General features: G+C 42.7%; 3 protein-coding genes across 3 annotated transcripts; all 3 read right to left on the bottom strand.

Annotated features, from left to right (window-relative positions):
* Positions 1-15750: 15750 nt before the first annotated feature.
* Positions 15751-16523, bottom strand: C6H11orf96 (chromosome 6 C11orf96 homolog). The gene has a single exon (XM_058807638.1). The coding sequence runs from the start codon at positions 16434-16436 to the stop codon at positions 16074-16076; it is 363 nt and encodes a 120-aa protein (XP_058663621.1). The 5' UTR covers positions 16437-16523; the 3' UTR covers positions 15751-16073.
* A 12078-nt stretch (positions 16524-28601) lies between these two features.
* Positions 28602-46577, bottom strand: ALKBH3 (alkB homolog 3, alpha-ketoglutarate dependent dioxygenase). The gene is made up of 9 exons (XM_058806912.1): positions 46478-46577; positions 45131-45243; positions 43951-43985; positions 43031-43078; positions 41344-41447; positions 40064-40152; positions 37030-37239; positions 30427-30525; positions 28602-29898 (listed from the first exon to the last, which is right to left on the bottom strand). Exons 1-9 carry the CDS (start codon positions 46545-46547, stop codon positions 29806-29808), a joined length of 861 nt encoding a protein of 286 aa, XP_058662895.1. The 5' UTR covers positions 46548-46577; the 3' UTR covers positions 28602-29805.
* A 1384-nt stretch (positions 46578-47961) lies between these two features.
* On the bottom strand, positions 47962-129865 carry HSD17B12 (hydroxysteroid 17-beta dehydrogenase 12). The gene is given in 13 exon segments (XM_058806366.1): positions 47962-49633; positions 49771-49920; positions 56119-56184; positions 59554-59635; positions 65028-65062; positions 75103-75147; positions 76026-76090; positions 80555-80665; positions 94183-94258; positions 98665-98711; positions 129433-129606; positions 129609-129771; positions 129773-129865. Coding segments are annotated over 13 exon segments (1212 nt in total). The 3' UTR covers positions 47962-49528.
* Between the last annotated feature and the right edge of the window lie 14314 nt (positions 129866-144179).

Genomic DNA, 144179 nt, shown 5'->3' with positions numbered 1-144179 from the left:
ACAGTGCCACCTGTGGTTTTCCTAGGACACAGAACAGTACCTGTTTCCACAGCTTCTTTCCACAGATTCAGCATTGCTGTGTATCAAGGGTCAACAAAAATGCTCCCAGCGTCCAAATCTTTGTAGCATTCACCCCTGTTTTCTTCCAATCTTACACCATTTTCCTGCCACATTTAGCCTTCCTGAAGACAGAATGGAACAGGCAGTTCTGACACCTTCAAACTGCCTCCAGCAAGAATCCTTCCCAAAACGCTGAAGTTTTTTGGAACAAATAGCACTTACCTCACCTGACCATTCCAACCTTAAATATTTGAGCACCAATGGTCAGAACCCCAAATTACCAAAAGGTAAAGCTGTTCTGACTTCATTTTGCAGGAGAGAAGGGGAGTGGTGCATGAATGATTATGATAAGGGCAATATATTTGAGATTTCTGTTTTTTATTTTCCATCTCAAAAGCCTTATATGCAACTACTTATGCCTTCAATTTTCATCAAGGAATTTGCTCCTATTAACAGCCCCCTGCACACTCAGTCTTGTTCTGGTCTTGCTAGTTGTGTCTCTGCTTCAGCATGTACATGAAGTATGAGAAACCTGGGCTGAAACCTTGGCTCAGAGGCATGCTGTGACAGCAGCTGTGCTAGACAGGAGCAGCCCTAAGCTCCTGCCCCAGGCTCGATGGGCTGACAGAGATATACCATGATAGAGCTGAGCCAGCAGGAGCCAAGCCCACTCTGTGCCTTAGCAAAACCCCCTGAACCCCTCAGTTTACTCATGCTCACTTCAAACTCCCAGGGCAAGAGAAGACCCCAGAAAGTTCTCCCCCAGCTCAAAGAGGTATGAAATCAAAGCCTTAGATTAATTCCTTGTGGAACTGCTGCTAAAACACAATGATCATGGTCCAAGAGCAAGCAGTCCTAATGAGATGGCTATTTGTGCTTTTTTTATGGTTTTCAGTTTCAAGGATCAAGAAATAAATCCCTTCTCAGTAAGCCAAGGGCTGATTTTGTCTTGTCAGAAGTGCAACCTTGTGCCACCACCATTAACAGCAACCCCCTTCCCCTCTGGTTATCCCTTCACCACTAGCCAGCTAATATCCAGTGCTAATTACAGAATCATAGAACCAGCTGGGTTGGAAAAGACCTTTGAGATCATAAAATGCAACCCATGACCAAACACCACCTTGTCAACTAAATCATGGCCCTAACTGCCACATCCAGTCTTTCCTTAAACACCTCCAGGTACAATGACTCCACCAGGTCCCTGGGCATCCCATTCCAATGCCCAGCCACCCCTTCTGTGAAAAACTTCTTCCTAATCTCCTTGTTCCTAACAAGAGGATACATACAGAGTATTCAGATGCCAGGAATCAGAGGCTATCCCACCTCTAAAATCCCCATGGCACTTCAGTTTGAGGTCTATCCACTGGCCATCCCCAAGAGCCATGGCCACTCCTGTGCCATGGGCAGTGCCAGAGGCTGCAGGCTGCTCCACATGGGTGGGTTCTCATTGCCATGCTGGCACTCAGGTGTGCAATGGGTGTTGGAATTTGCCCTGTGTGCTGCATAGGGCACCTCTGGTCTTCTGGATTTCCACGTGGAAGCACATGGACATGTGTGCACAGGGCATGCACTGAGGGCACACATTTCTGGGTGGCACACAGAGCTGTGCCTGTGGCTCGGGTAAGCACTGACACAACAGTTTTCTCTGCAGCTCAGTCTGGCCACAGCAGCCTCAGACTGCAAGGAGTCGTTGTCTTCAGCTGGCAACTCTGGCTTTGGCAGGGGCCAGAGGAATCCACTCCAGCAGCAAAACTGGGATGGAGGCTGCTTCTCTCAGGGAGCTGCTTGTGCTGCTCATCTACTGCTGCACACAAAAGCCGCCTTAGGGTACCCTTTGTGCTCTTTGGAAGACAAACCCTATGCCATGAGGACACGTTTCGCATTCAGCACACACATGTATCACCAGGGTAAACAAAGCTGTGGGTTTGTGTTTGTGCACTCAAGCAGGAGTGCATGGGATGTGCTGGGTTTGTGTTCCAGTACCTGTAAGTGGTGGCTAAAACAAGAGGGCCTTGTGGTAGGCTGTAACCCATGTTTTCCAAGGTATGGGCTTGTGTGGGTGTTTAGGTGTGTTTGCAGGTGGCTGAAGGATCTCCAAGAAGCAGTAAGAGCAGCTGGGGCTGGCGCTGTGTTAATCATGGTGGAAAAGCAACACCAAGGGGTCAGAGCTCTTCCTGAGCTTCCATCAGGTTGAAGCATCCACAAAGGCAGGCAGGGCTGAGGCATGCTGAGCGTAGGTGTGTGCATGGGATGACTGCACCCAGAGCTGTGTCCCCATGGCTCATGGGTGAGCAGCACACACCCTCAGGATAGAGGAGTGTCCTTGTCTGTGCTGCAGCTTCTCCCATGTCTCACACAGCCTCCCTCAACACATCAGCTCCTCCTGCCTTTTGCTACAGCAAGGGAGCCCTAAGCCTTCCTGGTACGGCAGCATTAAATACAAAGCCTCAACAATGGTTTTTTTTTAAAGACTGAAGGTTCTGACAGAGACACAGGAACAGTTTTACAGGAGTAATTGCAAAGGTTACCTCAGTCCACTGTCCCTGCTGATATGCGGCAGCAGCGTCTCCTTCCAGCCCTCTGCCCTCACACCAGGCTCTCCTTGCCACACCTGAAATCAGCAATGGCTTGAAGAGTGAGAGGCAAGAGCAATTCCCCCCTGAAAATTGCTCTCTCTTTGTCTGAAACAAACAAAAGCAGAACATTTTGAGAATTTGACTTTATCTGTCACTTGGGCATCTCCAGCTGCCCTTATTCCCAGGTGACGCCCCAAAATGGTCCACCCACCTCCCCCTGTGCCAGCAACCTTCTTGGCAGCACTGCCTCAGGAGGCTTGCACTGCCCCAGGCTGGGGAATGGGATGGGATGCCCTCACATCCAGTGCAGCCAAGAGAAGGACAGCATCAGGCCATAGAGCCGTGCTCCCCAGGGGCACTGCTGCAGTACAGGCACAATTAGATTTGTCCAGTACTAATCAAAATCAGGCATTTAAGCTGGGAAAAAAAATCAAGACAGCAGAAAAAAATATATTTCTTATTCTATGGCCAGCAATTTCCTGGCCAAAGAAAAAGAAATAAACTCCACAACATTTTGAGAGGAAATATTTACTTACTAATATTTTTATTTAATTCTGTGCGCTGTGGCAGTCAGAGATAGGATGAGAGATCTCCATAAGGCATTAAGTGTGACATAGAGGGATTTTCAGGCACACACAAGGTGAAGCATGAGGAAGGCCTGATTCTGGCTGTGGCTGTGTCAGGGGAACTGTGAAATGAGGCTGAGGATGAGGGGAGAAGCCTCATCCCTCTCCAGGGCACAGGCATCCCTGACCCAGTCTGCCTCTGTGATGCTCCCATCTCATTAGATGGAAGCTGTTGGCCAAAGCATCTGCTGGTGAGGACACTGCTGTGAGAGCTGCTTTCAGATCAGTGCCACCAGCAAGCAGAGGGAGGCGGTAAAAATAACCCCTGCTTGGAGAGCTGTGATGTACTTACAAGCTGCTGAGAAGGAGGCTGAGCCTGGTGTGCTGTCCCACTTGAGCAGGCATCAGGCTGAGAGAGACAGCAAAATGGAAAAAGTGAATCTGCTGGGGTACAGAGACAAGCTAGGCTGTAAATCAGAGCTGAGAGCACGGGGAAGACAGGGCAGAAGCAGGCAGGCAGTGCAAACACTAAGCAGAGTTACAGCTTTCCGTAATGTTTGTTCATTTTGGGATGATGGCAAAAAAGAGCAGGACATTGTGCAATGGATGGGGCATGTAGCTGTGGAACAAGGTGCTCAGCTCTCCAGTCTCAGAACTGCATCCTCAGGGCAGGTTATATTCTGCTAGGAACATTGACAAACCAGAGCTTTACAAAACAAAATGTACTTGGGAAAAGCTGTGCTAAGAATTGTGTCAACCATATCTGTATTTTGAGGAACACACAGCTGAAAGAGGCAGCTCTCTGTGGGCTGGACAGCACATACTCCTTTAACAGGCTCTAACTGGTATTTCACAGGGACACAGTGGCAGAAGGTGTGACAAAATAGTCCCCAAAGATCCTGAGTCTTGTTCTCCTTTCTCTGCCAATATGCAGGGAATGAGCTGGGACAGCCCAGGAGGAGCTTGGCTCACGGATCCCAGTCTGCAGCCAGCCCAGTGAAGCCCAGAGGAACTTGCTGCAGCCTGGCCTGGTGAGCTTTCCCTACAGACTTTGGGTCCAGCATTGTCTTAAGAGGTTTACAGGGGACAAAGCAGCATGCTGAAGGCTTCAGATCACAGAAGCCTGAGTTGGATTTGATGATCCTGGTGTGTCCCTTCCAAATTAGCATATCCTACTATTCTATGATTCTATGAGCCTTAAGGATGGGCAGGATCCAGAGGACTCCCAAAAGCCTGTGGATGGGCAAGGGAGCTGTGGACACTTCCTTGCTTTAACAGCATCTGGTGTGTTTAAAACCTGAACAGTATTAAAAAAAAAAAAAAAAAAAAAAAAAAAAAAAAAAAAAAAAAAGCCTGAAGGCCCTGTCAGAGAAGTGCAAACAGCTCCTGCAGGAATCCAACAAGACCTCCCAGCTTCAGGGGTTTCCACAGGGAATTCTGCTCCTGCCCATGGTGCACCAGAGAAAACTGCAAACAGCAGCAGACTTCCCCTTCAGCCTGCCTCCCACTCAGACGGCCCTGACCCTCTGAGACTGTAAATCAGTTCCAAAATGCAAGGAAACCACAGGCACAGGTCTCCTGGGGAAGCTGAGCAAGGAAGGAACTTGGAAAGCTCTGAGCAAAAGGGTCCAATAGGTTCAGCAACACAAGGACCCTCTCCAGATTTTCACTGGCCTCATCAAGCCCAGCAGATAAGAAGCAGGAAATACGTCAGGCCAAGCTGCAGAGATCAGCCAGGACCTTCACACATGTCTGAGTTTGTTTGTGCAGGAAGCAGGGGCATCACACAGTGATAAGGGCTTTCAGCCCGTGGTACATGAGCTAAGAGAGTACTTGACAAAAATAGGCACTGCACATTTGGCAACAGCAGGGAAAAGCATAATCCTGGCTTTTCACATACAATCCCAGTCTACCTGTTATTATTGTCTGGGCTCCAGCAGCAAACCCTGAGCCAAATTCTGGGATGATTTATTTCTCTCTCAGTATCACTCCATTTATTGAGTGGAGTTACTTAGTCATTGCAAAATTTGGCCCAATTATTTTATTTGGACATCTACTTAATGTTTTTAATCTTGCCTCTGAAATGTTAACCCTGCAGCTTGTGAAAATAACCATTTTCTCTAGCAGGACCAACATGGCATTTGGAAAAGAACCATATGCTAGCACTCAAGCTCTGCTTTATTTAGCTGTGTTCTGGAGGTGGTGCTGATGCGCACTTGAAGATCAGTCTCCAAGTGCCTACGCAGGAATTAAACACAGGATAGCAGATAAAGCTCATGTCCATGGGGACACTGACATGGCAGAACAAGAACATGCATCTTAGCTTTCCTCTCATAAATCTGAATTTCCAGTCACTTGAAAACAGACAAACCTGTCAGCACAAACACACACAAATGCACGCACTGGGCACAGCATTGCCACGGGGGCAGAGAGGGACAGGGACAGGGACAGGGACAGGGACAGGGACAGGGACAGGGACAGGCAGCCTCTCCCTTCAGCCCACCCGTGGTGGTGCCCTGCCAGCTGGGGGTCAGTGCAACCAGCCTTGGGAAGTCTGGGCTCCTGACAAAACTTTCCCTCAGTTTTGGGTGTAACTCAGCATTTGTGCAGCAAACACCACAGCCTTGAGCACTTCCTTCCATAGCATATGCCTATGATGTCCTTGGAGGGACCATGCCAACACCAGCTCCCTGCTGGGCTCCTGCTGGATTCCTGTGTGGGCAAGGAGCTGTTGCTTCACCACAGCCATGAAAAATCCTCAGCCAAGAGTTTTCCACTGCCACTGGGGGAGCATTGGCAGGCAATTGGCACCCCTGACCTGCCCTCGCTGTGCCCAGACAGACAGACAGACAGACAGAGAGCTGTGGGTACCACACGGGATGGGCCAGGCAGATGGACTTCCCCTGGAGAAATGCAGGCAGCCAGCACAGCTGGGCAGCAGCTCAGGGGTGTGCAGAGGCTGCTGCCCTGTGAATAAAAGTCCCTCATCCCAGCTGTGATTGTGGCCACATGCAGAGGCTGCAGGGAAGCACTGGGACATCACTCAGGGGTGCCCACCCAGCTTTTGGACACCAGGGGTTTGGAGAGCCTCTGTTCCCCGTGCCCATATGATCACTACTAGCTCTGCATAAACCTGCCTGCTAGGAATCTGCCCAACTGCATTTTGAGTGGGCTGTTCCTTCTGGCATCTTTGACAGTGAATTTTGGCATTCTGTTACTCATTGTGCAAAAGAAGTATTTCTTTTTTGTCCCATTATTCGTTGCACAAAAGAAATACTTCCTTTTGATTGTCCTAAACCTGCTGTCCAATAACTTATACATTGCTCCAGCTTCAGTATTGTCAGAAATAATCAAGAAGATCCTCACTGATCTTCAAAAACTATTCCTGCATCTCTCTCCTTTCTTCATGTTTGTTTTTGGTTTTTTTTCTAAACAAAAAGTTCTACTGTTAAATTTCTGTGCAACGGCAGGAAATACAGATCTTTCTTTGATTTTTTCTTTTTTAATTACTAGGCTTAAACAGAATATTCACAATACTACACCAATGTCATTTTAGATGGCTGCCAGATTAGGATTTTTGCTTTGCTCTAGATTTTCTCCTGTCGTGGTTTAACCCCAAAAAGCTACCAAGCCCCAAACAGCCACTCACTCACTCCCCACCAGCAGATTTGGGGAGAGAATTGACAGGATAAAAGCTGGAAAACTCATGAGTTGAGATGAAGACAGTTTAATAGGGGGAAAGCCACACACACAAGCAAAGCAAGGACTTCATTCACTGTTTCCTGTGGACAATGCATTAATTCACTGTGAATTCACTAATTCACTGTGGACTGGCAGGTGTTCAGCCATCTCCAGAAGAGTGGGGCCCTATCACCTGTAATTGTTATTTGGGGAGACAAACACCATCACTCAAACATCCCCCTCTTCCTCCTCCTTCCCCCCTTTACATACTCAGCCATATGGTCTGGAATATCCCTTTGGTCAGCTGGGGTCACCTGTCCTGTGTCTCCTCCCAACCTCCCATTCACCCCCAGTTCCCTCTCCACCGTGGCAGCATGGAAAGCAGAAAAGGCCTTGGTCTGTGTGAGCCCTGCTCAGCAATAACAAAAAACATCTCTGTAATATCAACCCTGTGCTCAGCACAAAACCAAAACACAGCCCCAAACCAGACACCATGAAGAAAGTTACCTTTAGCCCAGCCAAAACCAGCACACTTTCACTGTAATTGTCAGCATTCCTATCACTTAATAGTTGCTGAGCAGTCAGTTGACTTCAGACTACCTGCAATGACTCCAGCATTTATTTTGCCATCAATAACTGCTCTTTTAGACTACATTGTACTGCATATATAATCAAATATGCCTAATTGACAGTGTTCCAGGAGCAGAGTTAGATTTTATGAAACTGCCTTATTCTCCTTGAGTGTTCACTTTAGTCTCCATTCAGGCAGGGGTCCAAAGACTTTCTAGTGAGCATAGAACATATCTCTTTCAATGTGTTTGCAAAACTTTATAGCAGAAAATTCTAGCCTTTTTACAAGTGATTCTTCAAAATCTTTTTTAAGCACTTCTCCTTATGATTTCACATTTAACATCCAAGTATCTATGATCCTTTCTGTTTTCCTCCTTTAGACATGACTTATGCTTTTTGTAGAATATCTTTTTACTTCTAATAATATTCTTTCATCTACTATTTAACTATGCTAGCTATTTTTATTCTTTTTGAAAAGGCTTTCTGGTAGTTTATCCATTTATCATGGACTCCTAATATCCAGAGCCTAGATATCCTCAAGCTTTTTTTACCCTTTTGGGTTCTTTTAATTTTCATCCTTGAAGCTAAAATTTTAATATAGAGGATGGGGGAAGGAAGTTTCACCCTGCAGAACTAAAAAAAATTAAATGCTTGATTATCTCTATTGCAAAGTGCTTCTTTGTGGTGTCTGCGCATTCACTGGGCAAAATCAAGAGTTCTCTGCAGCTTGTGGGTGCTCAGACTTCTTGCTCTAGGAAGCACTGCTGAAAAGAATAGTACAAAACCAGCATCACTACCATGCCCTTTTGTAATATTTACTCAGTCTGTGTCAAGTTAAGTGAAACCTCTTGTTACTGTTTTATTGGCTACCTTTGCACGTTGTCTTCCTGTCAGAATAGCTCATTCATTGCAGTATCCTCTGAGTTTTGGAGCCTGGCCATATACAGATGCTATGGAGACAGGACACCTCTGCCTGTTACTTGCTGGCCCTGTTTAGCTCAGGTTTGCCTTCACTGGCTGACCCACTCAGCCACCATGCACTTGGATGTACAGCTGGTCAGTCCCTTTCCTTAAACCTCTAAGTAAGCACATTTCAGCTCAGGCACCATGCTGCTCTCTTCCCTCAGATGTTTGCAGGAAGCCCTCCTTTCTCCCTAAATCAGACTCACATTCATGCCAACAAAACAGGACCTTTCCCAACACAGAGACACCATGGGATCCCTGCACAGCAGAAGGAGGGAAGGCACCACTCTTGGTTTCTGAGCAAGGGACACCTGAGAAGGCCACATGCAGTCCCAGTAATGTGTAAATACCATTCATCAGCTTCCTCAGCCTGAAATCCAGTTCACCAGCAGTGGCAGAACACTGTTTTCTCCCCAGTTTCCATAAATATCTTTGAGCAGCCAAAAGAATATTTGTGTCCCCAATGAGCAAGTGCCTCTGGCCAGTCAGGGGCTGCACACAGCCTCTGACAGGTGACATGGGAAATGGTTTCAAACTGAAAAAGCTCAGGTTTAGGATGGATATTAGAAAGAAATTATTTACTGTGAGGGTGGTGGGAGCCTGGAACTGGTTGCCCAGAGGAGTTGTGAATGCCCCATCCCTGGAAGTGCTGAAGGCCGGGTTGAATGGGGCAATGTAGTCTAGTGGAAGAAGTCCCTGCCCAAGGCAGGGCAGCTGGACATGAGTGATCTTTAAGGTCTCTTCCAAGCCAAGCCATTCCATGACTCTATGACTCTGGCCCAGAGGGGCTTGGACCCTGTGCCAGGCTCTCCAGCAAAGCAAATCCTGCTTCCATGGCACAGGTGATCTCACCAAACAGCTGGGCTTGTATAAACCCTGACATCACATTGCTAGGCATTTGTCCTCTGAATAAATCCATGTCCTTCCCATTTGCCAACCAAACATATCTCCCATGGCTGCAAACCAAAAGATCTCTGTCTGCATGGATTCATGAACCAAGCCTCATAAATTCCCAGCTCTCCTACATGGAAACTGAGGTCCAGAGAGAAGCACTTTTCTCAGGGTCAGGCAGTGTGTCACTAAGAGCAGGAAAAGCACTCTCTTCCCTGACCCATCTGCCTTCATCTGCCCCTGAAAGCACGAGACCATGTCCTGCTGCTGAACAAGAGGTGAGCCCTGGGAGGCCCAGCTGTCAGCACCCCTGCTCTGAGACCTGGAGCACCTTGGCATCTAAAGATGAGCAGAAATCTCTGCAATCCTGCCACCTCCCCTGTTTTGCCTGCTTGCTTGCTTCCTCTGCATGGTAAAAATACACAGGGACGTGATATCTGGGAGTAAACACATACATAGTCACAAAATTCATAACTAAACTCATAAAACTTGTGGATTTGTTATTTTGGTTTGATTTTCTGGGAAAAGGAGGAGTTGATAGATAACTCCATAACTCTCACATTTATTTCAGGAAAAAGAACTAAAAATGTCACATGAAAATGTCAATATGCTTCAGAACTTGTAAAAGCTGACAAAACTTCATTCTTCAGTTCATTGGATCCCAAGGGTGCATAAACTGTGGGGTAGTACTGACAGAAGTTGATTAAAAACAGGCTCTTCTTTGCTGTCTTAGGCAGGCAGGCTCCATCCAATTTTGCTCTGAGTTTGGGTATTTTTGTCTTCACTCCTCAAATTACAGAGCTGTGTCCTTCCAGGTTTCTGTGCTGCTGCATCTTTCTGCCCCTTCAAAACCCAACCCTCCAGTCTGCCTCTAGAGCACAGGAACCTCAGGACATCCCAGCCAACAAATGTCAGCCACTTACAGTTGAAATGCATCCAACTTCTCCTAACAGCAAATGCTTAACAGTGAGCACACGTGATAACCTATGTGTCCAGTGCTGCTTTCCTTCTGTTGGTCTTTACACAGAGAACAGTGAAAAAACCATGTTACCTTGCTGAATTTCCCCTAAAACATTTGAGCCATCAGATTGCAGACTCCCTCAGACATTAGAGGTTGTTGTGAAAAGAGCCTGAAATGTATCTTTAACCACCACGGTCAGGACCTCCAAATATTTCTCCAAGGGAAAACTCTCACTTGCAAGAATCCAAGACTAAAAGTAACAAGCACATAAACATCCTTCACATGGTTTTGTATTAGCCAAGAGCTGTTTCACAAGCAAGCTCTGCTGCCTCTCTCCCTTCTCACCAATCCCCTTCCCTCTTGCCCAAGAAAGGTAATTTTCTTCACAAGGAAGAAAAAAAAATCCCCACTTCTACAACAACAGTGTTTTAAATCACACTAAAGAAGAAAACTTCCCTTTCACCAGCTCCTAATAAATAACTTCAACCTCTTTAATGCAAGCATTTCCAAACAAAGAATCTCTGTTTAGGACAGAGCAATAAATTACTGAAGTAGATCTTGCTTTATTTGAAATCAGATCCAGGTGAACCTCACCTGGGTTTCAAAATAAGTCATCTGTGGTCTCATTTTAGTATGGATGGACAGAGAAGACAAAGGAAAGCCCTCTCCCCACTTGCTCCAGTTTCCCCAGCTTCTCACCATTGCTGCTGTTGGCTCCTTCTCCATGTGGGTGAAGGGGACAATGTCCCAGCCAAGGGCACACACATCATTCCCACTGCTTCCAAAACACAAGGATGGTTAAAGTTGTGGGAGGTTGTGTGAAACCTCAGAGCACCCCGAACATGATGGAGCAGGGGAGAAGTGCCTTGGACATTTCAAGCCAGCCCAGAAACCTGCTCAGCAACATCAGCAAATAGCATGAATGCAACAAGGAGCAAATCCAGATTGACTCCTGAGCACAGCTGAGCCAAAGCCAATCTGACACCAGTGCAGCCAAAATCAGGATCTGTCCCTAAGCTGTTTGTAACATACCATGATATTTGCTAACACAGGAGTCACAAATGCATAATTACCAACTTTACACATTTAATAGCCTTAAAGCTAATACTCTGGCACAAGAAACCATTACATGACTGATTTCACAGCTCTTGGTTTTGCAGGAAGAATTTCCTTCTCATCTGTGACCAGTTAAGTAATTGCACTTCCAGTTAAATATCTGGTAGTGCTTTGTTGTACAGTCAAAGGTTGGCCAGCTTTGCTACTAGCAGCACTCACTCCAGATTACACAGACCAGGCACAGGGACACACACCTGTGGCAAGATGCTGCTTGAGAATTAATTCATTCTCACCATTAATGAATTCTTCCAAATTCAGACACCTGACTTCAGGCTACTCAAGGAGAAGTCTGCATACTACTTGACAAAGCTCTCAGGGCTGACCTGGTAACCTCCCTGTCCTGTGCACTGGCTTCCTACTTCAGGAGAAAGGAGATCCTCTTGTTGTGCAGTTATTGGACACCTGATTATTTTCTGCTCAGCATGTAATCTTGCATCTTTACAGCTTAAAAAAATACCCTAAAGTTAGGAGCCAGCCTTGCTGAAACACTGTTTTCAGCTTGCACACTATTTAAGATGGCTGTGGAAAGTCAAACTGCAAATCCAGGGCACCATCACTGCACAAACAATCTGAGCCCAGCTCAGGGATTTCAGGTTATCTGCACCTCCCCAGGGTTTTTCTCCCCACAGAAATGCAAACCCAAAGTACAAAAGACAGCCCAGGCTGAGCCCTGCCATGGGAGCTGAGGTTCAAGCAAGGCCCAGTGCAGCCTGGAGAGCCATGCTGGTCTCCCTGATGGTGGCTCAAAAGCCTAAGACCAGAGGCCTTGGAGGCTGAGGTCCATGCACACTGCCAGAGAGCCAAACCTCATGGAAGGCAGCCAGCAACTGCTGGCACTGCTGACATTTGAGAAACCACAGCAACCAGATTTGCTAGAGCTCACTCACTGGCCTCTGTTACACTGCAATTTGTTTGCTGTCAGCCTGACAATTCAATAGATGCCTCAGTTTGTGTTGTGTCCCACGGCTCTGCTGTCACTTTGGAGGTTAGATAAGAACAGTGTGGTGCTTCTTACCAACAGCAGTGCCTCAGGCTGTCCACTGTGCTCCTGCAGGATCTGATCCCCAGCGCTGGTAAGGGTCATCATAAACCAGCTCCTAAAGCAAATGCATTTTCAGGATCCCAGCACAAAAACCTGCAGGAATTGGAAGAACTTTCTCATATTTGTTCCTGATAACAACTCCACTCTGAAGTGTTGCCAGTGAATTATTGGAAGCCCAGGGGTGAAAGAAGTTATGCAAGAGCAGAACTGGTGCACACACGGCTTGGAGAGGAGACTGTCCTCAGCCTCTTGAGGTGAACACTAAATTGCACCTAGAAATCCTCCATTAATTACTGAACAAGCCTAGCTAAAATGTTTGCAAAAAGAACAGAAAAAGCTTTCTCATACGATGAACAGAGAGGATTTTTTTTTCCTGATTCCAGTAGAGCAATGATACTGCACTGTTCCCAGATCCCCTCTACACTGATCAGGCCAAAATAAGCATGGAGGCACAGATCCACCACACCAGCATGATGAGCTTTACAATAACACAGCACTTAAAAACAAGCACATGGGAGAAATGCTGACAGGCATGGAGGGGACTGGACACAAAACAGAAAGAGAATAAAAGAATTGCTTTCAAGTTCAACTTTTTACTGACCGGATGACACGAGGACAGAATGATTTATATATAAAGTGATATGAGAATAACAGGCAGTCCTATTAAAGGACTGCCAGTGCAATCTCCAGTGCAATTTCCTGTAATTTGGAGAAATAGTGTTGAAGACACTCCTGGGCTGCTCAGCCTCACCTGTGCCCTGAGACATGTCCTGCTGCACCAGGGGCATTTGGCTTCCAGCTCCCTCCTGTGCAGGCATGGAGTGCTCATGCCTACTCACTGCCATGCCGAGGAGCACTGCAAGTGGCATCTGTGGATGATTTTTAAGCTGTGAATTGCTGAAAGGAAATGTACAACCCACATCTCGAGCCTAGGGAGTGGATGACAGACTCAAACCCCTTTGATGCAGTCATTACCCTCGCTAAAGTGAATGTAATAAGTCTTCCTGCAATCCTTACAGGACAGATAGACACGATAGTCATGACACTAAAAAGTACAGCACAAGAAACCTTCAAAATTAGCAGCACAGAAAGACTGGGAGGGAGGTTTATTTTTCCAGCTGGATTCAGGAAGGCCTCTCCAGGACATAGCTAAATCACCCTGGCTTTTCACCCTTTTGCCTTGATTGCAACTGTTTGGAAGATAAACACTATCCTATCTTTAGCATTGGCATCTCCCATGTTATTCGCTCTGAAATGGAACAGAAAAATGTCAACAAAGAACAGTTGAAGAGAAACTCATTTATTCAGCCTAACCACTGGAATATGACATTTTCCTCAAACATGCTACAGCAGATTTGCAAATGCTCTTTGTAGATGTGTTAACATCTACATTTGTCTCTTGAGACAGAAAAGAGAGCACAGCTATTCTCATCCTTCCAGGAAGAGAGCATCCATGGCTCAGCTGCTGGCTGGTGCAGCACAGCCTCCTGTGCCTCCTGCGTGGTGGCAGCACAGGTGCACGCTGAAGGAGGGATGGCAGCAGCAATGGCAAAGGGCCTGCTAGCAACCCCAGCTCCAAAACAAAAATTAGCAACAGAGACAAGGATCATGGGCTCACAGCCTCTTGAAGCTATACCCCACACTTTGGATTTGTACCAGACCTGACAGCAAAGGGAGACTGAAAAGTAGCCTAAAACCTGCAGTATCGGAAGGACATTCTACAGTCTCTGGAAATCTTATGGGGCTTTTTAGCTGTGTACATTATGTAACATGAGACACATGGCTACAGAGTTACCACATGATGTTTGGGAAAGGGTTTGCAGATGTTGCAAACCCTTTCCCAAACCCAGAACTTCCAGAATTGAATTACCGTTAGGAATTTGATGAGGAAAATTAGCCCAGCTGTTGACAACTGATTTTCTTACTGATTCCAGTTGCCTGCCTGGCAATGAAAGTTGTTCTGGAGGTCAAGTTGCTTTGCCTTGTGCATAGATGTTATGTACATGCCTACCATGCAGAGAAAGCAGCCACGAGGGTCGAACTGCAAAAGCAGAAAAGCTGTTTCACAGGCTGCATGCAGGGGGGTCATTTAAATGCTTTTTCATGAGGAGGTTGGGTCAGAGCCCAGACCTGTTTCCTTACCTGCTGAATTGCTTGCAGAACCCTCCCCTGGTGCTGGAGGTCAGCTGGAGGTGCTGGGACTCAAGGGAGTTGAACAGGTTCTTACCTGTCCAAAAACAAGCCACACCCCATGCCCCCAGGATTTTCCTCAGCTTTAGGCTAGAAAGAGATGAGCTTCAGTTTTGCTGCATCCAGGAGCCAGTCACATGGATCATGTGCTGTACTTGAGTGCCCAGAGGGCAGAGGTCTGTGCTGCTCAGTCCTACCAAAACACCCTGTTCACCAGCACCCTGTCCATCTCCTTCCTCCGCCCCAGCCCTTACCTCTCCAACTGATCAGTATGATTGCACCCCAAACCATGCCATTGGAAACACCATAATCACACCAGAGAAATATTAGCTACAGCTCAGTATCAGCTAATACCTTCTGATTGGGAAGTTTTAATTTCCAGAGACTTGCCTTCAAGGAAGGTGCTACTACAGGATTACACTATTAGCACAGGAATGTTTCAAGAAAATGGAGAAAATACAGGCAGAATATTCCCAGTCCAGGAATTTGGTTTCTATTCTGCGGGGGGCTTCAGATGCTTTTCAGCATGTATCCCACAAACAGAGAAAACCTTATATGCACCTGCACACACACACATGCAGCAACCCAACAGAAGCCTCACTCCTACAAATTTACCATCATCAAAATCCCCTTACTTTTAAACTCCAGGAAAAGCACATCCACATTGTTTCAATTGCTCTGGTAAATAAAACTACATTCTAACCAATTACCAAAACCATCTAATCAAAATCAAAACCATCTGCAGCACTAAATAATTTATGGGTCAGAAGAGGAAGGGGAGAAGAGACAAAATCAACTTGGATGAAAATAGAAATTATATATGCAATTTTTGTGAATGCAAGAGGCTTGCCCTGTTTCATTAAGGCTCTTGGGCACCAGTTATAAATGCTCTCTAAACCTCAATTCAGGTAAACACAAAGGCCTCAAAGAAGTAAATAGTTTCAAATCGGTCTAACTTGACTTTTGTCTCATTAAGTACATTGACAGTACAGCCTGCAAAAACTCTCTGAGCAGCATCACCGAGAAAAGCATTGCTGGCTCTGCACTAGCTACCGACAGATTTTAAATCCCTTTACCCCTGAAAGCTGAACAAGGACAGTTGGATCCCTGAAATAAGGACAGCCCAGTAAGTACTGTGTAAATATATCAGATTTATTACTCTTTTATGGAAATAATAACAGACATTCAGGTAGAAACATATTAAATTAATGCAGTCAACAGTTTAAATGCAAAAATAAATATAAAGTCCGGCAGCTCAATGCATCTAAAACAGCTCATTTCTTCTAACGAATAGAAAAGATAATTTTTTTGTCTTTTAAATGGTGAGTTTCATACAATCAAATAGAAACGAAGGTACAAGCGCTTTCTTAGAAAACATCCCGAGCCGGCCGCCCGTGCGGGCGCTCCTGCGCGGCTCCCGCAGCTCCGAGCTCAGTCCGTGCCGTGCCGGGCCGCGCTCACAGGGCCGAGTCCGAGTCGCTGGAGTCGAGGCTGTTGCGGAGGCGGCAGCTGCCCAGGCGGTCCCGCTGCAGGCAGAGGTTCTGGGTGCTCCGCCGCAGGCACTCCAGCGACTGCAGGAAGGACTTCTTGGCCTTCTCTTCCTCCATGGGGGACACCCCCTCCTCCTCCACCTCCTGGATCTCGTCGAAAGTCACCGGCTGCGTCTTGAAGCGCGACTGCCGCGGCCGCCGCAGCTTGCCCTTGGGGGTCTTGGCGGGGCGGGCGGGCGGCGGGAACTCCTCGGACACGCAGACGAAGTGCGGCATCACCGCCTGGTAGCTGGAGCAGATGCCCATCAGCTCGGCCGGCTTCGCGGCCATCCTGCCGCCCGCGGGAGCGCCCTCCGCGGGGGCCGGGGCCGGCGGAGCGGGGCGCGCTGCCTCGGCCGTGCCGGGCGCCGAGGCTCCGGCGGGCAGCGGCGGCGGGGCAGGGACGGGCCCCGCGGGGCCGTGCGGGGCCGTGCGGAGCAGCGCGGACCGCGGCTGTCCGGAGAGACCTCGGTGCGAGCGGAGCGCTGTGCGGAGCGGAGCGCGGTACGGAGCGCTGTGCGAATGGAGTGCTGAGCGGAGCGGAGCGCTGTACCGAGCGGAACGGAGCGCTGAGCGGAGTGGAGTAGAGCGCGGTGCCGAGCGGAGCGGAGCGCGGTGCCGAGCGGCGCGCTGCGGTACCGTGCGGAGCGGAGCGGTGCAGAGAGGCGCAGCACGGCAGGACCGGAGCGCAGCGCCGAGCGGAGCTCCCCCGCTGCCTCAGCAGAGCCGCTGCCGCCGGCGCGCCGGCCCCGTTATATAGCGGCGGAGCCCCGCGGGAGCATGCTCAGACGGCAGCGCGCTCGGGCCGCAGTGGAGCCCACTCGCGGCCGGCCGGGCTCCCGGTCCGCATGACGCGTCCCGCACCGACACCCCCGCCCGCCGCGTCCCCTCGGAGCGGGGGTGTCGGCACAGCCCGGGGCGGGGCAGCCATCGCGCTCCATCCCTTCGCCCCCTCCCGCCTCCTCTCCCCTTAACTCCAGGGCATCCCTGTTCTGCCCCGCGGCACCCAGTGGGGCTTCAGGCGGGTCCCGGACTGCCACGGCCGTAATTCGGCTTTCTGCGTTTCACCGCACTGCTGTTTTTATCAATACCCTGATTCTATGGCTATGAAAGTGTACCGACAGACCCATCACATCAGCTTTCAGCCGATCGCTACCCGTCAGGGACAAACCCATGCTCAAAGGGAGCTCCAAGGCAAGCCCAAATCTGAAACCCCTAATGTTACAGTGACCCAGATATAAGCTGCAGAGATCACACGGAATGAACGCAGACAAGAACCATCACCATCAGAGGGTTGAGCAGGACTCTGGGATCTTGTTCCCAAGTCTGCCACCTCTAACGAAGCTTAAATACCTCCTTTGGTGTGACTCCATTTTTTTCCATTTAGTAGGGATCCTAAAATTTTCCATTCCCCTGTGCGCTCTACGGTGCTTCTTTGATACGATGCAGAATCAGATCCTCAGACAGAAAATGGCATATGAGTATTACTGAGCTGAAACAAAAGCTTGCAAATTAGTGACAGCTGGAACCATGCTCTAAAGCTGTGTGCCAAGCACTTTCAGTGATAGAAAATCCCAACAGCATAAGAAAAACGTACGATAGGAATAGGAAGGAGGTAGAGGGAGGAGGAGTAGAAAAGCATGAGGGAGGAAGAGCCTGAAATGGTTAGTCTGTCCCCTCTTCGGGGCTCATGTTAGATGATTCCCATACAGACACCCTCCATATAGCTTCACCCACTCATGGATATTTTTGAAGCTTGGTTAGGAACCAGGAAGGAAGTGGAGGCTTAGCAAGTGTGTCAGGAATTCTGTGATGCTCAGGGGACAAGGACAATGCTCTCAGGGCCCGAGGCTTGCCAAGCAGTCAGTCCCACAGTGCCCAGTGTGCACATGCAGCACTGCACCGCAGGGCACTGCCAGCACACACTGACAATCAGCCACAGCAGAATCCACACTCACCCCAGCAGCTCTGGCTCTGTGCCCAAGCTGGGGCACCTGCAGCCAGTGTGAGTTCACTGTGTTTGGCCATAAAACACATTCTTTGTGCAGAGGAGGACAAATGCTCTGAAAAAAACCCCAGAAGCTTACATATGTAATACACATCCTGTGCCATAGTCAGCACACAGAAATGGCCTTGGTTTTGTGAGCTCACCATCAGAAACTCTCAACCTTGTCTTTGGGTAACTCTTAGGAGTGGTCCTAATTGCCTTAGCAGTGGCAGTGTTTCAGGACCTGCATTGGAAACAAACCATTTTAATTACAGCCCTGTCTCAAAGGGGATAAAATGGAACAAGAGCAGAAGAGCAGAGTTTCAGGAGAGCAGGGACCAGAGGCACTTGCTAGTGTCTTTCCAGAAGGCTGGCTGGTTTGCTCCTTGCCAGTGCAAAAGCAACATTAGGAGCCTCGGCTTTATGAAACACCTGGCTGCAATCTCTTGGCTTCTTGGCTCCCCAAGGCAGCTTTAGGGCCAGGGTCAGTTTGAAGCCTTTTTGTTGGGAGATACTATTAACTTAATAAGGGAACAATTTTATGTTTGGTCAAATTGAATCATTCCAGCTTGCAGAGGGCTGTGTTTTTTACAGTTTATTTTAGTGGCTAAATTTAGCCCATTCATCTCTGCTGCAATGTAACAACTTTCTCTCCAAAAGCTCCATTTACATATAACCACTTAAATTCCTGACAACTTGATTCTGCAGCACAGCTAAGGCCCAACTCTGTTTCCTCAGTACAGCCCTCCAATACAAGCCTGATGATGAACTTGGAGGATTTCTGGGGCTGAGCTTGCCTCTCATGCAGAAACAAGATGACATAGGAGCCTTGTTCTGGCATTACATATCCCAGTACAAACTGCCTGTCTGGTTTCCTACAGAAAGTTCAGTATGAAGGCAAACTCAGATATATTTAATACCCTCACAAATGTGATTATAAAATGCTTTGGGAAATTTCAATGCTGAGTTGGAGCAAGATCACCATGGTAATAACTGAGAGGACTTGAAGATATTATTTGAGAAAATTTAGAAAATATATCCTGTGACATAATCCCCAGAGTTAGATTTCCAAGGTGCTAACATTAAAAGAAAATATTTACTCAAGTAGTTTAAATAATGGCCTTCATTTCACTTTCTCCCAGCATCATTTAATGAAAGGAAATGAAATCTTGTGATTTCAATGAGTAACATTTCGGCAACTTTCAGTCCATTTCACTTCACTTCATGTCAACCCATTCAATTTAATTGTTTTCATTTCATTTCAGATATTCCTTTTTTTTTATTGCATTTCATTTTATCGTAATTCCTGTCCCGTAAGTTCAGCTCACTTTGCTCTGATAGGGAGAATTCAATGGGTATAATTTAGAAAAGTTTTGGAACTTTTCAGTGCAATTTACGTAATCCCATTCCTCTTAAAAGTTTTCACTTAATTTCAGAATTTTCGGGTTTTCTTTCAATTGTTTTTCATTTCATCATACCTCCTGTCCTGTGCGTTTGGTTGCCTTCCTTCTATGGTTTGGAGATGTCATTTCCTTCCATGAAATGAAAATTCTTCATGAATTGAATTTCCGTTTCATGAAAGGAAATGGAATTGCATGAGTTCAATGAGTATCATCTTGGCACGTTCCAATCCATTTCACTGCAAAAATCCCCAATGCACTGCAGCACCCTTGCTCCCTCCATGCTTTTCTCCTTAGCAGCACCCACAGGCTGAGCACCTCAGCCTCAGAAAATGCTGCTTTCAGCACTGCTTTTCTCAGGGTCAGGGTTGAGAAAACCCCAGCCCCAAGAAAGCCCAGAGCTCCAGGGACACTGCAATGCAGAATGCATTGCACACAGCTGCACCCCAACACTGCTCCCTCCACACCTTGCTCCTTGCTACCACCCACGTGGCACTGTGCACCTGAGCAAATTTCATCATGATTCTTTTTCTGTCTCTCTGGTTCACTTTGTTCCTTGATTTTGAGATTTCAATATGTGTCATTTCACCAAGTTTCGAAACTTTTCACTGTACCTCATGTCATCCTATTCCATTTAAATATTTTCATTTTCAGAATTTTCTAGTATTCTTTCATTTCATCATAATTCATCTCCTTTGTGTTCTGCTCATTTTGTTCCCCAATTTCAAGATTTCATTTCCTTTCATGAAGTCAATATTGTATGCCAGCACACTGCACAGGCAAAGTATGGAACCTTTACCAGAGCTAGGAACATTTTATATTCATATTTGGGGTCTTGCATAGTTAAATCACCACTTTTATAGGAGGAGGCACAATCATTGCTGCTGAAACAGCATGGAAATTACCAGCATGGAAATTGTCATTGGGTTATTCCTTTAAAAATGTGATTATTGGAAACACACACACAGCCTTTTGCTTGCCATCAGGTCTCATGCCATAGAAGGGAAAGGAATGATTAAAAAGAAGATTTAGGGATGGATAAAAAGGGATAAAAAGGGATGGATACCCACCTCTTCCTGTAGGAGAAGAAACTTTTGAAGGGCCAGGGCTTTTACAGAAACCACCTGTAGCTGGGCACACACAGTGAACACCACAGTTCATGCCCCAAAACAGAGCAGTTCACTGTCTGTCAGAGCTGATGGGATCCCATGAGAGCCAGCAGGATAAGCTGCTTCCCAGCAAGATGCCTTAATCCATGGAAGTTTCAAATATCCTCCCAAAACATACTTAAGAGTAAAAGCTGCTTCTTGCTGCCCTGGGAGGGGGCATTTCCAGCCACCTCACTGGGTACATGTCCACTCCTCATCCTCATCTGGGTACCCATTTCTGTCAGGAGAGAGGAAGGAGTTGCTGCTCTCTCTCCACTAGAATTCATATCTTGGACCAACCATTTTTAAAATAGCAATAAAAACATTCAGCAACTGTGACCTGTTTATTGGAGATGACACACCAATAAACAGGCAACAAATACAAACCATGTCTGAAAGCAAAAGTCTTTGTGTCTCTTTCTCTGCCTGCACATCTGATTTAAATTCCAAGGTGTACCTTTCTGATGGAGGAACCCAAGTTACCCAATGAGACCCAGCTGAAACCCACTGTAACACTTCTGCTTGGAAAAACAAACTGTTGTTTCTTTCTAGCTATCACAACAAAACTGCAGCACACAGAAGGCAGCTTACCTGGGCAGCCAGGCCTCTCTCCAGCACATGGGAATGCATTTACACCAGGGAATTAACTGGCTAACAACTCACAAGAGCTATGCACTCAGGGCTGTCATATCCTTTCCTCATGTGTTTGGTTGGATATCCTTTACCTTCCTTTCCACTGTTTAGACTTCAGTAGCTTTTTAACATTTTCTCCCCTAGAAATAATTAAATTAAAGCCAAGCCGCTGACTGCTGAGGGTAATCCTACAGAAGGATCACACACCCTCACACTCAGGCAGCCAGCAGGCCAACATGCAGCCAGCATTTTAAATGCCTGACACGACCCTTGAAGTATTTCTCTAAATTCCTCACACTCCCCTGGGCCATGCCAAGGGGCATCCTGCCTGGCATCATTTGGGGCTGCCATGGAGAGCCCTGCAGCCAAGAGCACAGGGAGGAATAAGCACATGTCCCCTTGGCAGCAGGCAGGTGCTGGCAGAGCCATAGCTGCAGCATTGGAAATCTCCAGAGGAAGGGAAGGTTTGGCTGGTTCTCAGCACACCCTGCTCCCAGCCCCCTGCAGGCTGCGGTCTCCTGCACACCCTGAGCACCAGGATTTCTGTTCCCCACAGCAGGAGATGAGGAAGAAGCCTCAGGTACTAGAGCACAAGAAAATTGCCTACCAGCCCTTGCCGTGTACTGCAGGGCAGCCATGCACAAGGCACCTGGGAGCTGTGAGGAGGCTCAGGCTGCTGCTGGGATCCTTGCAGGCAGCTCATGGAAACTTCCAGCAGAAAGCTCTTCCCAACCCAGCAGGGAATTGCTAGGAAGGACAAATTCTCTGAGGGATGTTTCAAACTGGATATGTCCAGTGTACAGAAGGATTTTTACATCTCACCAGGCAATTTGCCACAGAAATGGTGCCCCCTTGACACTTACTGAGGTTTTAAGGTAAGTTTTAGATAAAATAGCACTTTAAGAGAAAAGGTTTGTCATATTTGTATATGTCCCATTTTTATATATAACTTGGCTATTTTAGCTGAAAGAATTTCTTTCCAAGTCTCCCTAAAGTAAGGAGTGGAAAATTCAGCCAGGTTATTGATTCCTGGCTTTTTCTTTTTTACAGAGAGCTTCATGGAATGATCCTGGCAGACATGACAAACACTTGTCAGCACTTGCGGGAAATTCATGATCCCACACAGTTAATACAAAATATATGTGTTCAAAGCTCCTTTTCCCTCACTTTCAGTCCTGCCTGCCTTTTTATGAGCTGCAATAAATCCCATAAACCTTCTGCCCCATGTCATTAGGAGAAAGTACAGACTAAAATGTTTGAATGTATGAATGCTTCTCAGAGAAATGTATTATTTTATTCTCTACATAGAATTGTTTCAATTGTAAAGTGACAGCTGAAGTGAAAAGTCAGTCTTTCAGTTGCACTTCACAAGTTAGCAGCATTTGGCTGTCAGCACACCACTAATAATAAATGTAGTAATAAAACTCTTTGTTTTGAAAGAGAGCTGCAAAGTGTTTCCTGACAAAAACTGCTACATTAAATTTCCCTTGTTTGGCCTCAAAGGCATCAGAAGGGATGGCAGCTTTTCCCAGCACTGCTGCTGATGCATCAGGGCACAGTGATATGAGGACCCAAGAAAAAAGTGGGGTTCCAATGACTGAAGACCAGTGATTGCAGGAAACTCAACTCTTTAAAGAATGAAACTACACTTTAATTAAGATACTGACTCTGCTTTGGAAGTTCGTCCTGGTACAAGCTGCTGTCACATGAAGTAAAACCTCTAACCTCCCATGGCTCTAAATATTAAGGTATTCCCATGTCCAGCTGTTACTGTGACCCTATCAAGTAAGCAGCACAGAAATGAGGATTTCTAGTTCAGGACATTCTGTCTCAGGTTCAAAATCCAGAAGAAATGTTTTGCCCCACAAAATTATTTAAAATGTCTAGGAAGAAAACAGACTTTCTGTGGGCAGGGAAGAACTTTGCTGATGAATCCTGGGCATTCCCAACCCTCCACATGCTCCACACTGAGCTGGTGGCTGGGACAGTGCTGATGGCCCTGCACTCTGAGCTGCCAGCTGCAGAGCACAAATGGTACTGGCAAGGCAGGGAGGACAGGAGGATTCTCTGCTCCTTGCCAGGGAGCCCAGAGCAACCCAGGGCTGTCAGAGCACAGAGCACCTGTCTTGGGTTCTCTTCTGTACCCAACTGCTGAGCTTTGCAAGAGTGGAATTCAATTATTTCTGAGACCTCCCGTCTTCTCTCAGATTTGGACAAAACTGGCCACAAATCTCAAATATAACAAGGAAGACCTCACCTTGTTGGGTCACAGACACCTAACAGAGAGCATGGCCCCAAAGGTTCTGTCTGCTCTGAAGGTCAGACAAAAGGAAAATCTTTTTTGTTTGAGTCAAGATTAAAAATCTGAAGTTGGTGCCACAAATCAGATCTTAACACTTCTGATGGATTTCATCTTCCATTTTCTTCTGCAGCTAAAAGCACTGTAAAGCATCCACTTATTTCAGCAGAATAAATTTCATTTTTTTTTCTTTAAAAGTCTATTTGTAAACAATCAAGAAAGAAATCAACTGTGGTCTAGAGATTAAAAGCAGAAGTTTCTTGACAATTGAACTATCAGGCTTCAAGTAACCTAATCCTCGAGACATTTTTGTTCAATCTCTAAACGTTTCTGGGGACTTTAGACAAAAATTGTAACAACCAAAGTAGTAAATTGCTGAGTGATGGTTCAGCAACTGAAGCCCTGCCTTGCCAAGAGGAGCCAGAGTGGTGCCAATGCAGACAAGCAGAGAGAAAAAAAGCATAACCCCATCCCTGTCAGATGAAAGCCCATAGTGCCCAAAGCTGAGGAATGATCTTTTCTAAGGTAAAATAGAGCCACTTTAGTCTCTGTAAGGGAAGTAAAGCCAGGAGACAACTGGCAAGGTCACCAGGAAAAAATGTTTAGTGCAAAATACAGAGGTGTTACAGAAGAGCAGCCAATGCTCAGGACATTCTTTTTCACCCATGGCTGCTGCAGCACCAAGATGATGCTGTGTCCTGTCTACCCTGCCCTGGTTCACTCACTCACTCCTTGCCCTGAGGCCTGGGAGGATTTCCTCAGGCTGGCCTGTCAGCTTATTCCAGGGTAACAATCTCTTCTCTGCCATGAGCTGTCATGGTTCCATCAGTGCTCTGAAAGTGCAGCTATTGGCAAATTTTGCATTATGTACAGTTTGTCACACACTGTCTCACTGATGTGACCACCACTTCTCCACCCTCTCCCTCCCACTGCTTCCCAACAGAAAACACCATCAGGCAATTTTTAATCCCTCTTCCACCACTTGCCCTTGCTTGTCTCAAAAAACTGGGGAGCCTTCACCTTCCTGCACTCTCCTCTCCAAGCTCCCACAGGTGTCTCAAGCCAAAGGCATGCCATGCCAGTTGGCCAGACTGTCTCCTTCACACACATCTGCCCCCAAAAAGCAGGAGGTGGGGAACAGAAACTGGGAACCACGTAGATTCTGCATCCTGACAAACCAGCCAGGAAGTGTGGGTTGTACATCTGGGCCATACACCCTCTGGCAACTCATGTCTCTGCTCACTCCTGCTTTATCTCTTGCTCTCCGCATCAGCAGCTTTCAGGACAAGCCTTCCCACAGCCCTCCCTAATGATGATGAGAACCCAATGATAAGTCTGTGCTAAGTCACAGCTACAAATCCCATCCCATCCAACACTGAGGCTCTTTCTAGTCCATATGTTCTTCCAGATGCATGGCAGCTTGCCTTGGCACAAGGCATTTCTGGAAACACAGGGGCAGAGGGCTGGCACTGGCGTTTCAGAGATCAGCTGTAATGTCAACCCACTCTTCAGCATGGATCTGTGCATTGCCTCCGCAATGGGAGCAGAGCAACAGAACAAACAACACCCAGCAAAGCAGCTGCACACCCAAGTTTAGATGGAAACAACTTTCAGCTGAGCACCATTCTGGATCCAGTGAGCACTGTCTGTCAGGAGGATGCTGTGAGATGTGAAGACTTTGCTCTAAGTCTCACTCAACCAGCAAAATCTCCTGAGTGAACAGAACAAAATTTTTGTTTCTGCTGGGAAACCTGAATCAAACAAACAATGGGGACCATGGAACAGACCTCCTTGCTCCTTACTCTGATTTAAATTCTTCAATACAGTCCCCACTGCCTTCACTTAAAACAAGGCCTCCCAGCTCCCTCGAGAGGTGCTTTCCCAGCGTGAGCCACCAAGGACCTGCCAGCTACAAGGGAGCTGCAATAACTCCACAAAGCTCCTCTGAACACCACACAGCAGGAGGAGGTAAATCAAATTGGACCACAGGGCAGAAAGCACACATCTGTCACCTTGATGAGTGGTGACTCATGGGGAAGGGCCAGTGCTCTCATGGCCAGCCATCACCAGGCACTCCCCAGTGGGTTGAGATGATACCTGCAAGATCTCAGCAGAACTTAGGTGCAGACAGGACAGGCCAGGACGCTCCAATTCAAACAAATTATCCAGGTTGCTATGGAAACCTCAAGGATGGAAAATAAGCACTTTGAAAACAAACCATAGTGAGGCAGATTTCCTATCCATTCTGAAAAGGTTTATGACCAGAATAGGCAAAGTGGGTGTTAAATGCTTTTGAGCTAAGGCAACAGCAGCAGCACTTGAGGAGGAGGCATTATGGATTCACAGCACCCATCATACATGCATCTTTTATCCCAAACCCCAGGAGAACAGTCCTCTGTGTTTTTTCAACACTACATTATGAAAATTCTGACTTCTTAACCCCTTCCTGGCACCCTGTCTCCTTCTCTATTACCATTGTAGCTATAAATTACCATTTGTAGCTATAAATTACTATGTGTAGCTATACTAACCCTCTAAGTCATGGCAATCAGAAAAGACACAGGTAGAATTAATCTGACACAGATGAAGTAAAATGATCAAATTACCTATGGCTTTAAAGCTAATCAAAACTGAATAACCTAGAGTTCTTTTTCACAAAAAAACCCCAAAAAACCAAAACCACAAAACAAAACCCAACAAAACAAACAAACAAAAAAAAAAAAAAAGCCCCAAAACCAAGAGGAGAGAAGTGACAGGACTTTGCTATTGATTTCAAATGGTGCTCAGATCAACCCACTGTGGCCCAGAAGTGCAGTATTGAATCAGATATACTCCAACTTCACCAAGAGTTTGTGCTTGAATATTCTACTATGATTACATGTAGCATGGGGACAGAGTGATGCCTGACACCAGTGTGGTTAATTAATAATGTCACTGCTTATAGAGCTGCTAAATAAATGAATGGTTACATTTGGACCCAGTTGTGGTTTTTTTTTTCAGAACAGCTCCATCCTACATGCTCCCCGAGGAAGGCAGGCTACTTACCCAAGACAGATTCCATTCATCTGATCCTTATCATCAAATCTGAGGGCTATTAAACTTTGGAGAAGGTGATGGCTGTTTTGGAAAAGGGAATCTTACCTGGGGTTACTAGTAGATTCCACCTGTTTGAAAGCCAAAGACAAACAATTTTGAAGAATGCAATTTTTAAGCATTTTTTGAAAGAGACACATACTCTGCTGAAATCTTCAAGGACCCTTCCAACCCAAACCCATTCTGTATTTTCAAGAAAAGGAAAAAAGTAAACTCACAGTTTATATCCTCCACATAAAAATAGTGACAGAGAGGTGTTCTGTAAGCAAAGCAGCTCACAGGAGCTGCTGAAGCCCCTCAGATGGACACAATCTGGTGCCAATCACAAAAACAAAACCCTCTGTAAACATATAAAAAGTATATTTTACTTTAGTGTACTCTGAGTTTAAATTATTTTTCAAAAAGTTTCTGGCTGCGAATCTCACAACAGTCCTGAGAAGGAAGAAAGCAAGCTTTTAAACTGGAAAGTAATTATTTTGGATGACATTTTTAGCAGCACTGTTTTCAAACCCATGTAACTAGGGGAAAGGTTCCTCCACCTATCTTTAAGTTAAAGAAGGGAACCTAACTGCATATTTACCATCCTGAAGATGCTGCCCTTTGCACTTGACTGCAACAGCAGAAACAGCTGAACAGCAGTGCAAGAAACATGCACGTTTCCCTGGTCTCCAGTGAAAAATCTTTAGGTGCCAAGGGAACAGCACGAGCTCAAGAACTCTCAAATCTCACTTTTGTGAACACCCATTTTGAGAACTCAGCAGGAGGGCCTGTAGCACTCAGGAACAAATTTCTACTGACAGGAAAGTCCTTGCAGAAAGGTCTCCTGAGGAGCTCTGGGCTGCAATCTCCTCTGCCCAAAGCCACTCCTGCTGTCCTGGCAGGCAGGGGGTTGCAGTTTGTGCTAGCTGGCTAGCTGACTTTTCTGGCCAAGAGGTGGGGGAAGGAAGGAAGGACCACAAGCTCCCAGCTGACAAAGAAACTTGACCCCTAGGCCAAGTGCTCCCCTTGCAGCCAGTACACACAGGACAGGCTGGGGAATGGTGCCATATGCCTTCTCCTCACTGTCAAACAGATTGGATACAGTGAAGCTGACACGTGAGAGAAAGCAGAATGCAGCAGTCTCCAGCAACAAAAGGAGCACTGGGGGACAGAACATTTCTCCTATAAATCACTTCACTTCTGGAGAGGAAAACTTGGTCTTTTCCCAAATCAAAGGAAGTAAAGAAACTAAACCAAAATTTGCTAACATGACAAATTGAAACCAAGAAAAGGAGGTGAAAAACTGCTCTTCCACAACAGCATCAGCCTCCAGGGTCCTGCCATTAGTTATGTGCCACAGATTCACTGAATTCAAACGAGTTGCAATTTCCACAAGCTCAGGTTTGGGGGTTTAAAAGTTTCCAACTCATCCCCATCTCCTACTCTTTCTTGCAGCCTGGCTGCTCTTAACACAGTGAAAACAAATGGAGTTGTATGAACTGATATGGGCAGAGTGTTGCCTTCTCAGAGTACCTGACAAATTAGCACTGTCCCTTGGTTAAGGACACCCACTCTGTCAGCACTGCCAAACCTGGACACACACACACAGGGATGTGCACAAAGCTCCAATGACCCAAAGAAAGTAAATATGAAAGTGTCTGCCTCCTTCAACTCTGATTCCCATGAAATATATCACAGAGCCTAGACAAAAGATTCAAATGTAAGAAAACAACATTAAAATACTCCAAAAATATTTCCGTACAAATTGGGATGAAAGTAAAGACATAATTAGATAATGAAGTTAAGTTTTCTAGTAACATTCAATCATTTTAGAAGAATAACGTATGGTGGTTTAGGTAGAGAAGCGTTTCTAGGAAATTATTCTGCCCAATTTCAGACCACAGGGAGTGAAATGGCTCAACATTTATGTCCTTTATGTCATCAATAACATTAAAACATAGACATAACTAAGTATTAATAACTTGACTGCTCTCACCAAATAAGAACTGAAACCACAACAAATGCTGGCTAAGAAAATACAGATATTTTCCCAACACCAATTTATCCTTACAGTGAAGATGGACATTAGCTTGCTTAACAAAGCTAACGTGTTGCAAGGCATAGAGGATTCACCTGTGCTTAGATCCTACTGCAGGCAGGCAGTGAAGATGGACCAAACCTACGATTTGACCCTGTACAGTGATGATATTTAGCTGCAGAAAGAACTTAATCACATGGGCAGCACTCCTGACTTAACATCCAGACTGCAGAGACGAGCCCACTGCTTCCCAGCAGCAGGCAAGCTTGAAGGATTCCAGCAGTCAGCCTGGCATCTGCTCTGAGGTGCTGACTGCTGATCTGTGGCAGCAGAGGCCCAAGAGATAACAGAGGCTCAAGAGTGATATTCTTGAATGCAAAATGCACTGACCCAGAAGCAATGTAGTCAGATGTCGCTGTTGCTTGCCTTTGCCTTGTCCTGTCTACATGGATAAACAGTTAGGACAAAGTCTGACCACAGAGTGCACGCCAGAAGAGAGCCTTGACCCTCTGTTCCACTGGACACCAGTATAATTCAAGTAGTTATTTAAGTTACGAAACTGATTGCCTAACTGGAAAAGACTCTGCAACGTTCAGATGAAAAGCAGTGCACCACCCTTTGGTGAAATGAGCTAATACCCAGAAATCATCCCCAAGTGCAGCTTTCCCATTTCTGTACAGACACACAGAAGTGGATTTACATCACAGAATCCCATCTTGCCATTACTTTCAACTGAGATCACAACTTGGGAGTAAAGGAGAGACAAGACAAGGTGCAAACTATGTGCTCACTGAATCTGTCTGCTCCAGCTGGGACCTCTCACATCTTTCACCTGCTTTGTGCTCTTTTAAGAATAATCACTGCTCAAAAACTTAAAGTCTGTGATTTAGTCTCATCTAATAACATATCATTTCTGTCCAGATAACACAGGCAGCTTCTGATTGCCAAAGGTCTTCATAATATCAACTCTTTTCCCCATGACTTCAAGGAACTCTGTTTCTGTAAGGCTTCCTTTGAATCAGCAGCAATCTAAGGCTCTAGATCTGCTGTGGGTGTACATCCAACAATGTCCAAAGGGGCTCTTCACTTCCAAACTCCATCAGGTTCTGGATAAATGATCCTAAATGTCAAGTTTATTCGTTCATCTCTAGAATGATACTCCTTAGGCACTCGATGCTGTAAGTGGCATTAGAGGGAAAAAAAAAAAAAAAAGCATGAGCTTGTACATTTAAAATACAAGTAATCAAACAATTAAACAATGACTAAAACCTTCATTTCCTGAGATAGCTTTTTATTCATATTTCTAAACACTTAGGTAAGGTTAAAAAAGGTTCTGACTGCTCAGGGCCACTGAAAACAAGAAGTCTTTGTACATTACTGTAGAATTCTTAATTAAGTTACAACTTTTGATATTCTAAATTTCTACATTGATTTTGTTCTTTTCACTGCAGGCTGCAACCTTTGTCACTGAACTTTAATGCTGGAACATCCGAACTGATTCCTACTGCATTACTTGGTACATGAAAGCAAGCCCCTTGTTTCTGTGGGTGCTTTCAAATTCTCAGGCAGAAAGTAATACCAATGCCTTGGAAAACAGCTGTGCCACTGGAAGCAGAATGTCCCATACCTTCATGGGAGTGCCTCAGCATATCTGGACAACTACATTGCAAGTGAAGCACATAAACTGCGCCAAGGAGTTCTTACCTGCCAATCCTCCTGGGTGGCTCCCTCCATCACCAACAGAGTCCCATGATCAAGTGGGATTCTAAATCTTTCCACATAAGTATAGTCTCCATCCTCTTCCTAAAAAGAAACATCAGACACTGAAGAAGCAGGCATGTGCATTTGCTAGAAAACCAGTCCTTTACAGCAGAGCTTAGAAAGCCTGTGAGGGAGGAGGCTCTTCCAAGATCAAGAGGTCAAAGTAAACCTCTCTGTATCTGTATTTCATACAAAGCCCAGGAGCTGAGCATTTAAACGATGAAAAGAAGCCAATGCATCTCACTGGCTGGATGCCACAGGTAAAGTTCAACAACCAGTTCCTGGATTTAGTGCAAAATTCTGGAGTGAGGCTGCAAACCTTGTGGAAACATCTTAAACAGTTCAGTGTGGAGACACGCTGCAATAGCCACCCTAATTTCCAACAGTTAACTACTTCATCAAAAGTAACATCTTCCTGCTATCCTGAATTTCTCTTGTTACAACATTACATGCTGCTATGCCTCTAGCTACTGTAAGAAGTTTTTCTAATTAAAAAAAAAAATCTCCTTTTCCTATAATATCTGGTAAAACAAGTTGTCTTAATCACCACTAAGCAAAACAGAATGCTAAACTAAAAGACAAATAATTTGCAAACTTTTGTTAAGCCTTTAGATTATGTGTAACTATTTTAAAGCTCAAATATAACAACTAAACATAGTGACACACCCCAGCAGTGGTCTCACACGTGCCACACTGAGTGGGAACAGCAACTCTCTATTGCTTTGCACTATCCTTTCCAACTTTAAATCAGAGTTATACATTGCTCAGTACGTAGCAGAACAGCTTGAGGAAGGTTTGTCCTTATAAAAGTTCACAGCTTGCTGAAATCTCAAAATAATGAGGTAGAGTAACAAATACTGGGAAAATTATGTCCTAAACTAAAACAGTTTGATTTTCAGAAAGCCTCCAAGGAGCATGTGTGTGTGTGTGTTTATAAATAAGATGCAGAGAGAAAAAGGACTGCACTTCCTGGAATGCAAAGAGCTTGGTTGGTATCAAGTCAGTAGCAGGAAACATTTTCTTATCGTCAATGGAAACGGGGAAAAAATTTCAAAAATAGGTGTTGTAAACATGACTGCTGAGGAAAAGCAGAGAAATATCACTGCATATATACTTTCTATTTCAGAGGATTACATAATTTCACTTTGTGATGGACAACAGAGGGCTTATTTTTATCTCTTGCTCATCTTAATTAAAAAGGAATTCTGCTAAGATAAATGATTTAGGAGAAAACATCCTTTAGGCTTAGAAAAGTCAGTATGTAAAAACAATAATTAGTTTCTGGTTTAAATGAGACATCTCTGAACTCCATTTTACTTAGAAAAAGAGATTTTTATGTCCATTTGATTTGCAAAGCCAGTGAAGTTAAACAAAAAGTTCTTACTTTCTTATGTGCCATTACTGTCAACCAAAGCTCCTTTCAGAACTTTTATTCCCAGAGCTGATGTCAGACATACAGAAAACTCACTTGACTTGACTTTCAGAGGTCAAGAAGTTTATGAAGGAAATTTATTTTTGGCATCAAAGATGGAAAAGACCTTCTGGTAACAAACATGGAAAGTGCATCAGGTGACTTCTTTATGTTCACTTTGTAACACTATGTATGTACCACAAACCCACTTGCTTAAAAACCAGGTATAGTCAAGCAACTGTTCTGCTTTTTATATATTAAAATTTTCATAATCTTGAGTTACACTTACACGTTCAATAAAATCCAAGCTTTACACTATCCAAGTACATCGGTTAAACTTTTTTTTAAAAATCCTTAATTACAGTAACTACAGTTAATAAGTAAGGAGAGCTCAGTGTGAGTTGATGGGAAGCTGTGAATACAAAATCTGTAAGAATTCCTGGACTCCATCAAGGTTGTTTTGTTGAAAATCAGAAAGACAAAAGATTTAGTACAAATTTATGTAAATCACCCAAGTTTGTTTCTTAAATCTCAGTAAAGTCCATTGCTATAGTTGTAGGAAATGATTTCTGGACAGTGTAGAGGACTCTTCTATTATAAGGAAAAGTAAACGGAAACATCCTGTAGAAGAATGTATAAATAATAATGCATTTATACAGGCAAATGATGCAAAATAATTTTCAATTTCAAAAGTTAGCATTTTTCACGGAGAATACTGGCTTCTAGTCTTCTGCTTCACCTATTTACCAACCACCAAGAGCATCATCCTAACAAAAAGTTCAAATCTTGTATTTTTCAGATTTCATCTGGATTGTATCCCTGTTCTCCAGTATACATCTCTAGCACCAGCTGTGTAAACATCCTCCTCCACAACAAAGTATTCTCACCTAGCAATTCTTCTGCATTGAACATGTTTGTTTTCACTGTCTCTGACAAAATCCTCCCTGCAGTTCCTTACAGATTCAGTAATGATGAGTATCAGTAATACTGCCCTTTGCTCACATGGTGCACTGGTCTGCCTACACAGGCCTAACCTGAGACTCCCTCAGTCCTGCAGCTGAGCACTCCCTTCTTCCTCCCTGCCTGCCCACAGCTTCTCAGGCCTGCCACTGCTGGGGGACAACACCTCCTCCTCCACTGCAGCCACCACTGCCTGGGAATCTCTTTGATGCCAATCTAAAAGTTCAACCTGCTTCATATCTTGGTCTGAATCCCTGCTTATAACATGCTCCAGATTCCCACATTCATCTTCAATTTGGTCTGTTATGACACAAAGGGTTATTTTTATGCTCTTTCCAGGAGAGCTTTACCTTCTGCTAGGAAAAAAGGACTGTGCTTCAGGGACTCATCTGAAGGACAGACCCATCTCAAGGCTGACTCCCTGAACACCAGAACATGCTGCTATTGTCTAACAGGTGTGAAGCTCCCTCCCTTCCCAGCAGCCATCAGTTTCCTTGGTTATAGATGGAAGAAGGGCAAGCTGACAGCTGGCTTTCTAACTCCCTCTCCAGTTCACACGGCCATTTGCTGGATGACCACCCAGCTGTCCCTATGGCCCCCACCCCCCACCACAGGGCACCTCCCACTGGAGGGTGGGGCATCAGGGATCACCCTTCTCCCCACAGCAACACTCCCCACTCAGCTTCCAGGGGGACACAACCAGATAACCTGGCCCTGTCTCAGAGCTGAGCCGTGAACCAGCAATAGCACAAATGGTGTGAGGCTGTACCAGAAACACCCATCCCACAGAGTGGAACCAATTCCTCTCCACTGGCAGGATGAATTCATGTCCAAGTGGGCCTGGGGGCTGAGGCTGTGTGGGCAATGGGAGGAGGTCACAGTGCCACAGTGGTGACACTCAGGCTGTAGGCAAGCACACGAGGACTCACTGACTCAACAAGAGCTGTGTGCACTGTGTATGAATCACAGCTCGAAAGCAAAGCATTTGTCTCCTGATTTCAGTGTAGGCAGGAGCTACAATGATGGGGGCAGGAGGAACAAGAAAGCAGGAGCAAGGTTAAAGCAATTTATTGGAGCTGGAAGAAGAAAATAGAAGAAGCCACATCACTGTAGACTTTTAACTATGAAGTAGGAACCCAAAAAACCCTAGAAACCATTTAAAGCAAGGGAAAAATACCAGCTGCTATCATGTAATTGGTCCAAATAAACAGAAGAGGCTGTATTTAGAAAAAAGAATGCTCAAAAATTCCAGCAGGCAAAATAAAACTGTTGCTGGAGTCATGTTAATTCCCATGAAGTCTCCTTATTCCAGTGATGAATTTACACCTGAAATGTATTTGCAGCTTTTTTAACATGCACAGGACTGAAATCCCAGTAAGAATTATTTCTACTTATCCACAAAGAATGCTTGTTTAAGAAGATATGAATAGTCTATGCATGTCTCTGCACTCCTTTACCCTCTATTATATGACGAAGACTTACCCAGTACAGTGCTTACCAAAAAGAAAAGCAGAGGACTGAACCTTTCCTTACCTCACCCTAGAACAATTTTCAGGACAATAAAAAAAACCACTTGAACCTAAGTAACTTTCTTTTCATTTTTGCCAAGTGAAAAAAGATTTCAGATTGTGTAAATGTTTCAGAGCGACTTATATAAACACTATCAAACTACTAACAGACAATTGTCAAAATTCACATAAACATGCACAGAAAATGCAACCCATCAACCCTACTGTTCATCTTTTCAATTAGAGAAACAGGATTTTATTCACTATCAGGTTCATCCACATTTCAAGTGATAATCTAGAAAATATTTGTAGAGATACCAACATGAACTGAAGTCTCTCATCTGGCACTCTTCAATTGCCCTTCAAGCTGCCTATGTATTGTGGTACATGCAGTTTTGTACTCAATACATGGTCCCACACAGGAAACCACCCTTTTTCCTGGGACCATTTATCCACAGTGATGTTCTACCATAAGTGATGTTCTCATCTTGTATGTTCATTTTATCTTTCATCTCAAAATACTTAAAAGCACTTACAAGAACAGAGGGAAACTAAGGTCTTTGAAGCCATAAAATCTGAAAAAGCACAGTGTTGGCCCTCAAATAGGTTTAATTTTGGGAGGAAAAGGATTTACTTCCTATTTCCCTCCTCAATGAAGGCTAACTCTGGAAAACTCAATGTACTGATACTGGCTGATCCTGAAACCAGGGAGAGCCTGAATGCCTGTGATGACTGTTAATATGAATTCCTTTTCCCTAGATTACATTCTTCTTCCTGTAACTTGCTTTTTAACAAAGGAATGATCAAACTTCAAAGACCTACAACCAGTTTTAACTTTCTCTTAATGAAAGAGAGAACGCTACAGTACAATAGGGTATGGAAATTACTTATTTAGTACAGCCTGAAAGGTTGTAATTTCCATCAGAGCCTCTTGTAACTCCCACTTGGCAAAGCATCTATTGTCATAGGATGCTCTGAGGAAACTTTGGGAATGTGCAAAGAATACATAATGTGTGCCATGTAATTATTAAGTATGAATTCCCTCAGGCACAGGACACACTTAATAGCAACTATTCCAAAGATCTGCACATGGGGATTCTACCTCAGAAAAAAGGTATGTCACTTGCAAAAGGAATACACTTCATAGCAAGACTCAGCTAGTCAGAAATATCAGGTCAAAGGTGTTAAAAAAAAAATGAGGAGACCTTGAGGGATACATCTACAGAAAACCATCCATCCCTGGAAGAAAAGGGAAGAAATCGTGCAGAACAGCTCAAACAAGGCAGTCAAGTACAAATGGCACAGACTCAATTTCCCCTTTGCTAATAGTGGGTGTCTTTTCAGAAAATCTATAAAACAGGCATCTTACTCAAGAACTAGGATTGATTTTTAAGAGAGAACCTGCAAAGTTTATACTGAACTTTAAGTGTATTTTATTCTGATTCTGTTCTGATTGATGTGGAACACAGGGACTTGTAAAATGAATCCAAGCACCATTTACAGTTTTCTAGAGGAATAAACTTTCCAGCTGACATTTTATTATCAACACAGCATCAGGGATACTTACTCATGCTATGCTCACTGACATAATAGACTGGTTATGTGATCTCATGCTCAGGGACCAAGATTAAAATCACTTCAGGCAACAAAGAATTTACAAATTGGAGATCTGGTGAAAACTACTATTTGTTTTCTGGTTCCATTTCTGACCTTTTCTGCTCAGACTAGGTAACCCAAGGTGGCTCTTGATGGGTAGGCTTCAGTATGTCAGCACAGAGTTTTCCTGTAGGCTGTTAATTATCACCTCTGCTCTCTGTACTACCTACTCAGAATAAACAGCAGCACAACCAGCTAGCAAACTACTTTCCAAAGTTGTCAAAGACTGCACAAGCAGAAAATTCATCTGAAACAGGACATGCTAAAATAAGGCCTGTATTCTCAACACATGTGAATCCTTTACTTGGATAAATACAAACTGGGAAATTTAAGCTGGCTTATAAACAAAGCACTCTCAAGCACAGCACTTCATCTAGAAAGAGAATTCACTACTGAATCACCAATTAACTCCCAAAATTATATTCCACAGGTCTCTTCATCCAAGAAGAGGATCTCTGTTTAGCCTGCCAGTATGATGTGACAGCTTCCAAGGCATTTCATGGAAAAGAAATGAGCTTCTTCCCTTTGTTCACTGCCCCTCAATCTGAATACACACGCATCAAAATGAAAACATTGTCAAGAGGATTTTTACTTACAAGAGTAGTCAGAACTACTCTTCACCCCATGTACACTCTGCATTACATAACATTGTCCTGAGTTTAAGAAAATGCAACTCTCTGATTCATTTGCACAGTGTAAGTCTACTTCCAGCACCACTGATCTCATTTTAAGTACCATAAAGGGCCCTTATTTGGGCAGAAGGCTGCCCAGGTTCCAATTCACTGCAGCACTACACTACACTGCTGCACATTACACTAGAGTGCTCCCATCCCCTTCCTCAGAATGTCATGGTCCATGCAAGAGATTTCTTGAGCCCTGCACTTATTCCACAGAACTTTGCAAGTTGTGCTTTCATTAACTTTGAAATGCTTTAGTAATTAAGTTTCCTTAAATGGGGAAAACAGTAAACCTGTTAGTAGCTCTAGGAGTCAGTGTGGGATGAACACTCACAGGGGAAGGTTTTTTCCTCATCTCAAAGGTCCGAGTGGCCCCCAAGCTGAGTGAGGCAATGACAGGGTTTCTCCCCAGCGATGGCTCGCTGTCACTGTGCCAGTCCACGCTGTCCTTCTCACTGCGGTACAGGTTGCAGAGCAGAGAGTTGAAGGTGTGGCCAGTGAACTCCTCGATGCGCTCCCTCAGCATGCTCAGCACGGGATGCCACTGCAACCACAACAGAGGCAAATGTCAGCGCCATGAACAGAAGGCAAAAACCACCAAGGAACAAAATACACTGCACTTTAATCACAATAAACTTAAAATCAAACAAATTACAGCAATTCTGCTGATATTTTTAGTAGATCAGAGGAATGGGTGGGGCTTTCTGCAATATAGTCACATGTTACCCATCACTCAATCTCTTAAAACTCTGAAGCCAGGCTGCCCTTCACACTAATGGAAGCAATCAGTGACTAAGTGACACTGCTCTCAATTGCCTGCAGCTGTTGACAGAGAACAAGAGGAAATGGTTGGCATAACACAGCCCTCTGTCCCACTCTGTTAACACAGCTTGTTGAGCTCAACTCATCACCTCTTGGGGTTTTACCTTCACCACTGTAACTCTTCAGTGGGTCTCAACACCAATGTCACTGGCCTTGGATTTCATCCCTTCCTTTGCTAACACCTTGCTGAGCCCACAGCCCAGGGAAGCTCTGTACATTCCATTACAACTCAGTTCAGTTATTTAATGTTATGAAGTTACATCATGACTTTCATCTGTCAGAGTGCTTTTAGGAACTTCACAAATATATAAAGAAAGAAAAAAAAGCCAAAGCAATGTAGGCCAGAATTTTTGCCCATTATGTAAGCAGAATCAGAGAGCAAGAGAGGATAAGAAACTGATTCCAAATCTCCCAGTGCACCACTGGCAGAAAAAGCAACAGACACCTGAGAATATTTTCTAGTATCCACCTCTAAAAAACAAGGCTGAACTACCTTCTTTCCAAGCTTCCCCAAGTTTAACAGGTATTTAACTTATTGGTTACACTGCAGGAGCCTCAACATACCATCTTTCCCTAATGGGGTATTTCTAGCTAAGTCATGCCTTCAACAATTAATCATCATGTGATTAATTAATTCTAGGTAAACATAGCCTGCAGTTATGGAACATAACTGAAAAGCAGTAATACCACCCCAAAAAAGTTTGCTTTGCAACTGGGCTGCCTGAATGTGCAGAGGAGTCCAACAAGAATTATTGAGGGCACTTTTCAGTGACCAACCAGGACTATATTTCTTCAAGTCCCATCACAGAATTATGTATTACTAAAATGTTACCATACAGTGAATTTTACAATGTAATTGAAACCCCACTACAAACCTGCAGCAGTGGAAGTAGTTTTGTTGAAACAACTCTATTACTGCTTACAGAAAAACATTTCTAATAACAAAAATTACGAGGCACACACACTGGATTATATCTAGAAGTGCTGCAATCACACCAATTCTTACCAAACAAAAAAGGAAGGACACAAAGCTAATTACTCCAACAGATAAAGTGTTTAAGGGAGTAATCAGTTTTGGCTAAGCTGTGCACTAAATTACATTTTACTCAAGATATTTTTGTGCTAGAAACCCTATTCTACAGGTAGGGACTGTACTTTTACACCATCCCTACTTTTCTAAGCTGCAGGTACTCCCACCTACAAAGTTGTGTGAAACACCAGTGTCCCTGTGCAGTGTACCCATAGATCAGCCTATGGGCAACTTCCAGCTGGGGAAGGGCTGGCTTCCAGCTATGCAACTTCTCCAGTGCATCTCACTGCCTGCTTGAGTTTCTTCCTCTCAGTAAAAAGCAGAAATATTCCAGAATAAAAGACAGAATCACAGCCTGAGTGATTCACTTACGCCTTGTACCTTTTGGATGAGAGAAACAAGCCAGTGGCTCAATGAGTGGTAACTCAGAACTTGATGCAAACTGAAATGAAACCTTGAATTCAGGGTATATGGGGTCTATCCAATCTCTGAACAGCGATGGATTTCACAATAGGCAGTTCTGAACTGGATTTAAATCATTAGTGTACAACAGAATGATTTTGTGAGGGCACTCCCAATCCCTAAAGCCATTCAGCTTTCAGAAAAGCCCAGTTAAAACAGCATTCACAAATGAGTACCAAAGAAATGCTTGTTTTTCCACCACAAGTTCCATAGACCATAGAATTTTTAACTACAGTATTTTTGAGACTACGAAATCTTCACAACTCATCATGTTAAATAGTGCCTTTCCAACTCTTCCCAAACATCCCACTTTGGCAGCAGTTCTGGGACTTGGGACACTTTCCTCTCATGCTATCCAGCTTTCAACAGTGACACCTAATTACTGCTGTGGAAATTTTAAACAAAGCAATTCCAAGAGACAGGCTGATGGGACAACAGGCTGAGAGAGAGGTGGGGAGGGAAAGAAAACATGAACAAAACATCACCGAGTCACTCAGAAGGCTTTTAACTCTTCCAAAACAGTGTGGGAAATTACATGCTACAATCTGGAGTTGCTGAGCAGATGAGCTGCTCAGCAGCTCACAGATGTGTAAATTTCACAGCATCCACATAGGAACCAAGATATGCCTAAACTTTCATTTAAGCAGCATTGAACCGAAGTGTTTCTGAAAGTAACTATTTCAGTAATTAGTATTATGGTATCTTTACAGCAAAAAATCAGTATTACTGTGGGCAGTAAAATCTCCCATCCAATGATGCTTGGAATCTTTGTCACACAGAGCAATTCAGAGTTTTGTACAAAGCTACAGCAACCCAAAGCAAAACTTTAAACACTAGAGTAGTAACCTCCTTTTGGCAACTAAATCACACTGACTGCTCTCAGTCAACTCACTCATGAAGTATATTGTATAAAACTGACCACATTCCAGTAGAATCTGCTGCTAACAGATTCTCTAGATAGCTAGAATAGAGGATAGAGGGAAATTTTATCTCTTGATCTCTGCAAAGGATTTCTCTGAAGACAATAATAAAACACATACAAACATATACATACATTTGGATTTGGCTGCATTGTTATCCTGGAGTATGTGTAAGGAAGTTCCCCATACCAGCATGTAAGCCGTGGTTCCTCAAAAGATACTTCTGAAAAATACAGGAAGACTTTCTCAGTTGACTTATCAAACAATTTAAAAATGGAAAGATGATACAATTCTGCCAAGAAACTTGATCAAAAAGATATTGTCCATTCACCTAAAATTAAAAAAGCGGCCCCTTAACATAATGAACTCAAGTGAAGGAATTAAATTATTCAAAATCAGGTGCATATCCGCCGGAGGAATTACCTTGCCAAAATCTTGGAAGCATCAATTTTCTTACCCCTAAAAGCCAGACATAGCAGAGACTGGATGAGTTAAAGATAGCAAACAAACCTGAAAATTTATCTTGCTTTATGTTCACTTGGTGCTGGTGCCCAGTAGGCTGGCCTAAGCTGCAAGATGCAGCTGGATGCACTGGAAAGGGTGAAGTAGAAAGGACTGTAGCATCCTTGGGACACTACAGAAACAAAATGCAGCAGGGCTGGACACAATATTTTGTTAAATGTGTTCGTGTTCTGTGGTGTAACACAAACATCAGGTTAAAAATAATTTTTTGGCTTCTGAAAAGACTATCTAGGCAACTATTTCTCATGCTTGACAGGTAGCATTCTCCATTATACTGTCCCTTTATTGTCAGCCAACAAACACACAGGTTGAAGACATTTTCCAGTCCCATCCAGTAACTGCTCTGATACATTATCTTACATCAGTTCCTGACTGAAAGCAAAATTTGGCTAGAACAGGTGCCCCTTAGTGAAAAAAATCCAGAATAGCAGCCTCTCCACCAACTGCACATTGGAACCAATAACTAAAGCCAAAGGAAAATGAACATGTTCTGCTGGAATTTTCAGAAAAATAGGCAAAAAATATACCTCATGAAAGAAACCTCCAAGAACACAGTTTTTAAGTATTGCTGGGAGATTATGTGATGGTGGCCAGACTAAATCTTAAAAAATGAGTGAGAAAAAGAACTGGAAATGATAAAAAAACAGTAAAATTCCAAGATTTTTAAGACAGGCAATTTTATTTTGGAAATATCTCATTTAGCTGGCAACAGTAACATGATATTAGAGATTGAAAAGTAAGCTGCAGTAGCCTTCAGATGTGCATGGAAAACCTGCATGGAAACTTGAACAAGTGGTAACACTGAAAATGAAAATCAATTCTAAACAGTGCACAGATTCTGGTATGGAATTGACCTGTGAGTGACCTGAAAAGGTGGCCACACACTCCTTACCCTGCCTGACGTGCGTGCGCTGACCCCAGGGGATGTCCTGGAGGAGCTGCTCAAACATCCAGTCTGCCTGTTCTGAGTCAATAAAGCCAGGAATCAAATGAATCCTAAGGATGAAAAAGAAAAATGGAAGGAATACACACTTCTGTATCTGCTTTGGGAAAATATTTTCATTTCCAGGATTCCCAAAGGAGTTAGAAATGGCTGTAATGCATCATATCAAAAGTCAAAGCCCAGTATCCTGTTTCTGACCACAGCCAAAAGCACATGTGAAGGAAAGAATTGAAGGGCTCCTGTTGAGTCTTACCCTCACCAAATGAATGTAATTTCTTTTCAAAACTTATAAAAACATATGACAACCAGCAACATACCATGAATTCCAGAATCAGCCATATGCTGTGAAAAATTGCATCCTTCTGCTTGCTATTAACTTCACATCTGATAAATCAGACAGACCTGATTATGGCAATACAATCAAAATTAAGCAAATAATTGCCCTTTATTCACCATCTCCTCATCACTCAGAATTTGACAGCCCTTTATCCCTACTGCCATTCCTGTTCTCTTTTTCAAAGCATAAGGAAAAGTATTTAGCATAAGGACAGTATTTAACACCTCCTATTTTTTCATTTCCATATGTACATCTAATATTTTGATTGGACTAACGGTCACCCAGGAATTACAACCACTGTGGTGGGCTGCAGAGTAGGAATGCTGCTAACAGCAGTTCACTCTCACAAGTACTTCATGCCCCAAAGATGTCACAGTGAGAATATATAGTAAAGGTGTTTAAAAAATACATAAATCTGATTACTAACTTTCTAGAAATATATATATTCCATCAGTGTATTATGAAAATAAACTCCAGAAAATGCAGGATAACCCAGCTGTGTATCTTGTCTACTTCCAGCTGGCCAAAGCTTTTACTTTTCAAAATATTTTAAAGATTTATTTGCATCTTCAGAAGGAACTAAGATGAAGGCACAAAAATAAAATAATACAATAATCAGAAGAAATTAAATAAATGTACAAAAAATTACTATGTCCTTGGCATTTTTTCCACTATTAATAAAAATGTATCAAATTCAAAAGAAGAGGCTTAATACTGATATTGCAGCTAAGTAAGCAAGGTAAAATTTTACTTAGTAGGAATCACAGAACAAGTAGGTTTTGCTTTGAAGTACCCTGAAGCTGAAATAATTAAGGCATGGCATATAAGCACAAGGGACAATCCTGAGGTTACCACAATTGCCTAAAGTTAAATGCTTTCATTAGATTTATTTAAAACAATTCCAATTTACAGCTACAAGTTTTGGGCTGCTCTTAACTGTACAACAGACATCACACACTTGCTAAGACAGGAATACTGATCCAAATTCTCATCAGCAACTTGCTGTGAATCATGACACAAATGGACATAGCCCCTTGTCCTTATGCTGGAAAGAGCAGCAGATGAAGTACACACAATATGTCAAGAGGTTTCTTTTTCTTCTCTTCAGTGCTGCTCAGAACCAGCTCAGTCCCTGCTATGTGCCACTCAAAAGTATTTCCAGAAGTACTCTAGACAGATGATGCACAAGAAGCGCCATGTGCAGCTGCTGAAGTCAAAACCCTCCGCAGAGACTGGACTTCCGAAAGCTGAGGATCACCACATTACTCTGCAAAAACCATTAACATTTCATCCACTTACCTAGAAATGCCAGTGGGTCCCTTGCTGAGCTCATACACACCAGGCTTGCTGAGGATGTAGAAAGGAAAGAGCCATCAGAAAGACAAACAAGAAATTATCTTAGACTGAGCAGCACAGACTAGAATTGCTGTAGGCCTGGACTAGGGAATGTTTTCTTTAAAAGAGAAAAGAAAGTTAGAAAAGGGAAGAACTAATGTCCTGGACATAGAGGTCAGAGTAAGACAGCAAGGTGTGCTGCAGAAGCCAATGAGTTCGTGTGTACTTCCTGTCCCTCTCTTCATCAAAGGCTCAGTACAGCTTCAGGGCTCTTGGAAAAAAATAAAAGAAGGATGTCACAGGGAACCTAAGGGAGACAACCATACATGACTGCACTCAGATCACTGTTTGCATTTACAGGTACACTGAGAAAGAAAATTCTACCAAGACAGCCAAACTGAGCCAAGCTGGATTTTCAGTATCTCTAACTCCACCATACAGCACCACACCTTGTCATGCTTCATGCTTCTTATCCTGGGAAGATCCCCACTTCAACACAAAGGGTAAGTCACATACAAATACCCAGCTTCACTACGAAACTTACTATCAGCTACTTCTCTGAGTCCTGAAAGAAGCTGCCATACCAGCTGCATTTCTGGTATACTCCAGAGTAAGTAATTTCTAGCACATTTACACTGGGACTGTCCCAGGAAAATGTTGACTGCTAACAAAGGATACATACTGGCAATTGTGCTGAACCAGAATGTTCAACTCTTCATGGTTACTGGCTTGCCAGCTATACAAAATGCATAAAAACCAGTTAACAGACTTGGGCTCTCCTGGTAACACATTCAGCTCATGATAAAAGGGTTAAAAGTCCACAGTTTCTACTCTTACCGACCGTGACAACAGAAAAGGTGCAGAGAAATCAGCAGGGTACTCACTCGATCACACCTGCCTCTGGAACTCTGCGCTCCACCTGAAAGGCAACGAGACAGTACACAGGGAATATTAAAGTATCTGGCACTCTGCAGGCAAACATCATCTGTAGTGACTCTGTGCAGCCACACACTGTGTGGCCAGTGAGAAACACACACCTCAGGGAAAGAGGGAAGTAATAACAGCTCAGCCACTCCCTCCTCGCCCCAGAAACTCTCAAACGCAGCTACCACTGCAGGCTGGTTTTTAGCCATCAACTGCCCCCTACAGGACACTGATTTCTAAATTATTTAGGCATCACAATACTTGATATTTATCAACTGCAATCAAGAAAATTCTTATGTTTATATTTATATTTATAAAAATATCCTCACGTAAGGAAAATTTCAGAACAACCCTAAGAAACATGAACAAACCGCAGGCCTCAGTCAAATGAGCAAAACATGAAAGATCAGACATAGCAGGAGCTTACACTGTCCAGCTGTCTGCACAGCTAAGATAGCTGTATTTTGTTAAGAGACAGAGTAGTTTAATCCAGTCTTGGCTATCATTCTGGTTGTCTAAGGGATTTATGCTGCTCTTCTCTGAGCTCAGTACAGTTCTGATTTGCAAGGAATTACTGCATTGAGCCAGCAAGAGCATCAAAATATAGTACTATACAGATAGCAGGTCTCTGCCACGGGGGAAAGAGAATCTTCCCAGGCCATCTTCCAAGCCTAGATGACAGCCTTTCAAATAGGTCTAGCTTAGAAAGAAGAGCTCATTATTATCTTTTTTCCCAATCAAGGAAGTTTCCATACGCTGCATAGAGCACAATATCCTTCATCAGCTGATGAGACTAAGTCTACAAAACAAATACCACGCTCTTCCCCTTTAACAAGTTAAGACAGACAGCCCACCTGAGGAAAACAAGAAGAGCTCAAATGTGCTTAGGACATTGCAGACTGAATATTTACTAAAACATATTCTTTCGGCTCTCTATAAAAGAGTAGTTTTGAACAGGCTAAACAGAGGGACCATAACCTTCTTTTCTCCATATACACAGAACAATTGCCAACTCTGCTTAGCAAAAGCTCAAAGCTCAGCTCAGATTTTAAACAATTAACTATATTCTCAAATAATTGTTACCTATCATATGAAGTTTTATAACAGATGAGATTCTGCTAGTTACTCTGTAAGCTTTACCTCTGATGGCTTTTCAAAGACAAATTGCTTTTGAGTGTGAGGCTGATCTTTCTGTCTCCATGCTGGCCTTGCACCTGCAAGGGCAAGGCTGCTGGCCACAGGTGCCTTTGGTGCTAAAAAAAGAAGGAAGGAAGAAAAGATCACATGAATTGAATATCACCATACTAAAAAATATAGTTAGGAAAAACTTATGGAATCATTCCTTGGAGTATTCTATGCTTCGCAGAGACTTCAGGAAATTGCCAAACCTAAGAGTCAAAATTGCTCAGGAACTGATTTTTTTTATATGTATTTATTTGTTATTTATTTTGTTTCCACAAACAAAACTGAAAACGTACTTTTATCTGCAAGGATGACATCTATAAGTTTTCAATTCTAAAACAAACACCTATCACACACCATCAGAAATTGCTCCATGCAGCTAAGCTGCTTCCCTCTGTATTCCTTTTCTTAAGGGGAAAAAAAAAGACAAAAAAATTTCTATTAAAACAGAATTTTTAAATCAGGGAGAAAGCAGAAGAGCAACTTTGGCACACCACTTCAGGTGTTTTATTTACACACGCAAACAAGCTTTGAAATGGGCCTGAAACACAGACAGTCTTCACTCTGTGTAATTCAATGGGGATTTTTTTAAAATCCCTTTAAGAATAGAAACAATGAAATGCACCCGTGACAGAAAACTGAGGCCACATGCACAAGTCAAAACAGTTGGCTATTCTCTTTCATGATTAAAAAAAAAACCGGCTTGCCTAGAATGCTCAGTCTGCAGAGATATGAGAGTTTTACGGGAACTAGAATCAATGAGTGGAACGTGTTTTGAGCATGTTCACAAAAACCAGTCCCTCCTGCAAGACTGGAAACCTTCAAAGTGCTTCTCTGCCTCTGCACTCTTTGGTTTCAGTGTTTGCTAAAAACACTGAAACTCCATCCCTTTTCGCTACTTCTCTTTGTTTTACAACGTTTTCCCCGCGACAAGCCAAACGAAGGCACATAATGCATTTTATGGATAAGAAGTTGCTGCCTGTCCTTAGAGAATCCCCTGCACCCAACTCCACTGGTCTCACCGGAGCTGCCGGAGACGCGCCCGACGCGCTCAGACCAACGCGCTCCGCAGCCAAAACCGCCGCACCGGGGGCACCGGCGCAAATTTCACTGGAAAACTGCGTTCGAACACCTGCAGCTCAGTTACCGACGGGAACGGGGCAAACGGGGCCGCGCAGGGCGGTCGGAAAGTGCAGCCGGAGACCGGCGCCCCTGCCTGCTGCTCGCCCCGTCGCGCCCAGGCCGGCGGCGCAGGAGTCCCGGCCGCCGGGAAGGAAGGGAAGGGCGACTGTGGGCGCTCCTTACCTGAGGGCCGCCCCGCCGGGGCGCCGGCCCAGCCGCCCTGCACCCGGGCCCGCTGCCGCCGCTCCGCCATGGCCGGCCCGGCCCGGGCCTGCCCAGGGCCCCGAGCCCCGCCCGCGCCTGGGCCCGGCCGTGGGGCCGCGGCTCCGCCCGCCCGCCGCGCACGCAGGGGCTGAGCTCCCATTAAAGGCGCCCCGCGCCCGGGCCGGCAGCGCCGCCCGAGCCGCCTCCCGCCCCGCTTGTCCCGTTCCAACAGGGGATGAAAGCGCAGCCCAGGCCTTGCATGGCGCCGGGAAGAAAAACATTCTTGGAACCAGCAAGGGACGGGACGGATGGCACCAGAAACCCCCTCCTGTTTTCGGGCAGGTGCCCAGGGTAGTCCCAAGGACGTGGACAGCTATTAAATGGACATTACCTCCATCACTAAGGTGAACAGACATTCAAAATCAAACTCGAGGTAGTTTAGGTTAAAGTGAAAGTAAAATTTAGGTGAAAAAATAGTTTAGTGATGCCCTGCTGCAGCTTTGAAAATGGAATATCTCAGGGCATGAGAGTGGGAACCCAACCTGCAGCCTGACACCATGTGAAAGGGGACCAAGGGCTCAGAGAACCTCCTTACCTGGGTGACTCCCTCTGTGCCAGTTGGGATGTGCATGCTATTCCCTCTGCCATACCTTTCTGGAGACCTTCAGTAGTTAGAAAATTGTTAACTGGAAATAAATGTTTATTAATAGCTTAGCAGTTCTAATAAAATTTGTATTCTGCTTATTTAAAGTATCAGCACTGTAAAATCATAAAATATCCTGAATTGGAAGAGATCCACAAAGATCATTTGAAGTTCAGCTACTGGCCTTGCACAGGGCAGCTCCAAAAATCACACCATGTGCTTTTTGAGAGTGTTGGCCAAACACTTCCTGAACTCTGTCAGGCTTGGTGCCATGATTACTTTCCTGGGGAGCTTGTTCCAGTGCCCAAACATCCTTGGAGTGAAGAACCTTTTCCTAGTATCCAACCCAAATCTCCCCAGACTCAGCTTCATGCTGTTCCTTTGGTTCACAGAGATCAGTGTCTGCCACTCCACCTCCCCTTGTGAGGTCTCCTGTCAGTCTCCTCCAGGCTGAACAAACCAAGTCACCTCAAACTGCTCTTCACAAGGCTTCTCCTCCAGGCCCTTCACCATCTTCACAGTTGTCCTCTGGACACTCTTCAATAGCTTTGTATCTTATATTGTGGCACTCAAAACTGCACATGAAGTATTCAAGGTGAGAGTCAGTGCAGAGGAGAGCAGGAGAGTCACCTACCTTAACTGGACAGAGATGCTGTGCCTAAAGCATCCCAGATACGGGGTAGATGACAGCCAGGAAAACAAATTAATATAAGCACTGGTTTTGGCAAGTAAATTAGATTAATTTTCATTGTTATTACTCACAATAAAGGACAATGTACCCGCAAACATTTTTATAAGAAAAACATAACACATTAAAGACTCAAGAGTAATTTCCATTTTATTTGTTTTACAAAGTCAAAAACATACAGATTTTTTAGTCCAATGCTTTCACATCAGATACAGAGCAAACCAAATCATGTGCTCATAGAGAACTAATACCACCAACTTCACCATCCCTGTTCCAAAAAATTAAGAAAACTATGGGATAGGATCTGCATCTCAGATTTGATCAGCACCATTGCATCGGTATTCAGGTTTTTTCAATGTACAGAAATGTTAGCCCCAAATCATGTCTCAGTGCAACACATCTTACTTCAAAATCAGAGCTTGAAATTATTCTTTGAAAGACAGAAAAAACCCACAGAAAACAGTGGTAGCTGCTTGCAATTTCATTTGCCTTGCAAGTTTTACACATTTTATGTTTATAAAAAGGAATGTTAGAAACCAAAATCTTTAACAAAGTAGGTAAACACAGACAACAGCAGTGCAGACTTCTCATGTACTCTGATCCCTGTGTCCAGGAGTTAGGTAACTTGAGCCTTATAGGAACATTCCACTTTGGAACAGAACCATGAAAAAGACCAGTTAATTTTAATGCAATTAAATTAAAACTGTTCTACTCTTCAAGACATTTCCTGGTTCTCATTTTTAAAGCCATCTACATATTCAGGAGTCACATTTCAAAAGAACTCACCAGAAAGACAGACTGATACATAACTTCAAAAAGAATTTAAACCACCATTGCTAACAAGGAGAGTAACTCATTTCAAGCTCTGGATTTGAAGTACCCATAATCTTTTACATAGCAACCAGCATGTAACATGTAACTTGTGACATTTATCTACATTGTGTTATCACCACCTATTACAAAGAGCAGGCACTGAACTTTTAAAAATGTTATTACAAATCATGAAGATTACATATTACTGAAAAGTTAGAATCCATATTCAAGACCCAAGATTTTAAATGCTTTTTGCAGTGTTACTTTATGTATATATTTATAGATGAGCTATTACACTTATTTCTGGTTTTGGCCCATTTCCCTCAAGTTCATAACCAAAAAAATCACACTGGACCATGTAAGCAGGGGAGCACTCATGAGCTGACTCATAGTGCAGAATCCTTGCAAGTATCCAAAACCTGGGCTTCAAGAGGTCAATACTCTGGAAATAGTACTAGGTTACCTTTTAAAATAATTATGCTCCCTTTCCTCTCCTGCCCACCTGCCCGGGAATATATGAGAACTACTTTTTTTTCTGCCCTTCACCCATGAACACAAGAATAGATATGATGGACACTATATAACCAAGATGTTCCTCAAGAGCGTGATGTCTGATCAAGTCCATGAAAGTATTTCATAAAGCACAATGCAATTTTAGTTCAAAGCACTTCCCCCCTCATAATAGCTATAAACAAATAAAGCCTATTTTTCAATCAATATTAGAAGTCAACAGTCTTGTTTCATCTGTATCCTCAAAACAAGACTGTTCTCTTGTTAGAAAGCACACCTACGATTGGAGATGTTTAAACATTAAGTCTACTTGATGTTGCAGCATGGTGTGGAACTTGCAGGAGTCCCAGGTTCCCAAGGTCAAGTTGCTTCCCACTTACTTCTCCTTCATTTTTTTAAAATAACGAGCCCGTATTTGTTTGTTTGTTTTCATTATCAAGTTAATGGCAGTAGATGTAGGTAGAAGAGAGATGACCCATCCCTAAAAAAAAAAAAAAAAGAAGAAAAATGAAAGAAGGGGGTGAGGTCTCAGCATTTTGTAACTTGTACTAATTACTCTTTTTTCCATACTAAGCACAAAGGGCATTTCAGATCCTCACATTCTCCAAGGTGACTTACCATGAGAGCATGAGGTAGGTACCCGTTGGTCTGGGACTGCAGGCCCACCGTGCCCAAGGCAGCTCTCACATACCTCTCAGGACTGGGCTTGTCGAGGGTCGGCTTGCGGATTTTGGACATTTTTGTTGCCACGTAATATGGTAGAACACTCTGCACACAGGAAAACCCATGTTAAGCAGGGAATGCTTTCAAGATAACTCACAATCCATAAGTGTAACTGGAAATCAGATGATCTGTACACTGAAATCTAGCTTAAGCCAGCCTTATTTTCAGTTCTAAGACCACAATGAGATCCCAATATAAGATCAAGAACTTTTTAATTAGATAACACATGGGTCATATTTGGACATAGTTCAATTGTCTCCTCACAGTCAACACCACCAGCTGGAGCCCCAGAGAAACCACTCTTTCAAGTGTAGAGTTGAAAAGCCATTCTTACAATTTGCCTTGTAAGCACAAAACTTCATTCCAGTTGTTTAATAGAAAATGCTGCACTGTTGTTTCTCTGTAGTCACTCCCCAACATTTGCTTGGGAAGGAGCTGCAGAACCCAGGACAGGAAATTTCACATCAAAAGCTCCTCAGTTTGGCACCTGTACAAGGTTGAGGAAGGAGAAAAGAATGTCCAGAGACTTGAAACATGGAGCTTGTAGCTCCACAGCAGGGCTTAGAGGACAGAGGAGAGTATTAGTACCACAGTGAAAAGACAGAAGGAAGGATCAAGAAACAGAGGACAGTTAAAGAGCTTTTATAGCCATGTTTGGAAGCAAGACAGAACATGATGCTAGGTCTCAGAAGTGTCTGTAGTGGAGGAACAAGAGGAAGCAGCACAGATACGTGTTGATGGAAGGATGCTGACAGAACAAAGGCGTGTCCATAGTAGGCAAGATAGACCTGGAGGATCCAAAACCACATTGCCCTTAACTCATGCTGCTGGAGAAGGAAGGCAAATGCACATGTACAGTAGGAAGCAATATTCTTTCCTCATGGTCATGCTTTTGGCAATGCTTTCAACTCGTCCTCAATTTTTGCCTCTAAAAAAGTAACCAAAAAAGCCCTGGTCTACAGCCCTGAAACAGATATTAAACATACCATAACTCAACACACCTAGAGAAGTTGGAACTTCATCACCACTTTACAAGGACCTCCTAAGACACTGTCAGTGGCTCTAGCAGTGATTCAATACATCCATCCACTACTGCCCATCTATGAGGGCTCCCACTGCCAGACCTTAACCCCAAGTGCCTGAGAGTGTGTCTACTTCTGCTAATTCATGTCCAAATGAGAATACCATCTCAAAAAATAGTCTATTTGGGCAAATAACAGTTTGTACACCTGCTTCCAATGTTAGTGTCTTAAAGAACAACCGTACATGCCTGAACTCAAAAACATCTGCTGTTACTCTCAGCAGCACAGCAGGGAAAGGGCACACAACCAGGAAACATTAGTATGTCTGCTCAGTCCTTCACCTGAGAACATAAAACCTGTGCCCTTCTGTCTATAAATAGGACTTTCAATAATCTACTACATGAGTCCACTTTCAAATGGGAAGGAAAATCATGGAGACCTAAACTTCAGAAGTGAAAGCAGCAACCACTGCCTTTAAAGTCACCAAAAGCTACAAATGCTTGGATAAGAAAACTACTCATTCTGCTACCATAGCAGCATAGGTACCTCACTTCAACTCCAGAATGTGAACTGCATCTCATTTTCAGACTGCATTTTTGAAATGCAATCTGAAAAATATTTTTAATAGTTATTATTTTAATATTTTTAAAAGTTAAATTTTAAGCTTCTTATTCACCACCAAATTATTTCTACAACATCCCCACCAAGAAAGGTACAATAGACGTGATCTATTATCTCTCTACTCAAAACAACTTCAGAAGTGAACTGCATTACCCAGTTACACCACTGGACAGCATGAAGGGGCAAACAATTGTGCATGAGGATACTTGAAAAAGCAAGCATATGGTAGCACTGCTGGATTGATCCACAGACTTCAAGGCACATAGAAACGTGGTATCAAAAGACCTGCTGAATCTATTTAGTTTTCTCCCCTTCCTTCCCACAAAGAATTCAAAGATTCATGAACTGTATCTAAAACAGGCAAAACAGATTAAAAAAAAAAAAAAAATTACTCTTTCAAGCCTTTCAGCATTTTACATTCAGACAGATATAACCCACAGTACCTGGGCAAATAACTCTCCTTTTTCAGGGAAAGCTTAGCCTACACTATAGTTTCAAAACATGCCTTAAAAGTAGCTTATGTCAGTACAATGTGTCCTGCTCACTTAAAACATTTGCTACTGCTTACGGCTCTGATGTGTATTAAAAGTGGCTCACACTCAACACTGGGTTCTTGAATATTATTTAGATGTAAGAAGTCAGATCTCAGACCTGAATAGTTAAGTCATAAGTACTCCAAAGTCAGAACAGCTTGTTTACACAATTTTATCACCTTTTTTACCTTACTTTTAAAAAAGTAAAAAGACCTGAACTCTCCAGTGTTGCCAAATAAGTTTCCTTCCCTTTCCAATGTGGGAAAAAGGAGACTGGGGAACATAAAAGGGAAACAGAAGAGTTACATCAACCAAAGCTGATCTGTATAGAAAGCTGAACAGCAAAGCAAAAATGCTTTTGAAGGAAGGATGGTAATGCCAGTAAGCATCACTTTGGTGACATCAAACTTTTGTGAATACCTGGAGATAGAGCTGGGCCTGTTCAGTGTTGTGAAAAGGAAGCTGGTGGTGACATCTTACCTAAAATTATTTCAGCAGTAGTTATGAAGATAAGAGCCAAACTCCTCTGGGTAATGCCTGATCTAATGACAAGAGGGACAACTGTCAATTTTGGCTGTAGACTGTCAGACCGGACATTAGGGAGAAAGCCTTTTCACTAGGAGAGCAATATAAAATTCAAACAGACTGTCCAGAGAGCTCAGAGCACCCCTGCCCTTGAAGGTTTCCAAGATTTGGCTGCATAAAGCCATAATTAGCCCATGACCTAGTGCCAGCAGCAATCCCACTGCTAATTGCTAGGCAATGCAGCTGCTGGGAGAGCAGGAGGTTAGGGTAGAAAACTTTCTGGTAATCCTTTTAAATGAACATTTTCATGAATTTGTGGTCTAGTATTTTATGTAGTGAATACAATAAAAGAAAGCAGATAGTGCAAGTTTCTAGCACTATACTTTTGCTATGCATAGTAATGAAGTACAGAGGGACAATGCCAATGACTACCTGAAGTTTAAAATGAGAATAAAAGAAAGGGTCAAAGAACCAAGCAATATTTCTAGACATATTAAAAGATCAAAAATTTCATAAGTCTGCAGAAATCTCTTTCAAGGGGAGATCTTTCTGAAAGTCTTGAGAAAAGACTATTGTCACCTTCTTCCTGGTTTCTTTTCTTTTGCTTTTTTTCCCTATATAAACACACACAAAGTTTTAACCTATGCTATTACTGTGCTGCTTCTGAAAAATTAAGCAGACCTATTAGCCAGAAAAGTATATTTTTATCCAAAGATGGCTACACTGCAACAAAAGCACTATCAAAACTAAGCTTCCACAGATGGTAATCCACTTCAGCAAGACACATACTTGAGGCTGATATGAAGAAATTGATAAAATCCCTCCAGCACTTTGTTTCTGCTTTCCACACAGTGCTACTCTGCAGGTATTGCATGGCAGACGTTAACTGGTTTCAATGACGATGATCTAGCTGGAAGGGCAGGTCTGGAATTAAAAGTGTAATGCTTCTGAAGGTTATAGAGATGTACTTCAAAAAATTCTAAGAGGGATGCAATCTTCCTTAGGGATTGAAGGAAATAAGTCAGCTAGTCTTCACAGGAAGATACTTGTAATATTCATTACTGGCTTATAGTGACTTAGGCTGAAAGAGGAGGACAAGGACATGGACCTGCAACAAAATTAGCGTAACAAATTGAAGCTGTGACAGCTATTGATAATCAGGCCCACATAACTCAATGGCAATTCACTGTCTACATTTAAGGGATAAAAAGCAGTGGTGTCAGGAATTCAGCATCCTAAGCCAACACCAGAGTCATAAAAAGACAGTTTACCACAACCTGTAAAGCTTTGTACAGGAAAACATAACTGAAAATACAGAAAATTAGATTAAATTCTTCATTTGTTTGTAATCCTAAAAATGTAAGACATTAAAAACCCTTTTCCTAGCTTTTCTATTCCCAAAAACGAGAAAACCTTTCCTACACTATGTACATTCATATTGTGATTAATGCCTTTATCCAGTCATGAGTTACTGGGGTATTTACAGTCTCAACAGGTACTCCTCCATAGTCATCAACAAACAGTTCTTGCTCCTCCTTCATTCTCCTCTCAAACTGCTAAGAGTACTATTTAGACAAAATCTGGGGAGGAGGAGAAAACAACAGATCCCAAAGATGTAACAGTTCCTTCACCTGCCAGCATCTGTCCCTAAGCACCCTCACACTGAAGTAACTTAGGAGCAGCTATGCCTAAGAAAACACCAGAAAACAGAGGTTGGATGTGGTACCACAACACAGGCCCCCACAAATTCACACCATCATTATTGTCAGTGAAGCTGTGTGTTGAAGGGGCCTATGGCTCAGCTTGTAGACAGACTTCAGCAGGAAGGAAGTCCACCCAGAAGATTTGATACTATTGATGTAGGAAAGGGCAATATTTTACCAGTTGCTTGAGTCTCATTTTGAGACTGTGATGTGACAGGCTGAGAGAGGGCTACATTGCATGTAGATGAAAATTATTGAAGAACAGTTGTCTGATAGTAGAGCTAAATCTGCTAGTAATACAATTTGAAAGACACTGAGGAGGTAGAAGTAATCAAGCAGGGAAGAAATGGTGAGAAAGCTGTAAGGAACTTGCCATGTGGTAAACATTGACCCATTGCAGGACAGTTTGGAGCTGTGAGAAGAGGAAGTAACAAGAAGACATGAAACACTGAAAGTTTTTCCAGCTAAATCCACTTCAAGAACTGAGAGCACACAATGCTGAACTGAGAGCACACTGTATGCTGAACCTGTACCTGTTCAGAATTCTACCTTTTTTATGCATCCTCCATTGCTGCACACTGGTCTGGCTGTACATCCCAGAGTGCTAGGGCACAGAATCAAGCACCCAGGGGAGAAGTGAAGCTTTATTTAATACCAAGTTTAAATCTAGGTTTACAGGAGGTTCCCACTAAAAGGCCGGTGACTACATGCTCACCCAACAACTGTCTTTTTTCTTAATGCAGTCCACTCTCAGGAAACGTGACAAGACATTTTATGGTGAGAAGTTCTTGTTTTGCTAAATATACTTAAAAGGAAAAAATAATCTAGCACATCAAAAAGGTAACATAACCTTAACCTGGTAACAACTTCCCTATAGTATTAGCCAGGAATAAGAGTTGTGCTCTTTTGTATAATGATTACACATTTAAAGCAGGCAACTTTGTGCTTTGTGTTTCATAAAGCCTTTGAAGTTCAAGCGGATTTGAGAACTACCACACAGAACAGAGAAATGACAGGCATGGACATAGGCAACCCTGTTTGCAAGATCCCTAACTGAACTTCAAAAAGAGTTACCATTGTCTTCACAGTGCAGGTAAGATCTCATACCACCTTCATTAAACTGATTCTTGCTCTTGAGAGGTTTAATCAGCAATGGAAGTTTCACTGTGATCAAAGCTGGAAATTCCAGCTTTGGAAGCAAACACTAAGAGTATGTGAGAAGTGATATTAAAGCAAAATCCTATAAAGCTGGGAGAAACTGGTGTGGTTTGCTTTTTGCCATGCCAAAAATAATTAAAATCAAGGAAGGTATACAAATGGGGAGGGGGCAAGGAGGGCTATGAAGCAAGACTCTTTAACAATACAGAAAATTAAATCAGTCAGTTACACATGAAGGCTCTTTGAGGCTTTTGTTCATTCTTCAACTATGCTTAGATTAGCAGTTGATTCACTGACACTGCAGGGATTCTCCTATTCCAGTTGTTAGAGCTGTTACCCATGGAATGCCTGTACAAATGCATTCCACAAGTGTATTCCAGTAGATGAAGCTTCATAAAGATGTATTCTACAGCACTGTGCACAGTTTTATGGAACACTTCATCCATAAGGGTTCAATTAGCACCATCAGCTAAAACCACACAAAAATCAAACCATGTCTTTTGTTGCTTCAAGACCCATGGTTTCAGAGTAATTTAAGAAAGCTGCTAACGGGATCAAAGGAAATCCTTATACTTAATCTGTGTCACACACTCATGAATAAGAGAATATGCTGATTCCTTTTTGTTGCCAAGACACCAATGTTGCTGTGGTAACCACACTGACATGAAACAAGCTACTCACCTGCACAATGATGCCCTTGCTCTTGTATTCTGCATTGAGGCCTCTGGAGAAGTAATCCACAAAAGCCTGCAGAGAGAAGAAAGGAAACATGCAGCAGGCTACACGTTACAATGGAAACTCTAGTATAACAGTTTTGTGTAAGAGTATTTGAGTTACTATTTGGAGTTCCTGTTTTCAAAGTGAAAACCCTAGGTTTTCAATGAAACTTTGCAAATAAGAGCAATGCCATTCAAATAGAAACTCTATGCTTAGGAATTCTTTTTACAGAAGCAAGGCTCAATCTAAACAAATAAACCCCTTTTTAATTTAGAAGGAAAAGGAACTAGATTTGTTAAATAAAGCCTAGTTAAAAGAGGAAAATACAACTTCATGTTCACATTGTTCACTACTTTAGGTCATCTTCTTGAATATCTTTAAGAGTGATTTAATTGGGTTCCTCTTTTGCATGGTTTTTAGAACATAGTGTTTAAACACTTAGTCTTCTGCCTTTACACCTCTAAAAAATGCCACCCTATGGTGACACTTCTTCCTAATCCTCAAGTCCACCTCCGCAGATTCTCCTCCAAACTTCTGGAAGTTTTAGAAATTGCAAAACTGAAAGTTCAAAGAAAGAGGTTAAAGGACTTCAAAGGTGGATGTTAGCACCTGCCTTCAAGATGCTCTCAAAGCTGATACAGCCACCTTCTTAACCCTGCCAGGAAATATTGTGATAAGAATCAAAGGCTACTTAGCAGTTCAAACCAGCACAGATTCCCACTTCCCAAATTCTTCTAAACTACACTTTCACCTTACCCTTTTGCCCAATGAGACAAAATACCAGGTTCTGCTACGGTTTCTTGTTTCAGAGAAGTGATACAGCCAAGTAGGATGAATGGAATACCTTCAACTGAATGAGCTAAACCATCCCATCCATGCTTGAAGCTAAAATAAATACTAAGTAAATTAGTTCAATTATTTAAGAAGCAGTTGCTTCACACCAGATTCAAACCAAGCAGCAAAGCTCTGGTACTGCACCTCCTTTACAGTTTTCCTTTGGTCACCATGTCCCCAGTGGTTTAACACAAGTCCTAACTGAAGCCAGCACCTAAAGTTGGCAAGTTGGCAGTGGCCAGTGTTTTTCCTACACAGGCCATCCCACTGAATTCAGCCATACAAGAAGGAACAGAAACACTCTCACACTACTGGACTATTTCTAAAGACACTCTGCTGAGCATACTTGGAAGATCTGAAATAAAACTGGATTTTCCTGTATAGCAGGTAGGTCCTTTTACTCTTCTTCTTCAAGTTGCATGTATGAGCTAGCAGGAGGCTCCTTAAACCATAAATAGCTTATCTGCTGTTCAGCTGCTCTTTCTTTCTTTCTTCCTCCCTCCCCTGAGTATAAGTTCATAACAAAATTCAGTACTCAACATAAATGAAACTGAAAGTCTGGCCTAGCAGCAGCTATTGAAATGAATCCTCTGACCATCCTCTTGACCAGGAAGGTACCTGCATGGACATGCCAAATGGTTTGGTGCACTTTCTGAACACAGCAGTTCAGGTGCATGTGTAACACCTGCACAGAGTATACTGATAATGTACTAAAAATAACTATATTGTGTTAATGAAAGTGCTCTGATCATTCAAATTTTTAACTATTCCTCCATGACAAAAGTCCTGATGTTGGTTACTGCTCCAAATATGGAGACAAAATACAAAAGACTGCCTTCTCTACTGGTTGCAATGAGCTTGCTATAAGGAAAATGTTCTTTTTACATGAGAAGTGAAAGCTATTTCCAGTATACAAATAAGGTATGGAGTTTTTCTTCTTGAAGAATTTATTTCAAGACACGTTGGGTTTTCGACCTCCACAAGCTCAAGTCCCCCAACAACCTTGAACCTGAAGTCTTAAGAATGCTCTCTAAGTAAACATTCCCTGAATAAGCAGATAAGCATTGAATGTTGGAAAATTTGTTCTCCTTGGATATCCAAATATCTAATAACAAATCCAAACAGTAGAGGCATGGGGGTGAGGTGGGAAATGATATAATCATATTTCACTTCTCATTAGCATTAACACAGGTAGAGAAACCTGTCAAAATATAGCACTATGATTCCTTTAAAAGAGTCTCATTCCAGTGTAAACTAGGGAATTCTCCACAGGAAGGTTAAAGACCACATTTGTTCCTGATAATTAGTCAAAGTCATTGACTTACACCTGAAGGGTATTATGCTTTAAATCCCCTTTAAATAGATAAGGGAAAAAAAAACCCTAGAAACTGCAGATACTGTCTTTCTATAGCTACATTAGGGGAGTCACTTTCATGCTTACTAATCTTGCTGTAGGAGAAGATGGGCAGTGCTGAGAACAGGCAGATTGTTCGACCTGTAACTTAGTTTTTTAAGGGGAGGGGAAGAAATATTTCAGATTCCTGTTGGAAAAAAAAAAAAAAAGACTTACCAAAGCAGTGTAAGATATATTATCACTAAAATCAGAAGCTCAGTTGATTCCATAAAGCTGAAAGCACTGCCACCACAAAGTGACCATTTGTATTAAAACAAAAAATTGTCCTCTCAGGAAACAGCTACTTCAAGGGGAAATTTTATCACCTAAAGCTACTTCAGGCTTCTAAACTTAAATATATGCCCTCCTTTAGTATGAATAAAATAGTGCGCATCAACTTCCTTCTGGGAATATGAAGATGTTACTGCGAATCTAGAGGAAATGTGAGTCTGTTCTGACATGAATGACACTACTGAAGGTTTCTTCATCCAGTCAAGGTTCTGCTTAGACTCTGAGATGCTTGAAATATTCAAGGTAATTACCAGGTATGCCTGAAAAAGCTGTAGTGCCATACTGCTTTAATGCCAGTGTAAATGTCTCTTGCATTCTGTTTTATCACATATGCCTCAGTTCCATGCTGGGTACTCACATTCCGTCTTTACAGTGTTCACTGGAGATATTTTAGGGCAATATTTTAGAATCCCCTGAAATTATCTTTGGGAAAAAAAAATACAACCAGCTGCAAAAAAATGAAACTGTCCCAGCAACACAAAGAGAAACTAGAGCAGATGAACTTAAGATGAAATGTAGATCACAGAATTATCACAGAATTTAGGGGAAAGACAATTCAAAACCAAAATAAGCATGTTAAGCATGTTAAGCTTAGTCAATGTCCTTTCTCAGCTTTGCACTAAGCTTGCTTGGTAGACTACTATCCTTTTCCATTTAAAAATGAAATACATGAGGAAATACATAAAATAGTAATTTCTATGCCAGTAAACCCTTACACTCAGTTTTCTTTCAACCTTCCAGCTTCCACTATTGGAAAAACTCAAGACAAACTCTGTGCTTTTAGTTCATGAAAGCACCACTAGATGGACACCAAAACATTTATTCCTGTGAGTGTTGCCTTATGTTTGACACTTGATTTCAGTGTGGAAAGGAACATTTACCTTGGTTGCAGAGTAAAGAGTCAGCAGTGGAGTTGGACACATCCCTGAAGCTGATGCAATATTCAGGATTATCCCTTTTGATCTGAAAGGAAGCCAAGATATATTATAATGAAATAAAGGAAACATCTTTCATGTTTCCAAAAATTACAGCAAGCCTAAAAACACCCTTTAGAATGCAACTGAGATTAAGATCTGTCTAAAAATTCCAACCAAATCCTGAATTGAAATTCACTTTATGCACAGTCAGAAGTGTCCAAGCAGCTGGCGTAAATCAGGAGCAACTCCAAGATCAATACAGCAAGAGAATCAAAGTTTTATTTACATACACATACACACACAATGAGCTAAACCATGCAAAACCACTGAGTCAAGCTGGCACGAGTTCAAGAGGAACTTCTACATCTTGGGACAAGATGGCAGAAATGGCAACACAGTTGCATTGTATGATTTACACTTTGATAATTACTTTCATCTTCTAAATATTACTTCATAATGGATCTTCAAGATAGCAAGGATCTGAATTTACTGCTCAAATACAGAATTTAATAAATATGGAAGATATTCAGTGGATGAACACAGAAAATGAAAGTTGTCTTACAGCTGTATCACAGTAACACTGAAGGTATTTATCAACAATATTTTGGTAAAGATACCTGAAATCAGTGACCACCTGCTCTGTCAAGCCTTTCTAAAGCACATTCACGTAGGACAGGACGGCTCCTGACCTCCTAGTCTAGTCTGATTTGAACCATATCTATTTCTGAGTCTAGTTTTACCTACAAAACCAGACATATTTAGTGCTGAGTAGAAAAAAGAATTAATTTTAAAAGCTTTATGCAAATTAGAGCAATTACTCTGTTAGAAGGTCCTAGACAGTCCAACATAGTGAAAGTTAAATCTCTACTTCTTCCCACCGTGCTGGAAATTCAAGGCAGTTTATCTGAACATAGCATAAGCATGCCATGCTCAGTGCAGTGAGAACACTCATGCAGGCAGACATCACACAGCTCAAGTCCTGCAGATTCACAAGAGTTTCCATCAGATTTGTTCAACCAGGTGCACCCTACACCACTGCTGCCACAATCATTTCAGTAACCATCTTATAAAAAAACAGTAATTTAAGTCACTGTTAAAAATTAAAACAATATAAATGCTTTGGAAATCATGACAATAGATTCAAACCAGCATGGCTTGTGCCATGATACAAGTGTAAATTACATCTGTGACTGATTTGTCACAAGGAATGAGATGGCAAATGTGACAGAAAAGAATAATTTCAGTAATTCAGGATTTCAAGCACCTTTGCCAAAGTTCATTGTGTTTTTCAGGACTTCCCTGCAAGGCTTGGTTGGTGAAATAAGGTAGTAACACTGATCCAAATATGTAGCATGGAAAGTGTAAGATCACAAATTAATCAGGAATTTTCAAGACAGCAAAAGGTTAACAGTGGATCATAGAAGTTTTTTGTATCAAGACAGGCGGTGACTGTGATATTTATTTATGAGCTCAAATTGAGATTAGCAATGAATTTTGCCATTCTCTTAAAAAATATTAATTTTTTAAGAGATTACCAGATTGGAGAATACTATAAGGAGCTTTTTAAAAGCTCAGGCTGCTATGTGAACAGACTACAAAATGGCAGATGAAAAATCAATATTAAGAGTGCATCAATAATCTATTATCAATAACCAAAATAATGCTTACTAAAGAAAAAATTGTGAATTAATCACAAACCTTGCAGGGCTCTAAACCAACTGTTCCCTCCATGAAAAACCTGAACAAGAAGTTCTGTTTTGTGCAGCAGTCACCAAAACCAGCCAAACAACAGGATGCTGGGAATGGGAGGGACAGATCCTCCACCACCACCAAAATCCTGAATTACAGTTTACAAACCATCTTTATCGCTCCAAATACTGAACAGAAATATTAAGAAACTGATGATTTAAGAAAGGGGAAGAGAAGAAAAAAAACCACTCTGAGACATCAATTTATTTAAGAGACTATTAAGAGCAGCCATGATAAGAGTACACACACTAACAAATGAAAAAGATCAAGATTTTGATTCAGCTTCTTAGAATACAAAAGAAAGATGACATTTATTTAAATGAAAGACTGAAATTTAGATCCAAAAAACCAGAGTGCTCTTCTTATATTCAGACTAGGGAGTACTTGCCACAAAACTTAACTGAAGACAAAAGCTTAACAGGATTCAAAGAAGGACAAGCATTGATATGGATAAACACAAGCCTCATGCTTTTAAAACAAACTGAAGCTTGAGAAGAGAGGCTGACATGCCGGCAGCAAGCACAGGTCTCACAGCACCTGGCTGCACTGCAACTTTCTAGCAGGAGTAGTGACCACCACCTAGATGGAGTGAATTAATGGTCTGACCCAGGGAAGAAACCCTTCCTAGAAACACAAAACATTAACAGCAGCCCCTTGCAGAAGCTCTGTGTATTGGTCTCTTTGAAGCAGTCACTGCCACTGGGGGTTTTGTGGTTTGTATTTTTACATTTTAAAGAAAACATTCCTAGCCTTAAAAGCTCATAACTTAAAACCTCCAGATAAAATGAAATTGAGAAGCATGTGAGTAGGGGGAACACTTCCAATTACTCCAATTACAATTCTGCTTCTTAGAGGAATTGCAGAATAAATGTTTTTAGAGAGGGATCTAAAGAATTACTCAAGCATCAGCATGGTAAAAAGAAATTTTGGCTCCATCTAATTCAACCGTGCCCTTAATGGGAAATAAAAAATAAAACAAAACCAAACAAAAAAAGTTGGTTAAGATTAAAAGAGCCAGGCCCACACCCTCACACCTCCCAGTCATTCTACCTTAAGTGGTCCAGCACCAGGGAGGCTATATTTAGCCATCTCCCTGTTGCTGTGGCAACCAGCGCCTGCTCCAGCTGCACGCCAAGTGGAAAGAGCAAGCTTCTTCTGTAATGTAATTATGCACTTGCTACTTTCCTGGCAATAAATACCATAGTTTGGTGTTTGTCTAGCAACAGCCAACTGATTTTTGGTGGTGGTGGCTTTTCTTTTGTTCCCAAAAACATCAAGCCTTGATTTTCAGTTCTATGAGTTTCCCATCTCAGACAGTAGCCTGAGTATTTATACAGGAACTGCTCATTTAAGTATAATAGGAAGCTTCAGATAATAAATTGTCACTTTAAATGTTCAAAACACAGGAGAGAAGTCACAGCAGAGAATCTAAACGCCATTACCAGAAGTGGCATTCATTTAATGCAGCTGTGTTTAATATAAATAGAAAAGTAAAAGCCAAACCAAGATGTAGCTTTGTTTACTCCTATCAGACCTGGATGCAAAGCATGCAAAGTATGCTCTATTTTTGTATTTATCTTGCAATATATTGTCATAAAGCCAACATTCAAATATGCACTAGAGCAAGCTGCAAGATGCTCTAACACACTACGTCACATCTATCTACTCAACGTGCTCTCCTCCTTGAACAAGTGAGGAATGACAATGAGGTTCTTAGTCTAGCCTTATCCTTCGAGCCTGAAGCCCTTTTTTCTAGCCTGTGGTCCCATGTGAGAAATATATGGCAGACCTGAAGAGCAGCTGAATCCAGCTCCAATTCATTCATGCCCTTGGATTTGCTGGACATCCATGTCCTCCTGTGGCTACAGACTCCTAGCAGTGTTAATGGCCTGTGAGCTATGACTGTGCAGGAGCTGGCAGCTGCAGGCACTGCTTATGTGCACTGCAAACCCAACCAGCTTCACAAAAATCAAACAGAAAATGGAAGCTTTTTCAAATATTTTTCCCTGACATAGAAAGCAAGGCTGTCATCCAAATGGAGCAGTCTTTTAAAGTGGTTCCTTATAGTCAGGAAAAAGTTCAAGATGCATATTTAATTCTTTTTAACTAACATTAAGGTTTTCTTTCCAGGCTTCTTGAACAGTTATCCTCAGAATCCATGAGGTAGTCATGAAGTTAGAGAACTAAGAGGAAAGACGACGTATGCTCAAGGGCAGTCAGAACCAGAAGTCAGCAGGATCCTGGTTTGCTGCCTTTCATTCAAGTCATCTTACCGGCATGGATGTGGAACAGAAAAACCTATGCAGGATATTCTATAAGTAGAGTATACACCATTCTGTCCTGAGAAGCTGAAGAGATAACTCTGCCAAATGGACAGCTACAATATTTCTTAAAACAAAGAAGAAACTGAGGCAAGAATTTTTTAAGTTCCAAAACCTAATAATGAAATAACATTAAATCCCCACAAAAGTATAAATGTTTTGGTCATGTTGGCACCTTCAGAGGACAGTGGTTTCACAAAAAACAAGTCCCTTTATCTATCAATAACAGTACAAGGACAAGGAGTAGCATCTGACCTAGGAGCCCTGAGTATGTATCACTGCTGTACTATAATAATCCTCACCCTCTACTCCAGCTTCATTGGGTAATATTACACTCCCACCCCAGAGCTCAGTCTTGGGCTCAAATCTCTTTACATGAAATAAACTTATTCACATCTCCTGATTGGCTAAGTAAAAATCTTAGCTCACCATCATCCTGATGTGCTAGACACTGACTCCCATACTGACTCCCGGCTCTGACAGTTTGCACCCAGGAAGAAGCTTTGTTTTCAAAGTGAAACATCTGTGTATCTGTGCAACATGAGAATAACTGAATTCTGGTCTGCACTGAAGACTCTCAGACAGTGGGATGACACAAAATAAACTTTTTTTTTTTCATCATCTTTGCTAGATTTGGAGGCTTGCCCCACATAGGGACTTCTCCTGCCTATTTGTTTGCATGGTTCTACAGAGTTTTCCCCAGTACTGTGAACACAGCTCAAGCCTGATCCAGGGCAACCCCCAGCAAGGCGGGGTTAGCACCCCAAGAGAGACGGCAAACAGCCAGCAGAGCCAACATCAGCTGCAAAACAGCCTGAGGGAGACTAAATGGAAATCACGAACCTTTTGGTTTCACCTGGGAGCTAGCTGGGAAGTCAGTACATGTCTTCCCTGTTGACAGTGGTGTGTTATTCTAAAGAGCTGATCTTCAATTCTATTCTTCCAAATGATCACAGCCTTTCCTCAATATACCTCCTACTGTATAATGAGAACATATTCTTTGCATCCATTTTACTTACAATGACTTAGAGAAATAGCCTTAAGAAGGTTATTCCCAGGAACTGTAACCACCCCCTCAGAATAGCAGGTTGTTGAGTTAGTGCTGATGAGTCAGACGGGCTTTTTAATTCTGTTCTAAAAGGAATCACCACAACAGTGGAGAAGGGAGAGGAAAAATAAAAAGGGAATCGAGTGGAAAAGGCTTCCACCGTCTGATGATTCATGCACCATCAGCGTGACTCACCCAGCATTACTCTGCCATTAAAACATGGAGACTAGGCTGATTAGTCACAGTAATGAATTTTTCAAGAAAGGATTCTCCCCTATAAATAATGATGACTTTGTCTGGATAGTGTTAGTGTGACTCACCTTTCCAGCATGCCGGGCAGCACCAATCGTGTCATCTGCAAAAGGAAAACATTGGTGATGGCTGAGAGTGCAGACAGCAGCCAGCCGGGGCCGAGGGAAGCCTCCCTGCCTCCCAGAAGCAGCTGCCACCCCCTCCACCCCAAGCACGGCTCGGGGAAGCAGAGACCATACTTTGCGTAGGCAGTTTATTTTTATTCTACCTGGATAACTTGGCTCTGTCAAGTAGTGTGTGCACTGAATCTGGTGAACTCATCTAGGCAGTAGCACAAGAGTAAATAAAACAAATGTCTTCACCATTCTGCAGCATCCATGGCCTCTACAGAACATTAAAAACCGGAGTACCACAGTAGAGGTACCATCTTTCTCTCCCTGCAAAAAACACCTGTCTTCCTCGAGTCTGACTAAATTTACCACCTATGCCAAGATTCAAAACATTATCCAATACATTTTAGCTAGGCTTACTGAACTGCTGAGTTTAAGACAAATTATGGAGCAGCAAGAGCACTAACAGAACTAGCGAACATATTATTAACTACAGAAAACATTTAAGACGCAAAATATTTTTTGTTGATTACCCAGGTATTTTCACACTGGAAAAAACTACATCTCCAAGAGAAAAGTCACCTGGCAAGCCTCCTCACTGCTTTGGAAACTCCTGCCTTTATTATGACTCTGAGCAATCCAACTACAAGCTGGCTGAAGGATTCTCCTGAGCAGTAATCCTAAAACAAGATTCCCAGTTGCAGACAGAGCCTCTCTGACAAGGGAAACAAATTAAGCATTGATCCAAACTTGGACAAAATTTTAATTAGTGTAAAATAGTTAATTTTCCTACTACTAATTCCTACCATCCTAAAACACAATTTAAATCCAAAACTTCTGCCTTCCTGAAATAGTTTTGAAATTCTGCTTGTGCCAAATTCAGCCCTGACCCATGTAAGCCTATGAATAATTGCCACTGACACCAAAGACAGATCACACAAGAAAAATAAACTGCTACCACATTTGACATCTAAAAGATGTTCCAACAAAGTTTTTGAGAACATGGGGGGGGGGGGGGGGGTGGGTAATAAAATACTAAAACCAGCACACATCAAAACATAATGATACTGATCCCAAATTACCTTGATAGCTTAAAATAAAACACTGAATATTTGAACACACAAAAGAAATCAGCATATACAGGCACACAAAACACCTGCAAGCACTTTGATTACAAAGAAACAAATTTTATTGTAGGAAGCTACTCATTTTATTATCACCACTGCATTAGCCCTCACATATGACTCAATCTGGGTTTGAGGTTTTATTGTTTGTTTGTTTTTATTGTTAATTATAAAACATCAGGAATAAGGGAGAAAAAAACCACAAAAGAAAACAATCTCAGTTCATTGCAACTGACACACAAAGAAGGTGCTAGAGAAGGGCTGTGTTTTCCATTTTATTGACATTTCTCCCTTAGAATAGATTCTGCCATCAGCCACACTGCATGACAGTTTTGATAAGGGACTGTACAGGCAGGAGTTGAACAGGCCTTCCTTTCATGAAGTCAGCTGTTGACACACAGTGCTGTCAGCACTGCCCCAGAAGTCAAACTAAATATTCAGAGCTGATAAGCATCAACAAGCTAAACAGATCTGATACAGCTTCAAAAAACCCTCTGGTATTAAGTTTAAGTATACATGAGCTTTTTCATACACTAATGCTCCAAAAGAGATGTAGAAACAACTATTTATTTTAATCTTCAAGGATAAAGAATGATTTGGGCTGATTTTAAGACTGGCTCAAGATTGGAAGAGCTTTTATCTGATCCAAGTTTTATGATCTCTTCCACAGATCCCTTGGCAAAAAGCAGCATACTGTTTCTTGCCTCTCAGGGCAGTGGAATGCTGCATATCATCTCCACAGATTGGCACATGGACGTGGACTGGAACTGCCTTCCCTTAGGCAACCCATAAATGATGTGAAAAACCAGTACACAATTTCCCAGTAGTGTAGGGGAGACCCCACATTTGAAACTTTGTCTTAAATCCACACAAATGCATTCATGGTCTAAATCCAAATTGCAACCCACCAGCAGCTCTAACAGTTTATCACAAACCTGCTGGCTACTAAAATATGCTACAATAATTGGTAGAGTTACATAAAATAAAAAAAAAAAAACTATGAAGCCACTGACAGCTGAAATACAACAATAGGTACACAATTTGGGGAGAAATCGAGAAGTTTCTCACTACCAACTGCATTAATGCATTAAATGGTTTGTTTCTAAAGTTCAGCTGAACAGCAGTCAATTTTTTTCCCCTCCACAGAAAAACACTGATGGCAAAACTGAATTTCATAGTCAACATCACTTCCCTTTGTTTTACTAAAATTCTTATTTTGAGGGAATTTCAAAATTCTGTGAAATAGGGCAAAAATTTCTATCAGTATTTTTATACCTTGTGATGTGTGAAAAAATATATTTATGAATATTCAGTACCTTGATGTGAAAATACTGTTATTTTTAAAGAGCAGGATAACAGAAGGCAGCGCTCTGAGTCAGACTCACCTGACCCAGCCAACTGCACACTCAAAGTGCACGACTGGAAAGATGCTGGCAGGGTATTCTGCAGCCATCCTCAGGTCTGGCAATTTTATACACTCCACACACATGTAAAATATTTTCAGCATTAATTAAAATAAAACAATCAATAGCAGAAATGTAGTTTTATCACTAACAATGGTGTCATTGTATGATCCTTATCCAAAACAGCCAAACTGGTTAACACTCATCTTCAATAGCTGTAATATCAGACATGCCATTAGGAAAAACGGCAGTTCAAAATCAAAACATCTAGATCTGAATAAATATCTCCCAGATAAAGAATCTAAATTTCAGCTAGATCTTGTTTAGAGATAGTCAATTCTGCAATGGTGTGTAGCTCACAAATGGCAAAGCCTTGCAAGTCAATCTATAGGAATTTGCATGCAGGATGTCAGAGAACTTTACAGCAGTGTTTGTTTCTTGGAAGACAATTTAATACAGGCAGAAGGAAGTATCAGGAAGCCTAAAGGAGAGGTTGGGAGATAACCTAAAAAGAGTGCCTTCAGTTGGTGATTGCTGAACATGGTTAGGCTTCCTTCACATAACCATTTTTATGAAGGAATACTATTCCACAGAAATGTGTGCTACAGTTGAAAGAATGAATGAAAACTCAGGTAATTCCAGACGAGCAGTTAGGCTACATGAAAACTGCTCATCTAAAACAAAGTGGTTTTTCTTTCTGAAAATTTGCATTAGAGCAGAGTGAGCATGTGCATCTGACAAATTGGTTCAGGACAGACTACTCAGCACAAGAAATTGTTAATATTTGATATTTTACAGAGTCTGGCTAAAAGTTAGGTTTAGCACACAATCATGAAGAGTGGTTGGTGCACTCTAAGTTTTTTATGTGTTTTCCAATTATTTCACGTACATTCATAATGCTACCACAGAATTTGGGGTTTAGTTCCTTTGGTTTGGAGAACTGCTTTGTTTTTAAGTCAACTTCTTTCACACCTACCTATCCAGATCTCAAATTCTAGGATGCTCAAGGCAAATGACTAACTTTAAGTAGAGATTGATTACAGACCAGTTCAATAATCTTTTATAGGCAGCTATCATTTCCTTATGTCCTTTCAACTGCATTTATTACATTCCTGGCAAGCACGGGTTGCATTGTCCACTCTTCCTTACCAAATCTGTCCTCTACCTTCTAGTTCTGGAAAAAGTAACACCACTTTTACCCTAACAAAGCAAAGATTCCTACTTGCAAATACAAGGATGCACAGACTTATGGTTAGATTTATGTTCTAAAGCAGGCACTGCAATTAAAAGCTGCAATTAGAGGATGAGCAAATATAGTTGGAAGTCATAACCATGGGTTTCCAGTGATTTTTCTTCAGAAGAAAACCTCCCATTCGTAGTTATCACTGCATTATAGTCTTTTCTCAATCTGGTCCAATCAATAGCTCAGAAGTGGAGCCTTTGAAAAGAATAATAATATGCAAAACTTTGAATATTTTTCAAGTGATGTTACTCAGACGACTAAAATACAGCAGGAAATGGTAAGATAAATATTCAAAGTCACCCTGTGACCTTATAACAACTGTTATACAACATCAGAAACCTAACACCACAGTTGTATATTTACAAATATAAATCATAAAGACAAATCATTCTATGATGTTACAACTGCAAGTCATTATTTCCACTTCAAAAGAATATAATGGTACCCTTTCTGTAACTAGAGCTATACAAATAAAAAAAAAAGGGTGAGGCTTGAGAATTTGGACAAGTTTGCTACAGTGTTATGCAGCTAAGAAGCTTCCCTGACTCAAAAACCTGGGGTGAAATTTTACCAACACAGAGCAACATAACTTTTTAAAGATCAGGAATTCCCTGTGGTGCACCCACTCATACAAAAACATCATTGCTACCATGAGACAAGTCCAGCGAATTCACACAAGCTCACAGATGCAGTAGTTGTTTAACAAAATTAACTGGCACCCTTGTACACAGAGGGTACACTAAAAATCTAAAGACCTGTTCTCATGCACTGGCATTTAAATTGATTGTGAGGTCTGTTCTCAGCATCTATAAAGTTTTTTAATGTGTCTCTCTTAAGAACAGTAACTTCTTAACACAGCTCATACCCCAAGTCAAACAAGAATTATTTATATTTGTAAAAACTAGCAAGGTCAGCTTTTTCCTACTGTAAAAACCTGAAGTCAGCTCAACTCACACAGTAACCCATGTAGCCGTGTCAGGGGCACCAGTTATAAAAAGGGAAGTGTGAAAGTAACAAGGCATGCTCATTTTCAGTGACTTTCCTCTGAGCAACAGTTTTACAAAAGAAAGTTGTCCCTGTTTAGAGCACAAACTTTTGGAGTCAAGTTAAAAACCAGAAGCTGTCAAAATTGTCCTCTTGTGCTTTACACAGGACAAAAACAGCTCAAATAATAAGGCTGGACTTGCTTCTCTTTTCAAGAGGCAAAATATGTGTTTGTGTCAACCCCAAATCTACAGAAAGCCACAGAACTATAGGATTTCCTTAATTTCCCCAAGTTACTTGTACTTTGAACAAAACCCCCCAGTGTTTCTCTGACTATTGCTTAAAAATATTTATTACAGTTACAGCTTTCTGTGTATCACACTCTCAAGTTCAAAGTCAGCAAGGTGGGAAACCACAGCACTGAATTTCTCCCTCTGGACCATCTGAATGATATGCATAACCACCTTCACAGGAGGCTTACTTGTTTTCCAAGCACTGGTAACTGTCCCTCTCTGTTTTAAACTTGTATTATGTACTTGGTCAAATCATCAACCCCTTCTTTGATTATGACTTTGTATATAAATGTAAAAAATCTCTAGGCTAGACTGGAATACACACACAGTGATCTCTTCTTACAAGTCAGTGTTGCCACTGTCCTTAGAATTATGTTCCACTTACTGTGACCCTTTCCACAAATACAAAAATTCACATAGGGTTCTTGCAGGGGACAAGCAACTACCACCTGATTTCTGGTAAGGTGCCTTTACAGATGCAGTCTTAGGCTGCACTAGCCCATCTGAACACACACTGGAGTTTGACAGATGCCATTTCCTACTGTCTTTTCAGGATTGCTGCTCCCCAGGCTTTTCTTCTTTCTACATACAGGCCTGCATAAGAATATTTCCCCTCTTTCTCAAATTCACTAAACTTCTGCTCCTCCTTTCAATTTTATATTGGTTTTGGGTTCTGTTGTTGCTTTCTTTCCTAAACGCAGTTTCAGACTTTCTAGTAGTCATTTCCATGTCCTGCCTGGGATTCACAGCCTGGTGGTACTCACCTCTTACTTCTCCTCCATTAAGGGGGCAGCTGACAGCAGATCTCTCAGTTAAACAGAAGGATTTAAGTATTCTAAAATCTCGAGAAAATTAAAAGCATCTCAAATATGACAACAAAAATCCTTGATGTGGTAAGGCCTATTAGCCTTTTGCATTGGCACTCAGTATAAAACATGAGTGAAGTCATCAACATGACAACTACCACAGAAGGGATGGACATGGACATCATTTACTCTCCTGCTTCATCTGTTAATGCCAATTTCCAAGCAAAGCCTGGCCTGCAAGCCTAAAATTTGCATCCCCCTACAATATAACAGCCTGCAGACTAATTCAGCTCCTTGCTTAATCAACCACTAAGCCAGCACTCCCTCAACTGTTTAGTCCTGCTTATTTTTCAAGAGAACATAAGCTTATGTCTCACTCCCAATGCAATTAGCATATTGTGATGCTGCAAAAGAAATAACAAACTTGCAGTTCCTTCCATAGCAAGTAACTCTTGCAGCTTTCAAAGGAGAAACAAGGCCTCCTGGAAGCATTTGAAGCTATTCTCTGTGCTCATTACCTACCCACTTTTTCCACTGGAAAGCAGTACTGGCACCCTTGGCTTTCAGGACATTAAGCCAACAGCCAAACCAAGTTTGTTTTCCCAAGTGAAACTAAAGGCTGTAAAATACAAAGATGAATTGACTCAAGAAGATGAAAGATGAACACTTGAACACTTGCTGGTTAATGAAAAAACCCAGGGATTTTGACCTAATATTTCACTCAATGCCACTAATATTTGTGTCTCAAAATGCAAAAAGATATCCAAAAGTTGTAATACAAACCCACATTACCTGAACTGCTACCAACAACCATTAAAGTTCTGTTATTTAAATGCCTCCAGAAGCTTGAGATCAGACTAGGACAAGAACCATGAAACTACATTTACTACCTCATCTTTTTCCTCATTTATTTGTCAATTCAATCCTTGTATATGACTGTATTAAGTCTCAAGCTCTCCTGAGAAAATACCACAAACGAAAAATTTTTGTGCTATTTATGGCATCAAGACCCGTAACACTTATTTTTTTGTGTGTTATAGGAAGACCAGAGTAACTCCTGCACTGCACATCACCATAAAAATGTGATATTGCCCAGACTGCTTAAAAAGCATCTACTTTGGCTGGGGGAGAAGATGGTATTTTGTCAATTTTTTAACCAGCATTTTAAAGACATGAGATTTCCAACATGTTTCAAGTAGTTTTATGTGGCTTATCTTCAGTGATGTACAGGCTGCTTTAAAGGCACATCACTGTAATCAACACTTCCTGCCAGACTGAGTGAACCCCAAAATTGCATGACTTCATGGTTCATGGGTGATGTAATCCAACAGTGCTCTAAGGATGTGATGGGGGCAGGCAGGGGAGCATGGAAGAGGATTTGGGAAAGACAGATTTTAAAAAGTCTGACTGGGAACAAATTTTCAAAACAGCTGCCAAAATTCCATAGTATTAGATACTTTGCAGCTGGGAAAAATCAGAACAGCAGGACCATCTAGGCTGCAAATTTGTCTTGGGAGGTGAAGATCTTGTCTTCTCTCTCAGTGTACCCCTTCTCACACACTGCATATCCCCTAGGAACTCCAATGAGCTGACTAATGAAGAAAAAGATGGATCAAAAAGTTATACTTAGAGCAATAAAACAGATTTCAGCATTTCTGTGCTAACTATCCAGACTTTCCTACTGCAAGTCCAAGGGGTGTTTCAGCCAGAACTGGAGTTACTTGACATGCACACCAGAAGAGTTGTGCTGTCCAAAAGGTGCTGCTGATGGCACATGGTGTAGGTTACTGAGAGGACAGGGATATCAGCATCTTTTAGGCTCTGAGAAAGGCTGGTCCAAAAGGCAAGGAAGTGGATGCCAATGCTCTAGAAAATAACAGCACAAGTTATATGCCATCTCTGAAGGATCTGGAGATACTGTGGGTAGAGTGTGAACAGGTAGTAGCTCTGCTTCTCCTGTACTTTCACACTTCAGCAGACCTTCAGCTTCTTGCTTAAGAACTTGTGCTCTCTTCCATCACAAATTTGATGTTATTAGTCAGATAAGAAGAGAGAATATTTTTATTACTGTTTTTAAAAACATACACACACACATATATGAAAAAGAGATGGTATCAACCTCAAAAACAGAACTAAAAACAGAACTAGTTCTCAAAAACAGAACTAAATATTCACAGGATTACATCCTAAAAGTCTGCATAAAACCATAAACAGACTTCTCATAAATTTATTTTTTTTCCTACCATGATTCTCTAGTTCTATGGCTTCTCCTGAAAAAGTGTCTTACAGATGGCACACATCTCTAATGTGTTCTTCTCCCCAAAACACTAAGCATCTGGCATGCCTACTGTTTAATTACACAACACGCTCGTGCAGGAGAAAACATTTGCAAGCTTGGAATCTTATGCTCAAATTCTGATTAAATGCAGTAGCAGGAGTTATTCACAGTCAAGGAAAAAGTTTTCAAACAGAAGCAAAAACATTATTAACACTCAGCAAGCAGATCTTGAGTAAGTTTCTGCATGTGCAAAAATAGCCATTTTAGAAATTTGAAGAGGTTGAGAGGATGCAAATTTTACAAGAAGCTGTATGACAATTTTGTAAAATTGTTGATAAACACTGACACTACAACTAAAGCATTAGTCTACTTTGGAAAACAACACAGTCTAGCTGCATCTCTGGAACTAAAGGTGTATGCTGAATTAAACTACTACTCTACCCTCCCATCTTCAGAAACACATATTGAAGTAGTTAATCTGTAACTTTTCTACTCTCACAAAATGCTCCCAGGAAGACTGACACCCCAAATTCTTTTAATCACTGAATAGTGCACTCCCTCTGCTGGCACAGCACAGACCTCACACCTCAGCAGAGGAGGTCTGTGCATGACACTTCTTCAGATGTACACCTGATGCAGCTCTGTTAACTTAAATTACTTCCTTAAGAGAAATTTTCCTTAAGAGAAAACTCATTAATAACTGACTTCTCTGATCCTGTAGGGGGACAACAAGACACCATGGATTGTCCTTCTTGGTCAACTGGAAAATCTGTACTTGTCAGGCTCACCGTCATTTTCCAGGTGAAAGGCTTCTGAAGACTCACTGTTAAGAGCATTTCTAACTTTCCAGCAAGTAGTTCTGAGATGTCAAATCAAACACACACAGATGTAAGAGCGTGCAGCAGCAAGCTGACATTACCAACTCCCATTCAGTCATGCAATGGCTGCATTTTCATTGTTTGTCTGTGTTTTAATAAAGTGTGAGAATCTTATTAAAGCATTGTTTTAAGAGGTGCTGTGCCTCCTCACATGGAAACCAGAGTTTAGATTCACCAAAAGAACTGTACTAGATGAATTTAGTACTTGACCTAATCAGAAGAGCTGCAAAAAAATCTTTAGAGCCATCTTTGAAACCTCTAACATTTTAGCTTTGAGGCAGAAGGTTAACCCTCAGCTGATAGAGATACACTGTTATGCAGTGTATTCTGTATGCAGAAGGTTTAGCAGCCAATAGTCACAAGGAGTTCCATCAGCACACACTGCTAACACACTAACAGCATCCCTGTGACGTGTAAGCAACTATTTCCTCTGTCCTTTTTAAGCTTTGATATACTAAGATGAAAATCTTATTTTTGAACGGGCCTCATGTTAATCAGCAAGAGAACAGCCATATGTTTTAGCCTCAAGTCATGCTGATTTCTTCTCAATAAAACCTTCAGTTTAAATATTCAAAAGTGAAGGTAACTTCTGAAGTAAAGTTAATGCATGCTTCTGTGAGTTTGGTTTTCCCTCTTGCTCATTTATTTTGCAGAAAAAAATGAAGCACCTTTTCACTAGTGTACAAAAACCTTAGACATGCAGAGATAAGGGCTGCCCACCCCAAGAAACACAGATGCAGGGGAAGAAGAAAGAAGCATTTACAAGGACTAGTAGAACAATTGTCAAAAATCATTAGGTGCTGTTTTGTGTACTTACCTTGCTCCTTTCAAATAGCTAATAGGCATCTTTGCAACAAATTACATTTCACACATCAATCAGAACAGTCCAATATTCCAATTAGAACCGCTGGGTTTCTCTCCAAGACAAAAAGTGAACCTGTAGCCTAACAGGCCAAAGTAATTCCCTCAGACAACTGAGTCTTGTTTTCTGGTTTTGAATTATCAAGAAGTGTTGCTAACTTACCTTACAAACAGACATGATGTTAATGTTAACCATTTTGTCGATCGTCTGCAAGAAAACAAAGTTTTGGGGTTCACTCATTTTAAGTTATTTGAACAATATTTATACATCCTCTGGGCTTAAGTGCCAGGATAAATTATCTGCCTTTTCTCCTTGCCTACCTGCTAAAGTATCAGGAACAGTGTCAGGCTTTCAAAGCAAAGTCTATGAATTGCTCTTGGTCAGGTTTCATCTTTGATTAGGGACTTGCATTAAATATAGAACCACACAGGTGTATCACACTGACACTCTATTTCCTAACACTATTCAGTACTTATGAATTTTAATAAATTCTTACCTTTGACACGTGTTTTAAAATTAACTACTTATTTTACTCTTCACCATTTCAGTGACTTTAAGTTTATTCGGATATATTTAGCAACACTTAAGCAGAAAACACAGCGGACCCAGTGAGCTACAGGGGTTTCAGAATGAAAATCATGCACCAGTGAAATTGTTCATAATCAGGAGTTTTCTATGTATCCAGTACAACCAAGATTGTCCCTACATTATGAACTGTCTAAAATGGTCACATTAAGTTTTTAAGTGTTATGGACTATGCAGCTTTCATCCATGAAATTGCTTGCTCCCCCCTTCAGTCACATAGGAAGCGCTCCAGGACAAGCTAAAGCAGCTCATAAACAACAGCCAGATGAGACCAGGGACGGGAGCAGAAGCAGCAGGGAAGAGTACATAAAGAACACCACCAAAAAGTGAGACTGCCATCATCAGCATTGTGTTATGCTGCTTATGGAAATCTCCAAGCTTTTGAACACTTAATTCTAACCAGAAAACCTCATTATGTGGGTTCCTTAACCAAACCTAAATACTTCTGAAATATCTGCTAACCCCAGTAGAACACTAGAAGGTACCACAAAAGCACTTACCTTCTCCAGCTCTGGGATATCAATAAAATATTCAGGATAAGCATAGGATATTCCCACATTGTTGACTGAAAGAGAAGGATGAATGAGATCACATGGATGCCCCCTGATTAATGGCAATTTTCAAGCAATTAAATGCTTAAAATGTTGCATTTATGACATTCTAAGTGCTTTGGCCGAGTTCCCTTCAGTGTCAGTATCCCCGGGTGCCCGCGGTGGAGGGCGGGAGCACACGGACAGGCCATTTTCATGCGTGAGCGTTAGTTCTGCATTGTTTACCAGCTGCCGAGTTCCCCACCTCGCACCCACGCCCCACAGCGCGGGGGGCACGGCGCTGCCTCTGCCCCCAGCGGGGGTGTCTGCGGGGTGTCGAGGCAGAGAGCAGCTGCGTGGCGGGGCAGCGGTAAAGCCGTTTCACACCTTTTTCCCGATAAATCAATACCCCAAGCGCGCTACGAGCCCAGCCGCACACCCCGCGGAGGGAGCGGCGCGGCGGGGCGGGGAGCGGGGCGCAGTGCGCGGCGCGGCCGGCAGGTGGCAGCAGAGCCCAGCGCGGCGCGTCCCGCGCCCCCCGCCCCGAGCGCCGCCGCGCCCCGCGGGGGAGAGGGAGCCGCCGGCCGGGGCCCCGCGCCGCTGCCCGGCCTCCCTGCGCGGAGATTGCCGCGGGAAACCCTCCTCCCCGTCACCCCCACACCTGCACCGAGTTACTCAAACCTCCTCGATTCGCTTTTTTCAATACTTTACACTGGCACGGTTTTATTCTCGGACGTGAAACCAACAACCCGTTCTCTAAATCCCGGCCCCAAGAGGAGAAAACTTCTAATTCTGTTCGAAAACAGAGCTGCTCTGCAGCCTCGAACTCCGCAGAGCACACTGATATGGAGACAAAAAGCAGCAACCAAAAGGGATCTCCGCTTCCTAAGTATCTGTTGTTCATCTTACGCAAGTGAATCGCGTGACATGTGGTTGCTGTGGCAACATTTTACATTTATATAGTGTCTTACACCCCAGAGAATCCCCAAGTGCTGTGTATGCTCAGCAGCACTGTGCACCTCCAGGCAGAATCTGCACGGGGACAAGAAACGTCGTCAAAAGGCACGGATGGCTTTTTCAAAAAATAAAATAAAATAGCCCCTCCATCTGTGCCAAAAGCTATCGTTTTAAGACCCAGCCTGAAAGATAATTTAGGTATCAACAGAGATGCAGGATGTGCAAGAAACAGGAGGAAGAGATTCTGGCAAAGTGCACCAACTTCATTCGGAATTCCCTCAAGCTCTTTTAGTCCAGATCTTAGTGTACAAATGGAAGTTCATTAGTCATGCTGTGTGTTTCAAATTTTTAACTTTTAGATAACCTTTAAAAATTGAGGTGAGGAATTGAGGGGAACATGGAGTTGGCAAAATCCCAGCAGACATTTGCTGTATTTAGAAAGAGTGAAAAGTTTTTAAAAGGAAGGCGATACAGTCTGGCTACTGCCAGAGTGAACCAAATTTTTTTCTTCTTTTCATCCAAAAATAAACTATTTTTCGTTCCATCTCTCTAGAAAGGATTCTGGCTATGAATTGTGGCAGGGTTATGGGACTAATCTTGGCAATTCTGTCCAAATTTAGAATGCTTATATGATTCATGCTACAGAGACAGTCACACGGAATTCACACCCCTTACTGCTGACTGGGTCCCATTTTCTGCAATCATCTCTGCTGAAAGTTTGTAACAGACCATTAAAAATCAGGTTTTGGGTTGCACCACCATATTCTAACTAGAAAAAAATGGATAGCAACAGGGTAAGATACTGTCCAGCACAAACTCCTTTCAATGATCAGAGCTATTTAAGAATGGCAAAAGGAAGATTTCCCACCTCTGCTTGTTTAACATATTGCTGTAGCTAGCACATGTTCGAAGTCACTGACAGACGCTGTTTTGAACACACAGCAAAACATTATGCAAACTCTTTTAGCCTTCCTACGTGGGTGAGAAGAAGCTTCCAAATAAGAAGTTTACAAGGATTTCAATCTGTAAGTACTTTAGTTAGACTCTGAGCAACTCCATAATTAGAAGCTCATTCTTGAATAGTATGTGTGGAAACTCCTATGTCTCCAAGTATAAGGTTAAAAAATAATCAGCACTGATCACTGGCAACTGTGCTGTGCTACCAATGCTTCTCATACCTACTGTTCCAGATGAGACCTGAAAGAAGAAAATAGGAACCTGAGAACTCAACCCTTATGGCTGTTCTCATTTAAATCCATGTTTTCCCTCACACTAACATGGAAAACACAGCTCAACAAAAACTACAGTCTGGATTCCAACAAATATTACAGAATTTAAAATCTAAGGCACTAAAGCATGAGATTAATTATCATAAAAGTATTAAAATACTATCCTACAGGAGTAGCCATCATCTGTGTGGAAAAATTACATTGGAAATGGTTGCTATTAATACAGCTATATCTGGGGGAAAGCCAGTACCCACATATCATGTAATCTGGTGATCTTGGGCACAACACCTACTAAAACTGCAGGGGACTAGTTAGAATAGAGGTTTTTGTAAACCTACACTGACAATGGCTGCGAGAAAAACAAAAAAGCAGAGGAACTCAGCTAGGGAATACACAACTCCAGAGCATTTAATTGCCATTTTTACCATGTTTTTAGCCTAGGCGATCAAGCAAATAAAAGCAAGAAGCAGGCTCTGTTTAAGGAATGTGCTTTGTTTTCCTGTAATGAGCTTACACAAAACTTGACACACACACACTGCTTTAGTGCCCAGTTTGTGTAAGGCTATAAAAAGTCAGATTTTCATTATTTTGTAGATCACCATAACCTAATCACAACCTAAGAAATAATAAAAACCCTTCCAGTGTGGATATGTACCTAGCACAGTAAAAGGTTTGCTGGTGTTTTGAGACATTTAAATCCTCTACCAGTCTGCAGCAATTGCTACGTGACAGGCAGCTTGCAAGCCTTAGAGTCCCTGAGTGGATTTTGACAGGACAGATTAGAATGTACATTAATTTTACTCTTCAAAGTTTCTTTGGAACTTATTTCCTTCAGAAACAAGAAACAAGGCATTCACAGCTGTGTCACGACTACTCTTTACACAAAACACATCCTTGGCAGTTGAAGTTACTTCAATGGCTTTGAATTTTTATAGCAATTAAATGCTGGATGCCTTGAGTTGTATGTACTCAAGTCTGTTAGAAGTAGTAGGGAGCATTCTGGGGTTTATCCTTTAATGTTATTTTTAATTGCATTTTTATATACACTATTTTCTTAAGCATTCTTTTCAAACATTGGACAACAAGATTCATCTACTAGCAACAAAGTTCATACAGTATATTATCATATATATAACAAATTTGTTTTGAAATACACCTAAAACACCCCACAGTTAAAGCTCCAATTACTGCACTTCAGATTAGTAAAATGAGTTTTGTAGTGAGGAGTGCTTTATCAGATGACAGGTTCTAGTAGATGTCTGAGTCACATGATTTTTTCCATGTATTTAACCATCACAGGTTCTTATCCCTATACTGACTAACCACAGAAATACAGGATATGCACAAATATATATGTTTCCAAGGGGAAAGAAAACCAAACAGAAAACCAATAAGTAATTGCCTTTACCCCCCTGTTCAAAAAGGATTCAGTTAAGCTGCTGGTATGTTGAAACTCTTCTTAGCTTGTGATAAAACACCTACCTGAAATCACCTCAGTTCTACATTTGACAAAGTAACTGGAGGGATCACCTTGTCTTTTCAGGGACTCCCACACCACTTACACTCCTGTGATGTAGCAAACCATACTCATGCATATTGTCCTATCAGCAAAAGAGACAGCTTACCAACATGGACAGAAAAGGCTCAGGACTTTGGAAGCAGGAGACAGTTACTTGATGTTCTATTGTAATGATTGAATTTCAAGAGCTCTGTAATTAAAAGTTCATGGCTCTCCCACAGGGCTGTACTCCTAATTGAATAACTCCTAAGATAAGTATGTGAAGCTTGCTTAGGACCTAAGATGGCATTACATCATAGAACCATACAATACATACAATAGAACCATACACTCCCTTAGCTTAAAGCCATTGCTCCTTGCAACATGCCTATTACACAAGCCCTGCTAAAAAGTGTCCCCATCTTTCTTACAAGTCTCCTTTAAGTACTGAATGAGCACAAGAAGGTCTCCCTGGAGAGGGACCTTCTCCAGGCTCAACAACCCCGAGTGTTCACATCACAGTGTTTGCAGTCACAAGCTGCAGTCAAAGGCCTTTAACAATCACAGAATAACACACTGAACACATTCAATAAACATCATAAGTTCCTAGAAAGTAGGCACACATGCAAGCACCATCTCATGTAGTGTATCAACAGCAAGCTAGAAAACACCTCAAGCATGCAGCAACATAGCCCTAGTCAGACAAATAATAGTTTTTGTGAATTAGTCTCAATAAACTTCAATATGGGAAGAAGTCAGTAGACACATCAAGACAAAACACCACAATGAAAGATTTAGAAATATCAGATACAAACCTAAAACACCAATCTCCAGGCCTTCCAATCCTGTTTTGATTCCATTGTAAATATCTTCTCTCTCTCCAAAGTCTGCCACAATGACTTTTGTTTCCACTTTGTACTTCTCCCCTAGAATAAAACAGTTTTGAGAAGTCTGAAATAGTTTACCATTCAGATATTAAGACTGTATCAGTTATTAGGTTTCACAAAACATTTTAAGTAGCTATCATTACACAGGAACATTTTCACCTCTGCAAGAGGAATCCTTGAATTTTAACATTACCTGCACAGAAGTTCATGACATTAAGCCACTTCTGATGACAACATAAATTCTCAAATGATTCTGCACATTTTATTTGTAAGAGACAAGAAAGGTGGCAAGATAGCAAATGATACATTTTTGCATAGAACAGAAAAATGGAGAAATCTGGAAGCACATGTACACAACAGCATTCACGTACAGCTTGACAAGAACATTTTTTTTCAACTTAAGCCAAATGGCAAATTAATTGCTTCAGACAAAGCAAAACAATTCTGTATTGCCCTCCCTTTTCATTCTTACTTCTGGTCCCATAAAACATTTTGAATCTTTAGTTTTTTGAACATGTACCAAGAAGAGAATGTGTGGGTGAACAAGAAGAGCAGAACTTCAAATCTGATCATTCCAAAGCCCTTCTGATGTGCTGTCATCTCCAGCCTTACTAGAACAGGAAAAATACACGTAGGCAACTACATTTTGAAAAACAAGAAGGAACGTAGTAAAAATACTTCATATAAAAAGCAACTCTGCTTTCATCAAGCTAAATTATATTGACTTAAAAGCAGTACAATGTCCTCTCAGACTTCAAAAGAACAGAACAGTAGCTTAACATTGCAGCATCTCTGTTCTGCTGCACCCGACTCCCACCCCAGCATTCCTTAAGGGACCTGTATACAGCTCAAGAAGGATTTTGCAGCACTTTGCCCCCAGCCATTCATAAAAACCAGTGCCATGTTAAAGGAAAAGAATCATTCACAAAAAAGATTAGAAGCAGCCAGATTCCCATGATGCTCCTTCCCATTCAAGGGAAAGCCGTGACTCCCATGATCCTGCCATCCATTCATGCAGAATCATGAATCTACTGAACTCACTGGTTTGCTCGCTGCCTCCCCTCCCCCCCCAATATCCCTAATGGCAGATGAAATTATTTCTGCTCCTTTTCCCATCCTCAACCTCTTCATCTCTCCTGAACAGCTGCATTGTTTAAAAATCCCCTGAGATGTTGCTATGTCAAATGACGACGTAAATAGCATTAAGCCCCTACTGCAGCAGCAGCCTTGTGATCGCGTCAGAAGAAAATCAAGTTCAACACTGGAGGGGGGGGCATAGAAATAGTCTATTTTTGAACACAGCTGCTCTAATGTTTAGCACACACATTTGGTTTTTTACAGGACACAATATTAAGGACAACATTAGAGGCTCATCTCATATGTGCAAGTGGACTGGATGGGCAAAGCCCAAGTCACACACTTTAGACACGTGCCATTTTTAACTGTTTTGTGGGAGTGCAGCTGTTGTCACTGCCACTCACATGCTTTGTGAAATGCAAGCTGTTTAAAGGACCCAAACACCATTCTCACAAACTTGCTCAATTGGTACTGTCCTTTTTATACTAAACACTCTTCATTAGGATTGCCACTAATCCGTCTTTAAAGCTTCCTGAAATCACTGCAGAGATAGTGAGAGGACAAAGTAAAGACAAATCTGAATACTATCAGAAATAATACATACCTTTACTATATCTAACACTATAAATAGAAAACAAAAATAAAAGTGTTTGCACTACTATTTATATGAGGCCCTTCTTTGATCCTTTAGAAAATGAGCAAAGAGCCATTACACTTATGGCAGTTAAGCAATACACCTATACAGAGCTGCAGCATCCTTTGTGGGCAGAATGCACAGTACAAGGTATAAAACCATGTGAGAAGTAGAAGGCTGCCCACTAGTATAGCCAGAGTGGACAAGGTCTTTGTGAAGTTGCTCACACAAGCACACAAGACTGTCTTGCCCCTGCAGATACCACCAGCTGATCAAACCCTCCCTTCCCATTTCACAACAGCTTCCAGGTATCCTGTAACTTTTTCATACCCTGTGCACTGTCACAGAACCTGCAATAGATGGGAGGATCCCCTACATCAGAGAAAAGACTATGAGATACACCTGAAAAACCAAATGACAATGCAAATTACATTAAGTCACTTCCGTGTAAACTTGGTCTAGTAGTCAGAGCACGAGGTGCAGAGAAGAGCAGGTGTACTCTGCTCTGCGTGAAAAAATGGAAAAGGGAATTTCCTTGATCTTAAGGATTAAGATGTTCTCAAACAGATGGGCTGCAACAGAGTAGAGCACGTTGCTATTTTATCTGCCAAAAAGACACTGAGATGTAGAGTAATAGAGAAAGAAGCAAGTAGGCTATGTCCTTATCCAGGGTATGTAGGATATCAGGTATCTGGGCTACTGCTGTCCAAGAGAAAATCTGAAACTCCTTAATGGAGCTTTCAGCTTGAGGACCAGGAGATACTTGAGAGCCACAGGGAGTGAAAGAAGGGTATAAGCCGTATTTGCAACCACAGCTAGAGGACCTGAAAGAGCCATTACCTGCCAGCATGTCCAGCATTCCTGATGATATTTTGAAAAGTGGATCTGATGTTTTGTCTTTGGAACTGGTATTTCAAATACTCCTTAGCAGGAGACTAAATATTACAAGCACCAGGTTGTCAGTAGTTGTGCAACCGTCAGTCATCACCTATCCATAGGATGGCAAAGGACATTCAGCAGATCTCCTTCACAATTCCCAGTTCTGACACACTAGTGTCCTAATCATCTCATTTACTAAAAAATTCAGTTGAGAACAATATTTACCCTACAAATAAGTTTGAACCTAAACATTCACATGTCCAGCTAATTTACAGGGTCTGTATTACCTTAGCCAAGACATCTGATCATTTAGCAAGATACCAACCGTGCTCAAAAGTATCCTGGTAAACCAAGAAAATCCTCTGCAATCACAGCATCGTTTGAGAAGTAGATTGTTGACCATAAACAAATTTTCACAGCTGTGGAAAGGCTAAATGAACCAACAGTCCCAATAGTGAGAGCAGGCTGGTGTAAACAGTGTACAAGACAAAAGATGAAATTAACTTTTGCAGAAGATACTGGGATGTATTCTTCCCAAGATCCAGAGAGCAACCCAAGAACACAGACTCCAGAGGCAGAGGCACAGTGCAGTCCAATACAGTGGTCATGCAAACAAAAGCAATACATAAGATATACACTGAAAGGGGAATATAAGAGAACTGAAAAAGTGGCTATTTTTGTAGTGGTAAAAGAATTACTGACTTACTGAGTCACATTCCCATTGTGCATTTCTGCACAATACAGGATGAGACAGTCTGGAAACAAATACACTATTTAACTACATTCTTCACACCAACAGAAGTACAAACACTTTCACACACAAACCCTTGAAGGACACATTACTTTCAGTATCCTCAGAAGAGGACTCCAAATAGTGTTTGAAACCTTAGCTAAGGTGTTACTTATTCCAAATAAGCGTAAGAAAACCTTACAACCATCCTGAGGAACAGCCAACAGGACAACACCTGCCTGATTTCTCATCTAAGATCGTCAGTTACAATATCAGTAGGTGAAGCAAAACTTAATTCCAAGGGCCAGATATGTCTGACTTACAGGAAACATATCCAGTCTTGCTATGCAAGGAAAATGCTAATCTTAACTATCAGGAGAAGTAGGGCACACCTTGTCTACTAAAAAGATTCACTTGCAAAATAACACCACATTGCCTAGAACACCAGGGGGAAAAAAAAAATCACACTGTAATTAAAAAAAAAAATAAAGCGGAAAGCTAGAAACTACAGTGAGCTACACTAAATAATAACAAAGAACTGTAAAATGGCAAAGAGACAACCATTTTCAATTTTTTAAAATTTGTTTTAAAGTATTTTTAAGTTTGCAAATAATTGAAATCAGCAGCCCTCCTGAAATCTTGGTTCTTGGCTAAGAAAATGCTAAGGAAGTTTTCAGACACAGACAAACTGCGCTTGAAAGAAGGTTCCCCAAGAGGAGCCAGCCTGTGTATTTCGATGCAACAGCAAACATAAACCAGTTTGGTGGTCAGGAGAAGCAGCTCAGTTTACCAAAGAGAAGCAGCGTCAGGGTGTCAGTCGTACCAAGTCTTGCTGGGACACATGAAAATTACAAGATCTTCATCCCTAATAAAATAACATTAGTTCTTGGACCACCTGCTTCAAAGCAGTTTGCTGGAACAGCTTGAATTTGCGCCTTGAGGCAAAACCAGTCAACTTTGCAGAGATGTTTGAGATACAAGGCCCACATTGTAAGCAGGTAATGGGGATGGTTCTTCCAAGATCAGGGAAAGGACATTAAAAACTCTTGCTAGAAGTGAAGCATCTCACCACTTTACATTCAAAGCCAATATAAATATTGCCATCACAGTGATACAGTATAACTCAACTGCTTGCAGAAATATAAAAAAAGTCTCAGTCTTTAGCTTCAGGACAGTCAGAAATTCTAAGCAGTAGAAAAACAGCTCTCTGTTTTTCATCATACAGGAGAGGACAAATTTGTTTAGGTAAGGAGAATCAACTACATCCACAAATAAAGATGCCATCTTCCCAGTATCACTGCAGTGGTAAAACTCATCCTAATCCAGCACTCAGTCTCCAGAAACAGAGTTTGTAACCTTTCAATATAGGGTAAGAAGCTGAGAGATGAAAACAAAACATTAAAACCTCCTTGCTTTTTAGTACTCTATGCAGGACAGAGATGAAGAATTTAAGAGTATAGAGTGGCTGCTGAGAGCTCTACAAAGTATTTGGTTGGTTTTAAGGGAGAGCCATTCATTTTGGGAATGTATCCAATTTGGGACTTTCAGAGTTCACAGAAGTAACTCATAGTGTCATGGATGGATGGAATTTGTTTTCCAGAAGTATCAAGTACTTCCAGACTGGTGGTAGCAGACGTAGAAGCATGTTAAAATCAGCTGGGTATAACAAGAGCTAGTTTTTTGAAGGGTCTGAAACTCTAAAGCTGAATACTGATAATCGAAGAAATCACTAAAAGGAAGCTCTGTTGCACCTGTTGCAGAGGAAGCCTATGCTGTTCCTGCATAACTTAAGATGTCTGCCTACAATTTAACAGTATTTGCTATGTTTCCATAAATTGTTTTAAGTATATGCATATGAACACTTGGTCAAAGCCTCTAGGAATAGGTTCCAATTCCTTTCATTCAAGTACACATGCAGGACTTCCAGGGAATTCCTTACATAGCACAATAGTTGCACATGTAATGTCACAGAAATAGCTTCCTTAAAAAGAGAGAATATTTTAAAAAAATCTAATCACATACAGCTGTGGAGCAGGTAAAACAATGACAGATCTTAATTTAAATGTTCTGTTAACTTTAAGTTTCAATACACACAGACATACAAAAGTCAGTTCATCACTTCTCAGCTTTCACAGATGACTTCAGCTCTCCGAGCCAAAGTCCAAAAACCATTGAGCCATTTGGGTGCGTAAGTTTTTAATGTGTATGTACAGTACTACAAAACAGAGGGAAAACACACTTTATTAATAATTGCCTCCATTTGCTCTCCTCTGACTTCCATTACATCAAAATACATTACAATTTCTAAAACACACTAACCAAGTTAGAAACACATTCTGAGCAACGCAGGATCAATCAATAAGGCCATTCACCCAAATATTGTGCTCAGCATTGCAAGCTTTTCTAAATCAAGCTTGTTCTAATTACCAAGCTAACTAAAAACACAAAATCAAGCAGGCTGTGACAAACAGCTGCAGAGGCTGGCAGCCAGGGGGGCTGCACCCTCGAGTGCTGGCAGTGTTTGAGCGCCTGCAGGCAGCCAGGCGAGCGGAGCTCCCCACGCACCCCTGGCCCCGTGTGCAGGCACGGGGGGCTCCGGGGCCCCGCACGTGCGGCCGCCCCCGCGCTGCGCCGTGCAGAGCCGTGCTGAGCTGTGCTGCCAGGAGTGGTGATTCCCAGAATAGCTCTCTGCAGCACAGCCCCGAAATATCCACTCTGGCTGAAGCTGCACAAGGAGGGGCTAGGGCACAATCCCGAGCTATTTCAGGGGGATGCGCAACGTGAAGCGTGGGAAGGTTGTTATTGTGCAGTAGGCAGCTTCTCAAACTCCCCTTCCTCTCCTCTTTCCCCAACACTATTTTCAACCCCCCATGATTTTTTTAAAATATTCATTGATGTATTTGTTGTTACTAAGCATGAAGAGAGGTATTTTTCATTCACTTAATCATTTTAGGAAGGGCATATGGGCTATTTCCCATACTTCCTGTAACATTTCCTTTCCCTTAATGCCATTATTATTGTCTGTGACAATGTGTACACCTGACATGTGTATACATGTAAACATGAATTTTGCATCACTTTTTGCAAAATGGAGTCTAAATTCTTCAGCCATATACTTATTAGAACCGTAATTATTTTTAAAAAGCCCAACATCTTTTTTTCAGATTTAGGCTCAACAGAATAAATTCCAGAAAGACCAGAAAAAATACACTGTAAGAAGAACTTAGTGTCACTTATAGAGACTGAAAGCTGTCATACCATGGATTAACAAATTGTGCCCTTACTCTCAAGTAAATTTCAAGACATTTAAGTCAGTCACTCTACTTGAATTAAAGCAAATTTTAAAAGGGAAACAAGTTTCTAGGTTAATTCAGCATTATCTTTTATAGCTCCAATTCAGCATCCACAGTAAAATATTTGCTGTATCCCAAAGTCAGGCACTTAAAAGGACAAGTTTTCCATTTTCTCCAAAGTATTACTTGTAAGGAAAAATCCATTGTTACTTAGTCCCCATCTACTGCTCAAAAAAATAGAGCACCCACTCAGCACTGGGAGTGTGGCACGGAGTTACAGTAGGCATACTTTTATACAGTAGCTACAGAAATTTGAAAATTGTTTATTTCTCATATTCAAGGATTTTTTTTAAAGAATTTGTTGTGCAGAACAAATCAACTGAGTTTCCTTTCTCTAGGAAGAGCAACTAACTAGCATTTTTTCCCTCACCACAACATATTCATGAAAAACCATAGAAGCGATTATCACTATTTCCTCAGTAGAGAAGTCTATCGGGGATTTTTACAGCTCTGACAGATAAAAAGGACTTGATGTAATGGAACTTAATCTGCTAAAAAAGTGACATAAGACTAAAATACACATTCATAGAATGAAGTTGCAGAAGGAAGACAGCACTGTTTGCACCACATAGTCCCTTCTTGTGCCAGAGAGAGACTATTCCTTGCAGGGACACTTAAAAGGCCTGATTTTAAGCCCCTTGGTAATACAGCTTCTACCAGTTGGCTTAAACTAAATTTTCAAAACAGATTTTCACCCAATCCAATGTGAAAACAATCCAATACTTATCTTTTCATGTGATGTTCAGTGTATTTTACACTGAAAGTGATAAGCAATAGATTGCAGCTCACATGTTAACACAAGGTGTTCAAAGGCCCAGAGGTTCTTGTTTTGGCATCCCTAAAGGCTTATGTTACAGATGGGTTGTTAGCAGAGACAGGCATTATGTTCCTGAGTATTACAGAAAATGCAGTGTATCCCCCCCACACAACTACTGCCAGGCAGAGGCAGCAGTGACCCCAAACATTTGCAGGGAAGACAATTCAATACTTTTGAAAGCCAGGTTGTTCAACTCTGGCTTTCAAAAGTACCAAGGAAGGCACTTGCCCATTGATCCAATTACCTAACATGTAAAGCTTTAAGACTCAAGAAACCATTAGGTCCCAGAGTTAGTCCTGATCCTACAGGCACAATATACAGAGTATGAGGCTACTTCTGCTGCATTTATATTCAGACAAGGAAACCCAAAGTCCTGCATTCATATTTAAATAACCTTCATACATTCCTTTCCCTGGACTTCCTGGGTTTATTAGCTATTAGTAAGTACTGCATAGAAACACACTGGCAGTGAGGTTCACAGCAAGCACCTTCTTTCTGGAAGAAACTCACTCAGTCCTACCAGGTGTGAAAAAGCACCATCTCCTAGAGCTTGCAAGCTCACCTACTGCTTTGTGGAACCCCTACACTGACCAATAAAGTTCCTGGTTTTCATCCTTAAAACCACCTGTGACACGTGATCTGTTACTCCCTATGCTGACAGATGATATGGGAAGGAAGTCCTTCTGCAAGGATATCACTGGTCATCTGCAGAACATTTACCTGTGTATGGTCCTACCAGACTGCTACCTCAAAACTCTCCTAAGAGGTGAAGTAGTTCTAGGACTGCATCCTGTAGTCTGCAGGGCATCTGTCAAGTGTTGCTCTCTAAGTAGTCTGTTCAATTTCTTTAAATGAATCCAGACAAAATGTCAATGAGAAAAGTCAAGAGAAGACCATAAAAAAAGAAGGATTAAGCGGGAAAAATATCCAGCCACAGAATCAGAATTCTTCTTAAAGAAGACAAAAATTCAATATTAAAAATAAGCTCCTTTTCCAATAGCTCTATTTTTTACATCAGGGTCATCTACATAATTTATTAACAAATTAATGAAAGTTAATTCAGTTTGAATCCTCTGTCCACTCTCTACAATGCCCACCAACTGCTCCTTTAGTAAGTGGCTCACACAAGGCAAAACCAAGAGAACTTCCTTCGCTTCATCCAAGGGAAACTTTCTTCAGAGATTAAATTCAAGAGTTCATTATCAAAGACCCTCACACTACAACACTACAACTTTATGTGAAAGGTGACTTCAGTGCATCAAAACAAGTCTAAAATATTTGAAACTATTTTGTCAAGTCCAAGCAATATATGAGGATTTCAAGTATGTCAACCTGAACCTGGTTCAGGTGATAGAAGGCTGCAAACGTATTCATTTACCTTAAAATAGATCACAAAAGGTCAGAATAACTGCCAGATTCACTTAGTCTTCAAGTTAAGCTCAGGCAAGTGAATCTTTTCATTTCTGTGCAAAGAATGTCATTTCTGTGCAAAAGATGTCCCCTTCCTCTCAGAACTTGTCTGCATTTCAACCTCCTCTATTAAACACAAATATTCTCACTTGCCAACTCCAAAATGTGAGAAGGATGTACTGGGATGCAGCAGAGAGGAAATCTGAGTGACAGGGCAGAGATGAAGGAGCCAAGTGCTCCAAGGGAGGTGCAGGTGAGCATCTGCAGGGCCAGGTTTGCCATGGGAGCATGGCCCATTTGCTGCAGTGGGTCATGGTGAGGGATGGGGCACAAGCACAGGGGTCAGCATCACGTCTGCTTCAGGATGCTGCCCACAACCTGCTCACCAAGAAAGCAAAAGAAAACTGTAAAAGCCACCCGCCTAGGAAATGGGGAAGAAACATTTCTGGGTTTGGCACCACATCCCATTTTTGCACTCAAAAATCATGCCAGAGTATTAGAACACAAGAGACCCTGAATATAAGCATGACAGTTATCACTTAATGATACCCAAAATCTTAGGGTTAGAGAGTAGCTCAAGATGAAGCTACCATGACTAAGCAACTTAGACACACTACACATTGGGCTGAGGAAAGCTACTGGAATGAAACAGCTACATAGATTTTCGCAAAATTGCCAAAAATCTTTCTTTCCTTATAGAAGAAACTTGTACTTTCTTATAGACATGTAGCAGAATCCAAGTTTTGAACATTAGTTCCCAATGCATGTAAGGCTGTATGTATGTAGTTTCCAAATATGAAAGGCTTATAGGGTATTCCTATTAAATGTTAATTTTTGAGAATACATTGGAAAAACAATTGATTTCTCTAAATTCAAACAGTTTAATTGGAGCCCATTTTATCGTCTGTGTGTATGTAAAACTAAACCACCAACTTGAAAGCAGTAAATAGAAATTTCCTTTCATTATATAATTGATGACAAAATCTACCATGTTGCTTTTATATGCACTCACCTACAAGTAAGTAGTTACTCAGACTTGTAAGCAGAAACACCAGCAAGCAGTAGCAGTTTTTTCCTGGCTCTTGCAGCTCATGCTCAACTCCATGAAGTGTCCTGTGAAGTTCTCAATTCCCTCAGAACAAACTTATCCAGTGCAGTAACTGAAGCTTTTCTGCCTGCAAATCCATGGTTCAAGAACCAACTGCTAGCACAGAGCACCAGAGATGTCTTGGACCATGCTCATTATTAAATACAGCAAATCAGGAAATAGACTCATTATGTGGCACTCAGACAATTGTCTCCATTCAGAGAGAAATTTTCTTCCTGATCCTCCCTGAATGTTTAGAAGTGTTTAACAATGCAATGCAACAGACACTTCAGAAAAGTGGTGGAACAGTGAAGCAGCATGAACTAAACTAGAGAAGCCTTCTTTACAGTGACCTTAATCGTCTGTGCTTGTGCCTGACAACTTGATTAAAAGATCCAATATACTTCCATAAAACTTATATAATTCCTCATAAAGGTTGTCCATGATGACTGAAGAGGAAATTCTAAATTTTTTCTTCAGTCAGTGGCTAACACTTTATTTCTTAATAGAGTATCTCTATTATCCAATATTCTCCCTATTGTGTCCTATATTGTCCCTATATCCATATTTCTTAGGGAACAAAAAGCAGAATTTCTCTTTTACAGCAAATCCTACAACACCTAAGTACTCTGCAAAAAAAAAGCTTTAAAACATGCTTGAAAACACAGTGAAAAATCTTGTAAAGTCTTCAAAAACTTGTAATTGACCCACTAATTTTTGTTGCTCAAACTGAGCTGCACATTCAGAACATCTGGTGTTCCTATAACATCAATTCAGCCACTTTAATGTGCATATGCACATTAAAAAAAAATCAGCTCCAGGTCAGCTGGCATTTAACATGCAGAAAGACATAGTCCCTTATGATGGTGGTTATACAACTTGTATTTTGTAAATAGATGTCACTCCTAGTTGAAGTCTACCCTATGAGCAGATGAGCCTTCTGAAGTAGAACGAACACACCTGAGTCTGAAAACCCCTGTCATTATTTATGGCAGAGCGTATCTATCCATTCAATAGGATAAGCATGAAATTGATTAACGAAAAGGAGGAGCAAACTGAAAACATGCACAGAATCACACAACTCAAAGAACTGGAATTAGTTAAACAGCTATTCTTCCTTAAAGTGATTAAGAGTCATTACTCAAGAGGAGCAAGCTCTGTGCCAATTTGAAGAACAATGGACCACTATAAAGAAGTTTAAAGTTACCTTAGAAGCCTGCAAGGGAACCATTTAGGTAATTACAGACTTAGCATTAAAAAAGTCACCCACCTTATATATGACAACATCTAAGCAGACTGCAGAGACCACATGGAACTGAATACAAGACAATTCTGTCCAGCTAAAACCTAGCAGGATCTGAAAGTGCAACTCAGGCTTGCTTGTTCATGCAGACTATCCTAACCCTTCAGTAGATGCCACGATGAACAAGGTATACTTTTCAGTAGCTCAGTGTTGTCAAAAGAAGCGTTCTGAAAACCCAGCATGAGTCATCTCAATTCACAACAGTTTAGGAAAGGAAGCAGAAAAATGTTTGGGTAAGGCCTAACAGTAATTATGTATTAAAGGCTGCTTCACATAGGGAAATGTACCTATTTTTTTAATCTGAGAGCCTCCCCCAGCAGCTACCATGTAAGTGCTGAAGCTCAAAGCAGTAGATTTATCTATCTTGTCAGCATCACGCTTAATTCCCAGGGAGAAAGAGATACCCAGACTGTTACAGAAAGGGTTATGACCACCCTCAAGAAGCTTGCCACTTCATGCATAGGTGTTTGATTCCTGAACAAGACTATTTGTAGAAACTTCTTTCAGTTATAGCTTGACTTAGCAAAACTAGTTTATGTAACGTTGCTAGAAACGTGACTGCACATGCCCACACAAATGCAGCAAACTATCATCCAGCTACTGCAGTGAACCACCAAAAAACACCCCCTTGTTGTAGCTTCCTTATGTATGGGCAGCAAGCATCAGCAGTGAGACAGGTTACCCAGGCAGTGACACCTATTCTGCTGCATTTACACTGTCACTACACTGCCCAGAGTGTCACAGGTAGGTCCAGACACTGCCGTGACTGCCTTAAATGAAGGATACTAATGAACAATGCCACTTACTTCCAAATCAGGGGAAGACAGAACTTGATGACAACTTTGCTCTAAGAAAGAATGCTCTTTACAACTTAAACATACACATAAGAAAGAATAATTTTCTGTCTAGAAAACAGTTTGATATGTCATCTTACATTGGACACTAAAAGCCAGAAATAGTGACATTGATATCAACAGAACTGTATGTTCTGAATTTACAGATTCAGTACAACAGCTACTGTTTAGCAAGTTGAAGTCCTTGAGTTTTTCAGTCATCCTTACTTTCACTCAGCAATCCTTTACAACTTCATACAGCACAGTGTGTTGACTCTTTACTTAGGGGATTATGCTTTATAGTAAAACAGTGCCACTAACAAATACACAGAATTTTTTAGTAAATTTAAGCAAAAATTATACATTTATGACCTTGGAAAGAGAGTAAACCATTTTAGAAAGCCTAAACAAGACAAGAGAGGGTAGCACAGAAGCATCACCTTAAAGCTTTCTTTGCCCAACATCATTATGCTGAGAAACCTGTTTTATAGTACACAACTTCTACTCCTGCTTATCAAAACCTTTTCACATGGTTATATTTCTCACTTTATCTTGACATACACTACACAAACTAATAACCTTGCATGAAATATGCCTTAATAAAAGAGATATAGATTAGAAGAGGAATTCTTGTGGTTTAGATTATACTTTGCTCTGATTGGGAAATCATTTGTCAGCATGAGACTTGAGGAAGTTTTTTTCCTAACTGATCCTGTAGAAATACCCATTTGTGATTGAAACACTAAAGTTGCTCCCTTATTTTTCCATTACAGCCATTTACTACACACTTACTGAAGAAACAATCCCTAATACACGTTCTTAAACACATTAACTCATTCCATATATTCTTATGACTATGAACACTCATCACCTCAAAAGAGCTTACAGGTCTCTAATATATTATTTGAGTAGTTTATTCAAACAAAACAAAAAAGAGGGAGATGCTACCCACAATAAATCTGTATACTTGGTAAGACAGCAAATAACAAAGAAAACACTTTCAACAACTTTTAGTTGCAAAGAAACCACCCTTATGGCTGGACCCCATTAAATCAAACTTGCTTCAAACAGAGAGAATATTCAGATGGAGAAATGACTGCATGTTTCTTGCCTTATTATGATTTTAGACAACTACTACTATGTGAATAGGTGGTATTTCAGTCTGGCCTGGTAAGCTATTCTTATGGAAGACTAACAGTTTTAGGAGTACTTATTTCAGAATTAAGCCCTATTGTTCTCAGAAGTTAAATATGAAGAGCTGTAAAATTGAACTGCAAGGCCTTTACCACTTATATCTATAACATTTGCACTGTGCACAAGAGCAAACTCTTTTCAAAATCAGAGCTGTATATATTAGCATGTATGAAATTCATGTGCAATTGCATTTATTTATAAGCATGCCAGTGAAGTTTAGGGAAGAAGTTTTAACTCACTTATTTCAGTAGAAACCTGGTCCAGTTTTTCTTTTGACCTACTGATTAGAACCACCTTCATTCCACGTCTTGCTAACTGCAAGAAGACAAAACAGGAGACATTAGAATAGTCATAAATCACTTCCAAGTTAGTATCATAATCAAAGCAATTGCAAAATTCATCAAACATCTCAACAATATATGACCAGCAAGTCTGAAAAAAATACAATTTTAAATAGAGATACAAAGGGGAAAACCAGGATAAATACTTCCATGTTATTTCTTATTTAATTCCATTCACACCATGCTATCTTCTCAGTCATCTAATGGAGGTGGATAGGCACATTTATAAAACAGAAAACAAACAGTGGATATTTTACAGAACTTTTACACTACCTCTGCAAGTCAGAGCAAAGATATTATTATCCATAATGAAGTTTATCATGCCAAGTTGAGATATCCATGGTCACTTGAACACCTGTGTTGCAACTCAATACTTCCTCCCTTTAGTAAGGCTCCACTCTTACTTTGTACTACTCATAGGTATTAAGGTTAATTTACTTCTAAAACTCTTTTAGGGAAGCTATCTGAGGAAATTAAGATGGGGCCAGAGCATACTCTGGTCATCAAATCAGACCTGCCACTGCAAGTTTAAAATGAGATCTAACAACTCAACTGAAAAGTGTCTGCAGGACGACAGCTACATATCTGAATTACTCTGAAATGAAAATTATGTTTGTGACTACTACAAGTAGAAACAATGTATCTGTCCACAGTTCAAAGTGGCTTTGACACTTAAGACCTACACATAAAAACTATGTATGTTGTCATTGCTCCAGTAAAGCTCCTTCACTGCCTTCAGAAGCTGATGAGAATGGGACTCTGATGGAATTTTTAAAAAACCACAACAACAAAACACACAGACCCAAAACCCTCAAAACACTACACCACAGTACAGCCACAACCTGAAGTGGTTTAAAGCTGTCCACTTTTCTAGCAGGCGAATGCAAAGCAGCAGTGATTCTGTCAGACAGAGGTATGGCAGAATTCATCAGTGAACTCTCTACTTTACTTCCAGGTGTGATCTCTAAGCAGTAGAAATCTCATACTAGATCTCATGAGCATAGAGTGAGGTGTGGTGACACCAAAGACACCACAGGAATCACTAGCAAAAAGCTGCCAGGTTCAGGCTCACAGGCAACTTAAGCCTTCTGCTGGAGAAAATGACGTGGTGTTCCAAGAATTACTGGCTGAACGGGATGAACACATCCAGCCAACTGCAGAGAAGCACCTGGCTCACGGGAACACACTCTCCATGAAGCCCATGGTAGGCTTGGAAGGCACCAGGAAGAAGGGAAAAGCACTCTCATTCCACAGGATCAAGGCAGTGAAGGCCTTACATACCTAACCTGCTAGGACAATCTGACAGTAATCTACTCAGAATCCAAAATAACTGCTGTCCCATAAGGCAAAAAGCACCAGAGATCTTCCTCATGGATGCAAAGCTCCAGACTGCAGACAGAGGAGTTTGCTTTCTTTCAGCAGTCATGACCCTTGGGCTCTCAGACTGCTTCAGTAGGTACCTGGGCTTAATGGAAAAGTATTCATCTGTATTTGTCTCAAAAGCCAAGGAAGTAAAGTGATGCCAATACATCCAGTCAGTGGAATTTCACCACATTTAGAGAATTTCCACCACAAGGGCAAGCTTGAGAGAAACCTCTGCTATGTTCAAACTGAAGGGATGCACTCGGAGAAATAGTTTCCAATCTGAAATTGGAAACCCTTTTGCAAGTGGAGTTCTAAGTAGAAAACACATAAAGGAGCCAAGAGAAGACCCTGTAACTAGGAACAAATATCACTAAGAGAAGTAATCAAAATTGAAAAAGATACAGCACTTGAGAGCAAGTTCAATTAAGGTGCCTGATGAACACTCAGCCTTCACTGGTATAGACCTAGTGGGTTGAAAGGAAACAATCATCCAAAGAGAGATAATGATCCCTGCTTTGTAGATAACCTGTCATTACACTTGTCCCTTTGGCCAATATCCTTAGGGTCCTGAAATGGCAGAATGACAGGACCTCAAAACTTACCATAAAAACTCACCCAGAGTAGCATATGTTGGGAAGCTACCCTTGTAGCCTAAGGATTGATGCAAGCAAGGGTCACCATTCTAATGGAGCCGATGAATGGAGGTGTTTGACTTCCTTAAATGCCATGTTAGTGACTACCACATTTTCCACTCTGGTAGCAAAACACAGCTGCTGTATAAACCCTTCCTCTCCAGGATGGAAAACAACGACATCAACAGTCAGCCAAAGCAAGGTTAAAGCTCTTGTTAGAATAGACATAGCAAGAGATTCTAAAAATGCTATACTAAACAGACGTGCATAGTAGAGTACTGCAGAGTATGCAATGGGATCACAACCTCTAGTTTATCACCAGCACACAAATAAGGCTAAGGTTGAATTTATACTAATGATTTTCAAAAACAAACAAAAGATAACGATAGAGAGGCAATGAATACTGACTCCTCATCATACCCTCAAAATATGAAACCTTTCACAAAGGGCTGATCTAGCAATGATAAGGATATGAGTGCTGGGCAAAGATTAAAGGTCTTAATACTGCAAGAGTGAAAATGTAGAAACAGTTCTTTGCTTGAAAAGGAAAATAATCTACAGAGCAGAGTATAACCCAAGATTCCATACACTCATAATGCTCTTCCATTGCTTTCCAGTGAGACCATATCAAACTTTCAAAGAGGCAATTCTCAACACACAGTTACAATTCTCACAAATTACTCCAAGGAAAAGGAAGTTGTCTACATGACTATAATCACAGCCATCAGGGCCCAAGTAGCCATATGCCAGCGGAATTTATAGTAGCCAGGAGGGAATTTTTAGTAGAAAATCAAGCCTCTTCTGGCAGACTTCTGTAGATGCCTCTAGAGTTAAAGACTGAGATATCTCTTCAGGTATTCCACATTTCACCCCACATCCACACTTGACTTTATCAAAGTACTCTTCATCCATTTAAGCTGTCAAAGGATGGATTTGTGTTTTATTCTAAATAAATGCCTAAGTAACAATAATAACTACAACTCAAAGTATGTTTTATTCTGTAGCCCTAGAATGAATACCTGTAGCCTTTGGGGTGCCCTCGGCTTACAGCAACCACTGCAAGGCAGCTGTGATAGACATAGTTTTCCAACAGAATCTCATACTTGTGATGCTTTCCTAATGGGGGTTTGAGGGCAGCAGTCAGCCAGCAGCAGACATCCATGCTCAAAAGCAGCCTAGTTCTTAGAGACATTTCAGAACATAAAGCAAGCTCTCATTTTATTCACCCAGTACCTTGCCATATAGATCCTGAAACTAATCTCCCATGATGTTCAGGTGGTGTCTCCCACACCAGAGGACTTCCTCCTGATAATGCTCTGCTGTGGGCACAGTGACCTCCTTCCACTTGCTCTAGACATTTAAAATTAAGTGTTGCATCATTTGCTTTGGTGCCATGTAACTGGGGTGCCTGGCAGCTATGAGCTGTGAGCAATATGTCAGGGTCAGGTGCTGCTGGCACCAGGCTTAATCCCTTTTGCAGCCAACTCCCCTTTCTCAAACTAGGACTATGAAGTACTACTTCCTGCAAAGTAGAAATGAATTTGGGGGCTAGAGCTGCAGATAGCAGGGCAAGACACATCAGGATGACAGGAAATCCAAAGGACAAGGACTACCCATGAAGAGGAATGCCATTTTCCCTGTGGACTTCACAAAACAAAAAAAAAAAAAAAAAAAAAAAAGAAAAAAAAACTAAGGAAAGGGGAGTCTCTCACGGCTGATCTCACACAAAATCATGCTGGTGTTTCAGAAAACACAAAAATGAGCACAGACAGGCTCACTCTGATACTAATGCTGAGTTTAAAGTTATTTTTGCTATAAATTGTTGTAGTCAGCATTATTTGTCATTATGTTCTCTGGGCTTATAGGCTAAATTACCCTATACTAACAGGCACTTTCTTAAGCAATACATTCCAGTATATGAAATATATTTGGAGCCCACATATCCATCAAGAGCAAAAGTACAGTAGAAGAGATAAAGGTAAAACCCAGCTTCAGAGACTTCATGAACTAGAGAAAATAATTGGAAGTTACTGCTGGCAGCTGTAAATGCCATTTAGTCAGTGCCTGGAAGTACCAAAAGGAATTACCAAGGGCTGAGAAAGTTACAATTCTTTTAAAGATGAAGGAAGTTAAAAATAAAAACTGAAGGACAAGGTAAGAGCTGAAAATACAGTTCACAAATAAAAGAAACTAACAAGAAACTAACAAAAAGAGATACAATTTTGGTTGGTTAGCAGAGGAAGGCAAGGTAGAGGACCTCTTTCTCCACAGAAATCTATGTTAAAATAAGGTGAGGAAATACCACATGCAGCTTGATGGAGTTGAGTCAGCTTGTCATATTGCCAAGAATCAAGACAGACTTCCAAGTGGTGAGAATTCTTACCTCTTCTGCATAGGCTTTTCCAATCCCATCAGTAGCTCCCGTGACCACTGCAACAAAAAAAAAAAAAAGACAAATCTGCATTAGTTGCTTCACAGAAGTAATTTCAAGGTGTGTGTTTGATTGTAGGCTATTAAAGTACTCATTCCAGACAGAAACATACCAAAGTCTCTGGAACAGGGACTCCTATGAAATTACTTTAACAACTCACACTAAAACCTTTCCATAGATAAAAAAGGAGAGAAAGAAAGGAAATTAGGAGTCTAATGTGTTTCAAGAATCAGGTTCAGCACCCCTTCTAAAGCCAGGCCTCTGTCCTAATACTCTTCTTCAGAAACCTTGTGGACTAAGAGATTTCCAAGCCATTTAACTTAAAAAAAAAAAAAAAAGGCTGATTTGTGACTATTAAACCAGCTGTCAACTTAGCTTTAACTGTACAGTAAAATAAAAAGTATCTCAAATCCAGTAAGCATCCAAGAAAACAGATTTTAGGACACAGGCAACAGCTTTCTGTTAGTGTTCCTCCAGCAGATTTCAGTTCCTCGTGGCCATTGTGCTCACCAGCACTAGTATGAGCTACTGATCCAGGCATCAGCTGCAAGCTAGGCTTCTACAGCTTAAACTTTCTCACCTGTGGGTGACTGGATCTGTGTCAAGCTTCAAGTCTTTCTAAGATTCTTTTCCACAAGCTGAGAAGCTGTGAGTGACTCAACATGCCATTAGTTTGACAGATTATTCCAGGGCTCTCGCCACACTAGTAGCTATCATCCCAGTAAATAGCAATTCCTCCATACAGAAACTGCTTTTCCAACCTCTTTTTGTGCAAGTAAATTAAGCACAACTTTTTTTTTTCTCTCTCAGCTTTTTGCTCGCACTGAACCCAACACCTACACCTCAACATCCTTCCATTTTTAGCTCTCCTGTCCAACCTGTCATTTACCTGTCTCTGCTCTCACTCTCCAAGCAGCCACAGAACACACCTGACTTTTTCTGTTTGTCGTTTTATCAGATCAGAAGAGCTTGGTTTGTGCTTCCTCTGCTTATCACTGAATGTAGCCATAGCCAAATAACTGGACTTGCTTAATGTTTCAGAACAGTGAACTGGGAGTGTTGGTTTAACTCTCAGGTCAACCTCTATCTGAATGAAAGTCATAGCAGACAGAGGTGCTGTCTGGCATTGGGATTCAGCAATAGCTTCCCTTTGGAGCACTGGAAGGAGACATGCTTGCAGATGATTTGATTAGTTACTGCTTGCAGATCCCCTCTAACAGTTAGCATGCAAACTGCAGCCAGAATATTTCTGTTTGAGTAATAACAGCTAGGAAATGCTGTAAGCCTTTCAGTCTCTGTGCCTGCTACCTATAAATAAGTAGCTATAATAACGAAAGATTAAACTGCTGCAAAGGTCCTATTTGAGTTTGAATGGTCCAGCAACAATTCAGTAACAGGCTAGAAATAAAGATGCAGTCATATCCCTGATTTAAGTGAAATTCACAGATGACCACAGATGAAGGTACATGCATATATGTTTATCCCCTCCCTGGTTTCAGGGTTTATTTCCAAGATGACATAACTCCAGCATGATAAGGATATGCACACTGCACACACGGGATGCTCAAACTCCCAACAGAGCTCTGGCTGCTGCACTGTCAGTGCCAGGGAATTTTATTGAGAAAATCAAGTATCTGTGTAACACTGCTTTGCCACTTCCTATCCAGGCACCATTAGGGAAGTGTGAGTGACAGTTTTGGTACAGAAACAAAGCCATGTAAGGAAAGGTGAAGCAAGGGTCCAAATGACCAATAGAAATCAGACTTTAGGGAAGAAATCAAGAATACTTTCCCAGGAGCCCATTTCCTGCAACCAATTGGACCAATATTGTTGCCCATTCAGCCAGACACACCACAGTCCTGCAGGACAGCATGATCCCTTTAACAAGCTTCAGTTTCAGCCTTGTTGACCTGGGATTCACATTATGTATTATCATAAAAGTAATTTTTGCATCAGCAAAACAATGAAGTACACAGGAGTACAGTGAAAACAGTACCAGGACCCCTCCCCATAAGGGTCACAACAGTAACTGGACAAGTTCTAAGCTGGCCCAACGTGGAAAACATTCAACTTCAGTGAGTTGGTGAAAGGGGTTGTTTCTTTCACCATAGTTAGTGAGGCACCTAAAGAAGAGACATTCCCTTTACCACTTAGATTGTTTCTTCTCTTCCAACTCAGAATTTACAGACTTAATGGTTTTATTCCCAGATAACAAGCTCAGCATTTCAAAACACTGTTTTCTGACACTGCAAGTTATTCCACTTCTAGCAGCTGCAGCCAAAAATGCATGCTCCATGAGGCAGGGACTCCAAAAAGCACCTGTAGCCCTTTAAAGGCTTAGTAAAGTACAAGTAGTTTCAGTCAAGGATATTTACTCATTTATTGAATCCATTGCTTAGGAAAATGGTAATGGAATCAGCTGGAGCACAAGACATAAGCTGAAGATCAGGGATTTCTAACTGCAGTGTGAGTAACAGGATGGTTTTTTTCCCTTTATAAGTCCTAGTTCAAATTAAAATAACCTGTAGTCCAGAGATTAAAGTACCCTCCAGAACAGAATGTGAGAAATTTAACTAAATCTGATGTACATGAAAATTACAAAATCCCATCAGGAAAAAAGCAGTGCTTGAGCCATCACCTGCAGAAACAGACTCCTGGTTAATACACATCCCTGTTTTGCTTCTGCTGCAGGAAAAGGCCTCAGGAGAGTGTGCAGCTAGTTTTTCTTAGCAATAAGGGAACTCCTCACAAGAGGACACTGAGACCATCATTAAATTAGTGGTTCCATGTGGAGAAGGATAACTGTCTTCTGCTCCATGCTCAACCATCTTGAAGAACAGACAGTACAAGGACTGCTTTCCAACACCTAACCTAAAACCTCTTTTTTTCAGGCCACACTTCCCTTCCTAAGGCCCTTTGAGAAAAGCCACCTGGCTCAATTCCCTCCCATTCCAAGCAAATGGATTTGCCATCTACAGCTGCACTGGGAGAGGCCATGGAGGTCAGCACCCACAGACTGAGAAGGGAAACATGCACCAGCACAGACCTGGCCTGCTGCTGGCCAGTTCAGCCAGCTCTGGTTACTGCTCATTTGCTGGATCCTAGTGAGCAGTGTGGAGGGTCAGAAAGGCTGCCCTGACAGGAATCTGCCAGAGCAGAAAGCAAAACTTAGACCTTACATTGTAAAAGCAGGGAAAAGAGGTGGAGTAAAGGCAACTGACAGGACCGACATCACAGAAGTCAATATTCAGCCACCAATAGTCTTCCTCCACATTTTAGATGACCTAAAGCTTCTACATTAGAAAGAGACTTAAAATTTTCATATTGATTACATTCATCTCAAGCTTCCATACTGGAGAGAAATGTTGCAGTTTCAACCACTCCAAAGCTGTGTCAGTTTAACTAAGTTTCTACTATCAACTTGATGTGCCCAAGCTAGTTTGACTCCAAGTGTGTATTAAAAGCTTTTGAATTCTGTTTCTTCTACAGACTGCCTTCCAACAAAAGTTACAAACTGACTGCAGTTGGCAGAGCTTAAAGAAGGCAAAGCAAGTAGGACAGAAATAAGTTATTGTCTATACAAGAAAGCTGCACCAGCACCTAAGTGTGATTATACACATTTACTCAGTAGTCAGACTAACTGTAGTAGCTTCCCACTTCAGCCATCTGCTGTCTCCAGGAGAGAAGCAAGAAGAGTGCCCAGGCAACTTGTGTGTGAGCCCACCAAGTAAATGTTTGCCTGAATGGAAGCTTATATTGCACCATTAGATAATTTTAGACAAAGAAGTCAACACCCATCTTTGCCTTTTCCCCTACAACCCTAAAAGTCAGGGGACAAAAAATAAGGGAAGGTATCCAGTAACACAACATACTCTGAGAAGAGCTCACTCCTAATAAATCAATACATGCACAGGCATTGGGCTGGAGATGTTCTACCCTGGGAAGCCCCCACTGGCCAGTCCTCAGCAGCTTAGGATACATGGTATTCCACAAAATAATAAGGCCTCACCTGGAACAGATTCCCATCTCAAGAACCTTTTTTGAAACTAGTACATGCATAACTAGAGAGCTGACATATACATCATCTTTTTTATGTTGCAAAAATAGCATGTCTAAAAATTCCTGTTCTGAGTCAGAGTCCACAAAGCCTAGCCCTAGTGAGTCCAGCACACTGAAAGAAACATCTCTTGCTCTTCTAGGAAATGGCATTTTGGGTAAGACTGGCATAATCACTGTTGTAATCAGTGACAGATGTATGTATGATAGCATCATCTAGTTCTGGCTTTCATTTCAGTTTTACATCAACAGTCTTATATTCCAAACCTTACACTGTTTGGAGTGGTAGACATCAAGTTGGAAAGCTGATAAAACTAAAATCATTATTCACGCTCGCCACTAGGGTACACCACCTCAGTATAAATTACTGTGAACCCACCCAGGCTTAGGTTGCAGTGATAGGGTGCAAAAAGAAACTGCCAATGTAGTATCAAGGTCTCCAAACAATGAGAGCAGTATGGGGCATCATCTGTTCACACTGCTGGAGGAGGTTATGCCACAGTTACCATTGTATATATACAAGTCATCAGCACAAGATCACAAGTCAGCAGTTAAATTTTTTATTACAGAATTATTCTTAATATGTCATGTAATCTTTTCCCTAAATCACCAAAATCTACACCTCAGTTCAGGATAGCATCTTTGTCCTAATGGCTGCGCCAGAATTTTGCTTCCTATGTGGTTGTGGGAAGAGAATAAAGAAAAAACAAACTCACACCTCCCCCCACAGACTTTTCAACTCCCACTTGGAGTTTAACTACACATCTTTGACCTCTTACAGTGATCTCTTTAATTGAAGATACAGCTATACAGGCACCCACCACAGCCTCTACTACTAGAATAGTTATTGACAGACACAGCTCATTAATTCTCTACACTTTAATACCCTCGAGTCAACTTATTTTCTAATGCTTCATAGCTTTTGCCCATATACAACAGGTATAAGGTAGTTCACAAGCACTGGCAACATTTCCTGGCCAGTACCAAACTGGCAACCCTCAATAAACAAGGTTAGAAAACCTCACCAGTCTGTGAGATGTGTCATCTTGCACTAAAAGGGAACAGCTTTCCTGTAATCAAAGAAGCCATAGACCAAGCCTGTGGAACACAAGCAGCCAGAGAGTGACTTCAGTCTAGAAGATTAAAATGACCAGTGGTACTTTAGGGGATGAAAATATGGACAAGTCTCCAGAAGCCTTACATAGGGGTAAATACACAAATGTTTCCAACAGCACCTGCATCCTTCAGAAATCCCACAGCCCATGGCTAAATATGAGAGATAAAGTGCCACCAACAGTGTGGGAAACTCACATGCTTTTTCTGCTTATAAGCAGTAACTGCCACTGTCTTGCCAAATAAGAGGTCACCAAAAACCATCCACCACCTCCTAAGAGGTATAATAGAGTTGTATTCCTTGCTCATAAAAAAGGAACTGCCATTCCAGAGCCAGGCAAACGCAGAACCCAGTAGTCATTGGCAGTCTGTTTTGTGACTGAAGTGAGTATTCAAGGCCCAGGGAGAACATTTTACTTGCTTCTCATGCAGCCAGGACATCTTAAAACAAAAGCAAAGAGTGGTGCAGTAAAACATGAGGCAGGCATGTAGAAATCATCTCATCTCAAGCAAAGGAGCAAGGACCAGTGTTGAAACAGGGAGAGGGAGCAACAGCAAGCATAGAAAATTCTACTGCAGTTCTGCAGAGCAATCACGCTGAAACAAGATTATAGATTCGTGACTCCCCAACTCAAGGTTAGACTACAGTGAAAAAAAAGAGCTTAAAGAGATCAAGCCTGCCTTCAGATACAAACACACGTTTTCCACAGCAAAATGAACTTCTGAGATGCCTAATGGAGATAAAGCACAGAATACCTTTATCCATATTGCCTCTAGCAAACAGCACCAGGCATACTCCTTGCAGTGCTTTGACTACCTGCACAATGAAGCTAGCAACTCTTAGGCATGTTCTCTACTTGTCTCTTCAAACTACAAATTCATTTTGGTTCAGCTTTTTTCCTGTTTTCATTCAGAAAAGCCCGAGTTTTTAGGCAATCTTTCAGAGTACTGCAGATGCACTCATGCATGTCATTACCTAGGAGGGAGAACTCAGGCCATCAGCAATGTTATTCTCCATAGACAGATGTGGGTCCAGCAACTTGGGAATACACCCTTCCTGTCAAAAAACTAAGCTAACTAACAGATTTCAAGGAGGGTAGCCTAGCTACATCTCCAATCCCCTGAGAAGGGTTCAAATTTGTTTCAAAATGGTCACTGCAGATCTAGTCTGTCTGCAACATCCTCCATTCACACAGAAGAGCCATCCCTGTCCTGCAAGACTGAACCCAGATACGAGTGAGGGTCTGTCACAGCACAGTACCCAGCTGCAGCACACATCTACATAAACTAGGACCCTCTGTGTATTGCTAAAGCAATACAGTTGAGAGAAACTTCACTGCACAGCTAACCTTAGCATGGGTTTAAAGTACAGCCCATAAATAACTGAAGACTCGAGATTCTTCTGCTACGAAACACAGAGGCTATATTAAGAATATGACAGCTCCTGGGGAAAACAAAAGCTGGCAAGGGGAGAAAAGACTATCCCTGCTTGGCATCAAGCAGTGCTTCATTTATTACAGATTTATATAAATCACTGGCATTTGACCAATACCAAGCTTCTAGATTATCTCCAGCCAATAAAAGTACTTTAGACTGTGTTGGTTAAAAATATTCTACTTTTTGTCCTCGGTTTGCTAGGAACAGCTATTTTTAGTAAGACTCCAATCAACCTTATCAAAATCAAGCATCAAAAATAGACTGGAGAAACACTGGAAGCATATACTATTTTTAGCTGCTCCATCTATCCCTGCCGTTATCCACAAATTCTGACTGCACAGACCATGCATGAGTGCTTAGTTATTCTAGGCAGATCTTAGTCGTGACCCTTTTTTTCCCTGAACACCTGAATGCAGAAAACACTCGATTGATTAAAGATTAATACAGCCGCAAACCATGACAGCTGCCTTTCGTCTGAGTGCTTTTGGGGAGGGGGAAAATACAGGATGACAGAAAGCTTGCATCAGTATTCCTCTTGGGGATCCATTACATGGAAAGAAAATTGCTATTTCAATTCCCTTTTGTTGCTAAAAATAGCAGCCCCAATTGATTCTAGCAAACAGGGCACCGGCTTAGCAATGCCAAATTTAGAAAGCACTGAAGTCCCAAAGAGTGAACGCTAACGCAGTCTAACACATGCCAGCTCATATTTAACAAAGAACAAAGAAGATAAGCATGCCGGCTGCAAGTTAATAAGACGGCAGCAACTCCCTGCATTTTTATTAAATAAAAACAGAAAACTCTGTGCAAAAAATAAGAAACTTCACATCTATTCTCAATTTAACTGCTGAAATAGAAAGCCTCATCAGAAAGATCTGTACCCAAGCTGGAATCCTAGAAGTACATTCTTTTTTTTTTTTTTTTTCAAATAAAGGGTTTTTTTCTGCACAAAGCAGCTAACACCTAATGGCCAGGCTTTGAAAAGCCAGGCTACAGAAAAAGGTTCAATTCCCAAAACTAAACACTTACGTGGTAACAGCTTGTGTCTAGGAGCTAGGATTGTGGGTAGAAAAATATTCTATAAATATCGCAGCCCTGACAAGTTCCTATTTCACCCAGAACTACAGCAAGAAAGGGTTTTGGGCAGTGCACTCTGAAGATTCTTTACATTTGAGAACTAGAAGCAATCTAGAAATCTCTACAAGAAAAGCATACTGAAGAACTCATGAAAGTCACACTCAAGGTTTAAGCAATTCCAGTTCCAGTTGCCTCTATGGGAACTCTCCCAGTTCAAGCTGGTTGTCTTTCATGCACTCAAACTCCACTCTTTGCTGTGAGGTCTTTTTTTCCTGTTAGTCAAGGGCTGCTGCATTATGGACATGGGAGTCTGGAAGGAGAGTGGGAATTCTGTTATCCTGTTCAGAAGCCCCCACCCCATCCTTTGCTGCTTTCAAGCCTTTTGATCCAGAAAATGTCAGGTGAAACCAAGATTGCCCTGAATTAAACTTTCTGCAGTAGCAAGTAAGTTGCTCAGATCACCTACTCAAGCCAGTTCAGGTTGAGTTAAGCATTTGCAAAGGCTACAGCTGCCTTGTGCTCTGTAAGACACTACAGTACGAGTTACTGCATAGCATTAATATTCAGCAAAAACAACCTCTCGTTTGTTCATCGCTCTGAAATACGTGACAGATGCTGACTGTCACGGCAAGCACGACCAGGCCAAAGAAACACATGCATAGAGGTCATTCAAATTACCATTTCTGGTTCTTCCTGCCTCTAGGAGGGGGTGAATACAACACAAACATTTTAGAGATCAGATAGCTCAGGACTGGCACCATCTGAAGGCTTTCAGTGTGTTTGCCACTGGAAACATGCATAGATAAGTCACTTTTCTGAGAAGAAACTAAGCAGCCAGAAGAAGGGCCTCTGGGTTTAGAGCCTGCAATGCTGAAAGATGACTCTACATCAGAAGTCACTAGAAGAAATTTGTGATTTTTTTTTCCTCTTTCACTAAATATTTGTAGCAGGCAGAAAAATAAATTCCAGTTAGCAACGTGGCAACAAAGACCCAACACTTGCAAGTAGAAGAGGATAACAAGTGATCCTGGCAAGCTGTGGGCATTTTCATTTCAAGTCAAAGCTATGCAAGATGTCAGAATAATTGTGAGCATAATAAAAATAGAGACTGGTATAAAATGCAGCACTAGATCCATTTTTAATCAAAAGGCAAACTGTGTCAAACCTCTAAAAGGTATGATCTGTTTAGACAAGAATAATGCTCCAGACCTACCAGGCAAAAGAAAATAATTTTATATGATGAAACATAAGTATCTTTGAATATCATCAGGTGCTGCCTGGGGAGTCATCTACAATGGTTCACACCAAAACCAGACTTGTATCAGGATAAAAGCAAATGACTAGTTACACTCCTCAGAGACTGATCTCAGCACAAATCCTGTTCAGCACTGTTACTAGTGAACACCACACAAAGAAGGAAATGCTTTATGAACATCACAAACAACCTAGTTCTAGAAAAGGATCTCAGTGTCACACTGCAAAGAATTACATGGGTCTACAGACCACAGGAATAAAACATAATATTGCCAGATATTCAAGATCTGCACTCGAGACTAACTCGGTTAGAGGTGAGGTGACCATTGTAAGGAAGGGGAAAAAAGTATCTGGTCTTTCTATCTAAGGTATCAGTGTCTGCACACAAAATTGTCTATAAATTGTCCTTTTGATGCAGCTATAAAGACAACTTACATAACCACTGAGGTGCTTCCTATAGTAATAGGAAACAATAATACATAAAGTAATTTAAATGGGAACAGCTGCAAAAAAGAATTTTTAAAAGGGCTGCTAAGATGATTTAGAGTTAGCTGTTCTGGGACATGAGTTTAAAAGGGTTTTGTTTGCTCTTCACAAGCTTCCATAGAGTAATCACCAGAAAAGGAAAAGTTTAGGCTAACATTGGGAAGACAATATAAGTTGGTTGTTTGCAACCAGCTGGAAATCACTGTATCTCAAAGAAGGAAAAAAAAATATTTCTGACTCTGAAGAGCAGAATAAGAGTAAGGAACCTGACCTGATGGAGGAGATCTGAGATACGGGTAAAGCCAGAGCTAACTCTGGAAACAGAGCTACAAACTTAGAACAAGAATCTGTTCATTACTATCCATTTAATGGATCGGACAGAAAATGGGAAACAAAATAAACCTGACTGTAATTTTTTTTTTTTTATACATTCTGTCGACTGAATGGTTCTACACATCCTCAGGTTGTCAGAGGGCATCACAGAAATTACCCTTCCTCCCCCACCATCTCAACATACAATTTGACTTCTAGAGGGTGTCTGTTCATTTCTTCATGAGAAAGAGGCTAGCTGCAGCTAGAGATACAAAAGAAAAACAATATGCGAGTCAAACACACCGTGGTCCTAACAGAGCAGAGACTCTGGTTCCATGAAGCACTGGAACTGGGAAGGGGTTCCCTCTTGAACCTCTTATCCTGCTAGCAGTCAGTCAAATCATCTTACTCAAGCACCTCCCTATTCACAGTGAGGACACCAGTCTCCATTCAGGGCATAAAAAAAACCAACAGCACCCTGTAATGGCTTTTTAAAGATCAAACTGTGGGCATGAAACTGGTGCAGTGCTAAATACAACCTTTCCTCTGCACCTTTGAAACACTGTTTGACCTTTCACAGCTTCATGACTAGGACCTGAACTATTTGCAGTTATACAAAACACAGTCTGGAAGAAATTTCTAAATGAAGGTTTGGGTATATTTCAAGCATAATGCATCATTCTATATGAGCTTGGCACATCTAATGCATTGGGTCATTAGGGAAAAAAAATCCATGTTAGCAATCACCTGCTCCTTTGCCTTTGCACACATCCAACCATTTTACTGGAAGCAAAGGGGAAAAAAACCCAACACAGTGTAGACAAGCTTTCTCACAGTATAACCATTTTATCCCAAGAACAAATCTTCCAGCTCAGAAGAAAGATGCAGCCGACCCAAGACTTTGGTAGTGGTCAGCAAGAGGTACTGAGGGGAGACTTTGAGAAGTCAAGTACAAGGATACCTCTCCAGGATGCTCTTCCTGCCTCCATCTTGCAGCTCTGCACTTCAGTAAACAACAGCTGGTGATCTTGGACAAATCCACATGAGACAAAGCTATTAAGGTATTTTAGAATAACTTTTTTTTTTTTGATCCATGTAAACCTTTAGCATGTAATACAGACTGTAACAAGAAGCCACCCAGGTGAACTATATCCCACATGGGACAGAATCATCTCCTCCTGTTCTTTTTCAAACTCATCTGTTAGTTTGGATTTCTCCACTACCTCTTGATCATGGTAAGCCAATGACACTCATCACTTTGCTTAACTTTCTCTCTGTCCTTTAAATTGATGTTGTGGATTTTCAGGTTATTTTATATATTACTGAACAGGTAAATCTAATGGATATAACAAAATTTATAAGATTAGATATTCAGGAAACCCTTTGATGGAAGCCTCTATCAGAATCCCCTTGGACTACAGGTTTGCAGACTGAAAATTTAATTTTAAAAATTAAGCACATTTAAAATACCAAAATAACCACATTCCACATAACAGAAAAACAATACTCCTTCCCTACTCCCAGAATTAAAATCTTCATTTCAAAATGCAAGTTACAGAGTAGAATTTCACTGCATCAACAATACACCAAAAACAGACAAACTGGGAAGCACCAAAAGACTATGGAGACTCTCAGGAATATATTTTCAAAACACAGCCTGCCAGCTTTCAGCTAAGAAGCCCATCCAGACCTAAGTAGCTCACTCAGAACCACTGGGTGCCTCCATATGGAGCCTTCTGAGCTCCTGAAAAGCTAAGAAATGCCTTGGAGTCATACATTCATCCAGCCCTGCTCTCACCCAAAAAACCTCCTTGCAGCAAGCCCCTGAAAAGGAAAGCAGAGAGCTGCTGCCTCATCTCTTCTTCCTATAACACCCCTTCCAACTGGATATCATTACCCCTTATGATATTATAGGTCTAGTCTCCAATCCTTAACCAATTATATACAGCGTGGTTTCAATCCCATCATAGTCAAAATAGATGTAGGAAATCAAACACATGGGCTACTTAATTTTTTCTAGAATACCACCTACCACTTTACTTTCTTCCACAAAGCCACTTCCTTAAGGTTTCCAAATTCTGATATGCAAAAATTAAAATGTTCCAAATTTAGGAAGGAATGATACAAATCAGGACAGCTACTTAGCTATGCAAAAGCAAAAACAAGTTTTAACCCTGAGAAAGTGCTGTATGAGTTCATGTAGCAAAAATATGATTAGGTATATCTTTGATATGGCTGATAAAGTCTATCGTTGATAAGCAAGTTTTTAATTACAGACATTTAAGGAGTTTACAAGTCACACTATAAGCACAGTATATTATCTTCCCATAAACAAATGTGCACAACTGTACCCAAGAACCTTCCTTAGGAAGATCTCAACCTACAATGTCTCTACAAATATCATCAAAATCTTATCCATTTTCTCCCCCTTAAAGCAGGTTTAGCATGTGTGGATATATAGTTTAGGCATATTAAATCTCCACTTCTAACTCCAAAAGTATCAGTAACCAACCATTCTTAAAATTTTATTGCTCTTGTATTTGAGAATACCTTCTATTACTTATGATAAAGTTTGGCCTTGCCACAACAAGCCATCTTGGGTACCAGTGCTCCAAAGACTTCAAAAGCTTTTAAAATTATAAATAAAACTAATTATGATAGAGTTGACTTAGATCTTCAGTTACTAGTATAGTATATTCACCCTTTTCTCTTGTTTCTCTCAGTTCCCTTTGAGCATTTGAGACCATATGATTCAGGACAAGTCTTAGTAAGCAGCCAGAGCACTACAAAACCCATCACCCTCACAGGCCTCCCTGGGTTACAAGCTAACCCTGCTCCAGCAGCAAGTTGTCCCTGGCTTCCACCGCCCACAAGCGACAACTCCTCTCCAACACAGAGCTGAAGAGCCACTCCTCTCATTGCTACAGAAAGGTTCCCTCCCACCTTTGAGCCCAGGGAAAAAAGGGAGGGGACATCAGCTGTATCAATTGCTCAGATGACAACAGTTCCCTGCCAACCCAGAGGCTCTTCAAGGACACAAAGAGCAATTCTTTAAGGAAGCCTCCAGTTTTCTGCACATAAACAGGACAGCTGCACTATGGAGGTTCTGAAGTCCAGCACCCTAGAAAGCAACTGCAATGTGGCACTCCTGCCATGGAATTTGTGCAGCAGATTCACACTTAGTGAGTTACTACCTCACCATCCAAAAACTGTGTGGCTTTGAGCCCCTCCTGCCAGGCACTAAACAATTCTAAGTATTACACATCAGAAGAGATCTCCCATTTTCTATTGTTAGAAGTCAGCTGGCCCATATCCATTTATTGCAAAGAGACCTTGAATAGCTTCTCCCAGAAGCAACTTTATACCTGACCAGCACCCCAAAACCAGACATGAAACTATTTCTCCACAGCTGTGCCACGTGGGGGTATTTTGGGGCGAGCAGAGAGGGCAGCTGAGGTGACCAGTCTGGCAGGAGGCTGGTTCTGCCCAGCCCATGCCTCTGCTGCTTGCACCAGAGCAGTTCACCCTCTGCAGACAATAAGCAAAGCTGCGTAAGCAGCCGAGCACAGAAGATGAATGAACTGTGTGACGCTAAAGATCTGTGAATTGAAAAATCTAATGCATGAATTAAAATCCGTACCCTCGTTCCCCCTCTCCCTTTCCCCCCAAAAAAGAAATGTATATAGCAGGACATAAAAGGAGAAATAGAGAGAGGTGGAAAAACATGGTCTGACACATTTTAAAAAATTGATGGTCTGTCACCCAGACGCTGATGAATATTTTTTACAGGATAAAAATGGCAACCTAGAGTCTAAAAATAAAATGCTGTGCTGCAGACCTGTCTGGTTCAGCAACACCACTGGAATACAAACACACTCCTTTGCTGGTGATTCTTGACTAAGATTTCAAAATAAGAGAAGGAAAAAAAGCACTGTACGATATATACTCAATTTTCAAGAGAAGGGATTTGGGATTTGTGGGGTGTTTTTTTAGTAAGAATTCAGATTAGCCTTATATTTCATTTGCATTGTGTAACTGCCAATAAAAAAAAAACCCTGCTAAATTTTAAGTGATTGATGAGAAGAGCAGAATACCTCAAGCTGCACAAAGCTATGTTTCTTCTTCCCCTCCCCTGACAATTACAATATAAGAATATATTTATCGGTGCCGTTAAACTGTAATTTCAGTAAGCTTAAAAATGTATTTTTGGAATCACGCTGCAGACACAGCTGTGGACAATGCTATTTTGAAACTCACCCCACCCTCAGAGACAGAAAATAAAACCTTTTGCTTCATTCTCTATCACAGTTCAGATTAAAAACATGCTTAGCTGAGAAGTAAAAATGACTGAACATCATTCACAAGAAGCACTAAATTCTCAAGACTATCCACACTGCAGACAGGCTGCCTTATGCAGTATAGATGCTATTTTTAGCAAGTGATGCAATAGCTGCAAGGGCTCTCCCAGAACCTTTAATTTATGAGCCCAAGCCATACTAAAACGTGTTTCAAGATACCTAATATCCCTGCACTGTCACCTTCCCATTCTCTGCACCAGCCTGCCACCCACACAAGTCACTCCTTTTTTAAGTTTCATCTTCCAAGAAAGAGAAAGATTCTGCATGTGAAGAGAAAATTTGTATCTATACATTAGTCAGCAAACACACCTGCCCTGCAGTGTATATGCCAAGAAAGTTACACAACACTGTACAGAGATTTTCTGACCTCTTGGTTTTCTATTGAAATACAAAGCAGCTTGGCTTCCTTGCTGAATTTGTGTGAAGACTTTGAAAAGCCCACTAAGCTAATACATCTAATCCTTCCCCAAGCTGTTTCCATTCTTGGAGATCTTTTCAGAAGTTCTTGTGTCTAACAGACAACTGTTAAGACACATTTCTGCTAAGTGACTGTTTCAACAGCTAAAAATTCTAAAAAACAAGAAGAGTTCCTGAAATGCTAGGGCTTTTAATTTTTTTTTAAATAGAATAGGGATTTTCCAGACCTTTGGATCTGCAGATCCTTTATGTTCTGCAATAGCCATGTGGACCTCCATGTAACAGAGTCAAGCTTACTGGTAAGCTTTGCAATGACTCCTTTTAAATTCTAATTCCATCTGCTCCCTCCCAAAACCCCCAGAGTTAATCCCAAAATCAGAACTACCCAAGCAATGACTTTTGTTTAACTTCCTACCTCCAGGGGCCCACGGGAGGGGACACCATCCAACAGTTCTAAAAAAGCCTTTATGTTTTGACTGTGTGGTCACGGACAAAATATATTATGTGTGTGCTATAGAAATCCATGAACCCAGCTTGCTGCCCTGCAGAGTTTGAGTCCTTTGCTTATTAACACAGGCAGGGGACATATAACAGCTCTTACCTCCTATTTCATACCATCCATTTATCAGTCATGGCCAGCTTTTAGGGCTCAGGAGAAATTCCTATATGTGTATCACATTCCCAAGTTTTACACCTCAGCTCCTATAGTGCATTAACAGATTGTGGCAGAACAGTATAAAGACGGCTCTGGGCACAGCAAAAGCATTTGCTTTGTGTAAGGACAGCACCAAGATCCACCCTCTTCATGAATTCTCATCATGCCACGAGCCACACAAGAAAAACAGAAGTAGGGAAGCTTGACAAAACTTCTTGTTTGAAGCAGTAAAGGTCTGCCTCCCCACCACCCACACAATGTATGCACTTCCTCCCTGGCCAACACAAGCACGGGGAAGCCAATGTCAGCAGAATTTGTAAGATCTCCAGGCTAACTGAGAAAAAGGAATCCAACTGCAAAGGGGTAACACTTAGAGATTTCATTCAGAAGCTCTCTCTCTCTCTTTCTCTCTCCGAGATCCTAACTGCTCAGAAGTAGAACAGAAATTGAGCAGGAAGACACCCAGTGATATTTTATTCATTTTGGCTGGAAGCAACATTAAAACAAGCTGTACACTGAGAAGGTAGCATTAGCTCCAGGGACACAGAGGTATGAAAATAAGGATTCTGCAGAACAGCTGAAGTGGAAACAAAACTCATGCCCAAACATGTAACCTGCTCCAAAACTAAAGAAGTTGAAGCACAGAGACTTCCATATCTGGTACCCCTTAACAGCAGGATGGGAAGCATCACACTGGGAATTTTTCAAAGCCTTGTGAAGGTATCAGGAGGATAACAACTGCAGAATGCAAGTTCAGGCCCTTCAATGTATACACAGCAGAAAACAAGTGTACGTCATGTACATCAGCTTCACTCCAGCACAGCAGCAGCAATGACAATCCAGAAGAACAGAGGAGTTTCCATAGCCAGTTCCTCATGGTTTTACTGGGACTAAGTAAGAGCACAGCAGCCACATGATATGTGTCCCATCAGACACAGAAGTAAGAAACATTAGCGTCATAAGAGGCTGAAAGAGCTGCTCCCATTTCACCCAGCCCACCGCTCCCCACTTGAGGCTGCAGAACTGGGGGACTGCAGGACATTCACAACCCTTTTTACATCTGTAGGCAGCTTGTCTAGGATAAATGAAACTAATGTGACAAATACAGGTGACAGTCTCCAGCACTTAAAATGGAAAATAAAATGGAAGGGTTTAGAATAAGAAGCCACCTGAGCTAATTAGCAAAGCAGTTCACATTAAGCAAGAGCCAAAATCATATTGTTTAGAGACAATACTGGATCTCCTAGTAGAATCTTATATTTCTGTTTTCATGACTGGAAACAGCTAAAATTTTAGGTCACCCAAACCATCAGTTCCCAAGGACAAAAAAAGGTGGACTGGACCATTTAAGCTGCCTCTTGCTATCCAAGACACAAACTACCATCAAAAACTCCTTCCTTCCTTCTCCCTGGCTGCTTTGGAATAAAGAATCTGTGGAATCTTACTCAAACCAACTGCTAAAGTAGGTCTTTTGGGGAGAGAGGAGAACACCCCTCAGGGTGTCCCCTTTCGCAGATTCAAGCACAACTGCACATACACCAAGATCCACAACAAGCCTTTAAGCATGTTTATGCTATGCTAGGAATGGCTCTAAATCTCTTGTAATTCCAACTCTAAATAACACCTTTATCTCTGTTAAAAACTGGAGCCCTCTCAGACGTACTGGAAATAAGATTCTCATGGCTTGTTAGAGGCAAAGATGGCTTCAGGATCATATTTTGTAGATATTGTTTTTTTAAAAATATGCAAAGATGAGCACAGATAAAAGATGCCATAGCTGACAAGCCTTTATTCTTTATTCTATCAAGATCCTATAAAGGTAAGCCTTACAAATGCAGAGAAGTAGCACTAGAAGAATTTAAATTTCTACTGCCTTTGAAAGTTACCTAATTATGATGAGAAACAATCTACCTAAATAGATGGTTCATACAAACAACACCAACCCTCAGAAATTAAGGTTGTTGGAAGCCATTAAACTTATCTTCCAAAGATACCCTGCCTACCACGAGTGTGAGGTACTCCGCAGTATGCTGTTTCTCAAGCCCACATTTGGCATTCTAGCCTTTGCACTAGAAGGGGACACAGAGGGGCAGCTCTGTTTAAACTGGAGCCCAGCCCGAGCCGCACCTGGGCGAGCAGGACGCCCCCGGTCCGCGCCGAGCGCTCCCGGCAGCGCCCCCTGCCCGCAGCCGGCGCGGCGGCAGCGGCGAGCGCGCCCGGCCGCTCAATCGAGCCCAGCCCCACCATTCATAAAATCGGGGGTCGGCAGCGCTGAGAGGAGACTGTGCCGTGCCGGAAACCCAGCCAATCTGAACGCCACTCTGTGTTTTTCGACCCTAAAATATATATACAGTTTCAGCTAAAATGGGCATGTTTGGTAATTACTGCTCCACAGAGGTCCCTTCCGTCCCACACTCTTAATTACGTTCGCTTTAATTAAGTATTTCTATCCATCCGCCGGGGGGGGGGGGGGGGGGGGGGAAGGAGATGAATAATGTTAACACGCCCAAGTTAATCAACTTAGAAGGCAACAGTTGTCTCATGAGAAATGCCCTCGATAAATTACCATAAAGCACTAGGGAGACTCTTACGTTAAAGCGCTCTAGAAATCCTTGACTGTTTCTATGTATCGGCACTGATTTGCAATAGGTGTTTGCCTTAGAGATTTAAGGAAGAACTCGGGCAACACTGCCTTTGCCTTCCAGTTTCTAAATAAAGAAACGCCCACTCATGCCTTCTATATTTCACTCCAAGCCCTTGAAAACTTGCAGTATTTCCCCCGGTGGAAAACTCCCCAGATTTTCCCATGGAAATGAGGCTCCCATGAAGCCTCCTTAAATGTTTCAGCCGCGATTGATTCGGTGCACTTTCTTCTCCCTGGCAGAGCAGGGAGGCAGAGGAAGCGCCCGCGGGCACTGCGTGGGCTGGCGCAGGCAGCCCGGCCCCGCTGCCGCACGTGGACGAGCCAGTGTCCCCGGCAGGATCCCTGTCACGCGAGGCGGCCGCGCATCCCCGCGCCCGGGATGGCGGCTCCCGCGGAGCGGCGGTGAGCGGCGGCTCCGCCGATCCCCTGCCCGCCCGGGAAACTTCGGGAGGAGAACACGGGGAGCGCTCCCCCGCCGCCGCCCGGCTCTCGGACGGGGCCGCCCGCCGCCCCTCGGGGCGGGAAGCCAGGGCGCCCCGGGAGGAGCGGCAATGCGGGCGGGGAAAGCCATGCGCTCCCGGCACGGCTCACACTGGCTGGCCCCACCGCGGCCCCGTAGGGTCTGCGAGCCGGCCTCTGTGATGGCCCCAGGCGCTTCTTAAGCGGAGCGGAGGGAGCGCGTTATGTCACCGGTTAGGTAACGGCGCGGGAGCCGCCGCAGTGACGGCACCGCTCCCCCTCCTCCTCCGCCCCCTCCCGCCGCTGCCGGGGCGGCTGAGGTGAGGCGGCATTATTAACCCTTGTCGGGGCCGGCCTTCCCCCGCGGGCAGCGGATCCCCCGGGAGCGGGGCGGGCTTCCCCCGCCGCCCACCGGAGGCAGCGGGGCCGGTCCCGCCGGGAGGGCGGCCCCGAGCGCCCGCACTTCGGCGCGCCGTGCGGGCCGGCAGGGGGCGCTGCCGCGCCGCGGCGGGCGGGCGGGGGCGAACACACGGGCGGACGGACGGACGGCCCGGGGGCGCCGGCGCCCTGCAGCTGCTGCTCCGCGCCCACGCGCGAGGCCCGGCGTGCCAGGAGCACGTCCTATTCCCGGACAGCGATCCGAGCACGCCCGCGGCACGGCGCACGATGCGATCAGCCCCATACTAAGCATGCACGATCCCGGAGCGCTGGATCCGCGCTCCCGGCCAGCAGCCGGCACTGCCCGAGCGCCTGGCCTCCGACAGGAGCAGCGCGGAGCCACCAGCGCGCCCAGCCCGGGCCAAGCTGGGCTGAGGCCCTGCCGAGAGCATTCCCCGCATCCCCCGCTGCCGCCTGCCCACGGGTGTCCGCAGCCGGCCCGCACACAGGATCCACCCGCAGCAGAGAACTCGCCCTTAGCCCGCAGCCCTGCGTGCTCCTGTCCCAAACACAGAGCACCAGGACACACACGCCCGGCAGAGGGAAGGAGCTCCGGGCCAGCCCACACCACGCAAGGATTTCAGGTCCTGCTGAGCCCCGGCTCCATCAGGGAACACTGGCACAAGCACAGCGCTATTCACCTTGTCTTAAACATGCACCTTGTCCCTGACAAAGTGGAGACTTCAGCACTCCCCTATCAAGGTCCTCCACAACCTCTTTCCAAGGTCTTCATTGCAATCTCCCCAATGCCCTTTTCATTTACAGAGTCCACTCAAGCAAGTGGTGCCAGGACTCTTCAGCTTGTCCCAAGCAAGGAAGCTAGCAGCAATGGCTTGGAAAAAAAGGTAGCTCAGAGGAATTTTCAGCAACATCCCCTATCCACAGATGCAATGCTATAAAGGGAGAACAGCCTCCACCAATCGCCAGAATGCTCTGGAAAGCAGCATGCTCAATAGGTTGTACCCCTTTAGCTCCCTGTACTTTAGATACCAGCCTGTATCCCTGACTTTAGATAACCTCCTGCCCCATCTCTCCTCTACTTGCTGCTTTCCTTCATTTTTGACATCCCATTCTTGCAGCCCTCCTATCCCAACTTCTCAAGGACTCTTTGATTTAGAGAACTTTATAGGTTCCACAGCAGAAAAAGTTTTCACAACCTTAGTGCTTCCCCAACTCCTTTTTAAGCGGGACTGGGGGCCAGCAATTGAACTTCTCTCTCCAGTCCAAGAGCAAACCCTCCTTTAGAAGTCAGACACCAGAAAGAGCAATGGAGGCTCTTCTCACCACATCTGCATAGACTGATCTTGACACCTTCAGTCCACTGATCAGAACCAGAATGATAAAACAGCTTTATTATCCACAGGTCCTTCTACTCTCTCTTTAAAAAGATCCCTCAAAATTGAACAACGCTCCCCCCTGGCAATGGTACCTGTTCCAGCATTCCTGCGGCTCTCCCTGAGGTCCATAAACCTTTCTTAGTACACACAGGCACCAGGACACATGCACAGGACAAACACAGGCCAGCTGGGGCACAGCATAGCCTGATTAGAGGCCCAGCAGCCCACTGCACATGCAAACTGTCACAGCAGTGAATTTAGGCACACCATTCCTGCTGAAAGCAGCCAGTGTGGCTAGAGATAGTAGCTTCCATCTAAGGATACCTGAAGGAAGATAAGGAGAGGGAAAAAAAAAACCCCAACTTTTTAAGAACAGGATCACTGCTCCAAGATTTAGGAATAACAGCAAACTTCAGACTGCAGAAAATCTACAGCTAGTAAGAATATCTGCATATAGTACCATATTGGGCATTCAAAGTTTTAACCAGCATCCCTTATTTACATGCATCCCATAGTACTAATTCCCCCAAAGTAAAGCTTGAAAATATAAACCAACTTCTACAGTAAAGGCTACTTTAAAACAATATGCATTTATTAAAAAAAAAAGATATATTGTTACTCAAATCTGCTTCCTCACTAGGTAAAGAATTTGTGCTGAAAGTCAGTTTGAGGAGACTAATTCTAGGTTAGCGCACAAGAAACACAGCTTCAATCCAAAACTTACTAACAATGACTGAAACAAGCTAGTCTATGCTGGAACATCACACATTTTTCTGAACAAATGCATTATTTTCAAATGTTGCCAAGGCAATGTTTTACATCAGAAATTCTACACTTTGATTTAACCACAACCAGCAACAGCAACCAAGTGACAAATCCAGCTGAGATGAGATGCTACCAAAATTCTGCCTAGCTGGCAGACTGAAAATCCACCTCTTTCATTTTACTAAAATTTCTTGGCTTACAAAGACTTTCAGATTAACAGATTCCGACCCCACCACTTTCAAACACTAAAGCATCAAGAATTTGGTTACCAGAGGAAGAGTTTGAAACACAGCCAAGCACAACCTGTCTGTCCCCAAGGACAAAGTCACAGGAAGAACAATGCTATGAACTATTGAAGAAGGGATGAAAAAGAGGTTTCTTTCTGAAAATTAATAACCCTAGCTATCAAACCAATACACCACCATTATCCTAGTCTTTGAAAAGGAAAGGAGCTAGTTAAAACCTGTTAGCAGGGACTTCCAAAATCATACTCTGCAACTCAAACAATCCTCTCAAACACACAAGAGGTACATGCCACCCATCTTGACCCACAAAGAACTGAGCAAAACAAGACTTTGGAACAGCCCATCAAGATGGGACCAAGCAACAGAACTAACAACAGGCTCCTGCAGTTTTAGGCTCAGTTTCAGCCAGCTCAGCTGCAGGGCATCACCCAGCAATCCATGCCTACCTGCTTCCTCAGTATCTGATTGCCAACTGCTTTCCAGGCAGCTCAGGAAGCTGACCCAGCTGACTGCAGCTGGTCCTGCTTGCAGAGTTAGAGGCCACACAAGGACCTCACCAGCAGCACCACCACACATGGACTGAGGGAACGTGAGGGAAGCACCAAGAGCTCCCAGCCAGCAACCAGAGCAGCCACAATTCTTCTGGCAGCAGCCTGGTCTCAGAGCAACTCAAGCTGACCACTGGACTCAGCTGTATCTTCAACATACAGTTCCATAACACTACCAAGTTTCCCTTTGTTCCACCAGCACTGGAATTCACATGACCAAGCAGACTATGGAGCATAAATAGCCCCAAGGGACTAATTTTCTGCAGGGCACACTCCTTAAGCAGATCACAACACAGACTAACCTCTGTGCCAGTATAAGGAAGAAAGAAGCAAGGCAAGAGCTCTCCATCCACTTTCTCTCTCCACACCAAACTTTTACATCAGAAAGCCATGATGTAAAACACACTCACTCTTGTGAACAAAGGCATCTCATTTATAAGCTGACAACATGTGAGAGTGTCAGCAAACCGATTCCAGTGCAAAGGAACATGAGCAAGGCTCTGGAGGTTAGAGTGAACACCCAAGGAGAAGAACTACAGCACCAAATGGAGGGTTCTAGATCAAAATCTAGGAACAAACACCAAGTTGAGGAGCCCCAGAAGGTTTGCCATAGATCTGGGTCTACCTGAACGAAAAGACTGAGGTAAAGAGTTTGTATCAGGACAGGTAAGTTGCCTTTAAGCACACCTCTGTGAGTTGACAGGAGTACACATCCCTTTCTGCCATGCCATACGAACACTGGGTTGGACGTGCAGGACAATTGAGGGTAGGAATGAACTGCAAGACATCCTAACTCTAATCCCTTGTTCAACTACAGGCAGGGTAGCAGCTTCTTCCAGCAGCACAGTGATTCTTTACTGCCCTATCCTTGATGCTTCTCCCTCCTGTTAGAGAGCTGACTCATGAGCCACACTGAATCCACACTCTGGGGATGGAGAGCCCTTTGGCAGATGGGACTGAGACAGCAGGAATACTGGGCATATGCACCTCTTTCAAGAAAAAAATATTTATGCAAAATAATAGAGAATAACAAGTTTATAGATTAAGCACCTTTGCTGGCAGGATAAGAATCCTGGGGAAGGGAGCAAAGAGGCACAAAGCCTAGGGGAAACCAGTCTTCCAGAGCTTCAGAACAATGGAAAAGTTTTGGAGAAACAGATCAGCCAGTCACAGAGGAATGTGAAAGCAGGACTTGCTGGAATAAGGAGCCATTGATGAAGCAGAGTGTGGGGAAGCAGCATGCAAGCATAAGCAAGTATTGGTTGGGTAGCAGCAGCTACAGAAATGGAAAGCACAAGGCAGAGAAATATTTCTATATCTATATGTATCCTCACACACATCTGCAAACCTCTCCATGTAAAGGCAGGGACCAGATACCTTGTAAGGAGACCAGACTCTTTGGTGCCTGCACAACAGTTTCCTCCCATCAGCAACAAAAACCTTTGTCCCATTGAGCTTACCACCTCCCATTCCCCTTCTCTCACTACAGCTTTTCTCCCTCTGTGCTTCTGTGGTAGCCTTCTAACATACATGAAAATCCTGTGGAAAAATTGCTGTGATTAACAGCCCTAGAACTGAGCTCCTCAAGTCTGCTCTTCTTTGTCTAATAAGTACAGAGCTCTTCAAGAAGTGGAAACACAGCTGTCCCTCTGCATGACTGATGGAATACACCCCTCTGGAACACGTGGCTCACAATTGCTTAAGAGGACAAAATAGAAGGGAGGTGTAAAAAACAGAAAAAACCAAACATCCAACCAAAACCAAATCTGTACAGTCAACCAGACAGTAAATTCTGCATATACACACACCATGCCTGCAGCTGTCTTCCACAATTGACAGGCAACTGAATCATGAGAGTAACACGAGAGAACCCTCAGGAGAGAAAGAAGCAGGAAGGGTAACAAAAATGGCAAAAGGAGTAGAAGAAACAATGGAACAGGCACCATTTTCCCTGAGGCCCAGCTTCTGGACATCTTAACTCCAGTTTTAAGAACTACTAAACAAGAGGTTTCTTTCAAAACCTACAACAAAACCTCAGGCTTTTAGGTGTCACCATCTGCTGCTGAGGGCAATAGAGTGAATTAGCAGCTCAGCAGGAAATTCTATATATAGCTCTCTTCCCATGTTAGCTGGAGATGCCTAAATTGTGGAACAGGATTTCAGCACTACTAATGACTCACCAAGTGGGTGATGGTGCACTGCTCTAGACATTATTTCCAGGAATCAAGGAACTTTCACAGATTTGAAAAACAATATATTATTTTAAGGTTAAATCAGGAGTCAAAAAATAGCAGATTTAAGGTAAAATTATTCTGTGCAATTAAATGTAATACAGGGAAAGGAACCTGAATTGCCCTAATTCTAGCATTTTCAGATACCAATGTACTCAATCTGAAAAATCTTTGGCTCTTTGGCTTTTCTCTAAGCACCCACATTTCCCAAAACTAATCAGTAAGTGAGCACCAGAAGTCATCTGAAGCAAGAAGTAGCAACTTAGGTAAGTGATGAAACCGTGCAAGCCCAACAGATGGGTGTTTTACCTACTAGTTACAGAGTTTATCCCACATTTTTGTTCATATACAGGCCTAAAGAATCACATGATATTACTCTAGATTACATCCTTGTGTAAATTCTCTGGTTTTAAGTAACTAGTTTCCATTACAAGTATTCCTACTTTAAAACACACAGAAAACTGGGAGAATGAGCTAGCTTAAAGTAAGACAGCTATTCATCTCCAGGCTAATAAATTGTCAAGCATTTCCCTCTCAGGCTGTTTATCAGAGATGGGTATTCTTTTCACCTTAATGCAAACATCTGTCCTCCACTCACCATTAGCTGTTTTTTTGGGGATTTTTTGCAGGTGGGAAAACCATACTAAAGCATTTAACCCTCCTCCATAGATATCCCTCTGCTCCTGCAGATAAACAGGGCAAAGCCCATTCATATTCTGAATCAAACTGCAGAGCTGTAGATTATGAGGCTGGTTGATGATGCTGAGGCTGCTGATGCCCACTCATGCCACATTTAGTGTGCTGGCATGAGCCAGAAGGGAGGGCTGAAGTCCATCAGATCAGCTAGGACACAGCAGAACTGGGACTCTGCACATCTGGGCTCTGAGCAGTTGCTCTCCCTCTACTTTTCTGACCAGAGAGTGTAAAAAGGAGCACATAATGCACTAAGTGTTGAGCAATCCTACTAAGTGGAGATTTTAAACTGTCAGCAACATCATGTGCAAATGAAGACACCTGAAAGAAATAAGCAAGCACCAGAAAGAGAAAAATTGTAGAAAACAGCAGAGTATGGTTCATTACTTTATGCTGTCTAGGAAGCAGGACTGATCTTAGAGTATGTTAATAGCAGTAGCCTATGTAAAAAATATTAGAGAGCCTCCCTGACTCACCAAGAGTTGCAAGGCCTCTGAAGGATTTACAGCCCCCTCAAACACCACACAGCATGAGCTGCCAAGTCTAGAGAAGCAGGGTCAGAGATCCCACTTCTCCTGGACTGCTCTGGAAGTTTGTTCAGCCCCACACAGCACAGGCTGAAGGGATATGCTGACAGAAGAGTTTTAAATTACAAGCTATGAGTAGGACTGATGACTGAAGGCAGCTAAAATTTTGGAAGAGAAAATTTAGGATGGATACTTGGAAATATTACATGGCAAGTAGGAAAAGAAAAAGCCATACACATTGGAGCACAGTACTCCTGAGAAGTACAGACAGGATTAGGACACTTGACACTTGCATCAGACTGTTCTCTGAGCCACTCTTCAGTGCAGTAACTCTTCAGAAGCAGTTTGCAAATAACCATACAAAAAACAAAACATGCCCTGAGTTCAGTCTGCACATTTCACTTAAGCTGTCACAATCACAAGTTAGTTTACAAGCTGGCATATTTTCACACATTCTTAACATCACTTTTCAGGTTAACAAGTGCCCTGCTTTATTTCATACAAGGGCAGCATCCAGAATTGAGAACAAGGCCAGAAAACCTTCACCATGGACCTGAAAGGCTGAAGATGACAAAACCCTGAATGAGTGATTCAGCTGAAGAACTAAAGATAAGCAGAAGCCCCCCCCAAAGCTCTGCACACACCAGCCAAGCCTTCCTGCGCAGGGAAAACGGGAGCTAGGCAGAGCCTCTCCCCTCCCATCCTGTAGGGAGAGCAACGCCCAGAGAGGCTGAAACTCCCTTCTGCTCCACCTCATCACACATTGCTCCAGGGGGCTGCTGAAATCTGCAGCAGTGACTTGGGACACCGTCTCTCAACTGTTTATCACTGCACATTGTGAAACACATGCAAAGCAAGACTGCACTTGTCTGTGCACACGGGACTGAAACTTGCTTGCAAAAAACTAAGAAGCTTTAAGGCAACAATTATTTCACTTGATGCTAAGGAGTTTGAAAAACGACACTGACTGTGTCGTTAGCACCCGATCAGCAGTCAATGTCCTCTGTATTGAGTTCTTAAATTGTACCTAAAATATTTCACCATCTGACTTATTAAGGATACCTCAAGAACTTTATAAGGATCAGGGTCTATTTCATAAGACACCATTTCTAGGGACTGCAGAAAGCATAACCTTACAGATGGAATCTAACTCAAACCATTTAAAAGCACAAAATCCAGCTAGTCCACTTCTTAGACTTCTTCCTCTGAACATAAGCATCACATCTTATTAGTTTAATAATATTATTGATAAGGTCTGATGTATAGAGCTTGTTATTATCTCAACCTACTAGCCAACAAGAGTTGGGGAATTGCCCCTGTACTCTCAGTTTTTGAAAGACCTGCCTGTACAGACACAAAGGAGTATCTACTCCACTGCTCATGTACCCAGTTACATACATTTTTCATGCTTCCCTCAGTGGCCCTGATGCACAAGTTGCTATTTTTAGATGCTGGATATGTATGGCCCTTATTAAGCAAAAGAAGCCAGCAAGAAGGCAGAGAGGGTCACCCAGCTTTCTACTGCTCAAAGTTTTGGTTAAATATTTACACACGGAAAGAATGGTTAAAGACTGAATAAAATCAAAATCAAATTACACAAAGTTAGAGGCAGTTGAGAGCACCATCCTGATTAACGACCTCTCACAAATTCTTTTTTAAGAAACCTAGAGCAAACTGCCCACATTTAGTTAATTTTGCACGTTAGTGAATAAACTCCAAGAAGCCTAATTAAGGCAAGCTCATCTTCACAAACCTTTGTTGGCCCAAATACAACTGTACAGCTGTATTCACCACATGAGAAAGCATCATCACTAGCAGATATCTTGTAACCACTAAATGTACAATTATTCAACCATGACTCTATCAAAGGCATTGAAGATAGAGGAGAAGTGGATGCTTTTCTAAGACACTGTGAGACTTGAAAGAAAGCAAGACTTTTCTTCAAGTGTCATATGGCAAATCACATAATCAAAATAATTTTGTTTCCAGTTAACACATTGCTTCAGCTACAGAAAATTGGGGGGAAAATCCCCACATTTATCATCAAAATATTTGCAATGTTGAGACAGGAGAAAAAGAAACAAAAAGTTTAAGTACCCACAAAACCAAGACGTTAGACGCTTTAGAGCACCAGATCAATCCAATTTGCACTGCCCGTGGGTTTTGAACAGAGTTGATTATCTGCATACACTGAACTGCTCTGATTACACAGCTGACCTGCTCCAAGCAGGAGGTTGGACTGCAAGCCTCCTGAGGTCCCTCCCAGCCTAAATCACCATAGGATTTTGAATTCATTTCACCAAGTTACTGAAGGGAAGGAGAAGAATGATTTCCTTTTTTCCTGCAAAAGAGGCGGCTTCCTAAAATAGGAGACATGGCAACTCTCCAAATGGGAGCTGTAACAGCAGCAGGCAGTTCCCTGCTCCAGACACTCTGTACTCCAACATACACCCAATCTCCAATGGCAGAGAAGCAAGGTGGCTGCCTGCCACTACCATCAATGGGAGAAGAACAGGACTCTCATCCAACCTAAGGAAATACAACTATGGATCACAACAATCAGCACTACCAACAGATCTGTCTGCCTAGAGGGAGGCAGGGGAACAACCACATCTTTGCTGTATTCTTGGTGAATTCAGAACGACTCCTTAGCACTCTGGTCCTGTTGAGTCTGTCATTTATTTAGCTACATTGTTTTTAAATCAAAGGAACTGTTATTTTTTTCCTCTTTTACCAACTTGTGAAGCACATTAAAGGTAGAACATTCAACCCATGAGTTTTCACTGTATAGTCTCTCAAGATGCACCCAGAAACCTCACGTTTGAGGCATCCACCCAACTTCCATACTGTACTTAACAGTATAGTAGCCAAAAACCAAGCCAGAGGCTTGTTATACAGAGAGAAAACCAGAACAGCTGCATACAGACCTTCACACATAATTGTGAGTGTAGAAAAACTAACTTTTTGTCAAAAGAGGTCCTATTTCAAGTAGTACAAACCTAGTTTTTCCAGAGTACATTACCAGTTCACATAGTGGTTCCTCCTCCTCACATCCCCTCTTTTTAAATACCAGTAAGTTAGACCAAGCATAGACAGAAGCAATTGCATATATGCATCTGAAGAAACCTCTAAGAAAACAAGGAAAACATTTGCAACCCAATTTCAAATGTACAGAAGAGTTAAAGGGCAGTAAGAAGTCCTTCCAAAAGGACTTGTGTTTTAGGGTTTTTATAAAGTTGTTCTCTAGTTGTGCACTAGAAAGAATACATTGACACAATAACTACAGCAGACAAGTAGCATCAAAACCACTGTTTTGTAAAATATCAGAAAAAAAGGAAATGCACTTCTTCCTACAGTATTACTTAGTAATTTGCTAATCAAGGTGACCCAACATATCTGCAGCTGTGCCTCCATCTTCCTTTCCATGACAGAAAACAGAGAGCCTGCCCAGCCACAACACACTTCAAGGCAAACCACCCCAGTGCCCATTCAGACTAAGACAACCTCTCTTCATTTCAGCTGGAGACTACAGCAGCTGTCCCAATAAAGCAGCACCTCACCTGCATCAGCTGCACAGAGGACACACAACGGCTAACTCATGATGGCCACATGTCTTCCTACAGTGACAGCAGGCTTCATCACCTCATTTCTCCATTCTCCTTGACACTGCAGCTATGCCGCCACTTCAGAGCAGAGCAATACACACAGAATTTAGCTGTGCTGCCAGTGCTCCTCTTCCTCCCTGCCTTGAACATCACAATCCTGGCAGAGAAAGAACAACTTCTGTGAGCAGCCATTGGCCACATACAGTGGCCCACTGCTGCCTGCACTTGCTCGAGACAGTGACAGAACTGCACTTCTCTGGATGTTTGAGGATGTGACTGTGGAAAGATCTGCTGTTTACAGTTTGTGGTTCCAGCTGATAAGCTGGCATTTGGCTCAGGCGCTGCAGACCTCCATGTTTGAAACAATGCAAAACAAGCTCAAGGGGCCACCAAGATTTCTGTGATGCACCACAAGTCAGCAGGCAACTGATAATGCAGTAATATATTCAAAACCAATATTAGAAAGTCAAAGAAGGTTTGGGTGTCCTGTACCAGCCATATCTTTAACAGGCATAACGTTTCTCCAGCTGAAAGGAAGACCTGGGCCTTAGTTATTTGTATGTCAAGCTGTTACCTATCCAAGGCACGGCTGCTGCACTTCAAGCCTGTAAACACAGGACTCATGACATGCTCTGGCATTATGAATGCTGTGAGTAACAGTGCTGCTTTACTTGTCTCACACAAGCAGACATTCAACTACCCAGGCGTGTGCTCACATACAAGTTCTGTGCTGGCTGCAGAGGTTATGGGGGAGCACAGTGATAAGCCCAGCAACCAACCTGCAGGGCTGCTCTGCCTAAAGGTCTGGCACCTGGAAGCAGCTGCAGCAGCTGAGCACCTGATGTCCTCCTACTCCCCTTGAGGAAAGGAAATACCTTTTGCAGCCTTTTAAAGTGTCATCTCACCTTAAACTCACACCCCTTACACGCTACAACTATTTTTGTGGCCCATCTTATCAATTCCCAATCAAGCACAAAACTTGCCTTTTCCAATAACGGATTTGAAAATTCCCTTGGCCTGATCTGTTACACCAGCAGAGAAGCCCTTTCTATCATCTCATCATTACTTAAAGGCAGCGGCAGACTCGGATGGAAGAAACTGTCTTTTTCCAGCGCGGCTCCCGTAACCAGGAATCGAAGTAGTGAGAAAAGTTAGAGCAGGGTAGCACTGAAATTACCCCGGTAATAGCCTCTGCTGTACTTCCACAGCGCTCCTGTATTTCAGGGATGCCAGCCAAATGCTGCCGCCACCCCCTCCCGGCCACCGCTACTGTCACCCCCTCCACAGGGAGGGCCACTCGTGCTTCAGCCCCTTCCCGAGCGCGGCCCGGGACCGAGGAGGGGCCGAGCTGCAGGAGCAGAGAGAGTCGGCGTAAGTTTCGCGCCGCTCCGCCGTTCTCCCGCCGCTCTCGGCGGGGCTCTTCCCTCGCCCTCCAGCACAGCCCTTCTCCCTGGGCACCCGCGACTGCCGCCGCTCGCCCGCGGGGCTCCGGTGCCGGGCAGGGGCCGCGCGGCCTCCGCTGCGCCGGGAGCGGCCGCTCCTCCGGGGGCGGCGGGGACGGGGCGGGCCTGACGTCAGCGATGAGGCGCGAGGCCGGCGCGGAGGGGGCGGCGCGCACCGACCGGCCGCGCTGCGAACTGCGGAGCGGCCCCGGAGCCGCGCTGCGCGCCCCGCCGCCCTGGAGACACCAAGTTCACACACGCCGTGCCCGCCCGCAAGTCCCAACAATCGGCGCTTCTCTCAGGACCGACCCGACCGGCGTGCTCTGGCCCCGCACGTTTCCTGGGGAGCTTGAGAGCGGCTCCCGGCTAGTCAGGGGCACACTTGGCAGAGCAGCGGAACCCGCCGGTCCCTCAGACGCTGGCCCAGACCAGCCCGCCCCGGACCCGGCTGTCGCCCCACGGGCGCTCCGCCAGATTGTCCCGGTCCCTCTGAAGGCCCGTCCCCGCCGCCCGCGTCCCCCTCCCCGCCAGGCCGAGGCCGCTCCCCAGCGAGGTCCCTGCCCCGGCCCAGGAGTCACCAGAGAAAGAGCCGCGGCGGGGGCGGCCGGGACGCGCACTCACCTGCCCAGGCGCCCAGCGCCGGCCCCACGGCGGCGGCGCCGCTACCCAGCACCCAGACGCGGAGCCCGGCCAACAGGCGGTACGAGGCGAGCGCCGCCGCGTACAGAGCGCCCAGCGCGCCCACCCAGTAGAAGAGGCCGGCGGCCGGGAGCGCGGCAGGAGCCACCATGCTGCGGAGGCTGCAGCGGCCGGACTGAGCCCTCCCGGCCACCGCCGCCCCGCAACCGTCACGGCGCCCGCCCCCGCCCCGCCGCGATTGGCGGAGGGGCCTCTCAGCCACCGGGTAACCCGGCAACGCGGCCGGGCCCGCCCGCCCTGGGGCCGCCCGGCCCCGCCGCGCCGGGAAGGGGGGGGCAGGCAGCGAGCGGCCACACGCCCCCGTACTACTTGCGGCCTGCGCCCCACGTGGTCGGCACCGCTCTCTTGCCGCCATTGGCCAGTGAGCATGGCCGTCACCCGGCCGCCGCACTTCGATTGGTCCCGCTGCCCAGGAACCCCGCAGGACTGGTGGAAGACGGAGCCTGCGCTCCCGCCCCCACTGACGTCATATGAGCCCATTCATAAAATGCTCAGGCTCCGCCTCGCACTCGAATATGTCCCTCGGTTCCCCTCCCCCAGCCCCGCACTGCGCTCGCCCACGGAGCCGCGCCGCGATCGCCACGGCACGGCACGGCACGGGTCCGCAGAGAAAGGGAACCCGCCTCGGGGAAAGTCCGTCCCGGGAAAAGAGGGGCTGAGCACCACAGCCCAGCTGCCCCTGCACCCCACGCACCGCGGGGCTGGCAGCGCCGTCCCGTCCGGCCGGCCTCCATCTGTCTTTCCCGACAAGATCCAGGGGCAACGGAGGCTTCCGAAATATTTCCCGTGAGCTGCCCACTTGTTGTGCCATGCCTGGACTTGCTCTGCCCCGTCGCCCTTCACTTGCCCGCTTGACACGACTCTCCTAGAGCCCCTCACACGATGGGGTAGGAACGCCTGGACTTGGAAGGAGTGTAGGAGACACCTCTGAAATGACACACACACCCCAGCAGTGGCTCTTTCCGTGGTGGTGAAGGGCACAAAGCTCCGCTGCCTTCTGTCCCGCCTCCCGCCACTTGCTAGGGCCATGGCACCCGCACCTCACTTACGGCCCGGGTTTTTCCCTCCCTCCCAGGAAGGAGCCTGGGGCAATGGAGAGGAGATGGGGCAATGTAGGGTGTGGGAGGCTGAAGCCCTGAAATACCTCATGCTTGAGATGTATTGCCTCACCAGGCTGAAACGGCAGGAGTGGCTGAGCAACATGGAAAATCAGCGGCAATGTGGTTGGTGTAAGGTGTGGGTCAGTTAAAATGTCAGAGAAGACCAGTTGAGGTCTAAGAGACTGCTGCTTTTAAAGGGAGCCCCTTGCAACTTTCAGTGCCAACATTTTTTTTCTAGAAAACAAGCCTTTATACCACTTATTTGACAATGACCTTAGTTCAAGCAGTAAAAAACTTTCTCTAGATTAGGTTTTTTGGAGATCCACATCCATCTGAGTTATTAATGACAAGTAGCACAGGGGGTAGTCTTAATGTTGTCTTTCCTTTCTCTCCTGGACTGGCAAATAGGTCATACCCAAATGCAGCCACTACTGCTGAAGACCTCCAAGCTGTACCAGCTGCCAGGCTGCAGCCATGTTCCCCTCATCCAACTCCTTTGTGCTACTTGCCACACGCCATGTCCATGGCAGAGGAAGCTTCCAGGAGCCAAATCTGCCAAATCCTGGCACACCTCAGGCCTGGCCTCCCCTTGCAGCTCCACCTCTGCAGACCACAATGGATTTACAAATGCTCTACAGTTTCTCTTTTCCCATCTCATTTCACATTTCCTAGCCTTTTCCTGCTTCAGACTTTGGAAAGAGCCGATGTAAGGTGCCACCTTAATTGGAGCAGGTAAGCAGTACCACGTGTATTGCAACTTGGGGCCACAACCCGACCATGGTGCCCTGTGAATGCAGTTAGAAGCACTACTGCCACTTCACAGCTCTCATTTAGAAACAAGACACACTAGTATGACATCAACTACCTGATGCAAAGAACTGTGCATCCTGAGATACCTGGGGCTGCACACTGTGACCTCTTGTCTATGTTAAGGGAAACAAGACCAAAGAAATCAAATGAAAATTTGCCGTGATAGGTTTATCCCTTTTATTAGTTTAATAAAAATAAACATTTGCTACATTTCCTGCTGTTAAATACATATACACAAAATAGCTTTTCACTCAAAAATACATAATTGATAAAAATAAAATGCTTCTGTTCATAATCTACTTGTGGAAAACAAATTCATAGTGGGATTCAAATTTCACTGGATTCAACAACACTGCACTGATGTCAATTAAAGGCATGAAACTATCATACACTTTGCAATTGAAAAAAACAGGAAGCATCCATCCTTCCATCCCCATGGTGAATTAGTTCACCTTTCTTTTTTTATTCTTTTCTTTTGTCAATCCCTCATGACAGGTGACACTGTCGAAGATCCAGCTCTCACCAAGTTTTCTTCCTGCATTTTTCCCAGGAGAGCCCACCTATTGCTTACTGGACATCACTTTTAGAATAGTGTGATATGCTAGGCCTAACTCCTGCAGGTATTACACAAGGAAAATCCTTATAGGCCTCACCAAGTGTGCAGTTGACATAACACCCTCCAAAGATTGTTAAATGCTGGGATAATTTTCCTCTTGTTCCATACCAGCCTTTCCTTAATTTTTAATTTCGTCTATTGGCTGTCACGGCAGTTCTCATCTGTTCAGTTTTTGCAGAATAAATGACACTGCTGATCCTCACTCTTTTGTCTTCCAGAGGACAGGTGAATATGGCCTAAGCATCTGGAAAGAGAAAAGGCAGAAAAGAGATCTACTACAAGTCAAAGGCAACATTGTAGAGCTGAAGCAAAGGATGGAAGGTAACAGTGGTCACCAGACTCACCAAGTGTTTAGAAGAAAAGTTGGGCAGCTGGACAGTGCATGTAGAGGCTGGAGGAAAGGAGATGAGCATTGGGAAACCTGCTGAAGGGAGCAGGCAACTTCCTACTGGACATTTTTGTAAGCTGCACTGCAGTTACCAAGGGAATGCTGACATTTACAAATGGGTCAGAAATAGGGAGGAAAGTATGTGGGTGCTATGAAAGATTTGTTGGTCTCTGTCAGAGTCTACCCATCTTTTATTATAACATCTCCTGCTCACTGCACTGCAGTTGTGCTGCTCCTGAGACCTCTTGTCTAAACAACGTTCTTGTTGCAGGTCAGTACAGAACCTGCCCCACTGTTCTCTCAGGGGGACTGATAAACCCCTTGACAGAGAAGCACAGACAAAGCAAGGCAGTCCTCTATTTTTTTTGTGTTAAAAAAATCATACTGGTTATTCAAAAGTGTTGCTATTTTTTATGCTACCCTGCTTGGAGAAAAAGGCAGTCCTCTGAGAGGCTTACAGTCTACATTTAGAAGAAGATGAGTCACAGGCAGGGAAAGGGACTCACTGGAAGGGAAAGAATTATACAAAGGTCAAATGAGGGGGTTTGCATCTCTTGCTTATGGGCATCACACGTTCCTGAGCAACAGGCCTATCCCCCTTTCCAGGGTTAATCCTAGTATTCTCAGGAGCTTTGCAGGTCTGTTCCCATTTGCTGTAAGCTGCTGCAAATCCCCAAGGAGCACCCAGTCACTGAGCTGATGGAACAGACAGGCATTTTGAGTGTACTCACACATCAACATGCATACACATATGAGGATACCTTGCCAAGGCCCCAGAGATCCATATTTCCACAGCCTCTTTCATCAGTTCAGGCGTGTAGTCAGTTCCAGATGACTGCAGATGCAATCTGGGTCAGGGCAGTGATGCAAACCTCGGTCAGCCCACAGCTTGGCTACATTGCTCCATCATATGGATCATGGCTAAGCTCTACAGCAGATCACAACAGAGATGAGAGAGAAAGCTGAAGGTGTAGTGACAGGCATGACTAAAAAATGCAATAAGCAACAAAAGATAGGGACATAGAACCACACAGATGATGACATCAAAAGGAGACAAAGAAAACAAAAATATAGCACAGGAGCAATAAACCACAATGAATAGAGGATAAAAGAGCACCCAATAAGAAGAAGCATTCGATTTTTATTATGAAGTTTTTCTGTGATGTTGCTGCCACAAGTACCTCACAAGCAATACACATCTCAGTGAGACCACATTTCCATGTCTCCCTACTGCCCTGCTCTCTCAGTACCTGAGGAAAACACTTCTCACTACAAGTCCACAGGCAAGCACCCAAGACAGTCACTCACTGTCCCCACAGTGGCACCTGTGGCTCAGGGGTCTCAGCGCTCGGGAAGCCTCAGCCCTGGGATCTACTTCTCATCCCAGCCTGCCCAGTGCTGCCAGAAATGCTGTCTGCTCTGCAGCAGCCCTGAGACAGGAGAGGGGGACTGCTGGTTATCTGTGATGTGTCATGTTTTTTCCTGCCCCTGAACAGTGTAGTCATTTGTTTCATTAAATGGCATTCTTGTACCCAGCACTAATTTTATCCCTTTACAAATATGTTTTTCACTCTAGCAACTCAAGAGCAGCTCTCCCCCCTGTACAGTCATTCTGCTCTCATGCCTCTCTTACCATTACTCACACCTATTGCAGTGAGGCCAGATTCAATAATGGGCCTGGCTGCTGCAGAGCTGAGCACTGCAGTGGGTCTTTGCCTAAATCCATAGCCCCAAATTACGACACCTTGCCCCAGTGCACACTGAAGGCAAAAATTAGAATACCTAAGAATGTAAGCTTCATTGTCCATTCTGTTAATGTCTCAACAAGTACCATTCAGACATGCCAACAAATCTCTCAATGCACCTCATCAACTGCTGAGATCATTGTAATGATGGGGTGAGGCAAGATACCTTGTGTGGAATTCCAGATCCTCAGCTTTTCCTTAGGCATCTACTCCATCTCCTTGCAAGGCTCATGGTGCCCCTCCAAGTCTGTGCACTATCTAGCACTCACCCAGGAGTTCCAGTTTCCCTCTTCTGCCTGAAAGGGCAGAAAGTGCTTTAACAGCATGGCACAGGTGTGCAGGGTGTGATGATTTTGGTCAAAGCTATTTCACAGCACACAGAATCACAGAATCATCACATCATAGAACCATAGAGTTGCCTAGGTTGGAAGGGACCTTAAAGATCATATACTTTCAACTCTCTTGTCATGGGCAAGGATGCCTTTCACAAGGCCAGGGTTCTCAGAGCCCCATCCAAGATGGTCCTGGACATTCACAGGGATGGAACGTGCACAGCTTCTCTGGGCAACCTATTCCAGTGCCTCACCACCCTCAGTAAAGAATTTCTTCTCAGTAACTGTTTTTCTTTCAGCTGTAATAATGGGAGGGAAAGCCAGTGGGACTGGAGGGGCTGTGGCAGACATTCTCAGACCCAGCATATATCCTGTGCATACATCTTCAGCATATGGTAAAGTGGTGTATCTGGGCAACTATAAAAGCAGGTATTTATGTAACCCTCCTTCCTTTTGGCATGCTACACATGCAGCAGGTGCTGGGGTTCCATGGTTCAGACCTGGGCTTTGCCAGCTGGCTCTTGCTGTCAGCTCCTGCAGTACAGGACTCCTGTGGGCCTAGCATAAGGCACTTCGAGCTGATCGGCCCTGCTCTGCAGAGCTTGCAGGAAACAAGGGAGCCAGAGAACAGCAGGTTGAGAGAAAGGGATGGAATTGGTAACATTAAGTGCTATAATAAATAACCAACTAAGCACAAATTTTGATTGATGTGTCACTCATCTGCAATTGCACACTTTTGAGTATAGTTTCTATGAGAAGGGCAGAAATCTGCAAACACAAGGCAGCTGTGAAGCTCAAGTCTTAACTTTTAAACTGAGTCAGTCAGGCATTTGAGGTTACCACACTGTGTTACAGCTATACACTCCTTGCTTCTCAAATAAACTTTGGGCATCGGCAATCTAGCCTGCTTCAGGGAATAAAGTCCCAAATTTCTCAACAACAAAACACTCCAGGCAAATGTAGCAATGGAAGACAAACAGAACCTAAAGCCAAACAATAACTGGCATATTAACTAGTTGAGTCTACAGATTGCAAATCCAACGTGCCATGCAGATGTACGCTGCTCTTTATGGGAAGGTCTGTTCAGTTTACCTTTCAAACAGGAAACAATACAAATGGTACTACAAACTTCTTGTACTTGATACAGGGATTTTTCACTTTTACCTGCTATGGATTGATAGTGTGTCTCTTGTTAAAACTCAAAATTCCACTTTTTGTTGCCATTCCCCGTTTAGAGTTCTCAGAAGTGACTACAATGGGAAGCTCCAGATCCTCTTACTATGCAAACCAAGGAAAAGCTTAGTAGGACATGCATATATAGTGGGGGTTGGGTTTTATAATCATCAGCAATATTGGAAATCAAGTACTACTCAAAAAAAAAAAAGTTCTAATAGTTGTGCATGCTGCAAATCCAGTGCAGCATGTGTTTACTGGAGACATAATATGGCCATGACAACAGATTACCCTTTTTCAATCCTACAACGCACTGAAATATATTGATTTGAGCTGAAAATATCATCCGGAGAAATGAAATGCTGTTTGTTCATTTGTTTAATCCTTGATGTCTCTTCTACCTAGTTTTGTAACTGTAGATAAGTGATACGGATACTTGTCCACATAAAACGAACAAAGTTCAGGAATGCATGGCACTCACACCACTAACACTGTCATCTTACACAATACATTCACTTTCAGCCCCCGATGATGGACCACATTTGGTAATAAATCTCTGTTGTCTCATCCTGTTAAAAAATCTGTAGTCCTCAAGTGTCTCCCTAAAGATCCACATGCCAGACAGTTCTGGTGCCAAAACACAAGAAGACTTCCTCTTGGCTACTCCCAGTATTTCACAAACATGAAATCCACTTTGAATGCTTGTTAAACAAAATGTATCATTCCTAGGGGAAATGTGAGGGCAGAAAGTTCAGCTAGGACCCTACCATGGCAGAAGCTGCAAGCAAAAAAGGTATCTCAGGTTGCTATTTATCTTTAAATCCCAGTTACGCATCTGCATATTTTTCATCAAATTCTCTGTATTTCTTTAAAATGTTTGGATTCCAGACATCCGAAAGACTTTTACCATTGCAGTTTTAACCACTGAAATTGGCATTTCAAAACCACCATTGTTTAAAAACAATGTATGACCAAAGACACCATAATAATATTTTCACACAGGTTATCTATTTGAGGTGTGTAAAATGCTATCCCCCTCTGGTGACTTCAGTGGAAATCTGAAGATTTACAGAAGCAATGGCCTGGCTCCAAAGTATTCCTACAAAAAAATAATTAAAACCAAACAATGAGCAATTAAAAAAACAACTCAAAAAATGCTGCCACAGGCTGCAGTGAACCCTCCCTTTCTGAGTCTACTGATACCAAACCAAGCCCTGCCATACTCTGGTTCTGTTCAGTGTGTAGGTTCCCAGTATTCCTATATATCAATTCTCTGTTACTTCTACTCATCAGCCAGCACCTGCAGCAAAACCAGGTGTATGTTTATACATACATGTGTGTGAGCAGACACGTGTACACACTCCCCTCAGATGTGGTTACCTAAAACCAGCAAAAGAATGGATTTGGCCTGCTCTTGGTGACAACAGTAACACTTTATTTTTGTTTAACACTAAAATATGAGCTGTTTTGCTTTTGGTTTTGAGTCACACTAATGTCATTATCAGCTTATCATGTGAATGCTGCTCACTTCCATGACTTTCCCCAATCAGTGTTGTTTCAAGAGGCATGATACAGCACAAGAGGACTAGAAACAAGTGACACCAGTGGAAGTGCCTCTTTTAGTGGCAGAAAGCCTGGCAGGATGACATGGGCTAATCAGGTCAGAAAATGTTTCTTTGCTGAAGGCCTAACACAGTATTCCTACCATTTCAATGGGAAGTCCACAACTTCCTTCCAAGTCCAAAAGGTTAAGAAAAGAACAAGAGAAAGAACCTGCTATGAATCGGAATTATTTGCTTTAAAGAATCAGACTCATAATAGAAGAATAAAATAACTTTCAGGAATCTGGGTTAAATAACGACCAAGTATGTTTCATTCCACACTCATACCTTCACTCTTTGGTCACACCTCTGCCCTGTAAGCTTCAAGATAAATGTCTATAGCTCAAATCCCACTTTACAGAAAAAAAGTTCAAGAAACCAGTTAGAAATAATACTTTTTTTTTTTTTTTGTCTTTCTTCCTAGTCTTTCATACCCACACCAAATAAGCCTTCCATTTTCATGACTTGTTCACCTCTAGGCATATGAAGGAAGTTTAATTCTTATAATCAATTCACTTCTTTGCTTCAGCAACTACTGAAAGTGCCAGTGGTAGCACTTAATGCATAAATTGATAATTGGATTGATTCTATCACTTAGTTTTCTATTGACCACTGAATAGGAAGTTACCTCCTTAAAACATATTGTTTCTCTTTGAATAATCTGCTACAGATGTGGACTGAAAAATAAAATTAAAATGAATGACTGAGCAAGCTTGCTTAACTCCCTGCCCTGTGGAGATTTCCCAAAAGCCAAAATGCCAAGTAAAATCTAAACTGTCTACACAGAGGACAGCAGCCTTGCTGAAAAGCAATGTTCTTTAATCTTTAGGTTCTTCTGTTAATTATTGAGTACTGCACTAAGTGCTGTATGTAAAAACTACAGTCCAAAAGGCAGGGAAAAAAAAGACACAAAGTCCCAAGGAAGCCGATTATGCATACATTTTAGAATGCAACATTGTCTTGGCCTAGATACCTAAAAACTTACCTAAAAATTGTTCCATTAAGACTCCTACAAGTGGCCCATCCAGGCACAAGAAGTCAGGTAGCACTGCATGAATTCAGCCATAGTGTCCAAACCAAACACACAGTTCAGAGCAAACACAACCAAACTACTCAATTAAGAGGCATAAAATGAAATTAATATGACAAAAACTGGCAGCACTTTTCAAAATGGACCCACTGTAACTTAACATATCCATCTCAGAATCCACTGATAGACAAGAATGTGGTATTATGGGAGGGGATATCCAGGATTCCCAAGTCAAATTCCCCACCACTGTGCAGAACCCAGCACTGATGCTCTTTCCTGGATATATCAAACTTCCTTCTAAAAGAAATTTAAATTTGTTTCTTGTTTGAAACTACCTCAGAATATCGTCAGTCTGATAGTTAAAGCTCTTCCTCCAATTTCCAGCAAAGTCTACCCATTATCCCTTTTACACACATTTGTTTTGCTTTATTCTAATCTTGAGCTCATATAATTATTTTCCTTCCTTACATAACAGTGTAATTGTCACTTCTGTGTCTCTCTGTTAAGCCTCTCTATTCCTCTTAACATCCATGTGGTCCTTTTCTGCATCTGTTCCATCCATCTGTTTGAACCCATTTATCTAAGTGTGGGTGATAGTTGGACTCCACACAAGATCTTATTAATGTCACACACTTTGACAGCAATATTTTCTATACATACAGGAAATCCATCCCTTAACACTTTCTAGGACACTATCTTTTTTTATTATTATTTTCTCAGCCATGTCACATGCTATCATTCTCCTGCTGACTATTACACCAACTACCAACCTGTCACTGAAGTGACAGAAGAAATTGTCATCAGTTTCTATTTGCATCACTACATCTCATGTAATTCTATTAATCTCAGTTTTGATTCATCATGTCAGCACATGGATATTCCAATCCTCCTCTCTATTAATACAGTCCACCAGTTTTGTTTCATAAGATTTTATCATTGTTGTACTTTTTCACTAGTATCACTAAGGAAAGAATTCCAATAGTCCTCAAAACCTCCAGTTTCCAACCTTCTTTTCCTCAGTATAGTCTCTTTCTAGCTATTATCTGCCAGTTCATTCCAAATGCAATTCATTACAATGCAATTAATCCAAATTATCTCTGTTTTATATGATTTTCTCACATGGTACAGTATCAAAGTTTCCTCACAATGAAACACAGGGTAACAAGGAACATAGGGTAACAAGGTAGTCTGGCACAGCCTTTTTTTGCTAAAACTGCTGCATTTAATCCCACCTTTAATTTCTCTGTGATCTTATGTTGCTCTTCAAAAATTGTCCTACACCTAAGTGTAGAATGGCTGCCAGATTAGATCATCTCTACTAGCAATCTTGTCTTTCCCTTTGGGTACCCTCAACTATTTGACCCTCTCTGCATGTAGCTTCCACTACTAAAACAGTACAGTATTTGCAGGTAGATCATACATTTTTGGAAATGGAATATTCTGTATTTATTGTATTAAAGCACAACTGCAGTGCTAATGCATTGCCACTGAAATAAGAAAACAGAATCCAGGAAAACCTACCATTGTAAAACTGGAAAAACAATGGTTAGAATGGGAACAGAGTAGGCCATACACTAACAAGTTTAAAGCACATTACAATGGATTAATCATATTTCCCTTGCCTTGATCTTTTCTGCTTTATTTTTTTCTGGACTTGCTGATTTGTATCTCAAGCCATCTTCACCAGCTTCACTCTGCAAGTCCAAACCACCAGAGGTTATAAAACTGGCACTAAAGGCACTTATCCCTTTTCTGTGGCTACTCAGTAATTTCTTTCATAAGCAAAACAACTTTTTTTCTTCCACTGGAACAATACATTCCCTTGAAAAAACCCATATATTTCACTTCTTTTTCTTTCTTCTGAGAACCATCTATGTATACTTTAAGAACTGTATTTCAGGTGATATTATTGGCTAAATCTGACGTGCTTTCTGACTCAAAAATGTTTGCAGAGTTCCTCACATACCTCTCACAGAAACTGAGCAATAGAAAACAAGCCTACTATGGCGTATTTCCTTTTTATGTTGTTGTTTGAGCTCAACAGTGTAATATTCTCTGCACTTGATTTAGTAGTTAACAAATAAATTAGTCTTCTTCTGAATCTCAGGAGGATTACTATTAGCAAGGAAAATAACTTCACAAAAATATTTCTATTCCCAGGAGAAGTTTAAGTATGTTCAGCCCCAAGTTCAGCTGACTGCGAACCCCAAGATCTGCTTCAAAAACGTAAGGAAGAAAACAAAAATACAGAAACAAAATTTACTAAACTCACTTAGACTGATTTATTATTTGTCATTCCTTTGATACATAGAGTAACTTATCCCTAGTTAATTAACAAGTTACTTTAAAACATCAGGTTGAACAAAAACTGACTTCACACTATTGGTATAAATTACATTGAATTAACACGTAGCGTTAATTGCTTCCTTTTTCTTCCCTCACCGCTTTGTCCGGAGAGAAAATACCTCTCTATCCGGTAAAATACCAAGTCCTGTTTGATTCCTGGGTTTGTCCCATAACTTCAACGCACTTCAGCACCTTCATTCTTCCACTTCACATTTAAAAAACTCAAAGAAAAAAACCCCAACTTGCAGATAATAGCACTCGATCCCCTCTTGCCACGTGCCAGCCTTTGGCATCTCTGCGCTCTGGGCTTCGGTGCGGAGCAGAGCGCGAACTGGAAGCCAAGGTCCGCAGCCGCAGTGAGCCCGTGAGCCGGTGCCTCTCCGGGGCCCCGGGCAGCCACCGGCGCGGCGGGACGGCAGGAGCCCCAGAGGCAGCGCGGGCGATCCGCCCGTGTGCTTTAACCAGAGCAAATCCCTCTCGGGAGGACGCGGCTCCGGCCGAGCCCTGCCGGACCGGGCTGATGCCCCATTGCCCGGACCGGACGCGGAACGGCCGGCAGCGAGGGGTACCGGGAGGCCTCGGCTCCGCCGATACCGGGGCTGCCCAGGACGGGCCGGGCACCCCAGCACCACCGGCTCCGGGACAAAGCGGCCACTGACCTGCCGGCGCTCGAGGCGCGCCCCCGGCCGGGCCGCGGCCCGAGGCCGATGTTCAGGGCGCGGGGATAACGCCGGCGCTCGCAGAGACCCCCGGCCGGGCACGGGCCGGCTCAGCGCGGCGGCTGAGCGCGGACGGGCCGGCCGGGAGCTCCCGCCCGACGGGACAGCTCCGGCCCCCCCACGCCAGCGCGGGCGGGCGCCGTCACGGCTGCTGTCAGCGAATCCCGGGCGCCGGTGGCGGTTCCCGGCATGCCGCGGCGCCTACAGCTCCCGCCGGCCCCCGCGGCCCGCCGCCGTTAACCCTCTGCGGCGCCGAGGCGCCTCCGCCGGCCCGCCCGGCCCCCCCTCGCCGCTGCCCGGCGGGTCCCGCCCGGGACCCCGGCCCGGTGCCTCCGCGGCCCCCGAGGAAGATGCACCCCGCCCCGGCTCACCGGCGGAGCTCGCTCCGAGCGGCTCGGCCCGGCCCGGCCCGGCCCAGCGGCGGGCCCCGGGCCGCTGCCATTGTGGCGGGTTTCAGTACTCCCTCAGTGTGCTTTCTGGTCCCGGCCACAACTGTTTGTTACTGGCATTAACTGCACGCTCCCTGAGAGATAGTAAAAAACAGGTGAAATACCTTATTCTAGCTGGTGGGACTTTAAAAAAGTTCTTATTTATGTTTGAGGAGGCAAATTGTAATAAGCAAATTAACTCCAAAATAGCTTTACAACCCCCAGAAAACTTCGTGACAAAGTTACTAGGAAATGCTGGGCTATCCTGTAGTGAAAGGAATGTGAAAATCAGTCACTCATGTTCTGCCCTCCTTCCCATACATTCTCCATACAGGTGCTCAGTATACGTGTGACTAACACATACAGCACTTTTACAGCTCCTCTCTTTAAATAAGTAGCAAACAATGTGCATGCAACTGCCCTGCTGGGAACTAAAAAATATCCCGGGGAGTCAGACTCAATTTATAAAGTCAGTGAGGGACAGGGGCAGATAGCACAAGTCCAGGCAAAAGCAGCACCTTGGAATAAAACCCTCTGGGTCTCACCCGGCCCCCCTCCGCAGCACGGCATCGCACCCCAAAACAGCCCCTGCACACACGCAGACCTCATCCTCTATTCTTCTATTTTATTTGCAATTTTTTTTTATGAAAGCCTCATGCAGCAAATAAAAGTCAAATAGCTCTAATTTGTAATGCTGCAGACTGTAACATGCTCAGACGTGTAACTGCCTGACAGGCTACACAGAAATCTACCTTAGGCTCCAGCCTCTGAAACAAATGCAAATATCCAGAAACATTCTCCTATTTCTCCAATATTAAATGACAAGTAAAACAAACATAATGCCAGATTTTTTTCATACAAACATGTCTTTTAAAAAAATTAAATCACTACAAATTTATTATTTATTTCAAACTATAAACAACACAGAGGAAAGAAACACATATACGTTTCCCTTTTTAGAAAAAAAAAACCAACAGATTTATCTATGAGAAAAGCCCACACATAGCTCCTTTTTTAAAAGTTCATTTTTTACTACCCTGCCCCTGAAATCAGCCTACAACCCATAGATTTATCTAGAGAAAACACAATTGGAAAACCTTTTTATGTTGCACTCTTTTTGGACACTTACAGGAGGTTTTTAAAGACAATTCACAGCCATGCTATTTCAAACAGCACGAATACAATTATTTAGAATTTATTCTTTACTGTGGAAAATTTTACTTTGATATATTTTCCAGAATTTCCTGGGAAAACACAATCAGTCCCCATCTAGCTAAGCGCACCTACACTGTTACCTCTTTCTCTATATTTTTTCCTCACAAATCAACCACAAACATTTCATAAGTGTTTACATAGACATAATAAAATAAGAAGAACAACAATACCACAAGAAAAATGCTCAAAACCAAACTGAAGGTGTAAATGACCTCCTGCCATGTTCCAGACGTACCTACAGAATCCCTCCTCACTGGTACAGGATTATACATTCCATTATAAGTTCAGCTTTTTCATATTTTGTACTATTTTAACACCCTAAATTTATAGATTTTTAAAATTGGCATGTTAAAAGGGCTTTATTTAAGAATTTCAATGAAAATAGTGTTATGTTTTGTCATATTACCATAATCCTTCTTTTTAAATCACTTAGAATTTAAGTATAACCTAATTAAGTAATTTTAAGTAAGTCTTAACCCAAATACATAGATCTAACAAAAATGTATTTTGCAAACAGGGAAAATAGACTTCTAAAATGGATTCCTCAGGTATGAACAAAGATGCTGAAATATTTCCTCCCCACAAACTTTGAGATCTGAACTATTTCACGACAATTAGATTTAAAACCAAAATACATATAAGAAAACAAATTTCTCCAAATATCTAGCATAATGTTTCATTCCAATTGTATTTATTTATTCCTTTTATATTTGAAAGAAATCCTTCTATTTTCCTTGAGGAGAAAGAATAGGGGAAGAAAAATACTTAAAATCCTAACTACCTATCTACACATACTATTTATTTCAAAACTCTTCTAACAGCAGTTAATACTTTATTTTAGATAATGTATATTATCTTGCCTGTAAAAAATATTATTATTTAGATTTCTGCCTTTTCAAAGACTACAGAACAACATTATAGATTTTAGAGTCCTCTAATCATCTTTAATCTCTCACTTTTTTCAATGCTACAAACATCCTATTTGGTAAATGGAATTTATATTTTTCTCTTATCTTAATTATCAGAGTTGAATCAACAATTCAAACCAAGAAGAACAAGTGACGTACCGTAACACAATAGCAACTCCAACACTTTAACACAGCTCCTCTATGTATTGGTGTATAAAAAGCTTGCACAAAGTATAAAATACCTCAGAAACACAGACT

The sequence above is a fragment of the Ammospiza caudacuta genome, chromosome 6, assembly GCF_027887145.1.
Source record: "Ammospiza caudacuta isolate bAmmCau1 chromosome 6, bAmmCau1.pri, whole genome shotgun sequence".
Taxonomy (NCBI): domain Eukaryota; kingdom Metazoa; phylum Chordata; class Aves; order Passeriformes; family Passerellidae; genus Ammospiza; species Ammospiza caudacuta.
Note: the sequence above shows the minus strand (reverse complement) of the source record. Positions and strands in the feature narration are given on the sequence as shown.

Coding starts and splice junctions, on each gene's coding strand:
- C6H11orf96 (XM_058807638.1), bottom strand. CDS start 16,436: ATGGCCGCGAAGCCGGCCGAGCTGATGGGCATCTGCTCCAGCTACCAG.
- ALKBH3 (XM_058806912.1), bottom strand. CDS start 46,547: ATGGCGGAGCGGCGGCAGCGGGCCCGGGTGCAGGGCGGCTGGGCCGGC. Junction 43,079..43,950: donor CCAGAGGCAGGTGTGATCGA/GTGAGTACCCTG, acceptor CTACATCCTCAG/CAAGCCTGGTGTGTATGAGC. Junction 30,526..37,029: donor TGAGGAAAAAACCTTCCCCT/GTGAGTGTTCAT, acceptor GTTTCTTTTTAG/GAAGAGGATGGAGACTATAC.